Source organism: Pteronotus mesoamericanus, unplaced genomic scaffold (genome assembly GCF_021234165.1).
Source record: "Pteronotus mesoamericanus isolate MK-2021 breed Mesoamerican mustached bat unplaced genomic scaffold, CSHL_Meso_final scaffold_167, whole genome shotgun sequence".
Lineage (NCBI taxonomy): Eukaryota > Metazoa > Chordata > Mammalia > Chiroptera > Mormoopidae > Pteronotus > Pteronotus mesoamericanus.
In genome coordinates, this window is record NW_026555308.1 from 1,441,139 (window position 1) to 1,563,034 (window position 121,896).

General features: G+C 41.1%; 2 protein-coding genes and 3 pseudogenes across 2 annotated transcripts; 2 read left to right on the forward strand and 3 right to left on the reverse strand.

Annotated features, from left to right (window-relative positions):
* Positions 1-19,014: 19,014 nt before the first annotated feature.
* LOC129083272 (transmembrane protein 179B-like) lies at positions 19,015-19,614 on the reverse strand (annotated as a pseudogene).
* Positions 19,615-32,858: 13,244 nt separating this feature from the next.
* On the reverse strand, positions 32,859-33,346 carry LOC129083367 (thymosin beta-4-like). Its single transcript, XM_054589200.1, has one exon. The coding sequence runs from the start codon at positions 33,299-33,301 to the stop codon at positions 33,167-33,169; it is 135 nt and encodes a 44-aa protein (XP_054445175.1). The 5' UTR covers positions 33,302-33,346; the 3' UTR covers positions 32,859-33,166.
* A 7,461-nt stretch (positions 33,347-40,807) lies between these two features.
* Positions 40,808-42,209, forward strand: LOC129083274 (obg-like ATPase 1; annotated as a pseudogene).
* Positions 42,210-45,802: 3,593 nt separating this feature from the next.
* On the forward strand, positions 45,803-121,519 carry LOC129083275 (ATP-binding cassette sub-family A member 17-like). The gene is given in 24 exon segments (XM_054589129.1): positions 45,803-45,809; positions 45,922-46,070; positions 46,304-46,379; positions 46,382-46,513; positions 48,508-48,533; positions 48,535-48,656; positions 69,660-69,758; positions 76,465-76,627; positions 78,268-78,552; positions 80,630-80,652; positions 81,399-81,616; positions 86,168-86,260; positions 86,263-86,325; positions 91,613-91,795; positions 92,487-92,593; positions 93,407-93,514; positions 93,516-93,602; positions 116,494-116,678; positions 119,203-119,314; positions 119,316-119,382; positions 119,581-119,770; positions 119,927-119,996; positions 120,498-120,634; positions 121,453-121,519. Coding segments are annotated over 24 exon segments (2,769 nt in total).
* Positions 71,131-71,507, reverse strand: LOC129083368 (interferon-induced transmembrane protein 1-like; annotated as a pseudogene).
* Positions 121,520-121,896: the final 377 nt, after the last annotated feature.

Here is a 121,896-nt window from a genome sequence, read left to right on the forward strand (position 1 = left end):
GTTAAATTAATCAGTTGTTAAATTAATCAAACTGTAATCAACAGCCTTTGGCTTAAGCTCCACAGGGTGGGGCAGAGTAATTTCTGCAGAGTTGGGTCTATTGCTTCCCCTCAGACTGATGCCACTTGCAGGGGAGTGCTTTGCAGTATGAGAAGCGACTCAGCACAGGGATCCTGGTGGCTGGTCCTTTAGTTCTCTCCCCAGAGCCACCAAGCCTAGATGCTCCTCAAGCATCTCTAGTCCACTCTGTCCTCCCTCTGCCAGAGCCCAGAGTAGGTGGCTGCAAATGCAAATGAAAAATGTACATTGGCTCCCTAGGAGGCCCTCTGCATCTCCAGCTGTAACTTCCCAGCAGAAAGAAACCTTGATGCTTTTCACAGTTGGATGTTTTCTGGGTTCCTTTCTGGTTCTGGTGCTGTATGCTGGGGAACCCAGCTTTGGGTTTAGACCCCACATTTCAGAGGAATCCCCCCAGCCACTGAAATATCCCTCTGGAACTTCAGCTGCCTCCCCGCAATCCCTGCCATGGAAACCCAGCCAGCCCTCATGCCTCCTCTGCACTACATACCAGTCTTTTTGTGGTGAAGTGGTTTCTTCTCTTTGTTATAAGGCTTCTCTCCACTTAGTGTTCAGTTGGTTATTCAGGATCATTTTTCTACAATTTAGTTGTAATTCCAGATTGGTCCTGGAAGGTTAGTGTAGCTTCCACTTAACTCCTCCGCTATCTTGGATCTCATAGACAGCTGTTTCTGTAGCTTAATCCACTTTGGATTTCCAGTTATGTGAGCAATACATCTTCTTTTATTTTATTTCTTGCCTTAAGCTGGGTTGAGTTGGACTTCTGTTACTTGTAACTGAAGGAATTCTTTATCTGGTATATCCATTTAATTTCATGACTAGAACTAGGCCAGTAGAGATAAGGAAAGAAGTAAAATTCATATAATATACAATTATCCATTTTAAAGTGTACCATTCACCAATATTTAGTGTATTCAAAATGCTGTTTTTTTGTTTTCTTTTTTCTTTTTTAAAGATTTTATTCTTATTTATTTTTTGAGAGAGGGGAAGAGAGAGAGAAAGAGAAAGAGAGGAATATCGGTTGGTTATCTCCCGTATTCCCCCAATTGAGGACCTGGTCTACAACCCAGGCATGTGCCCTCACCGGAAATTGAACTGGTGACATTTCAGTTCACAGGCCAGTGCTTGGTTTCTATGTGCTACATCAGAGATGCTTTAACCTGAGAAAAAAATGTTTTTATGGAAATGTTTTACTGTAGTAGGATTTAAAAATTAAAGCATACATTACCCTTGGAAAACAAAGAGTAAAAAGAGAAGGAAATTGCTGCTATCAAAAGTATTTTTCTTTCTTCACAAACATGTCTGCTCCAACCACACCCAACAAAAATGTCATACCCTGTAATTGTTTTATTCATTCAAAATCTACTGAGTGACTACCATGTGCTGGCCCTGCTCTTGTGTTTGGGATTCAGTGGTGAAATAAAAACAGAACAAAAATCCCTGCCTTCATGGAGCATATATTCTAGTAGGAAAATCAGATTAAATAAGATAAGTAAATAAACAGGATGTTAAATAATTTAAAAGGGATAAGAAGGAAAAAAGACAGGGAAGATTGATACAAATTATTTAGTGTTTCTGAAATTTTATATGAGATGTTTTTCAAATTTTATATGAGGTGATCATGAAGATCTCATTGAGAAAGTGACTTTTATTTTTTTTATATATATTTTATTGTTTATGTTATTACAGGTGTCCCATTTTTTCTCTCTCTTTTATCACCTCCACCCTGCACCACCCTTCTCCCCGCCATCCTCCCCTGCCTTAGTTCATGTCCATGGGTTGTACACATAAGTTCTTTGGCTTCTCCATTTCCTATACTATTCTTAACTTCCCACTGCTTATTTTGTACCTACTATTTATGCTGCTTATTCCCTGTACCTTTTTTCCCATTCTTCCTCCTCCCCCTCCCTTCTGATCTCCATTTCTATGATTCTGTTCCTGTTCTAGTTGTTTACTTTTTTTTTTTAGGTTCAGTTGTTGGTAGTTGTGTTTGTTGTTATTTTACTGTTTATAGTTTTGATCTTCTTCTTTTTCTTAGATAAGTCCCTTTAACATTTCATATAATAAGGGCTTGGTGATGCTGAACTCCTTTAACTTGACCTTATCTGGGAAGCACTTTATCTGCCCTTCCATTCTAAATGATAGCTTTGCTGGATAGAATAATCTTGGATGTAGGTCCTTGCCTTTCATGACTTTGAATACTTCTTGCCAGCCCCTTCTTGCCTGCAAGGTTTTTTCTGAGAAATCAGTTAAATCAGTTGATAGTCTTATGGGAACTACTTTCTAGGTAACTATCTCCTTTTCTCTTGTTGCTTTTAAGATTTTCTCCTTATCTTTAATTTTGGGTAATGTAATTTGATGTGCCTTGGTGTGTGCTTCCTTGGATCCAGCTTCTATGGGACTCTCTGAGCTTCCTGGACCTACTGGAAATCTATTTCCTTGGTCAGACTGGGGAAGTTCTCCTTCATTATTTTTTCAAGTAAGTTGCCAATTTTTGCTCTTCCTCTTCTCCCTGTTGCACCCCTATGATTTGGATGTTGGAACGTTTAAAGCTGTCCCTGAGGTTACTAAGCCTCTCCTCATTTTTTTGAATTCTTGTTTCTTCATTCTGTTCCAGTTGAATGTTTATCTCTTCCTTCTGCTCCTATTCCTTGATTTGAGTCCCGGTTTCCTTTCCTTCCCTCTTGGTTCCCTGTATATTTTTGTTTATTTCACTTTGCGTAGCCTTCACTTTTTCCTCCATTTTGCAACCATACTCAACCAATTAAGTGAGCATCCAGATTATCAGTGTTTTGAACTGTGCATCTGATAGGTTGGCTATCTGTTCATCACTTAGTTCTATTTTTGGAGTTTTGATCTGTTCTTTCATTTGGGCCATATCTCTTGGTCTCAGTGCACCTGTCACATTGGGAGGGGCAGGGCCTTAGGTATTTGCCAGGGTGGGGCAACCTGGGTCATTGCGTTGTGACACTGTGTGTGGGGGAGGGGCCCAAGGGGGAACAATACCGCTTGCTGGGCTCTCAGCCGGCTTTTAGTCACTTTCCCTGCTACCCACAAGAAAATTGGGTCCTTCTAGTGCTGATTCTTGGGTGGGTGGTTTGTGTACATCATAGGACCCCTTGGGTCTCTCCAACGGACTCTCATATGAGGCTGGGAGTTTCTCCTGCTGCCACAACCCCCACAGGTTTTTACCTCCAGAGGTTTTGAGGCTTTCTTTTACCACACTGGAAACCTGGATTGTGTGGTCTGTCTCGTTCCCCAACTGTTCCACGTGGTTTATCTGCACGCAAATGGGGGACTGCCCAGATTGCCAGCTGACACCTCGCCTGCCTGGTCCTCCAGTCACCGCCTTGCTGTGCATCCTCTCCAAACTGGTTGCCCATCTCTGTCCCTCCTACTGGTCTGGATAAATGTTTCTGCTTTAACGCCTTGGTTGTCAGACTTTCATACAGTTAGATTTTCTGGCAGTTCTGATTATTATTTTTTAAAAATTTGTTGTTGTCTTTCTCTTGATTGTGCAAGGAGGCAAAGTGTGTCTACTTACACCTCCATCTTGGCCAGAAGTCCACAAAAGTAACTTTTAAATAAAGATCTGAAAGAAGCAGGAGAGCTAACCATGTCAATACCTGAGGGAAGTATGTGCTCAGCAGAGGAAATAGCAATTGCCAAGGTTCTGAGGCATAAATATGTTCTGTTTTTTCCTAGGTCAGCAACTAGGTCTGTGACACAAGAGCAGAGAGAAGGGGGGAATTAAAGTAGTTGATAAAAGGGGATGAGAAAGCTAACAGGGGCTGTGTTAGTCATTGTAAGGCTTTGCTCTTGCTTGGAGTGAGATGGGAGCCATTAGAGAGTTTTGAGCAGAGGAGTGGGCATCACCTGACTTGAACAGGAACATTCTATTGTTGCATGGAAAATGAATCACAGGGTGACAAAGGTGGACACATTAATACTACTGAAGAGACTACTGCAGAAATACAGGCAGGAGATGAGGCTGTGTTGGACCGGGGTGCTGAGTAGGGATTGAATTCTGCACATATGTTTTAAGTAGAGCCAATAATATGTAGGATGTGAAAGAGAGAGAGGAGTCAAGAACAATTCTGTGTAACTAAAAGAATGGAACTGACATTAATCAAAGTGAAGAAGACTGTAGAATGATCTTTTAGGGAAAATATAAGTAGCCCATTTTGGACATGTCAAGTGGAGATGCCAAGCAGGCAATTGGATATATGGGTCTAAAGTTAGAGACAAGGTCAAGGCTGGAGGTATAAATTTAGAACTCATCAGCATAGAGATGAATTTCAACCCAAAAGACTGAGTGGGATCACCTACAGAATATCACCAGAAAAGAGTTCATGGTTGGAGCTCTGGAGCACTTTCATGGTCAGTGGTTGGGAAGAGGAGGAGGAATTAGGAAAAAAAAGACTGAGAAGGAACTGCTAGAAAGGAAGGGAGAAAACTAGCCTATCACAGTTTTCTTAAAGTTCAAGAGAAGAAAGCCTTTTAAGGATGGAAGAGTAACTCAACATTTTTATATTTTGCATGTTTACCCAATTTGTTTCCCAACTAGTGGTGATCCCTCCCTTCAGCTAGAAAATGACAATGTTCAGAAATTTAAAACTTCTTCTCTGGAAAAATTTCATCTAAAATGTGGGTATGGTTATCTGTAGGGAAAATGTGAGTCTCCTTGGGAGGGACTGAATGTTTAAGTGAAATTGATTTCTAATAAGGGATTGAAGAAAAAAATAAAAGCTTTCCTGGCAAAGTGGTTCTTTACTGCAAATGAGCCACGTTTCCATCGTAATTCTATTAACGCTAATTATTAAAGATCACATCATTGTTACTGATTTCTAGCCATTTGTGTTATAGAAGAACTAAAAGGAGATGTTTCTAGATAATTCTCAATCTATTTTTTCTTTCTATGTGTTATGCAAGGAAGCTGGAAGAAAGGAAAGGGTTCCTAACATTCACCATGTAGCTACTTATGCTGGTGTTCTATTTCAGATTAACACATAGCTTTCATTTTTATTTTAGAAGCAGAAGACTCTGATAACCATCCTTGAAGTCTTGACGCCTTTACTATTTTCTGCAATTGTAATATATCTTTGTTTCAGTAGTGTGCCAAGAAATAGAGCTCCTACCAACAACCATCCAATTGATATCAGCTCACTGTCAGAATTCTTCTATTATATTCCTCTGAAAAATAGATTTCAACTCATTTATATTTCCTTCAAAAGTGAAACTTCAAAGGCTATCACTGAAATGCTAGAAAAAACCTTTGATGTTGAGCTTGAAGGTTAGACATAAAGATGGGGTAAGGCTAGGCAGGGCACTTTATGAAATATAGTTTGAAGTTTTTTCCTGAGAATTCTTACAGTAGTGATTCCAAATCTGAGGTCTCCAAATTCTGGAGAGTTTGCAGAAGTGATTGTTGGGGGAAAGCAGTCCATGAGATATATTTTATTATTTCAAACAACACACTGGAAACTTGTACATTTATGTCACAGGCGTCAAGGCTAATTAAAATGTTAAGTATTAGTTTTTAACTCATTATAGTGACACTGGCTATCTCATGTTAATCAGAAGTTCCGATTCACAGCTATAACACGTTAATGTTTCTGACTAATAAAAAATGAAAACATTCAGAAATTCTGAATTTGCCCTCTAACAGGTCTCTCTCCTTCTCTTGTCCCACTCTAATCGAGTGTCTATATGGAGACAGAAAGATCTTTAAAAGTTTAGTAGGATCTCCTGCTTAAGCCCCTTCAGTGGTTTCCCATTGTACTGAGTCAACTAGACCCTTTCTCTAGGGTCTGGCCCTGCTTCCTCTCTTATCTTCCCATCTTATCTACTCTCACTCTTCCTTGTGCTCCCAGACTCTGGTTTTGTTGCTACTGTTCAGTTCCTAGAAGCTCTGAGCCTTTCCTTCTTTCTAACAGAAAGCTTTGTCCCCAGCCTTTCCTGTGGGTTGCTCCTTCTTATCCTTCAGCTTTCAGCTGAAATGGCCCTTAGAAATGTAGCCAAACAGGTTTTAGGTTTCTAGCTTCTGCCTTTTTCTCCCTCACAGACCCCTGTTGGATATGTTCATAACATTTTGATACATGTTTAATTACATTGCCACTCACTGCTTTCTGTGCATTGTCTGCCTTTCCCTGCTAGGCTCCACTCCCATGACCACAGGGGACCATGTCTGTTTTGTTCATCACTGTGCCTATTACAGTGTCAGGCACATAGGAACTCAATACATATTTATTGAATGAATTAATGCAGTTAGATAGATAAAATGTTTCAAAATGCAGAGTCCACAGAAGGTGGAGTTAATTTTTTCAAATTACTCTAATTGTAATATATGCTTTTGTAAAATATTCTAATAATACATAAAGTAGGAAATGAAAAGAAAGAGTCCTCCTCTCCCAGCTCTGAGTGCCACCCAACTGGGACATTCTTTAAATGTGGTTAAACCATTTAACCACATTTGTGGTTAACCACACAGGGTTAAAATGTGTGGGAAACATCATTTTGAAAGTTGTGATTTATCCTAGCCTAGTATCTTAAAATAATATTCTAATTCAGCTACCTTTTTTAAATAAGAGAATACGAAATTAAAAAAACAACAACAGAGAAACCTTCTATCTTAGTGTGATAAGTTAGATAAGACAAGATGATAAAGAACAAGATGTATAATGGGAGGGTGATGGGTTTCAGGGGTCAGGGGCTGTCTAGCTAAGAGACCATGGGGTGTTTAAGGATCTGAAAGTCATCAAGTAAGGCTGAAGTAAACTGAGAGAGTGGTTTAAGGTGAGGTTTGAAATGTCTGTAGGAGCCACCTAATCCAGAGCCTTGCAAGTCTTGTTCAAGTGTTTGGATTTTCTTGTATATACGAAAGAAGAAAAGGCAACCACTTAGGTTTTAAGAAGAGAGGTTATATGATATAATTTGTTTTAAAAGAGATTTCTCTGAAGAGCAAGCCCCTCCTAGGGGAAAAACAATCACCTCACCCTGTGGGATATGCTTGCTCCATCCTCTGGAATCCTGCTTGCCCCACTCTGCATCCTTTTATTTTTTACTTTGCCCTACTCTGCATCTTAATCCCTGCTGAAGAGACAGCAACATAGGCAGACTCAGGGGGTGTTAGAGACTGCCTTTTGGCATTGCCATTCCATACGCTTTCCTGGGAACTAGACTGGTACTTGCCCCTCAGGGCAGAGCCATAGAAACACACTCTTGGTTTCTAGCAGATCCAAACTCTGTGCTCTGGAGGCCCCACCTGCTTTCCTACCATGGGCTCCACTCTGCCATGTTCAGGGAAATAATCTAGGACAGGCTCAGACATGGGGAAGGGGGAACACATCTACCATCTTCCCTGAACTCTGAAGGGCACCTCCCATGGGAGATTCAGGGGTTCCATCCTCCTGATTCCACCAGAAACTCCCTCAGAAATAGTCAGGTCAGCAGCTAGACTAAGACTGCCAGCAGGCCAGCAGGCAAAGGCAGGTGAAGGTGGATCCTGTGGTGACTTCAGTTGTTTGCTGACCCACCCCTGGCCCTCTGCTGAAAAAAGCCAGCCTTGCAGTGCAGTGTGGCCCATCTCAGGTTCAGCCATGCCCAGAGGAGACAGCCACAAATTGTGAATTGCTTGTAGCTTTGAACAGGCTGCCGAGGGCTAGATGTGGATAACATCTGACATCGACTTACACCAGCTCCAGATAATGTCAGAGCCATTGCCACAGGGAAACCCAGCAGGCAATCACTAAACCCTGCTGAGACAAATTCCACTTCGTTCTTTTTCATTATTTTTTCTTTTGCATAGCCTTCTTCTTATTTTTTCTTTTTCTTCATTTTTTTCTCTATTTTTTCTTTCATATCTCTTATTTTACTCTTTTTGTTTCTTAATCCACTTTTTCTTCTTCCCTTTTCTTATTTTTTTATTCTTTCCCTTTCTTTGTTGTTGTTCTTCTCTTTAAAATTTCCTCCTTCAATTCCTTACTCTTATTTTTTCTCTTCCTTCTCTCCTCTTACAATTGTTTTTCTTTTCTTTGGTCTTCTCATATACTTTTTTTCATTTACTATTGTATTTCTCTTTCCACTTTTGCTATTCTTTGATCTTTTGTCATTGATTTTGCTGTCAGGTTTTTTAGTTTTTAGTTTTTGTTTTTGCTTGTTTTGGTTCTGATTTTTGTGTGTGTGTGTGTTTTTTCGTTTTGTTCTGTCAGCACCTGTATAACAGCATACGAGATGTGGTGGGGGTTGGGCCTTGCATTCAGCCAGCCATAGGGGAGATCCCACCAATGAAAGGGTCAATAATCAAGATCCAAATGCAACAGGAAAGGCCACATACCCTGCACAAGGGCCGTTCCTAGAGCATCTAGCTCAGGATGTCAAGGAGACTGCACCATTGGGTCCCATAAGACTCTTACCACATAAGACCACCTCATGAAGACAGGAAGTAGAAGTAGATCTATCTAATAGATAGAAACAAACAAAAAGAGTCAGCTAAAATGGGGAGACAAAGAAACAATCCTCAAATGAAAGAAAAGGAGGAATCCCCAGAAAAAGAGCTAAATGAAATTGAGGCAAGTAACTTATCAGACATAGAGTTCAAAGTAATAACCTACAAATAATAACCTTAAATGTAAGTGGATTAAATGCTCCAATCAAAAGACATAAGATAGCTGAATGGATAAGAGAACATGGCCACTATATATGTTTTCTACAAGAGGCCTACCTCAGAACAAAAGTTTTACACAGGCTGAAAGTGAAGGGATGGAAAAAAATATTCCATGCAAATGGAGATTAAAAAAGCTGCAGTAATAGTACTTATATCTGGAAAAATAGACTTCAAAACAAAGGCTGTAGCAAGACACAAAGAAGGCCACTATGTAATCCTAAAGGGATCAATCCAACAATAGGATATAACCCTTGTAAACATATACACACCCAATAGAAGAGCACCTAAATATATAAAGAAAATCTTGGTGGACTCTAAGGAAGAGATCAACAGCAATACAGTTAATATAGGAGATTTTAACACCTTATTGTTACCAATGGATAGATCTTCGAGACAAAAAATAAACAAGGAAACAGGGACCTTAAACTGAATGGATTTAGTTGATATTTACAGATCATCCCAAAACAGCAGAATACACATTCTTCTCAAATATACATGGATCATTCTCAAAGATAGACCACACAGTAGGACACAAAATAAGTCTTAACAAATTCAAGAAAATTGAAATAATTTGAAGCATTTTTTTGGATCACAATGACATGAAACCAGAAATCAACCTCAATTTAAAAAGCTTCAAAATATTTAAATAAGAGGAGGCTAAATAGTATGTTATTAAATAATGGATGGGTCATCAATGAGATCAATGAAGAAATCCAAAAGGACCTGAAAACAAATGTAAAGGAACACACAACAACCCAAAAACCTATGGGACACAGCAAAAGCAATCCTGAGAGGGAAGTTCATAGCATTACAGGCCTACCTCAAGAAGATATAAAAATCTCAAATAAGCAATCTAACCCTACACCCAAAAGAACTATAAAAACAATAAACAAAGCCCAGAGAGAGTAGAAGGAAAAGAATAATCTAGATCAGAGTGGAAGTAGATAACACAGAGAGTAAAAAAACAATGAAAGAATCAATGAATCCAAGGGCTAGTTCTTTGAAAAGATAAACAAAATTGATGAATCTATAACCAGACTCATCAAAAATAAAAGCAAGAGGACTCAAATTAATAAATTCAGAAATGAAGTGAAATAACAACTGATACTACAGATATACAAAGTATTGTAAGAAAAAACTATGAACAACTATATGCCAAGAAATTGGACAACCTGAGCTAAATAGATAAATTTCTAGAAACATAACATCTTCCAAAACTGAGTCAGGAAGAGACAGACAACATGAATAGACTGATAACAACTAATGAAATTGAAGCAGTGATTAAAATTTGCCAGCAAACACAAGTGCTGGACCAGATGGCTTCACAGTCAAATTTTACCAATCTTTCAAAGAAGAATTAACCCCTATCCTTCTCAAACTTTTCCAAAAAACTTAAGAAGAAGGAAGACTTCCAAGTTCTTTTTACAAGGCCAATATTATCCTAATTCCAAAACCAGGTAAAGACAAAACAAAGAAAGAAAACTATAGGCCAATATCTATGATGAACATATATGTTAAAATCTTTAACAAAATATTAGCAAACTGAATCCAGCCATACATTAAAAAGATCATATACCATGTTCAAGTGGAATTTATCCTGGGATGCAAGGTTGGTACAATATTCGCAAATCAAAATATATGGTATATCATATGAACAAAATGAAAGATAAAGATCACATGATCATATCAATAAATGCAGAAAACAACATTTGATAAACCCCAGCACCATTTATGATAAAAACACTCAGAAAAATGGGAATAGAGGGATCATACCTCAACATAATAAAGGACATTCACAGAAAACCTACAGCCAACATTATACTCAATGGGCAAAAATAAGAGTGCTTCCCTTAAGGTCAGGAACAAGATAGGGGTGTTCGTTTTCATCACTCTTACTCAACATAGTGCTGGAAATCCTAGCCACAGCGATCAGACAAGAAAAAGACATAAAAAGCATCCAAATTCAAAAGGAGGAAGTAAAACTGTAATTATTCACAGATGACATGATATTGCACATAGATAATCCTATAGGCTACTAGACCTAATAAATGAATTTGGCAAAGTAGCAGGATAAAATCTATACTCAGAAATCAAAGGCAGTTTTATACATCAGTAATGAACTATAAGAAAGAAAAATTAAGAAAACAATCCCATTTACTATTGCAGCAACAAAAAAAGTAAGGTACCTAGGAATAAATTTAACCAAAGAGTAAAAGACCTATATTTGGAAAACTACAGGGCACTAAAGAAAAAAAATTGTGGAGAATACAAATAAGTGGAAGCATATACTGTGTTCATGGATTAGAAGAATTAACATCATTAAAATGTCCATAATACACAAAGGACCAGTAGCCTGTAGGATTTTCTATGTACAATATCATGTCATCTGTGAATTCCATCAATACGTTTAATGCAATTGTTGTTAAAACACCAATGGTGTATTTTGCAGATCTAGAAAAAACATTCCAAAAATTTATATGGAACCAAAAGCAGAGCCTGAGTAGCCTCAGCAATGTTGAGAAAGAAGAATAAAGTTGGAGGATCACAATGCCTGGTATCAATCCATTCTATAAGGCCACTGTAATCAAAACAGTCTGGTACTGTCATAAGAGCAGACACATAGATCAATAGAGAGCCTAGAAATCAACCCACATTTTTATGGTCAATTAATATTTGATAAAGGAGGCAAGAGCATACAATGGAATAAAGACAGTCTTTTCAATAAATGGTGTTGGGAAAACTGGACTAGTACTTGCAAAAAAAAAAAAGAAACTAGACCACTAACTTATGCCATACACCAGAATACACTGAAAATGGAAAAAAGGCTTAAATGTAAGTCATGATATCATAAAAATCCTAGAGGACACCCTGGCTGGTGTGGGTCAGTGGAGTGAGTGCTGGCCTGCAAGCTAAGAGGTCACCATTTGATTCCTAGTCAGGGCATATGCCTGGGTTGCGGGCCAGGTCCTCCATTAGGGGTGTGCAAGAGGCAACCAAACGATGTATCTCTTGCACATCCATGTTTCTCTCCCTCTCTTCCTCCCTCCCTTCCTCTCTCTCTAAAAATAAATAAATAAAATCTTTTTTAAAATCCTAGGGAAAACATAGGCAGTAAAATTTCGGATATCTCATGTAGCAATATTTTTGCTGATATATCTCCTAGAGCAAAGGAAACAAAGGAAAAAATAAACAAATAGGACTACATCAAATTAAAAAGCTTCTGCATAGCTAAAGAAACCATCATCAAAATAAAAAGGGAACCCACTGTATGGCATAACATTTTTCAATGATATATCTAACACAGATTTAATCTCCAAAATCTATAAAGAACTTATATAACCCAACATCAGAAAGACAAACAATCCAATTAAAAAATGTCCTAAGGACCTGAACAGACAGTTCTCCGAGGAGGACATAGACAAATGCTCAACATCACTGGCCATCAGAGAGATGCAAATTAAAACCACATTGAGATAACACCTCACACCTGCCAAAATGGCTATCATTATTAGATCAACAAAGAACAGGTGCTGGTGAGGATCTGGAGAAAGGGGACCTTAGTGAACTGTTTTTGGGAATGCAGACTGGTGCAGCCACTGTGGAATACACTATGGAATTTCCTCAGAAAACTAAAAATGGAATTGCCTTTTGACCCAGTGATTCCACTTCTGAGAATATACCCTAAGAATGCCAAAATACCCATTCAAAAGAATGTATGCACCCCTATGTTCATAGCAGCACTATTTACAATAGCCAAGATCTGGAAACAGCTTAAGTGTCCATCAGTAGATGAGTGGATAAAAATGCTGTGGTACATTTATGCAATGGAATACTATGCAACAGTAAAAAAAAAAGGAATTTTTACCTTTTGTGACAGCATGGATGGAACTGGAGACTATTTCGCTAAGTCAAATAAGCCCGTCAATGAAAGACAAATACAATATGATCTCACTTATAAATAGAATCTAAGGAACAAAATAAACTAATGAGCAAAATAAAATCAGAGGCATAGAAATACGAAGAAGACCAACAGCTTTAAGAGGAGAAGAGGGAGGTGGGGACTGGTAAAAACAAGGTGATTAGTCAAAGAACATATATGCATGACCCATGGACATGTACAATTGGTGTGGGGATTGTAGGAATGGGAGGTGGGCTGAGAAGAGGGGGGAAAGGGAGAAAAATTTGGACAACTAATAGCATAAACAATAAAATATTTAAAGAAAGAGAGGAATTTCTCTGGCTGTTTTCTGGAATAGTGATGGGAAGGGTTTATTTGCAGATACTCAGGAAGAAAAAGATGATGATGGCTTGCACTAGGCAGATGGGAATATGTAGATGAATTCAAGATAAATTTTGGTATGAGGAATGATTAGTCAGAGGCCCTCCTGCCTCTTTTGCTTCTTTCTCAATCAGTAGTCTTTCCCTCTCCCTAAATATTCAGACTTTCCTACTGGGCTGAATTTCTCCTTCACTTTCAAATAAACCTCAATCACCTCTGTTTTAAAAGAAAACATTTCCTATTCTGCCTTCTTTTTAAAATCCTGCCTCAGGCAATTAAATTTTTTCTTGATAAATGTATTAAAAGGTTATTTCTGTTATCTTACTTCCTCCTCATTTCTTAACTTGTTGTAATCTATGTTCTGCCTTCAGTATTATGCTGATACCTGCTAAGAAAATTAATGACTCCCTAATTGCCAAATCCAGTGCTTTCTGCACAGTCTTCATTCTGTTTCTCCTGCTGTAACACGGATGTTTTCATCCAACTATTTGGAGATCTCTTCTGCTTTGGATCTATGATACTATAATCTTAATTTTTTTCCCTACCTCTCTGCTGTTTCCATTGCAGTCCTTTCTCTAGCTATTCTCTGGAAGAGTTATTCTTATCCTCAAATAGCTGCCTGTCTTTCTTCCCTCTCTCTTAACTTATTACAGAATGATACATGAAAACAGTACCATGTTTAAATAAAAAGTTAAAATTCTCATACCAAATCCCATTTCCCAGAAGGGTTTCTTTGTTAATAATTTAGAATGTATTTTTCTGGAATTAAGAAATTTGGCAATAAATCCTTTAAAATTTCCAATAAATACAAGAATTCTTTGCATTGAAAATTTCGAACAATATAGAAAGATAAGGAATTAAAATTAAATTATCCTCTTCATGCCATTCCCCCAAGTAAATCTTCTACCCTAGAAGTAATGATAAACAATAATTTGACAGTCCTTTCTAAACTGTGGCAGACCTTTATGTTTTTTTTTCTTCCCAGCATCTATTCACCCCTTTGATACACACACAACCTGGGGACTTATTTTTCCCTGGGGTCTTGATCCCTTTTCCACTCTCAGTCCATGATGACTCTGCCCTGGGCTCAAGGTCATTCACGTAACTTGTGTCTACACCAGTCTGAACTTGAGAGTCCCCTTGCTATAGTGATTCATTCAGGGAGGACACTTAACTCAGTAAGAGTCAAGGAAACACTAAGATTTTCCCTGGGAATTTTTGGGAAAGAGATTATTGCTACTCTCTTTCTGGTAATATGGCAAATTGGGTTATTTAGACTAACCCTCTTGTTGCAAAAACAAGTACTGAGTAAATATTAAAAATGTTTTCTTGAAAATATTAAAGAACTAAATAGATAGTAAGAAACTAGATTTAAAAATCTAGGGTAAAACTATTTTGTTTCTTGATAAAAAGGGTAATTACATAGATGTTAATTTTGTAACTGTTTATTAAACTAAGCATTTGTGCTTGTATACCTTTCTGTATGCATGTTATTTTCACATTTTAACCAAATGTGTGTGTGTGTCTGAGAGAGAGAGGGAGAGAGACAGTGAGAGAGAGACAGAGAGAGAAGAAACATAAATAAGTCTAAGGAAACAATGGAACAACAACAAACGATAATAGGAAAACAGGAAAATTCATTCATAATCTTATCACCAGATGTAAGTGGTATTAAAATCTTGGTATATACCCCTCCTGTCCTTTTCTAACCAGGTAACTAAACAAAAATAGGAGCATCTTCTATGAACTATTTTGTAGCTTGGTTTTTACTTACTATGTTGTTAACATATTTCCATAGTTTTAAAAATTTTCCTAAATAATCTAGGCAAAGGAAAGAATTTAAAGGTGTCAGTTGAGGCTCTAAACTGCTTTTGCTGAAACATGCATCACATGAGGCGAAACTAAGCTGTAGTTTTCATAGACTTGTAAGGCACAGAGGGAAAAAGAAAAAGTCAAGGCTCATTCATGGTGGGACATCTCACAGGAGACTATCTCCCCTTAAAGCTGGGACCAAATTTCTATATCCTTAGGAAGAAAACATGCCTCACTTCCACCCCTGAGGGACAGCCAGGAAAGTTGCCTCAGAACTGAGCACAGCAGCAAGGTTTCCCATCCCTAAGGTTTATAGTTCAAATTCACATCACCTGATTGTCAAAACAAAAACAAAAACAAAACCCCTTTTAACTATGGAGTGAGACTTGGACGCCAGATGCAAATGTAAATCTTCTCTGGAGAAACATCACATCATTCTGTATCTCAAAGGAAGAGCCATTGCAAATGTATCACAGCCAATGAGCACACACACTAGGAAATAAAGTACCAAGGGTGATAGTAAGTATTAACAACAGACAGCAAAAAATAAAACCAGAAAGATTGCAGATAATAGAATTATTAGTTTCACATTATAAAATAACTTTTCTCTAGATTTAAAGAAATAAATGACAACCTCAAAGTGTTTGTAGATAGCATGTCACTATAAAGAGCAGATTTGAAAAAAGAAGAACCAAATAAAACAGCTAGAAATGAAAAATAAAATAATTAAATTTAAAAATTCAGCTGAAGCTAAAACTAATGAACTGGAAGACAGATCTGAAGAAAAGTTTCAGAATGTAACATGAAGAGAGATAAAAAGACGAAATATGGAAGAGAGGTTGAGAGACACGGCCTGGTTTATCCACAAACCTTTGAAAACTTGCTTTTAACCTTTTTTCGGGGAGGAGAGGTGAATAACTTTTACTTGAAAGATAATTTATCCCACTATTAAGGTGTGGCTCTTCTGGGGTCTCTTCCGAATGCCTCAAGTCACCAAGGGTTCTCCACACTGACTGGTCAGAACTCAAATGCCTCCTGGTTCTGTGTGGATTCTGGGCACCATATAGCTCATACCTTCCTGGTCACCTTAGGCAGTGATATGTCTTAGTATTCATTAAAGGGACCCTCTGTGCAGATTTCTACAGCTATTTCTTTATATAACCTTCTCCTCTTTGGAACTCTGTCCTGCAACTTTAAACCACTTCAGACTCTTTGAACTCTAATCTCTATCAATTCAGCCACAGATCTGTGTTTGTCTTGGGATTCCCCTTCCTGGTCTAAGGTCTGAAATGTGCTTTCAGACAGAAAGCCAGGACAATCAGTAGCCATCTCATTTGTTTTTCATTTCTTAAGAATCATAATGCTGTGCTATTTATTGTCCATTATCTAAAAAACATTTTTTTGTTCAGTTTTCTTGTTATTTTCAGTATGAGGGTAAATACAGTCTCTATTACTCCATCATGGCCATAAGCCTGAATTATAGACTCTTTTTTTAAACACAAGAAATTGGCTTACAGAGATTGTGCCATAATGAGGGGATTGGGGGCCTGTGCTAGGCAAATGACTCTTCATCATTTAAGCTTTAGTGTCATTAGAATTTTCTTTTACCATATGCATGCTCTCTTTTTAAAATCTAGTTAGTAAAAATTTCTCAGAATATTCAGGGATGTTTGAGAAAATATTGCCACTCCAAAACAAAACCAGACCCCTATGAAAAGGAAGCAATGAAAGAAACAGAAAAAAGACTTAGAAATTAAAAGTGATTATCAAAATAACTTTCATGGAAATAATAGAATGGCTATGTTTGAGGTCCGATTAGTGATCCAGAAGATAAAGTCAGGCAAGCCTATGAGAATGTAAAGCAAAAGGACAAAGAAATGGAAAATATGAAAGGAAATGAATGTCATGTCTGGAAGTCCCACTTTCATCTACTAGGATTTCTAGAAGGAAGAACAAGAGACAAATGAAAGGAGGAAAACCAAGCAATAAAGAAAAGATTTCTGAAAGAAATTTGTGTTTTCAGATTGAACCAAATAAGCAGGCAAACAAAAAAGGGCAAACCTGAATAGGTATTAATGATATTTCTTTTTCTATTTTTAAAAAACTTATTGATTTTAGAAAGAGAGAAAGTGCGGGGGGAGAGAGAGAGAGAGAGAGAGAGAGACATCCATTTGTTGCTCCACCCATCTATGCACTCACTGGGTGATTCTTGTATGTGCCCTGACCTGGGATGGAACCTTCAACCTTGGTGCATCAGGACAATGCTCCAATCAACTGAGCTACCTGGTTAGGGCTTAATGACATTTCTGAACCCAGGGATCAAAAAATAGAATTTCTACAAGCTTTTAGGGAAGAAAAACTTGTTACTAACAAAGAATCATACATTACACTCAACAAAACTGCATGCTAAGTTATGTTGTAGTGCCTTTGACATTCTTAGGAAGAATTATCTTCAGGAAGGATTCAATCTTCAGTCAAATATGAATGCAGTTGACTGTAGAAATTGTTTCTCCCATCAAATTATCTAAATTTTTTCATAATTTTATTTCCCACTTTAGGTTGTTATGATCATGAAGAGAAGGCTGATATGGAACAATAGCTAATTTCCTCATTAACATAGACAAGTATTGTGTTCCATCTATTGTAGCCCTTAGTGTAATCTAACTAAGGACTAGAATACAAGACCTTTCAGAAATGCGAAGAGATTTAGATCATTATCATTTACTTTGTATTCCCACTGCCTAACGTAGCTCTGGGCATCTTGTATGTGCTCATATGTTTGTAGAATGAATGTGTTAAGTGAAAGAGATCTGCCACCCCTTAGCTGAGAAGCTGCAATTGTATGTCACCTTAAATAGAAAGGGGTTAGTTGGACGGCATTTGCTTTCCTGCCAGCATTTCACTAATTGTAGTTTTCTCTCTGTTAGTTCTAGGCTATTCTTCAGTGCCTTCTTTTGAATGTTACATAATTCAGGATCTCAAAGCTTTCTATGTATTGACTGGAATTGTTTTTGATCATAGATTCAATGACAGCAAGGAACTCTTGTCACTTGAGGTAAGAACATCTTTTCTATAACAATTTGATTATCTTACCCAGTTTTGAGCATGAGTTCATTAAGGAATCTTGCTACCTGGGCTGCCCCTCTGGTTTTCTCTGTGTCAGCTTTGTCAGCTGGCTGCTGCCTTATATCTAGAAAAGGTAAGAGAGCACTACTGATTTCACATCTTGCAACCTGTATGTTGAGGTCCACTCCAGTTCTTGGAGAATCAGAGAAGGCTTGTTTGGAGCAAGCCTCTATTCCTAAGAGTACAGAACTGCATCTGTTCAATTGCTTCATTACAGAAGGAAACCCAACAAAAGACTCCACAGAACTGAATCCCAGCTATGCAAATCACTAGCTGTGTAACTTTGTGATAGCAACTAATATTTCTGGGCCACAGTTTCTTTATCAGTGTAGTGGGATTAATAGAAATTCCTAACTCATAGAGTTGTTGTGAGGATGAAATGAATTTATGCCTGTAAAGTGCTTAGAACAGAGCCTGGAACAGAGGTATTTTCCAGAAGGATTAGTTAGTGTTGTCATTATTACTAATCTCACAGACTTCAGATATAGTTTGTTTGCTTGCTTGCTTGCTTGCTTGCTTGTTTGAGGCAAAGGCAGTGTTTTAAACATAGGATTGTTTGGTTTCTGTTTGGGGATCGGAAAATCACTAATGTACAGTTTTCTTTTGTTCTATACAGTCTACCGAATGATTTTTTAAAGATTTAATTTCTTAATTTTTGTTTTTTTAGAGAGAGGGGAAGGGAGGAAGAAAGAGAGGAAGAGAAACAGATGTGTGAGAGAAACAGATTGGTTCCCTTTCTCATGCCCCCAACTGGGGACCTAGCTTGCAACCCAGGTATGTGTCCTGACAAAGAATTGAATCTGTGGACTTTTGGTTTGTGGGATGATGCCTAATCCACTGGGCCACATCAGTCAGGTCCCTAATGATTTTTTTTTTTTTGAAGGAAGAAAGTAATACAAAATTTTGGTACAAAAAACAGCTGTAGGAAGAAAGGGAGGATGCTTCCATCAACGAGGGAAAACTGAGGCTCCTAGCATAAGCTGAGAGGGAGAGAGAGGATTGCGGTACTCGGGCACAGAGTCTTTGGCTGTAGGAGGCACTCTTTGGTTACTCTTCAGGAATAGGAAAGGCATGGCCCAATTAAAGCATATGTCTCAGAGCTCCACTTAAGTTCCCCCCCTCTTCAGAGGCTTGTATGGGGTGGCTTCAAACTTCCATTGCACAAATTGGAGCAGCAAGAAAACACCACACAAAACCAGATTCACTCAAGAAGAGTTTTCAGCATTGTGTAGGTTGGAGTAAAACTGTAGAGCAGTTCCAGGGGGTGTCCACGGAATTTTCTGAGCTTCAGAGCAGCTATTTCAGAGAGATGATGAAGTTGTAGAAAGAACTGGTGCCAAACTGGTGCCAAACTGAAGGGCATAGGCAGCCCCTAAGACCAGGGAGATCGCTGTTGCACTGAGGTGTCCATTGCAACACACAGCTCTATCTGGCCTGTCGGGGAGTCCTCGATGCAGCTGCTGTAGACCCAGGAGAGCTGAAGCAGGAGACAGTAGAGGGCCAGGGGTCCAGAGGCCCCAGCGACAAAGTAGCAGAGGTAGGGGACTGAGGGTCAGAACAAGGCCAGGGAGGAGCAATTCAGGGCAGCCACACCATACAGGGAACAGCTGCCACTGAAGGAGCCCTGGAATTTGTTAGAACTTGCATGGGATATTGATAGATGGAGACAGGCATGTTAATAAAATAACCAACATTTTTCAAGCACTTGCTAATGCCAGGTCCATCCCAGGAACCATCTCATTTGGTCATAGATTGCCTGTGAGGTAGGTGCTGTTAACATCATTTCCATTTTACTGATAAAGAAACTGAGGCAAGAAGGTTAAGTGAATTGCTCAAAGTGCCATGGCTATACAGTAGGAGGTTTGGAGTTTGAATCTAGATGTGTTGGCTCCAGAGCCCTTGCTCAGAACCATTCTGCAGCACTCCCTTCCTGAAGGGGGCTCATAGCCCCTCCTCTTTTTTCCTAGGAGGGTCACAGCAGAGCTCAGGGAACACCACTGCTGCTGTGTTCTCCCCAGAAGGACATCTTCTGGTGTAGATACCTTTCTTTTAGTCACAGCTGTTGTCAAGCAAGTATATCTTTGCTCTGTCCCATGCCTATTCTGAGTTGCAGGATCTCATGACAAAATTTGTTTTCTTGTTATTCTTCCTAGGTTAAGTATCACTTGCACTTTAGCTGCTTTCAGAAGAATTATTTATCCTCAGGACTCTTATTTCATCTAGATGACTTAGAAGGCTGGAGCATAGACCTTCTTTATCCTCCTAATTCACACCAAGAATCCCAGGATTTTGAATGTCCTGATGGGGGATACCCTGGTGAGGAAGCCTATGTATGTTACCCTGAGCACAGCCATTTTGTCCTGCTGCACATATTTGTGATGCAATATTTGTTGTTTCTACTGTTTGAATACTTGCCAAACTAACATTTCAAAAAAGGTCGTAGGAGTTACATTTGTAAAAGTGGTGGGGCGTGGGAGGGAGGTAGAAGTGGGTCTAGGGAGAATAAATGGTGATGGAAGGAGACTTCATTTGAGGTGGTAAACACACAATACAATATACAGATGATGTATTATAGAATTGTACCTGAAACCTATATAATTTTAATAACCAATGTCACCCCAATAAATTCAATAAAAGAAAAAAATCATAACCCAACTATTAAAAAAAAGTGACATCCAGTAAAATGCTTATATTCTAGAGTACATTAAACCAGCAGTTCTGCACTTCATTGTGTTGTAAGGGTATTGAACTATTTGAGGGAACAATTCCAATAATTTATAGGAACAAGCATTATGTCTCTTCTTTATCTTACTGTATGTATTAACTTTTCTGTTTATAAAAATGTACATATGGAGGAGAATCAAGATGGTGGAGGAGTGAGTGGAGTCACACTGACCTCCTCCTAGGACCAATCTGGAATTACCACTAAATTGTCGAGACATCACCTGGAGCAAACAACTGAATAATAGCAAGAGAGGAGCCTTATAACTTCTGACAGACAGAAGAATCAGCTTTAGCACAACCTAACTGGTAAGGAGTGCGGTAGAGACTCGAGAAGGCGGACGGGGCACCCACAGGTGGCAGCACCAGAAGGATATTGAAATGGCCAGCTGGATCCCAAGAAGAGCAGGGTCTAAACCGTAAGTGGGGATCTTCAGCCTATAGCACCAGAGCCCAAAAAGTACACAGATAACAGTCAGCTGCAAAAAGGGCAAGGTTGCTCTCTGCCAGAGATGGGCAGCTGAAGACGCAAACAGCCGTTTAAAGGGCCAACGCATAAATTTTTATTTGCAGCCACCTACCCTGGTCTCCGGCAAAGGTGGGGGCAGAGTGGGCTAGAGACGCTGGAGGAGAGGCTGGGGAAGGAGGCTTTGGGTAGAGAATGGAGAGAGTAGCCAGCGGGATCCAGGTGCTCACTCATCTGCCATATAGAAGCAGCCATCTTCCTCAGGCAGACCACTCCCTTGAGCAGCAACAGCATGAGAGGACCAAATGGCCCCACTCCAAGGAGGGCCTTGGCCCTGGCCCGGTAGTGCTAAAACCTGACTTCTGAGTTCAGAGTGGCAGCCATAGATAGTAGATCCCTGGCTAAAGGGAGTGCAGAGTGGTCTAGAGATACTTGAGGAGAGACTGGAGATGGAGGCTTTGGGGAGAGAATGGAAAGAGTAGCTGGCAGGATCCAGCTGCTGACTCCTCCCCCATATGTCAGCAGCCATTTTGTTCAGACAGACCACTCCCCTGAGCAGCTGTAACATGAGAGGACCCAACCACCCCACCTCCAGGAGGGACTCTGCCCCGCCCTGTAGTGTGTCTAAGCTGGCCTGCTGAATGCAGAGTGACTAGATTAACAACTGAAGGAGACAGCCACGGACAATAGATTCCTGAAAGTCTCAAACAAACTGTTCAAATAATAATATCCGTACAATAGGGATACCAGAAGGAGAAGAGGAGCAAAGGATAGAGAACCTGTTTGCAAAAGTAATGGTGGAAAACTTCCCCAACTGGAGGAGAGAAAAAGTCACACGAATCTGGGAAGCACAGAGGGTCCCACTCAAGACGAACCCAATTAGGCCCACTCCAAGACACACCATCATTAAAATGGCAAATATCAAGACAAACAGAGAATCCTAAAGGAAGCAAGGGAGAAGAAGGTAGTAACATATAAGGGAGCCCTGATACAGCTAGCAGCTGAGTTCTCAACAGAAACACTACAAGTCAGAAAGGAATGGCAAGAAATATTCCAAGGAATGAAAAGCAAAGACCTGCAACCAAGACTGCTCTACCCAGCAAGGCTCTCAATTAAAATGGAAGGTGAAATAAGGAGTTTCCCAGATAAAAGTTTAAAAGAATACACCTTCACCAAACCAGCATTGCAAAATATGCTAAAGGAACTGCTTTAAGAAGATGAGGAAAAAGAGTCTATGAATACCCAGTTCCTTTCACAGTCACCAATACTTGATATTACCAATCTTTTTAATACTTATCAATCTGATTGTGACAATGATGTTATTTTAATTGTTACTTTACTATTTGTTGAAACTAAACCTGTTTTTGTATATTTCTTGCCTATTCTTATTGTTTTTAAAAAGCTTTAAATGACTTTTTGGTATTCTTTATCCAGTTTTTAAATAAATGTTTGTAGAATTTTTTCCTTAAAAATAAAACTATTAATCCTTTTTTAGATGTGTTGCAAATACTTTCCTATTCTATTACTTGTCCTTTAACTTTTTTTATATGCCTATTACTATATAGTCTTAAATGTTTAATATAGTCATATTGTCAAAATTTTACTTTATAGCTTCTGGGTTTGAACATTTTACTTCAGGGTAAGAAAAATATTATTTTATATTTTCTCCTAAATCTCCTTAGATTTTACACAATGATTTTTAACTCACCTGAATATTTTTTGCATATGTGTGAAATAGGGCTCTATATTTGTTTTATTTCAAGTAATGGTGGTCCATGCACCATTATTTGTTGAATAAGCTTTATTTTCCCCATAGATTTGAAATATCAATTTAATCATATATTACATTGTTAGACAGATATATATATATACATTTGTTTCTAGAATGCTCATTTTATTTTTTTGATCTACTTGATTATTTCTGTGCTGGAGTCATGTTGTTTTAATTGCTCATACTTTATAATGGATTTAAATTTTTAAAATATTTTACAATGGATTCAGACATTTAAAAAAATAAATAAATAAAATCAATCTGCATTTAAAAAAAGAAAGAAAGAAGGAAAGAAAGAAAGAAAGAAAGAAAGAAAGAAAGAAAGAAAGAAAGAAAGAAAGAAATCTTATCTTTTGTGACAACATGGATGGAACTGGAGAATATTATGCTAAGTGAAATGAGCCAGTCGTTGAAAGACAAATACCATATGATCTCACCTATAAATGGAATCCATTCAAGAAAATAAACTAAAGAACAAAATAAACCATAGGCATGGAAACATGGAGCAGACTGAAAGTGACCAGAGGGGATGGGGAAGGAGGACAATGGTGGAAAGAAGGGGAAGGGACTAGACAAAGAACATGTATGAATGACCCATGGACATGGACAACAGAGTGGGAATTGACGGTGGGAGAGGGGGTCAGGGTGGGATGGGTAGAGGAGGGCAAAGAGGAAAAATTAAGACAATTGTAATAGAATAAACATGATTTAAAAAAATAAAAATGTACATTTGTCTTAGCTTTTGCAGACTGTGGGAGAAGTAGTGGAACACTATGGAGATCTTCTGCTCCTCCTTCCTTTGCTATGTGTCATAGTCCTGACCGCAGGCCCATAAGAACTGATGCTCTCCACTTTCCATAGATTTTTTGTCTCCCTGTGAGGTATTTAGGGTGAACACTCACTGGAGAACTAACTGCTTTTATAAAGTTAAGCTGACAATCTGCACTTTGTTGTGGAATGACCACACAACTGACTTGAAGCCCTGGGCCTGCAAGCCCACCAAGTGGGAATCCCAAGTCCAAGGGTTTACAGTGAGGTGATTGACTGCAGTGGGAATTCTCCTACATACAATCAAGAATATGTAACAATCCCCATAGTATCATCAACAATTTGTTCTTCCCTTTTTCATCCTGATAAACCTGAAGGCCTGCCTAGGTCTGGGTCATTGTAAGACCTTAGTCACCTCTACTCCAGTGCTAATATACCCCACCTGGCTCTGCCCATATGGAGGGCCAGTAACCCTCACTTGGATGTGGGGCCATTATCTCTTAGAAGACTCCAGAACCAGGGATCTTTGCCTTTCACCCTACTTTTCTCAAAAGCTGGCCTCAGCACACCAACCACATTCATACTGAAATAAGAGTTGCTTATGGTAGAGACTGTTTCTGAGTCATGGCAGCAAAATTCAGTGATCATGCCCTTGTACTATAGCAGTGACAATTCAGAGACAGCAGAGCAGGTGCAGGGGTGGGGGGCCACTGTCCTCCAAGTGCTTTGAATTTAAACATCTCATATGTGCTGAATGATCAAAACTATGGAACAGGCATCCTTTCCCTGAAGACTGAACACTCAGAAGAGAAAATGTGGACCCCCTACCCTCCAGGGACTGTCATATTAGATATCTCTTGTTTTATCTGCCCAGGACCCCTTTACCTGTTTTCCTTTTTTTTTTTAATCCTGTTTCCTGATAAAAGACACTGTCACTCAACTACAGGGCTTCCATTGTGACTTTCTGCTCTTTCTTCCATTTAGTAGCATGTGGATTGTAGGGATGCCTCTCCTACATCTCTCTGTAGGTCTTTATGAATGAATGACTAGCCATGATCCATTTGAATTATCAGTTATTTTGTGTCTTTAGTTTTCTTAATCTCTTATGTTTCATATCCACTATTTTCTCATGTAGAATGCAACAAAGAAGGCTTCCTGGCCATGCAGCCTGCAATGGATAAAGCTATCATGAAGCACCATGCTCACAATGCAATGACCAAGGTGTTTGAGAGTCTCAGTGTGTTTGTGAAAAGATTCCCATATGAAGACTATATCCATGACAAGTTTTTCTTGGTCCTTCAGAATGAGTTTCCTCTTCCCTCATGCTCAGCTTCATTTGCATTGAGCTTACTGTTATCAATTCCATTGCACTGGAGAAAACTCCATTTATGTTGGATGCATGCCTCTCCCAGGACAAAAATTTATGGGAGCTGCTAATGAAAAATAACCAGGCCCTGACCAGTGTGGCTCAGTTTGCTGGGCATCATCCTGCAAAGCAAAAGGTTGCTGATTCAATTCCCAGTCAGGGCTCACACCTGGATTGTGGGCTCAGTTCCAGGTCAGGGTGTGTATGAGAGGCAACTGGTCAATGTTTCTCTTCCTCTCTTTTTCCCTCCCTATCCCTCTCTCTAAAAATAAATAAATAAAGTCTTTAAGAAAAAAGAAAAGAAAAACGACCACAGCAGGAATGAGGCCAACAGGTAAGAGGTTGTCTGGGTATCAGAGCGACCCCCAAGACGAGTTGGAACTTGGATGTTCTTTCATCATTTTAACCTGCTCCCAGCTTAGGCAATGCCATCTCTTGTTACAACATGAGTCCTTGCTTTTAGACTGGTAATGCCCATCCTAGTGGTTCCTACTTTGCCAGCTCACTGTCTCGTACATGGTAGGTGCTCAGAAAATGCTTGTTGAATGACTAATCGATAAACACACAGGAAGGGTATAATCATCCAAAATGAACACACTCTCATTTTGCTGAAAGAGAAGCATTATCTAGGAAGACACTTCAGACAAGGTAGATCCTCTTTAGTTACTCTATTTTCTGTACTTTTCTGTGTACTTATTCTCTCCTGTTACTTTTCTCCTCACTTCTTACTCTTAAAAAATTCTTCTCTTCTCATTCAAATTTTCTTTTTCTTTTGTTGATTCTTATGACTGTGTGTTAAAATAACCTGTCAGTAGCTCTTGGACCATGCTTGGTCTCACTGATGATGTCTGGTTTTCTCTGTGTTCTTGGGTATCCACTTGTCAGGAACAGTCGAACTGATACTGCCTTGTGGGGCTGCCTGTGGGAACACAACTCTGACAACGTGGAAGGGCAGAGGGAACCTGTTTTTTGCTGCGGTAAATGATAGTGGGACAGCAGGCTAACTCTGCACCAACTGAAAAACCCGGGGTAAGTAGAATCTTCCTGTGTGTTGTTGGAATCCCCTTTTGGTTCCTAGGTGTGGGAGTTTTCCCTTCATTTGTTTCAGCAACAAATTGGTGGAGGCATCAAATGTTTCCACTTGGGTCATTGAATTGGCTGTGTGTTTCCTATTTCACACTTGCCTTTGCTCCTTAGACAAATGTAGGTTACAGAACGCCTTTGGGAAACTTAAAAATAACCTCCAATAGTATTTAAAGTAAGACATATAACTTCTAGAACACTGGAGAAAACAAACAAACAAACAAACAAAACCAAAATAGTTAAACTGAAAAAGAGAAAACAAAGGAAATCATAAAAAAGCATACAGCACAGAAGTTATAATATTAAACATGATAACAGAAGGCCAAACATCGAGGTTACAATAATAAATGTAAATGGGATCACTTGTCTTTTTAAAAGAAAAAAAAAACACTAGAATAGCTCAAGAAACAGAATGCATCTAAAACAAAATGACATAAAGCATGTCATTGCTGGGTGATTTAACAGTACATGTACCTGTATATGGTACTTTTCATGTGCAAGGAATGCTCTGAAGCACTGATTCACTTCACCCTCCTAAATAGCTTGTGCTGAAATCCTGTGGGTGGCCCTCCAGACTCACTCCTCACCATTCTTCACCTTGCTTTCTGCCCTGAAGGCGGACCTGCAGGCGTTCCAAAACATGCTCCCATGTGGGAACCTGATAAAACATCACTCTTCTCTCAGGATATCTTGATCCACAAAGACTCTTTCCTCTTCTGGGTTCTGGTAACCTCTCTTTCTTCTTCTTATCCCTTTGGGCCAAAAGGTGGTAGTAACTCTGCTCTTGCAAGCCCTAGTTTTCTGAACTGTCCTGTAGGGTTTCCTGTCCCTGTACAGGCATTTGTAATTAGGCCTGTTAAAAATAAACTCTTCTTGGGAGCATTTGAGAGCTTGCCTCCAGCATATGTTGTTAGTTTGGTACAAATAAACTCATAAAAAATTTAAAAAATAAAAATAAAAACAAACCCTCCTCCAAATATTTTGAATAGAACATGTTTCCTTTAGGGATCCTGACTGATACACAATTCCATGAGATAACAACTACTATCATTCTTCTGAGGCAGAGGAGGTAACCTGAGACACAAAGAGATGAATAAATTAAAGATAACTTTATATAGGAGAGTATGACCTAACAATAAAAAACAGTTTTCATTCTCAGGCAAGAATATCTCTCCCTCAGCAAAGTAAAACAAATTTCCAGTAATTAAGCTTCAACTCTTTAAAGTGGAATCTGAAGTGAAATATGCCAGAGGAACACACTCTGTTTCTGCTGGGTGAATTATCTGAAAATGTGAAACTGGAAAAGTCAGCATTTGTGCTGCCTGTTACTACCAGAACCAATAAGTAGAGACAAGAATTGAATCTTTATGGGTGCTTTATTCAGATGCCAGTGATCTCAGAAGATGGCAGGTTGTGTACCCTCAAAAACCACTTTAACATCTCACCTCAAGTCAACTTTTTTACAAGGAGAAGAAAGGGTAGGCAAGAGGTTTAGAAAAAAGGTTAATTGGATAAGAGTTGCAGTCCAGAGAGATTTTCCTAGTCCTTTTTCATCTGTTGATCAATAATTATCTGTGTCACTGACATTCACTTACTGGAACACAATGGCTCAGATACCACCTCCATTGTTTGCAGACCCCCTGGAGCATAAAGTTTGGATTGCTTGCTGACCTCCTGAAGTCACATAAGTCATGCATTCCAGTTGCTGGAGTAACAGCTTTCCACATGCATTAACCACTCAAGCCTATCAACTATGAGCTAAAATCTTTAACTCTTGAGTTGCCCTCTCATTCCATGTTAGTTTTTATTTATCTTATTTCAATAAGATTAGTTTAATTAAAGAAACATAAATTAAAACAACATAAAAGCAGATAAGATTATTTAAAAATCATTTGGATGTTGAATAAACAGTACTTCCACATATTAAAAACCATCCTGCAGGCAATTTGATGTGTCTAAATGCATAAGATACATTAGTGGTGCTGTTGCAATTCATCTAAAAATAGTCTTTAGTACAGTTGACAAAAGTTGCACATTTTCCAGCTGGGGCTACATTTGTGGGTTTTTTTAATAATTTTTTTGAAGATTTTATTTCTTTTTAGAGAGAGGGGAGACAGGGAGAAAGAGAGGGAGAGAAACATCGATCGGTTGCCTCTTGCACGCCCTCAGCAGGGGACTTGACCCACAACTCAGGCATGTGCTCTGACCGGGAATCAAACCAGCAACCTTTCATTTCACAGGCCTATGCTCAATCCACAGAACCACACCAGCCAGGGCTACATTAGCATTTGTTAAAAGAAAACATTTCCTTGTCCTTTAGAGTTACCATAGGTCCCCAATTATCTTTTCAGGGGAGTAGAAACACCTCCAAGGCATGAAATGAAACTTTGTTCAATATAGGTTCCAGTCCACTTTTCTCCTAGTGGGCTTTCTGGGGATACTGTCTTCCAAGTCCTGATTAGCACCTTTTTTCCAGGCTTAAAGAAATGTAGCAAACCTGTGAGGGAGAGCTCTCTAATACAAGCAAGGTCATTAATCACAGCTAAGGTCTCACTGAAATGTTGTACCTAGTTCTTTACCTTCATTTCTTGATATACATACATATCTCCTACCCCAATGATAGCCTGAAATTGTTGCCCATACACAATTTCAACTGAGTCCCATTTCAAGGACCCACCCTTATACTGAGCAGGGCAATCTGTAAAACTTGATTCCAATGGAACTCAGTCTCTTGACACAATTTGGCTACATTTTTCTTCAAGGTGTGATTCATCTCCACCTTCCAAGAAGTCTGAGGTCTCCATGCCATGTGGAGTTTCCAGCTGAAGCCTAAAAATTTACTGACCTTTTGTGTCATTTCTTAAACAAATGCAGGTCTATTATCATTCTGGATGCTGCCAAAGCAAGGAATTATTCCCTTCAGTAGGGCTTTCACTACCTCTGAGGATCTCTCAGTTCTAGTAGGATAGGCCTCGACCTATCCTGAAAAAGTATCAACAAAGAGTAACAAATATTTCCATCCTTGGGTCCAGAGCACCTGGGTAAAGTCTATTTGCCAGTTCTCAAATAGGCACTGCCCTTGGTATTGTTTCCCTTCATTTTTCTGTTGGGGATCTGCCTTAGGATTGTTCTTCTGGCACGCATGGCTTTAGAAATTCCAGGACCTGTGAGCCATGGTTTAATATAGATGGTTCAAAACCCTAGCTCTTAGCTTTCTCTAAGTCTGAAGTTGAATATTCCGGGTCAAATTATTGAGGCAGGAGATAGTCAGGAAGGAGGAAACTCCAGAAGTGTCCCAGGGCTAAGATAAAGAACATCAATAAAGGGCGGAGACCCTGTTCTAAGATTAGTAGTTCCTGCTTTCTGGAAAAGCATTGAATCCTAGTGAGTCAGGAATGCACCTGCACAGAAGATGCTACCTGACTCCTGCTTCATTATAATATCATTATAATAAATGATATTTATTTATATAATAATTATATAATTTATAAATAAATTTATATAAAATATATAATTTATAAATAAAAATTAATTTATTTATATAATTAATTATATAATAAAATATAATTAGCATTGTGGGACCCCCTTCCTGGTACCCAATCAAGGAAATCATGGAAGACCATATGCGCAGTAACTTTAAAATAATATAACTACTTGTACGTGTGCAATAAAAGCCCACCAAAACTAGCCAGGAGAGATCCACCCTAAAAAAATAAATGTTCTCTAGCCCCTGAGGCCAGGGCCGTTAGGCTCTGCTCAGCTCTGCTCAGCTCAGCTCAGCTCTGCTCTGCTCAGAGTTTGCCTGCTCCTATGTTCTCTGTGGCTTAATAAATCTGCTTTCTCTTGCTTTCTGCTATAAAGTCTGTGTGTTCAGTTCAATTATTTGTCTGCGATCATCAAGAACCTGGTTACCTGTGCCCACCTGTGACATTATGACATGTCTAGAACGGGTACCAAAGGCCTTATGAATGTTCCTTTAGCAGCCTCATTTGCTGCTTGATCAGTCAGATTGCTTCCTTTACCAACTTCAGTGTCTTCTTTCTGATGGCTGGGGTAGTGCATAACTGCCACCTATAAAGGTACCTGAACAGTTTCTAATAATTTAAAATTTCTGTTGCATGCTTAATTTCCTTTTTATTAGAATTTAATAGTCCTCCTTCCTTCCAGATATGCATTCACTCTCTTTTAAATCAATTTTGCTAGAATAAACTTCATCAATTATTTCAGCACGGTCAGGTATTAGCATGGCCAAGTCAGCCTCCAGAGAAGGGAGAGAGGATTTAACTTAGAAGTTTGAATTGTTTGATACCTGCCCGTTCTACCAGCAGCGAGCCACAAGTTTTCTTTTTGCCTAACAGGCTCAACAGTTGGGGCCTGTTCCAAGGAAAACTTTTCAGCTCTTTGTAAAAGCTTACAGGTGGCTGCCACAGTTGGCAAGCAGGCTGGCCACACCTGGGCAGTGTGATCTAGTTTCTTTGACAAGTACAATAAGACTCCTTTTGCCAGATTCAAGCAGTAACCCAAGAAACCCTACTGCTTGTTGGCAAATCAAGGCCTTCTGTTTGCTACTTTATAGCCACAGATACCAAATGGTTCAAGGTAACTATAGGGCAACCAATCAAGGGGGCAGAAGTCAACAAGGCATGCTCTGTATAAGCTCCCTTTTGCTGAGTCACAAGCTTGGTTGCTTCAGGCAATCTCCCTTCTCTCGCGTCCCCTCCCTGAGCACAGAGAGCAGACTGCTTCTAACCTCCAATTCTGCCTTAGGGATTTCTCTCCATCCCCTGCCTTCTCCCTGCAATCTGGCCTGACCCCTCTGTTAAATATCACGCAAACCAGAAGGAATTTGCCCCAAAGGACTGTTTCCTGAAACAAAGGCTACTCCCACCCCCGACTCTGAGGCCGAGCTCTGTAATATCACACAAACCAAAAGGCACCTTAATTCTTGATGAGCATTCTGAGTTGTAACCCAAAACAGCAATTCTACCAGACAGCTCCGGTAATAGTCCATAAACCAGAAAGCACCTTAATTCCTGATGACTGTTCCAATTCATATCCTGGGACTTCAACTCTATCAGAAAGCACAGCAATTCAGTTGAAAGTGAAGGTGATGGTGAGTCTTGAGAATTGGATAAGGAGAGTCCCCAAGTGAAAGCACTTGAGCGCTGCCAGGGAGTCTTCAGATCTGACCCCCGAGGGTCCCCCAGTCCAGACAGCCAACTGGACTCCTCACCAAATATCCAGACTTACTGGAGAGTCTCAAAAATATCCCGCCAGGGTTGCCAGAATATGAAACCAGAAAAATCAGCGTTCATGCTGCCTGTCACTACCAGAACCAATAAGTAGAGACAAAGATAGAATCTTTATGGGTGATGTATTCAGATGCCAGGGATCAGAGAAGATGGCAGGCTACGTACCCTCAAAAACCATCTTAACAGTTCATCTTGAGCCAACCTTTTTATAAGGAGAAGAAGGCCTTGTTGGCAAATCAAGGCCTTCTGTTTGCTACTTTATAGCCACAAGATACCAAATGGTTCAAGGTAACTACAGGGCAACCAATCAAGGGGGCTAAATTGCTTGTCGACCTTCTGAAGCGATCTCCAATCGCTTTTTGGCACCAGGGACCTGTTTCATGGAAGACGAAGGGAGAGATGGAGGCAGAGCTCAGGTGAGCCTTGCTCACCTGTTATGGATGTGGGGGGGGGGGGGGTGAAGTTTTACTTGATCACCTGCTGTGGATGGTGGGGAGACAGGAGGTGGAACACAGGCAAGCTTCACTCGGGGCCAGTTCCCAACAGGCCGAGGACCTGTACCAGTCCAGGGCCCAGGGGTTGGAGACTCCTGAGGTAGGTCATGCATCCCAGTTCTTGGAATAACAGCTTTCCATAAGCATTAATCACTTAAGCCTATCAACTGTGACTGAAGCTAAAATCTTTAACTCTTGAGTTCCCTTATGAAGGGTAGTCCCCTGGAGAATTCTATAAAAGCCTACAGTCTTGGAAGCTGATAGGATCAATGGGGTTGGTGCCACTTTTCTATTCAGATGATAGTCTGAGGCTCAACCCAAACCTTTTTAACTCTTTCTTGGTAAAAACCCAGGAGTAAGTAAAGTATATTCCAAGAGGAGTCATTAATATGGGACCTATTCCATGAGGGACATTGCCCTGCCAGTGTTTGTCTCTGAGACCAAGGTTGGGTAATTTGGGGGAAGGAAGGGCAATTAGTGTCACTTTCTTCTTTGAATATAGAACACCACCAATATTCTGAGAGCTAGTACCTTCTTGGACTAGCTCATGATAATTTAGTTTTAAAATAGTCTATGTAAATGACTTAAGGAGGATTAAAATGCACTGTCTTTAATTTAGAAGTCGCCTGGACCACTGCTCCCACCTTGGCATAAGCTATTTGCTTTAGTTGAATAGGCCCCTTTCTATTCCTCAAATAGATGGTAGCTGTACTATTCCTCCCATTGTGGTCCCCTCTGTTTGGAGTGTCCTACTTCAAAATTCATATTGCAATTCACCTTCCTTAGGAAGCCTTTCTAAATTTCATAAATCTTTCATTCCATTTTTCCATGTTGTTTCCCTCTATTGTACTATAGATGGAGCTTTCTTTTTCTTTTATTTTCAGGTTTTAAAACTTTTTATTTGCATATTTAAAAAGCTGTGCATTCCAATAATTAAAATCATTTTAACAAAAAAATAAAAAAATGGCACTCTGATTAAATTGCATTTTACAGCCTGCAGGACACCCTGGACCAGCTTGGTTTTTACTCTAGATTTCACTGTTGTCCCACCCAGCTTCTTCCTTCACCAGCATGCAAGTTGTTTTCCTTCCCTGCCAGCCAGAGAGGCAGATGGGAGAGGCAGGTGCGGCCTTCATTGTCAGTAGTTCTGATGTGAAAAGGGGCAGCACAGTCATTTAAACTGATCCAACCTCTTTGCATCTTACAAAGTTAAACAGCTAAAAGAAGTAAAATAAGAAGGCAATGCTTGTGGAATGTACAGTGCATACTGGAGGTGCGGGCCTCATTATGATTCGCCTGCTTGCTTCTCCTGTTCAATCGTTTCTTGGGAAGGCAGTGGATTGTTCTCTTGCATTTCTGTCTTCTTCAATTTCGACTTATCGAATTTCTCAATCTTGGCCATATCGGGTTTATCAGACATGGTTGCTGAGGAAGCGGAGACAGGCGCACAAAGGAGAGAAGTCCGATCCACTCAGTGACCGCTGCCGAATAGATGGAGCTTTCTTAACTGATATTTATGTAAATGAGAGCCTAGTAAACCAGGACATGTAGAATAGGGAAACTGAGACAGATAGTTAGATGGCTAAGCAGTTTACAGCCATCTAGTAAATCACAAAATCCTATGTTCCTTAACCAAATGGTTTACACTTCTCACCAACCAAAGGGTAAATGGCTGAAATTACCTCACTCAAGAGAGATGGGTAGCAGAAATCCAATTAGTCATTTGCCATTTGCCAACCACGCCCAAGGACAGATGAAGTTAAACTCTCAATTTGTGCATCAGTATAAAGCTGATGAATATTATATTGAGATCCTCCCCTAAGACCTTCACTAAACCCTCAGCCTTTAAAACCCCTCAGAACAAAGGACCCAGCTCATGCTCTCCCCCCTGAGAGCACACCACACCTTTCCCATACCCCTCTTCTTCCTTCTCTGGCGTGCATCTCCTAAAATCTAAGGGACCTCATGAGACTTGCAACCAGAGTAGCAATGGGCAGTGTCAGCTTGTCCTCCGTAAACCCCCTGAACCTGTCTCCAATGCCCTCTTTTCCCTGACTTCTCAGTGAGCCAAAGTAGCCCCGTCTAGTCTCTCTCTTGTTGCTTCTACTATGCTAAGTCCTTCCTTGTTTTACTGTCCTCAGCTTTAGTAATTGTACTCTTAAAATTACCTGGACTCATGTTGTTAAACCTTTCTTGCATGAAATCAAGAACCCATACACTATAAGCCGGTCCGAGGCAGACCCACTACGGGCCAGGGTCCTGTCTGGTAACATAATCAGTTTCCACATTAACTGACACTCCATCACCTCAGTAAAGCTTTCTTATTAAAGCTGTAGTCCATGACAACTGGTATGCTTCTCCCTAGTACACATGAACTTATTACCTCTCACCTGCTAAGTTGTATGCTTATCAAGGCTTGTTCCTAAATCTCTTATACTATGATTGTTCTAATAATTTGTGATTTACTAAAATATTATATAAATAGATGGAATGGACTGAAGATGTCTTTGAAAGTTTAGTTGAGCCATGGCCTCGTAGCTCAGTTGGTTAAAGTGTTGCCCAGATCCACCAATGTTGCTGGTTTGATGCCTGCTTAGGGCACAAAGAAGAATCATCCAATGAATACATAACTAAGGGGAATGACAAATTTATGTTTCTCCCTCTCTCTTCTCTCTCTTTCTCTTTCCTCTCTCTCTCTCTCTCTCCTCCCTTTCTCCTTAATAAATTGAAAAGAGAAAATTCAGTTGAATGTTTTGGAAAGATTCTGTAAGACAGCTTTCTAAAAACATGTTAGTAAATTTCATGTGGATGAAACCATGGTAAACTTTGGGGAAAAAAAGTACAAAAACCTGGGCAGAGCCTGTACTAGGTTGCTTTACATCTGTATTTCTGTCCTCAGTTCATTTGCAAGACTGTGATCCTGGAGTGAGCTTTATGGTGGGTGGGTGTTATGTTAGTGCTCCAATGAGCAGGCCTATGCTTCAAAAGAAGAGTTTGTGCTCTTGTTACCGAACAAATGGATCTGTGGGTGGGGGGTGGTGCCCAGATGCTATTACCGAAACAAGGACATCCCCGTTCTTCGGGGTCCCTCGGTTGTAGGTCCTTTGGCCCGCCGCCCTTGGAATTATGGCTCTGAATGGCAGAGTTTGGTGAAAAGGAAAGGAACCATTTATTCAAAAGTTATACAGGTTTGATTAATGGCTAAATGTTGCTCTTACATTTCAAAATCCCATTAAAACAACCACCAGCACACACACCATCCTGCCTTCTCCACTTTGCCCAGTTAGGCCAGTCAGGCCTGTCAGAGGTACCATCCTTCAGAAGAAAAAAAGAACAGAAGTCCAGGGCTCGGCTAGACAGGCCTCTCATGGTTCTCACCCATGACCATCAGCTGGGTCACCGCGATCTCCAGCTCTTAGTCCATAACCATGTGACACCTTCTCATGGCCCACTAGAAAGAGTCCTTTCTCTCCTCTTTCTTCCCATGTGGTCTTCACACTGTTCCCCAGAGTCTCTGTCCCTTTTTCTCTCCCGCAGGCCCCTGCCTCTCCTCCTCCCTCTCCAGTTACATTCAGTATCAAGTCTTTTATACCTTCCTGATTAGCCTTGGTGATATGCAAAATAACCCTCTTTGCATATGAGGAATGAAGCTATCCTGTTATTGACATGCAAAATGCTCTCAAAGGCCCTGCTCAAGGCTCCCATCCTCCAATCTCTGGACCCGGTCACAAATACCCTTTGTGGGGCCCTGGATGTCCCCCGTTACATTCTGACAATAGAATACTGACACACATTATATATTTATATGTTATAAATGAAAATGAAAAGTTAAGAAATGTGTGTATCATTTTTATGATTCCCTACTTTAACCAACTTGTTTCTGAGTCATTGACCCACTACTAGTTTCAATCTTAAAAGAGAAAAAGACTCTTCCTATACTTAGAGTGCAGAGTGTATAGTGTTATTATCATAGATATATCTCCATTACTAGATTTTTATATTTTGGAAAGCAGGTAGTTCTGCCTTTTATATTTTTCACCTTTCCTGCATGGTACCTAGCACAGTGCTTGCATTTATTCACTTATGAAACATTTATCAAGTGACTTACATTTACTGGACACATGCCTTAGGGAAACAAAGAAAACTGACACAGTTCTTTCCCTTAGGCAATTCATGGCAATAAAGCCAGATGTTAAAATGTTAAAGTAATGGTATGTATAGATGTTATGTTTGTGTGGAAGATGGGCCAGCTGACCAGAGAAAGCTTAACAAATCAGGTAGCTCTTGAACTGGGTTTTGAAAATGAAATAGGGTTTTGCTATGTAAAGAGAGAACAAGAGAAAAATAAGTCAGAACAACATGTGTGAGAAGAAAAAAAATTACTTAAAGACATAGAGGTCACGGCACGTTCAGTGAATTATAGGAAGTTTTGTGTTACCAGAACATAGGATACCAAGGAGTTCAGATTCTACCCTCAGGACCACAGGAGCCATTCACTTATAGTAGGTATGTAATAAAGGAATGAACTAACACTATACTTACCATTGCAAAAGAAGAATAATTTTAACACAAAGCCTATCTCTACCATATCTAAACCATCTAGCTCATTTCCCAGTCAGGGCACATGCCTGGGTTGTTGGCCAGGTCCCTAGTAGGGAGTGCTCAAGAGGCAAGTGCACAATGATGTTTCTCTCCCTTTTTTCCCCTCTCTAAAAATAAATAAATAAAGTCTTTAAAAAAACCCTCTAAACTTGATTTCCCACTTTCCCCTCTCTAGTTTTAGGGCAAGAGTGGCAGGGGTGATGGTCAAGTAAGAAAGTTATGTCCCTGACTGGTGTGGCTTAGTGGGCTGAGCATCATCTTGGAAACCAGAAGATCACTAGTTCAATTCCCAGTCAGGATACATGCCTGGGCTATGAGCCAGGCCCCCATTTGGGGGCATGTGAGAGGCAACTAATCAATGTTTCTCTTGCATATTGATGTTTCTTTCTCACATTGATGTTTCTCTCCCTTTCTTTCTCCCTCCCTTCTCCTCTCTCTAAAAATAAATAAATAAAATCTTTTTTTTTTAAAAAAAAAAGAAGATAAGAAACTTATGTGAGGAACCAGGAGTGTGAGTATCAAAAAATGTCTAAAACCTAAGGTCACGGGGTAAGGCTAAAGGTTGAAGCCTAAAAAGTTTAACTTGTGGTCAAATACAAGAAAATAGCATAGGGCTGCATTAAAAAATACCAGTGAGGTCAGAAGTATAGTATTATCAGAACCAGAGTGGGAAGCAAAAATCAGGAAAGAGTGCCAAGTGAAAGCAAAAGTATTTCACACAACTCAAGTTCATGATTAGTTGCCCTTTGACAAAGGGGCCAAGACAATTCAACAGTCAAGAAATAGTCTTTTCAACAAATGGTGCTGGAACAACTGGATATTCACATATGAAAGAATAAAGTTGGACTTCTATATCACATCATACACAAAAATTAATTCAAAGTAGTTATAAACCTAAATATAAGAGCTAAAACTATAAAATTCCTCAAAGAAAATACAGAAATAAATTTTCATGATCTTGGGTTAACAGTGATTTCTTAGATATGCTACCAAAAGCACAAGTGATAAAAGAGATTGATAAGTTGGACTTCATTAATAGTAAAACCTTTCATGCTTTAAACGATACCAACAAGAAAGTGAAAAGACAACCCACCGACTGGGAGAAAACATCTCCAGTAATATATAACATAAGAGACTTGTATGTAGAATAAAAACACAAATATTCCCAACTTATTGTATAGATAAATATTACTTCAATGCCAAAGCCAGAAAAGACATCACAATTAAACTACAGACCAATAGCCCTTATGAATATGGATGGAAAAAACCTCAAAAAAATACTAGCAAGCCAAATCCAGCAGTATATTAAAAGTATTATATATACACTATAGTCCTGGCTGGTGTGGCTCAGTGGATTGGGTGCCAGCTTGTGAACAAAAGGGTCGCAGGTTTGATTCCCAGTCAGGGTACATGCCTCAGTTGCCGGCCAGGTCCCCATTGGGGAGTGCTTGAGAAGCAACCACACACTGATGTTTCTCTCCCCCTCTTTCTCCCTGCCTTCCCCTCTCTCTAAAAATAAAATCAACAAAATCTTTTTTAAAAAAGTATTATATATACATTATACCAAGTGGGATTTATCCCAGGAATGTAAGAATGATTCAACATACAAAAACAATCAATGTGATCCTTCACTTAAAAGACTGAAAGAAAAAAATAAACAGTTTTATTTAATTTTATTGATCTCAATTGATACTGAAAAAGTATTTGCCAAATTTAATAGTTTTTATGGTAAAAAAAAAAAAAAGTTAACAAATCAGTGTATAAAGAAACTTTCTGAACCTGACAGTGAACATTTATGAACACTCAACAGCATCATATTCAGTGGTGAAAAATTGAAAGCTTTTTCCCTAAGATCAGGAACAAGACAAGGATGACCGCTTTTCTCTCTGCTATTTAACATTGCAATGGAAGTTCAAGCCAGAGAAATAAGGAAAGATAAAGAAATAAAAGGCATGCAACTGGAGAGGAAGAAGTAAATCTATTCAAAGATGACATGATCTTATACAGAGAGAATCCTAAATAATTCACAAAAGTTGCTACTAGAGCAATTAAATAAATTCAACAAATTTATAGGAAACAAGATCAACACACAACCAGCAATGAACATTCTGAAGAGGAACTCAAGAAAACAATTTCACTTAAAAGAACATCCAAAATAAAATACGTAGGAATAAATCTGCCCAAGGAGATGAATTACTTGTGCACTGAAAACTATAAAATAGTTTTCAGCAATAGTTTTATTGCTGAAAGAAAATCAAAGAAAACTTAAATCAGTGGAAAGATATCTTATATTCAAGAATTGGAAGACTTAATATTGTTAAGATGGTAGTACTCCCCAAATTGATCCATGGATTCAGTTCAACTCCTATTAAAATCCCAGCTGCTTCTTTCTGTTTTCCAGAAATGGACAAGCTAATCCTAAAATTCATATGGAATTGAAAGGGGCCTCAAAAAAGCCAAAAAATTTTTGGAAAAAAAACAAAGTTGAGGGACTCAAGCTTTCTGATTTCAAACTGACTACAAAGCTAGAGGGATCAAAACTGTATGGTACTGGCATAAGAATAGACATGCACACCAATGGACATGCAGACCAAAAGAATAGAACTCAGAGCCTAGAAATAAAGACATACATCTAATGGCAATTGATTTTTGACAAGGATATCAAGGTCATTCTTTCCATAGGGAAAAGAATAGTTCTTCAACAAATGGCGCTGGGACAACTGGATAACCACTTAGACTCTTATCTTACTTCATTCCTTATAATGGCTGAATAATATTCCATTTTATGGATATGCCACATTTTGTTTATCCATTCATCTGTTGGTAAACACTGAGGTGTTTCCAACTTTGGGCCATTGTGAATAATGTTACTATGAAAGTTCATGTACAAGTATCTGTTTCAGTCCCTGTTTTGAATTCCTTTAGGTATACACCTAGGAGTATAATTGCTGGTAGTTCTATTTAACATTTTGAGGAACCAGAAAATTGTTTTCCATAGAAGTTGCACCGTTTTGTGTTCCCACTATCAATATACAAGGGTTCTAATTTATTTGAAGAAATGTCTATTCAAGTCCTTTGCCTGCTTTTTAATTGCCTTGTTTTGTTGCTGTTGAACTGCAGGAGTTCTGTTTGTATTTGGATGTTCATTCCATATCAGATATATGATTTGCAAATATTCCTTCCCATTCTGTGTGTTGTTTTTTTACTCTCCTGATAGTATCCTTAGATGCACAAAAGTTTTACATTTTGTTGAAGTCCAATTTATCTATTTTTTCTTTTGTTGTCTATGGTTTTGATATTGTACTTAAGAAACCCTAACCAAATCCAAGGTTATGAAAAATTTCCCCCAAGTTTTCTTCTAAGAATTTTATAGTTTTAGCTCTTACATTTATATCCTTGATCCACTTTGAGTCAATATTTATATATAGTATAAAATAAGGGTCCAGATTCATTCTTTGCATGCACATACCCGGTTTTCCCAGCACCATTTGTTGAAAGACTATCCTTACCTCCATTGCAAATAGCAAATAGCCTTGGATACCAACTGGTTAAAAATCAGTTGACCATATTTGGCAGGGTTTATTTCTGGGGTCTCTATAATATTACATTAGTCTTTATGTCTAGAGTTTGAGACAGATTGGTGCTATTCTCCTTTAAATATTTGGTAAAATTCATCAGTGAAGCCATCTGGTCCTGGGAATTTCTTCGTTCAAACAGAACCTGAAGGGCCTGTAAGACATCAAGAGTAACAACATACACATCATGGGAGTCTCAGAATGAGAAGAGCAAGAAAAATAATCAGAGAAAAAAAGTATTTGAAGAAAGGATGGTTGAAAACTCCTCAGATTTAATAAAATACATTAGTTTACAAACCCAGGAAGCTCAGTGAATTCCAAGAAGGATAAACTCAAAGAGATCCATAGCAGGAATCCAATTGTCATAATCCAAAGGCAGCATTTCGAAAGCAGCAAGAAAGGAGAAACTCTTTATAAGTGATTTCAGTAAGGTGAAGAGCTGATTTTTGTACCTAGCAAAACTATCCTTCAAAAATGAAGAAGAAATTAAGACATTTTCAGATAAAAGTTGAGTTTATTATCAATATGCCTGCCGTACAAGAAATGCTAAAGGGAGTTAGTTCTTTAGGCTGAAGTGAAAAGACACTAGACAGTTACTGGAAGCCATAAAAGAAAGAGGCTGGGCCTGTGCTCTCTCCTCCTTTCTCTCTGCCTCCAACTGCATGTAGGCTGTGTCTGTTGCTGTCATTGCCTGCCCCAAGCACGATGACCCCCAAAAAGGCAAGTGATGGATTAAACTATCCCCAATTATTGGAAAATTTAGAACCTCCTTGAAAACTGTTATTGCTGGATTGCCAAATGTTGGGAAATCTACCTTCTTCAATATATCAGCGAATAATCAGCCTTCAGCAGAAAACTGCCCATTATGTACTGTTGATCCTAAGGTGCCAGATGACAGGTTTGATTTCTTTGCCAGTACCACAAACCAGAGAGGGAAATTCCTGCCTTTCTAAATGTAGTGGATATTGCTGGTCTTGGTAAAGTAAAAGAGGTTCACAATGGACAAGGTCTGGTAAATGCCTCTTTCTTTTTTTCTTCTTTTTTTTTTTCGTAATTTTTTTTTTTTTTTAAATCCTTACCTGAGGACATTTTCATTTGCTTTTTTTTTCAGAGAGAGGAAGGGAGAGAGGAAGGGAGAGGGGAAGGGAGAGCGAAACATTCATTAGCTGCTGGCTGCCTTCGTGTGCACCCAGACGGGATCCTCGCCGGAACTAGGTATGTACCCCAACTGGGAACTGAACCCACAACCTGCCTGGTCACAGGACAACGTTCCAACCAATGAGCCACAGTAGCTGGGACTGGTAAATGCCTTTTTATCTCATATCTGTGCCTATTGTGGAATCTTTCATCTAACATGTGCTTTTGAAGATGTATCACAGATGTTGAAGGAAATGTAGATTATATTCGAAACAAAGAACTTCAACTTAAAGATGAGGAAATGATTGGGTTCATTATAGATAAACTAGAAAACACACCTGTGAGAGGAGGAGGTAAAAAACTAAAACCTGAATACGACAAAATGTGCAAGGTCAAATCCTGGGTTATAGATCAAAAGAAATCTGTTTGCTTCTACCATGATTGGAATGACAAAGAGATTGAGTGCTGAACAAACACTTATTTCTGACTTCAAAACCGCTGGTCTACTAGGCTAACCTTTCTGAAAAAGACTAAATTTGAAAGAAAAACAAATGGTTAATAAAAATTCAAGAGTGTGTGGACAAGTATGGCCCAGGGGCCTTGATCATTTCTTTTAGTGGGGCCTTGGAATTAAGTTGCAAGAATTGAGTGCCGAGGAGAGACAGAAATATCTGGAAGCAAACATGACACAAAGTGCTTTGCCAAAGATCATTAAGGCTGGGTTTGCAGGACTCCAGCTAGAACACTTTTTCACTGCAGGCACAGATGAAGTGTGTGCATGGACTCAGGAAAGGCATGAAGTTTCCTCAGGCTGTAGGATAGATTCGCACAGAGCTTGAAAAAGGATTCATTATGGCTGAAGTAATGAAATATGAAGATTTTAAAGAGGAAGTTTCTGAAAATGAGGTCAAGACTGCTGGAAAGTACAGACAAGGCAGAAATTATATTTCTGAAGATGGAGATATTATCTTCTTCAAATTCATCTTAGAAACCAAAAAAAGAAATCAATTTTAGTTATCACACAGATCAATGTACAATTTCCAAAAGGCATGATTTTTTAAATTGAAATTTCTGAAAACTGAAGGAACAAAGGTGAGGGGTGGGAATCTTCTACAAACACAATTATTTTTATTTGTTTTAAAATTAAAATACTGTGTACCTCCAATAAAATCCAAACTCACTAATGTGAACAACTTTGTGCCCTCGCCAGGTGGCTCAGTTGGTTGGAGCATCATCCTGTACATCAAAAGGTTGCAGGTTCAATCCCTAGTCAGGGTGTGTATGGAGGCAACTGATCAATTTTTCTCTTACATCAATGTTTCTCTTTCTCTCTCTTTCTTCCCCCCTTCCTCTCTCTCTAAAATTAGTAAATATATATATCTTTGGGTGAGGATCAAAGAACAACAAGAAAAACAGCTTTGCTTTTCACATGATTAAGACCATACTCCAAATTGCAGAAGCTTTCCAGGAACCACATAACTCTCGTGATACTTCAGTAATTTCCATCCTGTATGCCAAGCCTGAAGCGTTTGGCAGTGAGGACAATGTGGCTTGCTCCTTTTTGAATCTACAGGCAATTCATGTTTTACAGTACTCCAGATGTACACTCAATAAACATTTGACAAAACCAAAAAGAAAGGAAGAAAAGAAAGAAATAAAGACCATTGGTAAAAGTAACTAAAATCAGTCTTCCTGTACTTTTAGTTTGAAATCTTCCCCTGTTTTCCTATGTTATTTATAAGGCAAATGCATAAAACTAATTATAAATCTATGTTAATGAGCACACAGTGTACAAAGATATAATCTGTCAAATAACAATAAAAAGGGGAAAAAGTAAAGGTATATATGAGCAGAATGTTTGTACCTGTATATTACTGAAGATAAGTGCTATTTAAACTTGGTTGTAAGTTTAAACTTGGTGGTTAATTATTATATAGTTTTGACTTTTGAAACACATTACTTACTTTCCTTTTGCTGCTGGAAGAATCTATTACATACTCAGTGGCTAAAAATGACACATATATTATCTTACAGCCAAAGTCCCAAGTGTGTTTCTCTAGGCTAAAATCAAACATCAGGACTGTGTTCTTTCTGGAGACATTAGGGGAGAATAATAATCTTTCCCTTTCCCTTTTCCAATTTCTGGAAGATGCACACATACTTTTTGGTTCATGGCCCTTTCCTCCATCTTCAAAGCCAGCAGCATGTCGTCTTCATAGCTCTCTTTCTGACCTCTGCTTCCATCATAGTTCCTCTTACTCTAACACTCCGACCAGTCTCCTGTGAAGACTCTTGTGATTACATTGAGCTCACACAGATAATCTAGTATGATCTCCTCATATCAAGATTCTTAGGCCCTGGCCTGGTAACTCAATTGATTAGAGTGTCGTCTGGATATACCAGGGCTGCGGGTTTGATTCCTGGTCAGAGAACATACGAAAGCAACCAATGAATGCATAAATAAGTGGAATAACAAATTGATCTCTCTCTCTCTCTCTCTCCTCCTTCCTCTCTCTCTAATACTCAATAAATAAAATTTTAAAAAAGATTTTTAATCACATTTGCAAAATCCCTGCTGCCATTTAAAATAACATAGTCATAGGTTTCAGAAATTAGGATTGGACATTTCTTGGAAGACTTTATTCTGCCTATCACACCATGTAAATGATTTTTTAAAAATTAAATAAAAAAGGAAATTATAAAAGCAATTTAAAAAAATTTTAAAGCAACAGAAGTAAAGGTTTTATTCCCACAAAAGAAAGAATAACTTCAAATGCCTTTAAAACATATTTTAGCCCTGGCCAGGTGGCTCAGTTGGTTGGAGCACTGTCCCATACACCAAAAAAGGTTGTGGGTTTGATCCCCAGTCAGGGCACATACCTAGGTTTCGGGTTCAATCCCTGGTTAGGGTGTGTATAGCAGTCAACTGGTTGATGATTCTCTCTCTCTCCCCCTTCTTCTCTATTCTGGAGTGAGGAGTTTAAAAAAAAAAAATATATATATATATATATAATATATGTATTTTGCATCGATGCTCTCTTACATTGGTGTTTCTCTCCCTCTCCTTCTCCCTCCCTTCTCCTCTCTCTAAAATAAAAAAATAAAATAAAATAAAAAGAATCAACCAATGAATGTGCATTAACAAGTGCAACAACAAATCAATACTTCTCTTACTCTAACCAAAGCAAAAAAAAAAAAAAAGAAAAGAAAGAAATGAAAAAAAAAGGAAGAAATAAAAGAAAAAATATATTTCCTTATTATGTACACTGAAAAGACCTAAAATTAATGACAACTCAATAGCAGTAAATGCCTTAGTGCCCAGATCGTGGTCTCTGAATGCCTCTAAGAGAAAACAGAGCTTCTTGGAGAAATAGCTGATTCAAGGTCTGAGGTAGGAAATGTCCAATATGAGCATTGGACATTTTGTACTATAGCAAGGGAGCTCTCAAAGACCAATGGGCATAATGTCTAGAAGATGAAAAGTCAACATGAAGATGCTTCCACCCATCAAAGACAGGATATTTTGAACATCCAAAAGGATGGTGATTTCAGTGAATTGAAATGTAAATTTCAATATGAAATGTAAAAATCCATGATTTATAACAGCGCTCAAGAAACACTTCATTGGTAATCACTGAAGTTTGCTAGGACACCTACACATTACATCCTATCCCGCCACAAGACCTAAAGATAGGAAGGTATATCCTTGCTCCTGGTTGCTGCCTCCAGATTATTCCTCTTTGCTTCTTGTTCAAGACATTTATCCCCTTTGAAGTGGTGTCATCCAACTAAACCAAGTGCTACTTTTTAGTTAAGTTATCTTTTGCAGCTGGTTATTCCCCCATGTTTATTGAAGAATTTTAGCTCCTGGCTCACTGTACATTGCATGTGCAGAGCCAGTTGTCCAGCCCTATTTTGTGAAAACACTGTTCTCTCCCCCTTTGAATGGTTTTGGCACTTTTGTCAAAAATCAATTGCTCGCAGATGTATGGGATTATTCTGGATTCTCAATTCTATTCCATTGGTCTATATGTCTATCCTTATGCTAATATCACAATGCCTTGATTGATTTCTATAGCTTTGTAGTAAGTTTTGAAATCAGGTAGCATGTGTCCTCTAACTTTTCTCTTGTTTTCAAGATTGTTTTAGCTATTCTAGGTCCCATGTATTTCCATATTAATTTCAGAATCAGCTTGACTATTCTACTTTTCATTCTAGAAATATGCTGTATTACTGTAATGCAATTTGATGCTCATGATGAGTTAGCACAGCCCTCACACATTAAGGGCACAGTAACCCCACAAGACTGTCACTTTGGAAACCAGCCACAAGCTTGGAGGTTCCCAGACAAAAAGAAAGAAAGTACTTCTGATTCACTAGCTACAAATACAGGAGTTCCCACTGTCACCTTTAGGTGGAAACTCAGTAAAGCACTTATGATATAAGTAGGCTTATACACTTACCTTGATTTTGAACTCTCCTTGCATTCCTAGGATAAATCCCACTTCGTCATGGTATATAATCTTTTTAATGTGCTGCTATATTTAGTAATAATAAGTCATATATTTCCCCAAAATGGAAAAGCCTTTTGTCCATCCCTTTTCCTGATGAGCAGTATGTGTTTTTGTGTATCTTGTGTATAGTTTATGTATATACAAGCAAAATGCTTGATGTCTGGGTCGGCCTCCTGTCCGAAGCCCCTACCAATCTCTCTGTCCCCTACTAGTTCAGCTGAAAGGCTTGTCCCACCAGAAGTTCCCTGAATAAGTCAAACAGATGCTACACATCCTCAGTCTGGAGGACAAGAGGGACTCCCTGTGCAAGTTCCTGAGCAGGAGGGTGAGCATGGGCATCGCCCTAATAGCGGGCTCTAAGGTCAGGGCCCCTCACATGCAGTGGACAAACACTTGGGGCAGTGGGCCCAGGGGCATCACCCTTTAGCTCCGGCTTGGCCTGGGCTGGTTATTGGCTACACCTTGACTCTGGACACCCTGGATGGACAGTCTGGTGGGGGCAATACTGCTACATCTTCATAGAACTCAAGCTGCATGAGGCCACCAGCACAGCCAGCCCGGGCCTCTCCACAAGACTGTTCCTCTGCCCTCCAGGTGCTGATGCTGGATGAGCCCACCTCGGGCATGGACGCCATCTCCAGGAGGGCCATCTGGGACCTTCTTCAGCAGCATTAAGTGACCACACCATCCTGCTGACCACCCACTTCATGGATAAGGCTGGCCTGCTCGGGGACCGCATCACCGTTATGGCCAAGGGGCATCTGCAGTGCTGCAGGTCTTCATTGTCTCTAAAACAGAAATACAGTTAGTGGCTAAGGGTAGGAACCGGGGTGAGAGCCCAACCTCCAATCCATATGGGGTCACCGTTACCAACCCAGTGTGCTGAGGAAGGTGCCCACTGTTACCTTTCACTAAGGTCCCTGAGATCAGGCAGGGAGAGGCCTTCCCTAGACCTCCTGTCTGCTACCACTGGGTAGAGACCCGAGGCCCCAGGCAGAGGGGACTGTGAAAATGAGGAAAGAAATAAGTGAAAATCTCTGAGACTTGGAATCAGGATACCTGTGTTTGAGTTCTGCCAGTTCACTGCCTCTTCATCCAGATGATCAGGTTAGTTTATCTCTTTTTTTTAGCCTACAAAATGGGGATTAAGATGCTTCATTCCTCAAAGAGTGAGATCATGTGTGCAAAAGTGCTATACAAGTGCGACTTGTTATTTCCGCAACTGGTTACTCTCACTCTTAATACCCTCCTCTGTTTTCCCATGTCCTCTTGGTCCCCTCACATGTCTCTGGTTGCTCCTCTGCAACACCCCCACCTCTAAAAATGGAAGTGCCCTGGTCACTTCACTTTTCTTTCTGTGCCCACAAGCTTAGTGATCTCACCCAGGCTCCTAGCTTTAAATACCTTGCCTGTGCTGAAAAATGTGTGTGCTTCTATCCTGAACCTCTCTTCTGATCTCTAGATTTGTATATCTAACTGCCTACTCCATACCTCCACATGGACGTTAAATGGACCTGTCAGACTTTTCCAAAGCCTGTACAGGGCTGAGCTCCAGCAGTCTCTCACTAAACACACTTCCTCGCAGCAAAGGCAGCTCCATTTTTCTAGAAGCTGACCAAAACCGTGGGGGCTCGCTGATCCCTCTGTCTCTCACAGCCCTCACCGGACCCGTCTGCAGTCCATGGTTGCCTTACTTTCTTCTCACGTCTACCATTGCTAGCTCCTGGGTCCTGCCCACCATTCTCCATCCGGATTATTACAGTTGTCTCCTAACCCACCCACAGCCTCTGCCCAGGTGCCAGAATAAACATGTCACTCTTCTGCTCACCCCTCCAATGACTTCCCCTCTCACTGAGAGTAAAAGCCAAAGTCCTTGGAGTGGCCCCTAGGTCCTCACTTGGCCTGGTACTGTTACCCTGGCCACATTTCCTAGCGCTCTTCCACCTCCTTGTTCTGCTCATGCCGTACAGGCCCCCTGGCTGATCTGGCTTGCCAGGCCCACGCCTTGCTCCAGGCCTGCACATTGCCTTGCCCTCTACTCTTCCTCAGGTCTCCAGCTGGTGGTCCTTACGCAGATGTCACATTCTCAGTGTGTCCTACCCTGGTAACTCTGTTTAAAAATCACACTCTCCAATATTCCATATCCTTTCCCCTATTTATTTTTCTCCATAGCACTTTTCACTAATATTCTATAAATTTACTTACTTGTCTCATTATCTGCCTTGTACCCCTCAAATGAAAGCCCCATGAGAGTAGGGATTTTTTACTGTTTCATCCACTGCTAGTTATATCCTTAGTACCTAGAACAGTGCCTGTTACATTATAGGAGCTCAAGAAATGTTTGTTGAATGACTACTTGTCCAGCATATAGTAACAAGCGTTATTAATTTCTGAAAGAATGCCGAGAACGCCAAAAGGTACATATCTTCAAAAATGTGATTTAATTATTATAGAGTTAACTTTGTTCTTTACATTAATGTTAAGGCCTCTGCCTACTAAGTTTTTACCTCCCCAAGTTAGTTATCACTTAAAGACAGTGTTGCCCATAGTGCAACCCTCCTTTATTTTGCCTAGCGTTGCTGAATTTGTTATTACTGCATTCCAGTTATGGAGTAGAAGGTAAGACCCTCAAGGGTAGCATTATAGACCTTCAGGGGTGAGTTCAGTGTGCTTTAAATTTGCCCCACAGGGTTCTCCACTTTCTCTTTCCCACAAAGCTATCCCATTCTACTCTACAGAAAGCTAAATATGACTATAAATAATAAAAGTGTTTCATGGTCCTTTCAATGTCATCTCAGGTGCAGGCTATTATATAACTTTAGTGAAAAAAACCTGATTGTAACACAAAGGCAATTTTTCACCTAACTCATCTTCACATACCAAATGCAATTTTCCAGTCCAGTACTGGAGAATTAACATTTATACTTCCTAAAGAAAGTGTGCACAGGTATGGACCTGAGAGGGCTGGAGTAACTGTATGCACCGAGTGTTCAAAGTCGTCTCTCCTGTCCCTCTCCTCAGCACAGGCACTCTGTTCTGTAACGGTCTGGACCCCTAGGCCTTTGGTACTTCCTGGAAAGACACTGCACCTCAGCCAGAGAGTACTTGCAAGGACGGGATTCTGATCATGGCTCCTCCCTCCTTAAAACCTTTGACGGCTCTCAGCTGATTTCAGGTTAAAGTCAAATTCTTTAACATGGCTTTACAGGGGCCCTTGGCTGTGTGAACTCTGCACCCAAGTGACTGTGCTCAGGTGAAGATTTTACTTGATTTTCCTTTAATTATTTGAGGACTCAAATTGGCTCACAACAGTTCCCTCTCTCCTTGTCCTCAGTCCCCAGAAAATAAGATAGGAATCTTACTTTATACTTCACTGAGAAAAAAACACCAAACAAGATCTCTATTTTATCCCTATCAATAACCTACAAACCTGGCTGCTTCCACGCACCTTTATTTCTTTCTTCCACCTTTTTACAACTGAGAATGTGTTACTCTTCCTATCAAAGTCTTATCCTTCAACACCAGCTCAAGATCCCACCCACCTCACTGTCACAATAATTCACTTGTGTGATTGTTTCCTCTTTCATATCATTAGTTTCTCTCTCTATTGGGTTATTTCCATGAACATAGTGAAGCAGGAGATAGTCAGGAAGGAGGAAACTCCAGAGGTGCCCCAGGGCTAAGATAAAGAACATGGATAAAGGGCGGAGACCCTGTCCTAAGTCTGGTAGTTTCTGCATCTGGAAAAGCATTAAATCCTAGTTAATCAGGACTGCACTCTCGCAGAGGATGCTACCTGACCCCTACTTCATTATAATAAATTAGCATTGTGGGGCCCTCTTCCCAGTAGCCGATCAAAGAAATCATGGGAGCCCCACCCTAAGGAATAAAAGCTCTAGCCCCCGAGTTCGGGGCTGCTGCTGCTGTTAGGCTCTTCTCTGCTCCACTCTGCTCAGAGGTGGCCTGCTCCCATGTTCTATGTGGCTTAATAAATCTGCTTTTTCTCGCTTTCTGCTATAAACTCTGTGTTTGGTTCAATTTTTTGTCCGCGATCACCAAGAACCTGGTTACCTGTGCTCACCTGTGACAGTTTTTGGCGCGCCAGCCAGGAGCAGACACTGGAGTGGTAAGCCCTCTTCGCTGCCCTGCCACCCAAGGATGCCCCTTTCCATTGCCATTTATTCTGTTTTGGTGAGTCTGATGTTCCCTGATGGAAGGTAGGCCGCTAAATTGCGGGCACGGGTCAAGCAGTTAAAAGCCACTAGGGCGCCCGCCGTTTGAAGACACCCGTGATAGGATAACCTGGGTGTGGAACGTGGTTAGCTTAGTCCCCTCCAGGTGCGAGAAAATGCCCGCACACCGGTCAGGCACACTGAAAACCTTAAGACACCACCCCACCCTGCGGCCACTCCCTCATAGGCATAGTTTGACCTTCCATACGGGATATCAGTCACCACCTGGTCTGCGCTGTGATTCCCTTTTTCAGTCTCCTCGTCAGGCCCACAGAGAGTCTTTTATGCTTGTCCTCCCGAGTTGATTTTGGCCTTTATACCTGCACCCATACTCCACCTGCCTTTTTGTTTAGGTAGGGTTCCTGCTGTCTTTGTACCCAGAATGTTACTGATTATTAGACCTGTTTGGAGAAGGGGACTACTTGTTCAAGGGTTGTGCAGGTTTGGGGTAGTGAATGTTGCCGTTGGCTTTCAGAGTCCCTTTGGGACATTTACCAATGCACAGTCCTGCCTTCCCCCCACTTTGCCTCGTCAGGCCAGTTGGGCCGGTCTGGGGTGTCTTCCTTCAGAGTAAGGGGAGTGTATGTCCAGAATCCAGCTAGGCAGGCCTCTCGCAGCTCCCAGTGCCATCAGCTGTGTCGCCCTGATCTCCATTAGTTAGTCTGGAGCCACGTGGCGCATTCTCATGGCCCACTGGCGGGAATCTTTCCTCCTCTTCCTGCTTGGTCTTTGCATTATCTCCCCCACCCCCTTCCCCCATGAAGCGAGCCAACTCTGAGACCTCCTGAACAGGCCTTGTTGGGGAGGGGGAGGGGGGGCCTGCTTCTTAGTTACATCTTGGGTTGGAGTTGTGGCAGACATTCCTGGTCGGTCTTGTGGATGTGCAAAATAACTGTATTTGCATATGAGGTGTGGAGCTGTCCTTTAGTGATATGCAAAGTGACCCTCCTTGGTCCTGCTCCCTGTCTCCCGTCCCCCAAGGCAGCCTGCCTTGTAAGGGGGAAAGAAATGTCCTGTGTTTTTCTTGAATACCCCAAGTTCTGGACCCTGTTGCAAATCCCCTTTGGGCGTGGCGGGCGGGGGTGGGGGTGCTTCAGACACCTCTTGAGGTCCCTATTGGGGAAACTTCGGAATCTGGTACAATCTCTTAAAGCTTTATAAATTAGAATACCTGAGTATCCTCTTTGTGATTTGTAAAAGAGTAATTTTGTAATAAGGTCATCTTGATGTCTCTCTTGGTAGTTTATGGGGCCAGAAACTATTTTGCTAGTAAGACACCTCCTTTGCCCCAGACCTGAAGGCTTATAGTAAGATGAGGGTCTCTATAGATGGAGAATACAGGAGTCAGAACGTGTTCAGATGACTCAGGTAGAGCAGTGGGTCTAGGATCATCAGGATTATAGGCAATTGCTCAAGAATGCTGGAGTGGTTCCTCCCAATAGTTTTACAAAACTAGACTGTGGTGATCCTCTTAAGTCTTTGATTTCTGTCGGCTGACACTAGGATTTCTTTCACCAGAGACGTCTGGTAGTTTGGTGGGATCCCGGGGGACGCCCTATGACCCACTAGGAAAGCTCCTGAGGCGAGCAAAGAGGGACGCCTATCTTACAGTTAGAGCTGTTCTGCTGGAGGGTAGATAAATGGTCCGAAATTCCTTATGTGCAGGCATTTATGGCTCTGTACCGAGATCCCTCCTTTTGCCCCAGCCCTGCCCTGACAGAACCTAAGGGCCCAAGTGTTGATCAATTAGAAGATACCCTCCTCAGTTCCCCACCTGTCTCTCACAAGAGATTAATGTTACGATCCCCGCAAGTATGAGCTCAGGAATTAGAGTTTGATCACACACTCTTTATTATTTGGCCAAGTTTCATCTGCGCAGGGGCCACCTTTCCCTCGAAAGGAAAAAGGCGCGCCACTGTAAGGGTACACGGGTTTTTATAAGCAGAGCAAGCAAGCAAGATACAAGGGTGAGAAGTGGCAGTTAGCGATAGGCAGCTTCTTTCTTTCTTTCTTTTTTTTTTTTTTTTTTTGCTGATTGGGTTCAAGGCTGTTACTGGGCCCCCTACTCTGTCTTTCTCTGGTCAGGATGTTTATCTGAGGCAAGGCTCAACCGTTGCCCTATGCCTCCTCCTCATTCTTGTCGACTCTGGCCCAGCTGCATGGGGGCTGCACCCTGATATGTTTTTCTTGGTATTAGTTCCTCCCTTATCCTCAGCTTTGACCCTGCTTTTACGGGCTGTTTATCTGAGTCAAGGCTCAGCCGTTGTCCTATCTTGTTACTAAGGGGGGCTCTAATTCTTCCCTTCATCTTGGGGTATTGTTTGTTCTAGTTTCTTGTTTCGGCCCAGACTTAACCTAGTTTTAAAGTTTGGCCCCTTCAATTAAGGGGACCCCAGAGTTCAGGAGCCTCTGCCCCTACCTTAGAGGGATCGACCTCTCCACCACCCTATGCTATGAACAACCTAAAGCCACCAACTGAGAAAAAACAGCCCAGCAGGACACACTAGGAGTGGCGCTTCTTATCTCCCTACCACGCCCACTCTCTTCCCCTTGAGGGAGGTAGCAAGCCCTGAGGGCGCTATAAGAGTATGAGTGTCCTTCTCTATAACTGACTTACAATGCAAAGACAGGCTAGGGAGTTTTATGGAGTACCCTTCGCATTTCATAATAATTTCCAGACTCTTACTTTAGCCTTTAGTATGTCATGGAGGGATTTGTACATAACTCTGAGCACCTGCTGCTCCCCAGGTGAGAAAGAGCATATCTGGGAGGAGGCCCGTAGACATGCAGACCAGCTGCATACCCAGAACCCTGGCACTAATCAGCCTGCTGCCCAAGCCGTCCCAGACCAGGATCCCAACTGGGGATACAATACTCAGGCAGGTATCCGGAGTAGGGACGCAGTGATAGGTTGCCTACTAGCAGGAATGAGAAACTGCATCAAGAAACCTGTAAATTATGAAAAGATTAGGGAAATCACCCAGGGCAAGGAGGAGAACTCTGCTCTCTTCAGAAACAGACTAGTAGAAACCTCCAGAAATATACGAACTTGGATCCGCCCACCGTGGAGGGTTGAATCTTGATAGGACAGCATTTTATAAGTCAGTCTGCTCCTGATATTCGCAGGAAGCTTCAGAAATTACAAATGGGCCCACAGACACCCCCCCGCCAAGACCAACTCATGGATATGGCCTTTTCTGTCTTTAACAGTAGAGATTTGGAGGAAAGAAAACGGAAAGAAGGAAAGGAAGAAGCAAGCTGAGCTCCTTGCACTAGCCTTTAGTAGTGCTATTGGCGGAAACCAGTCCCATAAGGGGAGCTTGGGGAGGCCTCAAAAGAATCGGGGGCGAAAGGATCAGACCTGTTATAAGTGCAAGCACCCTGGACGCTGGGCAAAGATCTGCACTCGAGCACCTCTGGGACCCTGTCCTCCATGCAAGAATACCAGTCCTGACCCCTGACACTGGAAGGGAGACTGCTCCCGTTCCCAGAGTGGAAAGGAGTCATCACCCAAGGCCATGGCTACTTTTGAGGACTGAGGGTGCCCGGAGAACAGGTTGGCCCCAGGGAATACTCATATTCCCATCTCCACTGAGGAACCCTGGGTAACTCTAGATGTGGCAGGTAAGAAAATCAACTTTACTGTTGACACTGGGGCCACTTACTTTGTCCTTAACTCTTACTCTGCTCCTCTTTCCTCCAAATCAGCTAAGGTAATGGGAGTCGAAGGAAACCTTAAGGCCTATTTCTATACACTCTCTATTACTTGCCAATTTGAGAGTCCAATATTCAAACATTCCTTTTTGATTGTTCCTCAGTGCCCTATCCCTCTGTTAGGCCGGGACCTTTTAGCTTGAATGGGAACTATCTTCCCTGAAGATACCACTTGAGTTAAGCAAGGTCATGATAAGCAGTGGTAGCTGCAACCAAGAAGAAATCCCAAGTTCGGTCCTGGATGCAGTAAGCCCACTAGTTTGGGAGTCAGGGATTTCTGGAAGAACAAAGACTGCATTACCAGTTAAAATCCAATTAAAGCCCAGGTCAGGTTATCCTCACAGGAAGCAATATCCTATTAAACGAGAAGCTTCGGAGGGGTGACAGCCTATCATAACTAAATTTATACAGCATGGGCTCATAGTTCCTTGTGAATCTCCTTGCAACACTCCCATCTTACCAGTGATAAAACCCACTGGAGAGTATAGGCTGGTGCAAGATCTAAGATTAGTCAATGAAGCTGTAGTTCCTTTACATCCCATAGTAGCTAACACTTACACCTTGCTCTCACAGGTACCTGACAATGCTCAGGGGTATTCAGTGTTAGATTTGAAAAATGCCTTCTTCTGTGTCCCTTTGCATCCTGACTCTCAGTATTTGTTTGCTTTTGAATGGACTGATCCAAAGATGATGGCACATCGGCAATAACTTGGACTGTATCGCTGCAAGGGTTCAGAGACAGTCCCCACCTCTTTGCTAGGGTATTAGAAAAGGACCTTAGAGAGCTACAGTTAGTTACAAGGAGAAAGCCTTAAAAGATTAGTAATGTTTGATGACAATATACTGAAATCATCGTTGTTCTGGATAGTTACCTCTCTTGGGACCTTTCTATTAGTACTGGTCTTCTGCGTGAAGGCTTAATTACTTCCTCCTGAGTGGAAGCATATCTATAATTGTACAAAATGGAAATCTCTTTGTTGTTTCTATTAACTCTTTTCTACTCACCTAGACCTTGTATTGGTGAATGGGATGAAAATTTTTTAGTAAACTCTTCTCGTGCCTTAGCAGCAGGAGAAAATCTGGCCCAGTGTTGGATATGTCATCCTAACCCAGAAACTCCTTCCAAATATAACACTCATATAAAAGCCTACCCAATAGTTAATGAATACTTAATCAATCCTTTGAATTCTTCTGCTAATTATACACGTTCCTCTTTTTCTTAAGAGTCAGATGGGAGCGCAACCCTCCTTTGTGCTTCCATATGACCCCACTAGAATTAAAGTCATTTAATTACTCCAGTACCTCTCTTAAATGCGACAGTACTATAGGATGCACCCCATGTTATAATAATACTCATACCGGGGCCATTAACCCATTTAAAGCCCTGGCCTCTCTTTCAGGTTCCAGATTTCTAGGGAATCTTTCTGAGGGAGAAATTTTTAAACCTTTGAATTAGTCGCATATAGTATGCTACCCAAATTATGATTCTAACTGCATTCCTAATAGTACCTATTGCTGCTTTGACAAAACTCATAATGCAGATTGATACGTCAAAATGTGTTAGTTGGAAACTGAACAAACCTATTCAAGGGGTATTAGCAAAATTCCTTCCACCCCCTGCAGGAGGGGAAGATCAGGGATATAATCTAGGCCCTCTTAAGGGTTGCCTTTCCCCCTCGCCATACGCCCTCCTTAACAAATACAACTCTGCCTAAGCCACAGTCACTGCAGCACCCCCGGGCCTTGTCTGGCTGTGTGGGACTCCCAGTAACTGGCTAACGAATCATTCAGAACTCCAAGAAGCTATTGCTTACACACATCTCAGCAACTCTAAACATGGAGGTGACTGTACCTTAGGGACCCTGGCACCCCAAGACCTTACTGTTATAAACATAACACAGGGTCCTGGAAGTCTGTCTCTAGGGAGAAAAAAAATGAGCTTTTGGCTTAGTAGTGGCTGGAGCTGTTGCCACTACAGCTGATGCAGCCCCCAGGGGAGGCTTTGCCTACCATGAGGTCACCCTAAGGGAACTCACTAAGATTATAGAAGAAGTTTCCAAAGGTACCGCAGATGCTCTAGCTGGACTATCAAGATCAGTAGACGCACTGGCAAATGCAGTCATGGATAATCGCCTCACCCTTGACTATCTGCTGGCAGAACAAGGTGGCGTATGTGATGTTATCAATAAAATCTGCTGCACCTATGTAAATAATTCTGGAATGGCTGAAACTAATATAAGGAAAATTTATGAGCAGGCAGAGTAGCTACACAGATATAATCAACAGGGCCAAGGAACTAGGGATACCCTGACCTCCTGGCTCCCTAGTGGAACATGGCTACTACCACTCCTGGGTCCCTTAATAACATTGCTGATCTTATTACTTTTAGGACCTTGTTTGTTTAATTTACTTGTTAAATTTGTATCTTCTAGACTTAAGCAGTTCCACTTCAAATTGATGATGCTCCAGGGTTTCCAATCACTCCCAGAGAATGACGTTGAAGCTGACCAACATACGGCATCCGTGATGGCCTCAGGAGTTCCTCTCAACCTCTAGATAGAATAGGGCAAGAGTTTTGTGGTTCTCAATAGGCAGGGACTACTGCCCTATAAAAGCTGGAAGAAGTTACAGAAGAATGACCTTCGCCCTTCAACAACCCCAAAAAGATTTTTGAGAACTATGTCTCTCAAGGGGGAAGTTGAGGCAGAAGATAGTTAGGAAGGAGGAAACTCCAGAGGTGCCCCAGGGCTAAGATAAAGAACATGGATAAAGGGCGGAGACCCTGTCCTAAGCCTGGTAGTTTCCGCATCTGGAAAAGCATTAAATCCTAGTTAATCAGGACTGCACTCTCGCAGAGGATGCTACCTGACCCCTACTTCATTATAATAAGTTAGCATTGTGGGGCCCTCTTCCTAGTAGCCGATCAAGGAAATCATGGGAGCCCCACCCTAAGGAATAAAAGCCCTCTAGCCCCCGAGTTCGGGGCTGCTGCTGCTGTTAGGCTCTTCTCTGCTCCACTCTGCTCAGAGTTGGCCTGCTCCCATGTTCTATGTGGCTTAATAAATTTGCTTTTTCTCGCTTTCTGCTATAACGTCTGTGTTCAGTTCAATTTTTTGTCCACGATCACCAAGAAGCTGGTTACCTGTGCCTACCTGTGACAATATTAGCATACTCTGGAGAATCACTTCTTGAGCCTGTCTCTTTCCAGCTACCACTCCATGTCCCCACTGCCCTTCACAGCCAAACTTGACTGAAGAGCTGTCTAAGCTTGTCACCTTTTCTCATGTCCCATGCATTTCTCAGTCTACTTCACAGTGGCTTTAACCTATACCCTCCCATCCAAACTGCTCTTTTTAAGATCATCTTCAGCCTCCATCATACCAAATGCAGTAGGGACTTTTCTTTCTTTAAAAAAAAGACTATTGGGTACTATTTTACACCTACAAGTAAATATACATTATGTATTTATAGGTTATGAAATACAACAATAAAATGAGTACTGGTAAACTCTTTAATCAACCTAAGAACTAAATATAGAAATAATCTTTTTACCCAGATCTTACTCAACCCTCTGACATCAGCTATGTAGTTATCCCTTATTTTCTTCTGCAAACACTTCTCTTTTACCTTCCTTGGGAAGTTTTACTCCTTATTGGTTTTATTCTAGCTCTCTGGCTACTCCCACATAGCAGTGGGAAGGACTGGGAGACAAACAGGTTTGGAAGGAGTGGTTAGGGAAAGGTCAGTTTTCAATCTTTACATTTGAAAGGCTCTTGAGAGGCCCCAGTGGAGACATCAGGAGGGCAGTTGGGTATATATGAATCTAGAGCTTAAGATGTAGCCTGTAAATAGACATCAGCCGGGAGATATTTAAAGTCATGAGAAGGGATAAGGTCATATAGGAAGAGAATGTAAATAAGAGAATAGGGCTTATGACCAATTCCTGAAGCACTCCTAAATTTGAGGGTTCCACTGAGGAGAGGGATCCTGCAAACAATTCTTAAGAAGATGAAAGCAAGATGAGCACAAATAAATAAAATTAGAATTGAGAATGAGAAAACACAAAGAAGTTGAAGTCCGTGTTTTGCACAATTTTAAGTAAATATCTTAGAAAACCTGAATAAAATGGATAATTATCTAGAAAAGTCATTTTATTAAAATTAATACAGGAAATAGCAGAGGTTTCTATAAATCTATTAATTTTTACAAAATATTTAATGACCAGATAATTTGGATCATATTTGAATACTTCCAGAGATTAGAAAACATAAAAAATACCCTTCTTTTTACTACCAAGCTTAATGTAACAGTTTATTAAAAGAATAATATACCATCAATATACTTTGATATTTGTACTGATTAATATAATTTACTTTATTAGTATGTCAAAAGGAAATAACCATGTAATCATCCACATAACTGAGAAAAATACATTTGCTAAAATTCTACATCATTGCTACTTTTTGAAGTTAGAATAATAAAGCTCAATGATACTTTCTCAGCATGATTAAAAATACCTCAGATCAACATAAATTTCAGATTCAAATTTTTTAATGTTCTAGCATATTGCAGAATTTTCTTCCTTTTTAAGGCTGAATAGTATTCTATTATATGTATACATTATTTTTCTTGATCATTCATCTGATGATGGACAGTGGGTTGCTTCCACATTTTAGTTATTGTCAGTAATGCTACTATGATCATGGGTGTACAAATATCTCTTTGATATTTTAATTCTTTTATATATATGAGGTCTGTCCAGAAGGTATTCAACCATGTAATATGAAAAATAGAAACATTTATTGAAGAAGATACAGGAAACATTGTACATAAGACAATGGCGCCTCGGTCTCCTTCAAAATAGGCACCTCGGGATCTCACACAGTTCTCACAGTTGCCATCAGCCACCCCATTGTATTTTCATGAATCTTATCAATGGTCTGAAATCTCTTCCCTTTCAAAGGTGATTTTAGTTTTTGGGAAAAGCAAAAGTTGAGGAGGCTAAATCTGGACTATAGGGAGACCAAGTCACCTAGGTGATCTGATGTTTTGCCAAAAAACTCTGCATGAGATGTGATGCCTGAGCAGGCACATTGTGTGATGAAGGAGCTAATCCTCAGTTCCCCATAGCTGCAGCCTTCTGAATCCTCTGAATATTTCCCTGCAGAGGAGTGTTCAAGCTTAATGCAAATTTTTTTGCAGGAAAAATCAATATGGCAGAGGAGTAAATGGAAGTCACACTGACCTCCTCCCAGGACAAATCTGGAATTACAACTGAATTGTGGTGAAATCTCCTGGAACAAACAACTGAATAATAGCGAGAGAAGAGCCTTATAACCTCAGACAGAGAGAAGAATCAGCTTTAGCACAACGTAACTGGTAAGGAATGCGGCAGAGACTTGAGAAGGCAGGTGGTGCACCCACGGGAAGCAACATCAGAAGGATATTGAAACAACCAGTTGGATCCCCCTGAGAAGAGTGAGGTCTAAACCATAAGTGGGTATCTCCAGCCTACAGCACCAGAGACCAAAAGGTACATAGATAACAGTCAGCTGAGAAAAGGGCAGGGTTGCTCTCTGCCAGAGACGGGCAGCTGGAGACACAAAGAACCTTTTAAAGGTCCAACATATAAATTTTTATTTGTAGCCACTAACCTTAGTCTCTGGCAAAGGCGGGGGCAGAGTGGGCTAGAGACACCTGAGGAGAGACTGGGGAAAGAGGCTTTGGGGAGAGAATTGAGAGAGTAGCCAGTGGGATCCTGGTGCTGACTCATCTGCCATATGGCAGCAGCCATCTTGCTCAGGCAGGCCACTCCCCTGAGAGTCAACAGTATGGAAGGACACAATAGTCCCACCCCCAGGAAGGACTCTGCCCTGGTGGTGCTAAAGCCTGACTGCTGAGTGCAAAGTGACTAGATTAACAACTGAAGGAGATAGCCATAGACAATAGATTCCTGGAAGTCTCAAACAGACTGCCTAAGGTCAGACAGGGTCAACATCTGACATCATCAGAGGCAGATCCAGAAAGAAAATAAAGCGATCTCCTACCATAAAAGTTCACACCACAAAGTCAGGAAGTCAAGACAGATCAATTTAAGAAGCAGAAATTAAAAAAAAAGAAGAAGAAAAAGAAGAAGAGTCTCACAACCAATGGGAAGACAAAGAAACACCCTCCAATCGAAGGGAAAGGAGGAATCCCCAGAAAGAGAACTAAGTGAAATAGAAGCAAGTAAACTATAAGATAATGAGTTCGAAACGATGGTTCTAAGGAAGCTCAATGAGCTCAGTGAGCTCAGAGAGCTCAGAAAAAATTACAAAGGACTGCAGGGAAACTATGAGGAACTTACTGCAAACTATATCAGCATGAAAAAGGACATAGAAACTATAACAAGAGACAAGAGGAAATGAAGAATACAATTTCTGAATTGAAGAACAGGGTAGAAAGAATCAAAAGCAGGCTAGACGAAGCAGAGGAACAAATCAGCGAGCTGGAGGATAAGGTAGAAAAAAGTTCCCTGAAAGAGCAAGAAAATGAAAAAAGACTCGAAAAGAATAAAGAGGTATTGAGGGAAATGCAGGGCAACCTGAAACATAATAATATCCATATAATAGGGATACCAGAAGGAGAAGAACAGGAGCAAGGGATAGAGAACTTGTTTGAAAAAGTAATGATGGAAAACTTCCCCAACTGGAGGAGAGAAAAAGTCACACGAGTCCAGGAAGCACAGAGGGTCCCATTCAAGAGGAACCCAATGATGCCCACTCCAAGATACATCATAATTAAAATGGCAAATATCAAAGACAAACAGGGAATCCTAACAGAAGCAAGGGAGAAGGAGGAAGTAACATATAAGGGAGCCCCGGTACAGCTAGCAGCTGAGTTTCAACAGAAACACTACAAGTCAGAAGGGAATGGCAAGAAATATTCCAAGGAATGAAAAGTAAAGGTCTGCAGCCAAGACTGCGCTACCCAGCAAGGCTCTCAATTAAAATGGAAGGTGAAATAAGGAGTTTCCCAGACAAAAGATGGCTACAAGAATACACCTCCACCAAACCAGCATTGCAAGATATGCTAAAGGGACTGCTTTAAGGAGATGAAAAAGAGCCTATGAATACCCAATTCCTTTCACAGTCACCAATACTTGATATTACCAATCTTTTTAATATTTAATAATCTGATTTTGACAATGATGTCAACAATTATTTTAATTGTTACTTTATTATTTGTTGAAACTAAACCTGTTTTTGTATATTTCTTGCCTATTCCTATTGTTTTTAAAAAGCTTTAAGTGACTTTTTGGTATTCTTTATCCATTTTTTGAATAAATGTTTATAGAATTTTTCCCTAAAAATAAAAACTTAACCCTTTTTTAGATGTGTTGCAAATACTTTCCTATTCTATTACTTGTCCTTTAACATATATATGTATATATATATATATCTCTACTATCTAGTCTTAAATGTTTAATATAGTCATATTGTCAAAATTTTACTTTATAGCCTTTGGGTTTGAATATTTTATTTCAGGGTAAGAAAAATATTATTTTATGTTTTCTCCTAAATCTCCTTAGATTTTACACAATGATTTTTAACTCACTTGAATATTTTTTGTATAATGTGTAAAATAGGGCTCTATATTTGTTTTATTTCAAGTAATGGTGGTCCATGCACCTTTTTTGTTGAATAAGCTTTATTTTCCCCATAGATTTGAAATATCAATTTAATCATATATTACATTGTTAGATATATATGTTTGTTTCTAGAATACTCATTTTATTTCTTTGATCTACGTGATTATTTCTGTGTTGGTGTCATGTTGTTCTAATTGCTGAGACTTTATAATGGATTTAAAATTTTTAAATATTTTATAATGGATTTTGACATTTAGAAAGAGATAAATAAAATCAATCTGCATCTAAAAAAAAGAAAGAAAGAAGGAACTCCTACCTTTTGCGACAACATGGATGGAACTGGAGAATACTATGCTAAGTGAAATGAGCCAGTCGGTGAAAGACAAATACCATATTATCTCACCTATAAGTGGAATCTATTCAACAAAATAAACTAATGAACAAAATAAACCACAGGCATGGGAACATGGAGCAGACTGAAAGTGACCAGAGGGGCTGGAGAAGAGGACAATGGTGGAAAGAAGGGGAAGGGACTAGACAAAGCACATGTATGAATGACCCATGGATGTGGGCAACAGAGTGGGAATTGACTGTGGGAGCAGGGGGTGGGGTGGGATGGGTGGAGAGGGGTAAAGGGAAAAATTGAGCCAACTGTAATAAAATAAACATGATTTAAAAAATTTTTTTTTTGCAAATTCATTGCTCTCCTTGCTCAGTCACTTTGAATGCAGTGGCCACATGGCTCATTTGAGGGCATCTACCACACCCACTGACTAGTGCAATGAAGTCATCATTGTTCACACATGCACATTCCAGTCCGCTCTCCTTGGCGTCCAGGTCACATCAATGTCACGCAAACCATTCTCATTACATTAACAGTGGTTGGACTTTTTCCAGGCAAATCTTGTATACCCTAAAGTGGAATTTCTGGATCATATGGTATTTTTATTTTTAATTTTTTGAAGGTAGTCAATGCTGTTTTTCACAGAGGCTGGACCATTTTTCATTCCTACCAACAGTGCAAAAGGGCTCCGATTTTTTCACATCCTCACCAACATTTTTCTTTTCTTTTTCTTTGTTTATTTTTTTTAAATAGTTTATTTATTTAATTTTAGAAAGAGGGGAAGAGAGAGAGAGAAAAATCGATGTACGAGAGATTAGTTGCCTCTTGCACACCCCCAGCTGGGGACCTGGTCCTGCTACCCAGGCATATGCCCTGACTGGGAATCAGACCAGGGGCCTTTTGGTTCACAGGTTGGCACTCAATCCACTGAGCCACACCGGCTAGGGCTTTTTTTTTTTTTAATAACAGTCATTCTAATGGTTGTGAGGTGGTATCTCATTGTAATTTTTATTTGTATTTTCCTAATGATTAGTGACATTGAGCGTCTTTTTATGCTTCTTGGCTATCTGTAAATCTTTTTTAAAGAAATGTCTATTCCAGTCCTTCGCCCATTTTTGAGTTGGGTTGCTGTTGAGTTTTAGGCATCCTCTATGTGCTCTGGATATTGGTCCTCTATCAGATATATGATTTGCAAATAGCTTTATTCAGTCAGGTGCCTTTCTACTCTATTGATAGTGTCTCTTCATGCACAAAATTTTTAAATTTTCATAAAGTCCAATTTGTCTATATATTTTTACTTGTGCCCTTGGTGTCACATCCAAGAAATCATTGCCAAATCCAACATTTTGAAGCACTTGTCCTATGTTTTCTTTTGAGAGTTTTATTGTTTTATGTCTTACCTTTAGGTCTTTATTCCATTTTGAGTTAATTATTGTACATGGTGTTAAGTAAGGGTACAACTTCATTCTTTTGTCTATGGCTATACAGTTTTCTCAGCACCATTTTTTGAAAAGACTGTCCTTTCTTCATTGAATGGTCTTGACACCCTTGTCACAAATCATTTGATCACATATGTAAGGTTTTATTTGTATTCCATTGGTCTATATGTCTTCATTTATGCCAGTACTACACTGTTTTGATTACTATAGCTTTGTATTAAGTTTTGAAATCAGGAAGTGTGAGTCCTCCAGTTTTTGCTCTTCTTCATAATTGTTTTGGCTATTTGGGGTCCCATGAGACTCCATATGAATTTTAGGACTGGTTTTTCTACTCTGCAGGAAAACATCACTGGGATTTTGATAGGGTTTGCATTGAATCAATAGATCACTTTGGGTAATGTTGACATTTTAACAATATTGTCTTTCAATACATGAATGTAGAATGTGTTTCCATTTGTTTATTTATTATTTAATTTCCTTCATCCATGTTTTGTAGTTTTCATTGTATGAATCTGTCACTTCCTTGATTAAGTTAATTCCTAAGGGTTTCTTTATGGGATTGTAAATGGGATTGTTTTTGTAATTTCCTTTTCGTTTGTTCATTGTTTGTATATAGAAATGCAACTGATTTTTATGTGTTGACTTTGAATCCTGCTACTTTCCTGAATTAATTTATCAGTTCTCACAGCTTCTTTCGTGGAATCTTTAGGATTTTCTACATATAAGATCATATCTATAAACAGATAATTCTACTTCTTCCTTTCCAATTTGGATACATTTTATTCTTTTTTTTCCTAATTGCTCTGGTTACAATTTCTGATACTAACTACATCTATATTCTAACAGTGCAATTGTTGTCTAGGCAGGAAGACAGATTCCTGGTCCTGTCTATTCTGCCATCTTCCCAGAATCCCTTTCTCACACATAGGTTTCAACCAACAGCCAAATTCCTCAACACACAAATAAGAGATTAAATTAGAAATTGATTACTTGGTGGTGGACAGAGGCTTGACTTGGGGTGGTGAATGCACAATACAGTATACAGGTGATGTGTTGTAGAATTGTGCACCTGAAACCTGTGTAATTTTTTTAAACCAGTATCACCCCCAATAAACTCAATAAAAAATTAACTGATTACAAAAAGATACCTAGAAAACCCAAAAATATTTAGAAATTAAACAATATACTTCTGAGTAACTTATGAGTCAAAGAGAAATTTTAAAATATTTTTAATTGAATGATAATGAAAACACAACATATCAAAAATTTTCCAACACTGCTGAAACAGTGCTTAGAGGGAAATATATGGCTTTTTAAAAACTTTGGAATATAAAAAATTCTTGCCCTGGCCCTGGTAGTTCAGTTGGTTAGAGTGTTGTCCCAATATGCCAAGGTTGCAGGTTCAATCTCTGGTCAGTAAACATACGAGAATCAACCAATGAATACATAAATAAGTGGAACAACAAATCAATGTTTCTCTCTCTCTCTCTCTCTTTCTCTCTCTATCTCCCCCTTCCTATCTCTCTCTAAAATCAATAAATAACAATTTTAAAAAAGAAATTAAGAAAGGCTTAAAGTCAATTACCTAAGTTTCCAACTAAAGGAGGTAGAAAAAAAAGAGAAAATTAAGCCTGGAGTGCATAAAAGAGAAATAACAAAAAAATAAGGAGAAAAAATAATGAAATATGAAACAAAAAATTAGAGAAAACTTAAAAAACCAAAAGGTGTTTATTAAAAACATTAATAAAATTTATAAACCCATACTAAAGTCACTAAAGAAAAAATAGAAGTAAACAACATCAGGAATGAAAGAACTGCTATGTATAGCGAGCATAAAATTACAAAAAGATAATAGGAATATATTCCAAGTAAATTGGACAATTTAGGTTAAATAGACCAATTCCTTGAAAAACACAACTTACCAAAACTGACACAAAATAAAAGAGAAAAATCTAAATAATCATATGCCTATTAACAAAATTTAACTTTCAATACCAAACATTCTCAAAAAGAAAATTCTGTGTTCTGTCAAATGTTGAAGAAATAAAAATCCTAATCTTCTAGAAAACAGAGATGGGAGCACTTCCCAACTCATTTTAAGGGCAGGAAAAAGTATGATAACAAAAAGTTACAGACTAGTTTAATTTAATAATCCTCATGAACATAGACACAAAGGTCTTTGACAAAAAAATCAGCTGGAAGAAGGACTTATCTGGAGGTCCCAGGATAGCTTCAGTCTTATGTCTGATGCCTCTAGGGATTTCTGGAAGGCTGGGCCCAGGTAGAACTGCTGATCTGAAAACATCTACATAAGTCCTCTGTACAATGTTGATTTTAAGGTAGTTACAGTTTACAAGATGACTTGCGGCTCTCAGACAAACCAAGGAAAGCAGAGCCAGAAGGCTTCTTCTGACCACATCATTCCATAGCATTCTCTCTCTTCTTTTTTTTTTTTTAGACAGAGAGGTAGAGAAATGTCAATGCATGGTTGCCTCTTGTGCACCCCCTACTGGGGGTGGGGGGCTGGCCCACAACCCAGACACGTGCCCTGACTGGGAATCAAACTAGCAACCCTTTGGTTCACAGGCCAGTGCTCAATTCACTGAGCCACATCAGGCAGCATTCATTCCATAGCATTCTTAATCAAGCAAATCAGTAAGGCCAGCCCAAATTAAACAGAGTGAGAAATAAAACCCTGGCTGGTGTGGCTCAGTGGATTAAGCGGAGGCCTGAGAACCAAAGGGTCACTGGTTTGATTCCCAGTCAGGGCACAAGCCTGGGTTGCAGGCCAGGTCCCCAGTAAAGGGTGTGAGAGGCAACCACACATTGATATTTCTCTCCTTTTCTTTCTCCTTCCCTTCCCCTCTCTAAAAATAAATAAATAAAACCTTGGAACTTCCCACCAAGATGGAAGTGTAAGTAGATATATTTTGCCTCTTCGCACAACCAAAGGAAGGACAAGAACAAATTTAAAAACAAAAAACAACCAGAACTGCCAGAAAATCGGACTGTATGGAAGTCTGACAACCAAGGAGTGAAAGAAGAAACATTCATCCAGACTGGTTGGAGGGACGGAGACAGGTAACTTGTGAGGGTGGAGAGGATGCACGGCAAGGTGGCGGCTTGCAGACCTGGCAGGTGAGACGGTAGCTGGCAGACCAGGCAGCCCCACATTTGTGTGTAGATAAACCAGGAGGAACAACTGGGGAGCACGACAGCCTGCAATCCAGGGTTCTAGCAAGGGAAAAGAAAGCCTCAAAAACTCTGGTTGAAAAAATCTGTGAGGGTTGTGGCAGTGGGTGAAACTCCCAGCCATAAGGGAGTGTTCATTGGAGAGACCCACAGGGCCCTAGAGCATACACAAACCCACCCACCCAGGAATCAGCACCAGAGGGGCCCAATTTGCTTGTGGGTAGTGGGGTAAGTGACTGAAAGCCAGCCGAGAGCCGAGCAAGTGGCATTGGTCCCTCTCTGACCCCTGCCCCACAGACAGCGTGTCTTGCAGCCTGTCAAGGCCAGGCAGGTTCACTCAAGACTAGGGCAGATGAAAGAAAAGTTAAGCCATGGAGGTGCTTGACATGCCTTTATTCAAGGGTGGGTGAATCCGCACATGCTGCAAGCTGCGTGACCCCCTGGTGTCACACTGCATGTCACCTGTCTCCCTTTGTGGTCTCTAGTGGGAAGCCCCTAGCCCTTGCCCTTGTATAGTAACATATAGACAAAGCTGGCAGGGTGCCAACAGATATATGCAACAGAGCTTCATACTATGCATGCAAGCCCACTCAAGACTATGGGAACTGTTTATCAGATCCAGACTCAAGGCTATGGGAATACTTATCAGTCTCAGTCTCAAGACTATGAGAACACTACTTAGTTCCCCAGACATCTTGGTGAGGAAGCCAGACTGCCTCCGTTTACCCTACACAGCGTCAAAACACAGAGTTGTGATTACGTCACCCAGGTGAATACATAAGGCTTTGCCCCTTACAATGTAACAGGCATGCCAAGACAAAGAAATATGGCCCAAATGAAAGAACAGATCCAAACTCCAAAAATAGAACTAAGGGATGAACAGAAAGCCAACCTATCAGATGCACAGTTCAAAACACTGGTAATCAGGATGCTCACAGAAATGGTTGAGTATGGTCACAAAATAGAGGAAAAAGTGAAGGCTATGCAAAGTAAAATAAAGAACAATTTACCAGGAACCGACAGTGAAAGGAAGGAAACCAGGACTCAAATCAACTATTGGTAGCAGAAGGAAGAGATAAACATTCAACCATAACAGAATGAAGAAACAAGAATTCAAAAAAATGAGGAGAGGCCTAGGAACCTCTGAGACCACTTTAAACACTTCAACATCTGAATAATAGGGGTGCCAGAAGGAGAAAAGGGAGAGCAAGAAATTGAAAACTTTTTTGAAAAAATAATGGAGAGCTTTCCCAATCTGGCAAAGGAGACTCCCAGGAGATCCAGGAAGCTCAGAGAATCCCAAAGAAGTTGGACCCAAGGAAGCACACACCAAGGCACATCAAATTACACTATCCAAGATTAAAGATGAGAGAATCTTAAATGCAACAAGAGAAAAGGAGACAGTTACCTACAGAGGAGTTCCCATAAGACTATCAGCTGATCTCTCAAAAGAAACCTTGCAGGCAAGAAGGGGCTGGCAAGAAGATCAGAATCATGAAAGGAAAGGACCTACATCCAATATTATTCTATCCAGCAAAGCTCTCATTTAGAATGGAAGGGCAGATAAAGTGCTTCCCAGATAAGGTCAAATTAAAGGAGTTCATCATCACCAAGGCCTTATTATATGAAATGTTAAAGGGACTTATCTAAGAAAAAGAAGATGATAAAAAACTATCGACAGTAAAATGACAACAAACTCACAACTGTCAAAACTGAACCTGGAAAACAAAAACAAAACAAAACAAAAAACTATAACAGGAAGAGGATAACAGAAATGGAGATCACATGGAAGGTTATCAGTGGGGACGGGGAGGGAGAGAATGGGGCAAAAAGTACAGGGAATAAGAAGCATAATTGGTAGGCACAAAATAGGCAGGGGGAGATTAAGAATAGTATAGGAAATGGAGAAGCCAAAGAACTTACATGTATGACCCATGGACATGAACTAAGGCGGGGAATGCTGGTGGGAGGGGGGTGCAGGTGGAGTGAAATAAAGGGGAGAAGAAATGGGATAACTGTAACAGTGTAATCAATGAAATATACTTAAAAAATAAAATAAATAAATTCCACGTCTTGATGGGAGAAGTGGCAAAGAATTTACAGCCCACTTTTATCTACTATTTTATATAAGATAAATGAAAGTATATGGCCAGACAGAGGACAAGTAAAAAAATGTTTACAGTAGCTTTATTCATGAGCATCCTGACTTGGAAACAATCCAAATGTCAATCACAGGAAAATCAATAAACATTGAGGTATATCTCTTCCGTTGAATTAATGAAAATGAGCTATTAATGCATGCAACAGCATGGTTGAACCTTAAAAACATGTCGCATAGATGAAACTGGATACAAAAAGAGACTATATGATTCCATTTATATGAAGATAAATAATAGTCAAAACTAACCTGTTAGTTTAGTTTTGCCGTAAGAGCAAAATACTGAACACATTGAAAGTATGAATATTGAACGTGTAACGCAGTATGGCTATTTTGCTAAGTGTTTTTACATTTATCTCAATCTTTACAACAACTCTGTGGACTGGGTAATAACTATCATATACATGAGGGAAGATTTGGAGAGATGAAGTAACTAGTAAACAGCAGAGTCTGGACTCAAACCCAGCTCCAGTTAATTTACAATACAAGCCCCTAACCACTGTCTACCTGCAGAGGCACACACAGTGCAGCCTCTCATGGTATCCAGCATGTAAATGGGGCTTCTTAAAGGCACTGGGCTGGACACTGTGTTGTGAAAAATAGAAGCCTCCACTGTAGAAGATTGTCATGGATTTCTTAATGTTACACAAAAAGCCACAATTCGTTTAGTTGAAAAAAAAAAAGGAAGACATGTATAAGGAAGGGTTTGAGGTTAGAAGACTGTTACGAATTAGATCCTTTCTTCATTTAGCATAACATTAAAAAACAACAACACTGCTGTCTCTGGACAGACAGCCTGAGATTGCAGCCTAGCTCTACTACTTCTGGCTGTGGTCTCAGGAAAGTTACTTAAACTCTCATCACCGCCTTCAAAGAGCTTTCAGGAAACTTTGTAGGGTTAATACACGGAAAAGAGCTTAGAATGGCCCCTGGCATTTAGTAAGCACTCCAAGAGTAGTATTGTTATTTCTTTTTATTCAAAAGAAAAGAGACAAATTAATATTTACTTTGCATTGCAATGTGCTAGGTGTGTTTTAGATTTATCCTACAGAAACTTTTTAAGTAAGTGTTCATTGCCCTCATTGTTCAAGTTCTGAATCATGAAGCTAGAATGATAAATTGAGATTTGAACAAATATCTTTTCAACTCCACAGCTCATGCTTTTTCTCCTGTAGAGAGTCAAGGGTGATAGGAGGGATTCACTTCCCACCTTTAAGGAATAAATCTGCTTTTCCTTTCCAGATTTGAATCTCTATTTACTGACTCGGAACTGATGCAGGTAGAGCTGGGCATCTCCAGCTTCAGGGCCTCTGTTACCACTATGGAAGACGTCTTCATTCGGTAAGCAAGTGTAAAACTATAGAATCTGCCCTGACTTGTGTGGATCAGTGGATTGAGCATCATCTTGCAATCTGAAAGGCTGCGAGCTCAATTCCCGGCCTGGGCACATGCCTGGGTTGCAGGCCAAGTCCCCAGTAGGGGGCTGTGCAAGAGGCAACTGATCACTGTTTCTCTCATACATCCTATGGACTCCAAGAATCTTAGAGTTGGAAGTGTTCTTAAAGGTCGTTCATCTAAACATTGTCCATTGCTTGAATCTTCTCTGTAGTATCCACACTGAATGGTCCTCCAGCCTCTGACTGGTACTTCCAATAAAAGAGATATTGGCTAATAGGAAAAATGCCAAACAAACATAATTTTAAAAGAAATTTCTAGGTAAAAAAACCAAAAAAAAGACACTGTGTTAGTTGGAATGCTTTTGACTATAAGTAATAGGTAACTCTAAAGCTGGTTTAAACAGTTAGGAAGGTTTATTATTTTACGTATAATGATTTCCCAAGATTTGGTTGCTTTAGTTTGGCTGTTTCATCCAGCAAGATAATGAGTGTCATGAAGCAAGGATATGGGCTCAGTTCTAAGAAGGCTGTGCCAGGGTCCTCCAGTTAAGCTATCCAGGAGACCACACTAGGCCAGAGGATGGCATTGGAAACAAGTATCATTTGACCTAGTCTGGCAATATTTGTCTTTTAACTGGACCATGTAGATGATTTAAGAATATTATTTATGATATATTAAAATTTATATATATAATTTTATTTGATATTTTTTACTAGTTCTACCAGTTCTATGTTGCTTTTTCTCTCCTTTTTTTGTATTATTTTTTCCTCATCCTATTTTCTTCTTCAATTATACATTCTTATTGTATTATCCTAGTGGTCAGCCTAGATATTGAGATGAATATATGTAATCTGTTAAAGTCTCAAGTGAATTAATGTCTTCACTTGGCTCATGGAAAATACTCAGACCTTGGAACACTTTTAATTTTACTCACATGCCTACCACTATCATCAACTTATATACTATTGTTGTATAATTTTTTTATATTTCTTTTTTAATTCTATAAAACATTAGTATTATTTGAGAAAACCAATAGTCATTTAAATTCATGTACATATTTACCACTTTCTGTGCTTTTTCTCTTATTTCTCAGATAAGTTTCCTTCTGCCACAGCTTTGGGGCCCCTGTTACCACTATTGAAGACATTCCCTACACGTTGTGTTTTCTTTTTTTGTGTGTCACATACAAGTGTACTTTATTGGGTTCAGTTGTGGACAGTGGGTCAGTACAAAGTGCTGTATGAAGGGGTGGGAGTCAAGGGGTCAGAGCCAGGAGAGGGTGGGGAGGATGTGGTCTTCCAGCCATGGGTGGCAACTAGTAGCCTCTGTGGTTCTGCACAGCCTGCACTATTGCATAATAGACTCCTGGCAACACCAACACCAGAACCACAATGGAGCCTATGGTCCCAAGAAGGTCCAAGACCAGGGCCCAGATGTTCAGGCACTTGGCAGTGGACGCGTAGCTCTGGGCCCCAATCATATCATGCGCCATCTTCTAGTCCCTAGACTTCAGGGAGAAGGTGAACCCCACGAAGCCCAGGCTGCAGACACTCAAGAAGAGTGTGTTGAACAGGGACCAGACAATGTGGTTGGGCAAGACAGTCTCAGGCTGGATGTTGACCACGGTGGACATTATGGCTTCTGAGCCCTGGGGAGCTCCCAGCATGGGCACCTGTGTTCCTCTTTGATCATGTCTGGCTTTGGTGAGCAGGTGTGGTCCCAAGTGAAGAAGGTGGAAGCTTCGGGAAGCAGAGCCCTGAGCAGGGTGGTTTTAGGTGCTGGGAGAGTGCTGGGGTGGGATGGGGGGCCCTGCCCTCCCTCTCTAGGTTAATTTTGATTTCTCCACATGTTAGTGTTTTCATGTTGAGGCCAAACGCTCTTAGTTTTTTTGGTCTGGAAGTGATTTTATTTTTCTCTAATTTTTGAAGAATATTTTCACCAGATTGAAAGTTATTATCCTTCAATATGCTGAAAATATTATTTCACAGTCTTTATTGTTGCTGATGAAAGTTCATCCATTGTTCCTTTGAAAGTAATCTGGCCACTCTTTGTTTTTGATGGTGTGCATAAAAATGGTTTTCTTTTTAACTATCCTACTTGAGATTTGGTGGACTAATGGCTATGAACTGAATGTAATCCATGAGTCTGAGAATGTACAGCCATTGTCTGTTCATACACTGGTCTCATCACTTTCTTAATTAATACAACTAACTGTACTGTTCATAACTGGTCACACTCCCAGGAGCAGCAATGCTTATACCTGAGAGAGGACCACCTGTCTAGAAACCCTATGGCACCTCAGTCCAGGAAACTGACCAGCTCAGCTCCCAGTCCTCATGCACGCAGTGCCTGTTCAATGCGTATCTGCTGGGCTGAAATTTGGTATTTAAAGTCTGAATACTAGAGGGGTAGCTGAATGCACGTCAGACTAAGCTTTACTCTTTGGCTGCTCTTCAGATGTCTTCAATGAAAGGTGTATCAGCAACCTATGAGGAGAACCATGGCAGTCTGATTATTTTTTATTTTAATTTTTTATTTATTTTATTTTGTTTAAACTATATTTTACTAATTATGCTGTTGCAGTTGTCCCAATTTCCCCTCCTTTGCCTCCCTCTACCCAGCACCCCCTCCATTCCCTCAGGCAATCCCCACACTATTGTTCATGTCCATGGGTCATACATATCAGTTCTTTGGCTACTCCACTTCCCATACTGTATTTTACATCCCCATGGCTATTGTGCGACTACTGATTTGTACTTCTTAATCCCCTCACCTCTTCACCCAGTCCCCCACACCCCTTTCCCATCTGGCAACCATTTAAACATTCTCCATATCCATGGTTCTGACTCAGTGCTTCTTGTTTGCCTAATTTGTTTTTCTTTTAAGGTTCAATTATTGATAGATTTGTATTTATTGCCATTTTATTGTTCATAGTTTGATCTTCTTTTCCTAAGTAAGTCCCTTTAACATTTCACATAATAATGGTTTGGTGAGGATGAATTCCTTTTGTTTTTTTCTTGTCTATGAAGCTCTTTATCTGTCCTTTCATTCTAAATAATAGCTTTGCTGGGTTGAGCAATCTTGGCTGTAGGTTCCTGTTTTTCATGACTGAATATTTTTTTCCCATCCCTTCTAGCCTGCAAAGATTCTTTTGAGAAATCAGCTGACACTCTTATGGGAAGTCCCCTGTAGGTAAATAACTGCTTTTCTCTTGCTGTTTTAGATTCTATATTTAACCTTTGGCATTTTTATTGTCACGTGTCTTGGAGTGGGCCTCTTTGCACCCATCTCATTTGGGATTCTCTGTGCTTCCTGAGCTTGCATGTCTATTTCCTTCACCAAATCAGGGAAGTTTTTTTTTCATTATTTTTTCAAAAAGCTTTCCAATGTCTTGTTCTTTTCTCCTTCTGGCACCCCTATGAAGCGAATGTTGAATCTCTTGAAGTTATCCCAGAGGCTGCTTACACTATCTTCATTTCTTTTATTCTTTTTTCTTCTTGTTCTGATTGGTTGTTTTTTGCTTCCTTATGTTCCAAATCATTGACTTGATTTTCGGCTTCATCCACTCTACTGTTATTTCCCTGTAAATTGTTCTTTATTTCAGTTAGGAATCCTTCTTTTCTGACTGGGTCTTTTTTATGCTGTTGAGGTCGTTTTTAGTTCCTTGAGCATCTAGTTTCAAGTTCCTTGAGCATCCTTATAACAAGTGTTTTGAACTCTGCATCTGAAAGACTGTTTATCTTCACTTCATTTAGCTATTTTTCTGGAGTTTTTATCTGTTCTTTCATTTGGGCCATGTTTGTTTGTCTCCTCATTTTGGCAGCCTCCCCATGTTTGTTTCTATGTATTAGGTAGAGCTGTTATGACTCCCTGTCTTGGTAGCATGGTGTAGTATAGTAGGTTTCCTGCAGGGTCCAGAGGCATAGCCTCCCCCATCACCCAAGCTGGTTACTCAAGGTGTGCCCTTTGTGTGGGCTGAGTACACCTCCTCTTGTAGTTGAGCCTGATTGCTCTTGGCAGATCAGTGGAAGAGGTTTACCCAGACTAGTCAGGTGCAAGGACTGGCTGTGACCACTGACCACCAATCTCCATCCTCTGTGGAGGATCAGCTGTGCAGGGGCAGGATGATGGTGTTCTGACATGGTCTGCAGCTGTCCATTGGGTGTGCAGGCTCTGGGATATTCTGGATGGTGTGGGTCAAAATCAGCCCCCAACTGTATTTGTTCCAGAGCCATACTGTCTGGGCTATAAAGCAGTCTGAGATGGCTGCTATTCATGCTGGGCTTGGAGATTCCCAGGCAAGCCAAGCTGTGAATCTAGTCCGGCTGCTGCTAGTGCTGGGCCTAAGCCACTTAGCAAGAAGTACAGAGGCTGGGGGCTCACTGAGACCAGCTGTCCCTTGTGTGATAGACTTAGGAAGTTGTAAAGCATGTGAAAGCTTCATGTGACTAGACACTTATGTGGAAAAAGTCACTGTTTACAGCTTGGGTGGGCCCATAAGTTGAGTGGGACAGAGTCTCAGGGGATCTCCAGGGTGGGGCAAGCCAAGTTGATGAGTCTCAGATATGGCATCTGCCTGCCAGCCCTCTGCCTCTGTGGGGGCAAGGTTCAGAAAAGGGTCAACGGCCTCTGCCTATCTTTCTTTCTGGGAGAAAGCTGTCCCCTAGCTTTTGCCTTGATGCCAGACGCCTCAGTTACTCCCTGTATGCCACCAGTGCCTTTCAAGCTGCTACCCTAGTGCTGGAACTCAGAGGGAGTGAGTCTGTGTAAGTCCAGATGTGGGTTCTTTAAGAGGAACTCCTTGGGACTCCAGAAATTTCTGTTTCTGACTCAATCCCCACTGCTGTTTGCAGCCAGAAGTTATGGGAACTTATATTCCTGGTACTGGAACTCTGGGCTGGGGGGCCTGGTGTGGGGCTGGGACTCATTGCTTTTGAGATTTCCATCCTGAATTTTTATCCACCTCACGTGGATGTGGAACCAGTCCATTTTGTATCTCCGCCTCTCCTACTGGTCTGGATGGATGTGGTTTCTTTAATTCTGTAGTTGTCAGACTTCCATTCATCTTGATTACTGGCAGTTCTGAGTGATGGTTGGTCTATATTTTGGTTGTAATTTTGATGTGGTTGTGCAATGTGGTGACCCATGTTTACCTATGCTGCCATGTCGATCAGAAGTAATTAATTTTAACCAAAATATCAGCCAACATCCTAGTACATTCTACGAGTGTAGTTCTGCTATTAAACCAGCTAGCACACCACTACCTCCAGCTTATAGCCATGTGAGGGCACAATCTTGGAAGTGCAGCCAAGTCACACCTTCAGAGGACTGCACCCCTGGCCAATAGCTTGACTGTACCCTGCTGAGAAACACTGAGAAAGAACCAGCCAACCAAACCACTCCCAAATTCCTCCCATAGAGACTGTATCAGATAATAAATGTTTACTATTGTTTTAAGCTGCTAAATGTTGGAATAATCTGAGTCACAACAGTAGATAACAAATACACCATCTTTGACAGAATTGTACTGAAGAAAAAAATGAGTTAAAATTGGCTGGATTGTTTTGTTATAACAAATTCCTAGAAGAATAACTGGCCCAATGATTACATATAAAAATTTATTTCTTGACTTGTTAACAGTTTGCTACCAACAATGAATACATCTTTTTCTTAATGGGACAGATAGTACATATTTTAGGCTACATAGGCTTAGTGACATAATCAAAGATGTTATATAGGTACTTAGATCTAACGTGTAACCACTTAAAAACATAAAATCCATTCTGAGCTCAGCTCATACAGAGAAAAGGCCTTGGGCCGTATTAGACCCACTGCCAGAGTTTACCAACTCTTAGCCTGAAGTGTCAGCAGTGCTGAGTTTTATAATTTACAGTTCTGCTCATAAAATAGATATTAAGTAATATTTCATTTTTTGTTTTAATTTGCATGTGGTACCTTTTAAGGAAAATAATGAATACATTCAGGCTAATTTTATCTCAGTTCTTTGGAAAAGCCATTGGTCGGTTCATTCAATACCGACCTTAAATGGTGCCTATTTAAGACCTCTTGACCTGTGTTTACTATCTAGCAGTGTATAGTCTAGGCACAGCTCCTTTTCCCCTATAGGGAAAGTGGAGGCTGTCTGGCTCTCTCACCCAGAGTCATGGGTAATTGGAGGGAGCAGCGTCTCACAGCCTTGAAGGAGTCTGATAAAGCAGTGTTCTCACGGCCTTGAGCCCGAGTGCAATAAACTGCCCCGTAGCCTTGAGTAGGCTCACATGCGCAGCTCTTGCTAGGTTACTTCACTTTCTGGCCCGCAGCCTGCTTTGTCTGGGGCTAGTACTTAAGGGGTAGAAGCTTTGGATGAGGGAGGGAGTGGGGGCGCTGACTTGGACATGGGCTTGTGGCCTGTGTGACTCTCCTGAATAAAGGCATGTCAAGCATCCCACGACTCCATGCATCTTCTTCCATACACCTGAGTCCCAAGTGGACCTGCCCAACGTAGGGAGGCTGCAACACATCCCCTCATTATTCCTGTCCTAACTTTTTTTTTCAAACTTTACATGACTTTTATTCTTTAAATTCAAACAAAATAAAATATGTTGTGATTTTGAACATTTTTATTCTTTTTGTTTTTGGTTGGCTTTAGGGTTAATACATTGGTAGATTCCAGTACAGATATCCATGCCATCAAGTTTCCCTCTGTCCATTCTCACCCCCTGGTTAGCAGAGTTCCTGTTAACAGAATTAAACGTCTTCATTCAAGAATCTTCTCAATACAGTCTGGCCTGCCAATCCACCCAAACGCTGGGGTGGGCAAATATTTCAGATGCATGCAAGAAAGCAGGTTTGGTTTACTTCTTGGAATCATGCTATTATTCTGTCAAGAAGTATATATCTACCTTTTAAAAAGGCTTACCAAAAAATGTGCAGGCTGTAGGCATAAAGTCCAGCCATACTAAGTTTCAGCAATACCATGCTCTCTGCTTGGATTCGAAGGCAAAAAGCTGTTTTGGTTTTTGGGTTGTTTTTTTTTTTTGACCAGGATTAACCCAATTGAAGAAAGTATCAGAAAAGGTCACAGTAAAGGCCTTGGCCATTTCTCTCACCAAAAAAAAGAGAAAGAATAAAAACACTAAATCTACTGGCCAAAAAGCATATTTAGTCTCTCTTTAATCTTTCACTGTGAAATGGACCGTGTATTGTACCACCTGGAATTTAAAATCTTTTAAAATATATTCTTATGAAATACAAGGGCACTTGTAACATTCTTTTAATGTTGAAAAAAGAGTATTGTGAATTTTATAAGGTGGTTTTGATTTAGCTCTCTATAAGGTATTGTTGTAAAATAATGAGACTGATTTTTATAGGTTAGTGAAGAGATTAATTTCATTGTTTCATAATCTTGAATCACATAGTAAAGGGGAAGCTGTCATCTATGGAACCCGAGTTGGAAAGAATCTTGGAGGTCATCTAGGGCAGCCCCCTGCACTGCGCAGGAAGCTATTCTCCAACCCCCAGCAAGGTTCTATCCAGCCTCCACTTGGCCAAGCTTTCCATTTGGAGACAGCTGCAGAGTCTTCCCAGGAAGTCTTTCTCAGGGCACAACCTCAGACAAGTCAATAGCAGTGCCTTTTGATGAACACGTAAGACACATGTGTCTTCCATCATGTCAAACATGGGAAAGTTGGGGGTTGTTTGGTAGAAACTTTCAGGGACTTGTTAGTATTTTGGGCCAGGAACTTGAGAAGGTCTGACTCAAACCTGATGACATCAAAGGCTCTTGGGTAGACAATTCATGCACAAGGAACACTGGCACCTGAGGCTTGAAGGACCTCCTTCCTGTCCCAGCCCATACAATGCTACAGAGAAGCTGAATAGAAGCATGTGGTGCTAACCTCCAGGGTCTCCTAGAGACCCCCGGGCCCAACTCTAGATCTTGGGACCTCAGTGTACATGATTATACATTTCCCATCAGTGGCACAGGGACATCTTGTGCATGGGTCTTGCATACTTAGACAAGTATACCTGTTTACTAGAAGTAGAATTTCTGGGTTGAGGACTATGTGAATATTAAATTAAATTTTATTCATTCAGCTAATTTGTTTCCGTGTACCAAATTAAAACCTTAACAGTGGTATTTTCCCCATATCCTCATCAAATTAAAATCTTTGCCAATCTGGTAGGAAAAAAGAAAGAAAAAAAAAAGTAGCATGTTTACATTTGGTATCTGTTTAAGCAACTCTCCAGACTCTTTCCAATCTTTGCCCTTTTTTTGTCATTAAATGTCAATGAAATTATTAGGTCAAGGGATTTTAACTTGACGCCAATTTTGAACAAAATCAAAATGTTAGATAATTATGAGAGAATACAGGTGGACACGAGCCAGGGGCCACTTAACTGCCTGTCAGTTTCTATCTGTTAATGGTGTGCCTCCCTTTTTTTATTGTAGCTCAGTCTTCTCTGCCAAAAGTTTTATGTCATGCTCCTGAAAAGGGTTACATATTCTTGGCACAACTGGATAATGATGCTGTCAGTACAGACCCGGGTGCCTCTGGCGATCCCTGTAGTCAGCATCACATCCCTCCGCTTCAGAACAAGCATGGCAAATGTCCCATTGAAATTAGTTCTAAAAACATTTGGCCAAACTATTGTTCCATTCTTCATTTCTCTGACTTCCAGGATGGGTCCTAAGCTTTCAGAACATTTTATGGATATACTTGTGGCTGAGGAACAGGTTCTTCTGGAAGTTCTGAGTAAATACTGGGCCCAGGAGAATAGGGGATGAAGCAGGCCTATGATTCCTTGTAGTGAAGCCATGATCTTTCAGCCATGTGATACTCCCTGAAATCAGACTGAACAACCAGAAGTCTGAAAAAACATCTTTCAAACCCCAAGTGACAGGATAGGGAGAGTTCCTAGAGACGGGACAAAATTGTGTCTTTCTAGGGACTAAAGCATGTCCAAAAATGAAACTGATAAATTATCTGATATGTTTGAATGTATTGAAAGAATATTTGTACTTCTATGAAGGGAGTTTGTGGGTGACTTGGTGATAGATATTGAGAAAACTAAGCAAATGAGAAAAAGAGGATATTAACTCTGAGGGGGGACAGGGAGCTTATACAAAAAAAAAAAAAAAAGAAACATTGTAATATACTACTTGGCTCAGCTGTGTATAATTTCTACTTACTTAGTCATAAGAATGTCAAAACTGACTCTTAATTTAACCAAATTGGTGATATAACTCTAGAGGGAGGAGGGGGAGGGGAAGGCCTGAGGGGTAGGGATAGTCATAAGAGAACAAAATCCTTGCTTCCATAATAAGCTGTCAATAGATAAATGTGCTGCCCTGACTGGTATGGCTCAGTGGATTGAGCACTGGCTTGCAAACTTAAAGGTCACTGGTTCGATTCCTAGTCGGGGCACAGGCCTAGGTTGTAAGCCAGGTTCCGGGCTGGGGGTGTGCGAGAGGAAACTGACAGATATTTCTCTCACACATCGGTGTTTCTCTTTCTCTCCTTCTCCCTCCCTTCCCCTCCTTCTAAAAATAAATAAGGGTGGGGGAATGGTTGGGGGGGGAAATGGAGACGACTATACTTGAATCACAATAAAAAATAAAAATTAAAAATATATAAAAAATAAATAAATAAATTTTTAAATAAATAAATGTGCTATCTAGCAATCTCGAGAAAACAGCAGCTAAAAATTTGGAAAGTGGTTGCAGCATGGGGATGGTGAGTGGCAGGCCAAGGTACTGTCATTTCTCATTTTAAATCTTGTACAATTATTTGATTTTCAAAATTATAGTCATCTTTAATTTTGATTAAAAATAAAAATTTTATACCCTGGCTGGTGTGTCTCAGTGGGTTGAGTGCCAGACTATGAAGCAAAGGGTTGCTGGTTAGATTCCCAGTCAGGGCACATGCCTAGGTAGCAGGTCAGGTCTCCAGTAGGGGGTGGGGTGTGCAAGAGGCAACTACACATTGATATTCTTCTCCCTCTCCTTCTTCCTCCCTTCCCCTCTCTCTAAAATAAATAAATAAAATCTTTTTTTGAATAAGAAAATTAAGTAATTATGTTTTGTAATAAAGAAATCAAATACAGAACATGATGCAGCAAAATGGTACAAGAAAAAAGGAACATCATACTACATTACTTACATCATAGTGCCCTGCCTCTCCAAGCCTTGGTTTCTTCCATGTAAATGGAGAGAGTAATAAATCACAAGGATTCCCTAAGGGAACATCTATCAATGGCTTTGCTCAGGCAGCACTCAGTCAGTGGTGTGATTATCATTGTTGTCATTGCTGTGATTGAAGGCCCTTCCCAGCACTAAAGATTCCAGAATGCCAGATGAATCAGATATTTTATATGGCCCTGTGTGCTGGAAGTACAGTGATGAACAATGTTATTGCCAGCCATTTAATGAGCTTCTAGCCCAGAGGGAATATGGATCAGTGACAGTAGTTGCAATGTGAATTGACAATAATGATGATGATTGAAGTGCTCTGGGATCGCGTACACATATCTCAGTCACGAAGGGCCTGAGGAGGCTTCAGAGTAAGAGCCTGAAATCTGAATAGAAGTTGACTCATAGAAGGGGAAGGAGATTCCATACCTTGAGAAGAGCATTTGCAGGCATGAGGAACATGAGTCCTTTAGTATGGCTAGAACTTGAAGATGAGAAGCTGAGTTTGGATAGTAATGGGGCACTGTAGGATATGTGAAGGAGTTTGGCTTTATCCCAAGGACAGTGGGACTCGAAGTTGTTCAGTGGGGCACAATGTGATAAAACATGTTCTCTCATGCAGAGACTGAAGGGACTAGACAGAAGGCAAAGATCTCCATTAGGACCGCATAGTCCATGGGGAAGGAGGAGAGTAGGTAGAGCTGAAAGAAATTTAAAAGAGGACTAGATGAGACTTTTGGGGGTTTTTGTTTTTACTGCTCCAGTCAAACCTTACTGAGGTCCCAGGGCCATGGAGTTCAGGGAGGAGGTGACTCTGTGGGCGAAAGGGTTGGCTGGAATTGAGGGCAGGGCCATATCAGGAGGTGCCCACTTCCAGATGTGGGTGAGGGTTGGTGATGAGATAGTCAAAAGGGGAAGGGGTTGGAGGAAGACCAATGGCAAGTCCTTCCTGCCCCACTGGGTGTGAGGCTCTCAGGTAGATGTTCTGCTTTCTTCCAGGTTCCGTGGAGGCATTCCCCCAGAAAAAGGCAGAAGAGGAGCCTGAGAGCAATGCCATGGGGACATGTGTTTATAGTTCATAAAGAACTCCCTAGAACATTGAGGGTACAAGTATTTGATTGTGACTGAATGGTGCAGCTTGATGGATCCTTGGTCATTTGTGCAGAATAGATCACATCCTCCTTTGTTCTGCATAGGTGCGTTGTAAATGTCTCTGAGCCCCTGATTTCCAGGGACAGAGCCTGCTGTCTCCACACTGTGGGATGAAGAGAGTTGCCTGTGCCATATTACTAACACCTCATTTTTAAACTTGATTATTATCATGCTTTTTTCTCTAATGCTTAGGATTGACTTAGTGTCTTTTTCTAATTCTCCCCACCCTTTTCTGAAAGTGGTGTTTTGTACTACGGTGAAGAAACCTTTATACACCAGGAAAACATCCCTGCTGTTGTCTTGGTGCTCATGCTCTGCGGCTTGGCTGTCATCTCCTTTGTCTGCCTGACCAGCTTCTGCTTTGACAACGCGGGTAGTGCGTGTGTGAAGCTCGTCATAGCGCTCACGTGCTTGAGCGCTGGACCCTTTATTCTTGTCTCAGTCACAAGTGGAAAAGGTGAGAACCATCATATTTACACATGACGCAGACCTTTGATTCTTCCTCCAGCAGCCACAGAAGCTGTACTTGCGAAAGCATATGTCTGCCAGAGACCTGGGGGAGGCTGTTCTCAGCAGCGATCGTCTGAAAAGCCCCAAACTGACCATATCCCAAACACGCATCTGCAGGAGAATGGATAATCAGGGCGGTTGTACTCATCCCAGTGATTGTGCTCAGCAACAAAAAGGACATAGCTGCTTACCGCTTGGGCAATGCGGATGCCTCCCGCAATATGGCGCTGAGCAGAAGACGGCACACCCTGTGATCCTGGCGACAGGGTAAGAAAAGCCCTCGGCTCAGAATTGGGGGGAGGGGTTGACTAAAGAGAGACCTTAGGGAGCTTGCTGGTGTTAACCCAAAAATAAAGGGCTGAAATGAGAAGCAACAAACATTTATTTGAGACCAAAGAATAGCTATTCAGGAAGCACCAATTCAGGCAGAAGCCCAAATAGTGTTCCGGTTAGAAGACAAAGGCAATGGGTATTTATGGGAAAGGGAAGAAAACAATTACACCAATAGAAGGGAGGCATTTCTGTTGGTGCAGATAAGCTAATATAGTGATGTTAATTCTAAATAATATTTTTAATTTTCAGCCGGTAATCATCAGCCCCATAGTCATAGTATCTGCTTTCTTGTTATCCTTACAAATAGGTCTTTGGGACATAGTGTTGCTTTAGACCCAGTTTAAAGGTTACTTTGCCCTGTTTTAACATTCCAAAGGCTTGAGACATTAGACATGCAAGGCAGTTCCTCTGGAATGGCAGCTCAACTCCATTTTAAAGGGGCTCCATTTATTGTATATTTACACCGGAGTGATGGAAATGTCCTGTGTCTTGTTCAAGGTGTTGGTTCCATAGGTATAAATATTTGTCAAAATTCATCCAATTGCCAACTCATAATCATGCATTTCACTGAAATAAATTATCCCTCAGTTTCAAAAAAGGTAATAAGTAAATAAATAAGCTAAGTTCGGGAGAACACTGCTTAGTGAGTGTGTAATTAGATAAAAGAAACTGAAGAGGGAGCCATCATTCACATCACACACCTGAAAGCGAACATTTTCTTGTTTGTGCCGCCCTCTCTCCCTGGCTCAGGGTTGGATAAACAGGGTTGAATAAACCTCTGTAATGCTCTTCTTTATTTACTTTTATGCTAACCAGCTCCTTTAAATTGACTTTTGGGTTTGTTGTTTTGGGGTTGTTTCTTTTTTTTACTTAAAATATGTTAACAGCTCCCCCTGCTTTTCTCTTGGGAGTCCTTCTGTCTCTTATAGAGCTTTACATATATGTATTCTTATCTATTTTGAATTTATTTTAGTAGTCCAATTCCCAGAGTTTTGTGGTGCCCTTTCTAGCACTCATGCATACACCTATGGAATTTCAGAGTGGAATGATTTTCATCTGAGAGGATCAGAAAGGTGACAGCATTTTGACTTTGTCATTGAAATAGAACAAATAAATATTTCCTCTGCAGGCAGAGGAAAGGGAATTAACACAGGCATGTCCTAGGGGAACCCTAACCAGCAGTTCTCAACTATAGTTTGCATCCAAGATTCACTGATCTGCACTAAAAGGCATATCCCTGGTGATTCTGATACAGGAGGTCCTAGGAAGCACTGGGAAATGTGGCCCTGATCTCTGGAGAGAACCCGAGGATTTCTCCCTTTCTCCTCTCCCGTTGTCCAACCTCGCACCTAAAGGACAAGCACAGAAAGTCCAAGGACCTTTAGGGGCCTTTATGGGGGCCGAGCTTTATGAGAAAATTACCGAGGTAGTGGGTGCTTAACTCTGGATATTCTTTAGATCCCTTGGCCTTTCTGGGATCTGTTTCTTCTTAGAGGACGTCATGCTATTTCTCGTCTTCCTTCCTATGCAGCAGTAACGAGGACCACGGCTCTTCTTCTGCTGAGCAGGAGGCACTTTCCAACTTAAAAACTAGGTGGAAATTGGGTGAGTCTTAGAGGAGGGAGGCTGGAAAAGGCAAGAAGCTCCACTTCTGGCCTAGGGAAAAGGATGGCGATGCCTTTGTAGGCTCCATCCCTACTTCCTGAGAAGGGAAACTGCTAGACGCTGAAGCTTGGCCCCTGTGCACATGCCCCACAGACCTCACCAGCATGCTCTGACCGTGTCAGTAGACAAAGAATCAAGACATGAAAGCTAAATCTGAGCTCTCTTTTTCCTGACACCCTACTAAAATGATAGAAAAAGAAATAAAAAATGTATGAATTTGCAATAAAGAAGCATCTAAAGTGTAATTAGAGGCGGGAATGGCTGAGCAAGGACTTAATTTAGCAACACAGAATCCCGAAGAGGCTTGGGACCTCAGAGAAAGGAAGTGAAGGCAGGGCTGAAAACAGCCTGCCATCTCCGCTGTCCCTGCTCCCACTCCCCCACCTCGAAGCATAGAACATAAAACAGTTACAACTGCAGTCAGAGATCCCTCCTCCTGATGCACTGAACCTGTTCCCAAAAGACAGCTACACATTCTGATTGGTCTCCTGCCCAATGGCCTGAAAATGTAGCCCCGCATCCCCCCTCCCCCGCCCGCCATACAAAAAGCTAGCAATTAGCTTCCTGCTGCCTCATTTGTTTCTGTGAATAGACAGTCAAGAGTCTCCAAACATTTGAGGATAGTAGCCACAGAAAAGACAGAGACAAAACAAAGCAACCAAAATAAACCAGAGTGGTAGGAAAATGCAGGAAACAAAACAAAGATTTTTAGATATTAACAACAATATTCTATGAAGAAAAACTTTAAGAACAGGAAAGAGATGATTGCCAAAATAAAATTTAGCAGAAGGGATGGAAAATAAAGTCAATTCCCAGAAAGTGGAGCGCAAAGATGGAAGAAATAGAGAAGGTAAGAAAAAAGGCATGTGGCATGAGAATAAGTTCAGGAGATACTACTATATTCAACTGATAAACATTTCAGGAGGAGAAAACAGAGGAAATGGAATTGGAGAAATTACCAAAGAAATAAAACAAGAAGATTTTCCACAGTTGAGAAAAACAAACCTCAAGGTTGAAGGGATCCATCAAATGTCCAACACGGAATGCAAAAAGACGTATACTGGTAAAACCAGACACTTCCTCGAAGACAAGTTCTATACTTAATTTAATTGTTAATCATGTTCAAGGGCAGAATAAAGACAGGCAAAGAGAAATTTTACCCACCACATCACAGTTTTGTAAAGTTAATCATCAAAGTGCAGGAGTAAAGCAAGAAAGAAGACACATCCATCAGAAAAGGGGATCCAACCCAGGAGTGTGGCAAAGAAAAGTCATCTTCAGTTGGATGGCTAAATATTGATGGTCTGTGACCTCTTTTCAGTCTTTAAGCAACTTTGGATTAGGATCCAGTGAGAAAGAAAAAAGGGAAATAAACAGGAGCTGTGAATATCTATTCATTCAATTAGATACATTGTTTGGAACACATTCTCTGATTCTGCTCAGGGTGAGCTGGCAGGGAAGGCGTTGTCTGCTCTCAGATTTCAGCCACTTTTCTCAGGGGCTTAGGGGACCCTGAGCAGGGGCTGGTCCGGAGGATCCCATGGCTGACTGTTAGTTCCTACACTGGATTCTTGAGCCTTGTTTAGCAGTTAAGTCTTTCTCTCTTTCCCACATAGGAGCTGCCAAAGCTGATATTCCAATAGTCTTCTCCACTCCCCTCTGCCTCAAACTCCAGGGTAGATTTCCAAATTTAGAATTCTAAAGAGAGAAAATTAGGAGGGCATAAGCCACTGTGCCTTTTCCCCTGTGTCATATCTGGCACCCTTGCAGCTTTCCTACTAAGGTACTACCTCCTCGGATGCACTTCAGTGTCTGGTCACCAGAGCCAAACCCTCAGGTCTTAGGGCCAGCATCTCAGGGAGGGTGTGGCATGTCACGACTTGAGTTCTATCCCAAATTGTGCTTCATATCCCATGGGTGGACCCTGGTTCTGCTGCAGTTTCTGAGTCTTGGCCCCAGAAATGTTAGCTGGGATACCTCATATCCAAGTTCAACTCATCAATAATACTGCCTAAATAATGGCTTCCATGACAGGAATTTCACAGATTGGTACCCAAATGTTGTTCTGCTCTAAACCCAAGTCCAGAGAATAAGTTCATTTTTTATAATTGGGTCAGTCTCTCCCCTTGGGTTCTGTTAAGTCCTATGTCCATGGGCTCTCTCCCTGGAACTACCTACTGGCTTAGAGTTGGTTGTGTGAATTGTCATGAAGTCTGAAATTAGAGCTCCAATCCCATCCTTCTGTTTCTCCTTTTTGTCAGTGAAGCTATGAAGGATCACACTTAGCAGCACATTTATTAGGGAGTCAGAGGAAACTAGGTATCTGGTCTGAGGCCTGGGAATATGACAATACAGTGATAGATATAGTGAAAGACATAGATAATAGTAGATCCTTTATGTATAAGGGGAAAAAAACAGATACAGTGGGTTTAGAGAGGTACTAAGGGATGTGCCTTTTTCTTTCTGTAAGTAGAGTTAGTATTTTTTATTTCGCTCATAGAGCTAGGCTACACAACAGTCTCAGAGTCCTTGGGTCACACATTCCTACTGCTGCCAGGCCACTGCCTGGGGATGGCTTTCTCCAACTTATATTACAATTTAAACTACAAAAGTTTTGCATTGCCAAGAACCCAAACCAGACTGAGTATGATCAAGTTTGTGAGTATTGCAAATAGAATTTGTTAACTGCATTTTTATGAAGATATAATATACGTAAAATTTACGCTTTTAAAGTATAAAATTCAAAGCCTTGGCCAGATAGCTCAGTTGGTTAGAATGTTGTCAATATTCTAAAGTTGTGGGTTCAGTCTCTGGTCAGGGCACATACAAGAAGCAACCAAAGACTGCAGAGGAACAACAAATTGATGTTTCTCTCTCCCTTCCCTTCCTCCCTTCCTCTCCCTCTTTCTAAAATCAATAAATAAGCCCTGCCTGGGTGGTTCAGTTGGTTGGAGCATCATCCCATACACCAAAAAGTTCAAGGTTCAATCCCCAGTCAGAGCACATATCTAAGTTGTGAGTTCAATCTGGTCGGGGCACATATGGGAGACAGCCAATCCATATTTCTCTCTCATATCAATGTTTGTTTCTCTCTCTCTGTCTCTCTTCTCAATCTTATTTATTTTAAATCAATAAAAATATAGCCTTGGGTGAGGATTAAATAAATAAATAAAATAAAAATTTTAAGTGTACAATTCAGTGGTATATTTATAAGTTTGTACATCCATTACCCCTAACTAATTCCACACAGTTTTAAAAAATTTATCATTGTTTAATTTTTCTCCTTTTTTCTTTTTTAAATTTATAAATAATTTTTATTCTATTACAGTTGTCTCAATTTTTACCCCTTTACCTCCCTCCACCCATCCCACCCCACCCCCGACTCCCACAGTCAGTTCCCCCTCTGTTGTCCATGTCCATGGGTCATTCATACATGTTCTTTGTCTAGTCCCTTCCCCTTCTTTCCACCATTGTCTTCTTTCCCCATCCCCTCTGGTCACTTTCAGTCTGCTCCATGTTTCTGGCAGCACATTTTTATTGCCCCCAAAAGAAGCACTCTATCCTAAAAGCAACCCCTCATTCCCTTCTCCTACCTATCCCTGGCAACCAATAATCAATGTTTAGTTTCTATAGATTGGCCTGTTCTGGACATTTCACATAAATGGAATCATACAATATGTGGTCCTTTATGTCTGGCTTCTTTCGTGCAGAATAATATTTTCAAGGTTCATCCATGTTGCTGGGTAATATCGTAATTCTGTGTTTAGCTTTTTGAAAAACCACCAGACTGTTTTTCACAGTAACTATACCATTTTACATTCCACCAGCAATATATGAGGGTTCCCAATTTGTCCACATCTTCTTCAACATCTTTTTAAATTATTTTTTAAATTGTGGTAAAATACACATATATAAAGTTTTCCATTTTAACCATTTTAAGTGTACAGTTTAGTAGTATTAAGTACAGCTACCACCACCATCCATCTCCAGAAATTTTCTGATCTTGCAAAACTGAAACCTTGTATCCATGAAATACTAACTCCTCATTTCTCTAGCCCCTGGCCACTGCCGTTCCGCCCGTTCCGCTTCCTATCTCTATGAATTTGACTGCTCCAGCTACTTTATATGAAATGTTTTCATTCCTTCCTCATTTCCTGTTGTGTATATCCTAAAGCTATTTTCTTTGTGGTTATCATGGGGATTACACAGGATCTGGCACATATATTGTGTCCCCCCCTTTTTTTTAATAAAATCTTTTATTACAAAATCATAAGCATGTAATTCTGTAACATAATGATATCACACTCAAGCACACCATATGACATTTTAGGTGAAATGCTCAAATTAAAACTATAAATTATTACACCCATATTATTAACCTACCAGCCACACCCAAGCAGGCCTTATTCTGCCTGACCCTGTATATAATTAACAACTCCAAGTTATACAATTCTAATTTGAATTTATATCCGCTTAACTTCAATAACATACAAACACTGCTCCTATACAGCCCCATCCCCACTCCCTTTCAATTATTGATGTCATAATACATCTTTTTGTATTGCGTGTCCAGAAACATAGATGAATAATGTTTTTCACGTTAGTTTCTTAAATCATGTAGGAAACAAAAAGTGGCATTTTAAACCAAAGTGAAAATGATATTACTTGTATAATTGTCTGTGTACTTACCTTTGCCAGAGATCTTTACTCTTTTGATATGTATGTCCTGATATGATCAATGTTCATTATATATTATTAGATTAAAAAAAGCAAATTGGTAAAGACAATGCATAGTATCATTCCATCTATATTTTTTAAAATTTTATCTAGAAAGTATGGAAGGGCTATACACTAAACGGTACCAATAGTTTTGGGGAATGAAGAAGTACCTTTACTTTCTACCTCATACATGTCTCCTTTTTCTCAGTAAGTATGTATTTATTACATAATTTTTAAATATATGTATTTGGCTACTTCTGGTCAAGATGGTGGCATAGGCCGACATGGCCCGCCTCTTCACACAACCCCATCAAAATTACAACTAAAATATAGAACAACCACCACTCAGAACCATCAGAAATCAAGTTGAATGGAAGTCTGACAACTATGGAATTAAAGAAGCCACATCCATCCAGACTGGTAGCAGGGGCACAGATGCAGAACAGGCTGGTCTCTCACCCACATGTGGTGGATAAAAATTTGGGAGGGATATCTAGGGAGCAAGGAGTTCCAGCCCCACACCAGGACCCCAGACCAGGGTTCCAGTGACAGGAAGATTAAGTCCCCACAACTTCTGGCTGTAAAAACCAGCAAGAATTGAGTTGGTGGAAGAAAATTCTGGAGCCCCAAGCAGTTCCTCTTAAAGAACCCACACACAAGCTCACCTGTTCAGACTCACTCCTTCTGAGCTCCAGCTCCAGCAGCAGCACCAGAGTAGCAGCTTGAAAGGCACCAGGGGCATAGGGGTAGAAACTGAAGTGTCTGGCATCGAGGTGAGCAGGGGTCGTTGTTCCTTTTCTGAACCCTCCCCACAAAGAGCCAGTAGGCTGGTGCCATATCTGAGACTCTGTCAACTGGTCTAACACTATTTGACCCTCCTTTGAGATCCCCAGAGACTCTGACCCACCCAACCTAGGGTCCCACCCAAGCTGCTTTTCCATACGAATTGCTGGTTTTGGGTCCTGCTTTGCAACTTCCTAAATCCTCTCAAAAAAGCAACAGCTGACCTCAATTACCCCAGGTCCAGCACTAGCAGCAGACAGCCTACATTCACAGTTTGGCTTTGCCTGGGAATCTGCAAGCCCAGCCCAAGTAGCATCCATCTCAGATTGCTTTATAGGTCCGGCAGGGTGGCATCAGGCAAAATACAGGTGGAGGCTAACCTGGCCTACACCACCCAGGAAACACCAGGGCCAGCGCACCCAGTGGACAGCTACAGACCATGCCGGAGCACCACCACACTTCCCCTGCACAGCTGATCCTCCACAGAGGGCGGAGGTTGGCGATAAGTGGTCATAGGCAATCCTTGCAGCTGATTGGGCTGGGTAATTCCCTCCCATTGATCTGCCAATAGCAACCAAGGCTCAACTATAAGAGGAGGGTATACTCAGCTCACACAAAGCGCACACCTCAAGTACCCAGCTTGGGCAATAGGGGAGGCTGTGCTTCTGGACCCTGCAGTACACCTACTATATTAGGCCACATTGCTAAGACATGGAGTCAAAGTAGCTCTACCTAATACATAGAAACAAACACAGGGAGGCTGCCAAAATGAGGAGACAAACAAACATGACCCAAATGAAAAAACAGATCAAAACTCCAGAAAAAGAACTAAATGAAAGAGAGATAAGCAATCTATCAGATGCGGAGTTCAAAACACTGGTTATAAGGATGCCCAAGGAACTTAAAGAGGACCTCAACAGCATAAAAAAGATCCAGTCAGAAATAAAGGATACACTAATTGAAATAAAGAACAATTTACAGGGAAACAACAGTAGAATGGATGAAGCCAAGAATCAAATAAGTGATTTGGAACGTTGTCAGATAGGAGGGGGTAAGGAGGCAAAAAACAACGAATCAGAACAACAAGAAAAAATAAAAGAATAAAAAAATGAGGGTAGTATAAGCAGCCTCTAAGGCAACTTCAACAGGTCCAACATTCGCCTCATAAGGGTGCCAGAAGGAGATGAGAAACAGCAAGAAATGGGAAATCTATTTGAAAAAAATAATGAAAATTCCATGATTTGATTAAGGAAATAGACATTCAAGTCCAGGAAGCACAGAGAGATCCAAACAAGGTGAGTGCAAAGAGGCCCATTCCAATACACATCATAATTTAAATGCCAAAGGTTAAAAATAAAGAGAGAATCTTAAAAATAGAAAGAAAGAAGCAGTTAGTTATCTACAGGGGAATTCCCGTAAGACTATCAGCTGATTTCTCAAAAGAAACTTTGCAGGCTAGAAGAGATTGGCAAGAAATATTCAAAATCATGAAAAGCAGGGACCTACAGCCAAGAATGCTCTACCCAGCAAAGCTGTCATTTAGAATGAAAGGGCATAAAAAGAGCTTCCCAGAGAAGAAAAAACTAAAGGAGTTCATAGTCACCGAACCATTATCATATGAAATGTTCAAGGGACTTATTTAAGAAAAAGAAGATCAAAACTGTGAACAATAAAATGGCAATAAACATACATCCATCAACAATTGAATCTAAAAAACTTACTAAGCAAACAAGAACAAAGACAGATTCATGGATATGGAGAGTGTTTTGATGGTTGCCAGATGGAAGGGGGGTGTGGGGGAATGGGTGAAGAGGTGAGGGGATTAAGAAGTACAAATCAGTAGTCACAGAATGGCAATGGGGATGTAAAGTGCAGTGTAGGACATGGAGCAGCCAAAGGAATTATATGCGTGACCCAAGGACATGAACAGTGGTGGGGGGACTGCCTGAGGGAGAGGGGGGTGCTGGGTGGAGGAGGGCAATGGGGGGAAAATCAGGGACACTGTAATAGCATAATCGATAAAATATAATTTAAAAATAAAATAAAATATGTGTATTTAAAATTTAAAAATTAAAGCCTGTCTGATTAAAAAGAGGGGGCTAGAAGCTCCTGAGTGTTTTTACATGAGTGGCCAGTTGAAGTTTCAGGGTGATTAATGACTGATAGAAGAACCCAACATGTAAATTTTTTCATTTTAAATAACTGTCATGCGCAGGGAGAAGTCTTTTACTTTACTGCACTATTTTTATAGAACATTGGTTACAGCAAGGAAAAAAATATTCATATTTATCATCTGCTGAGATGATGTAATAGCATTGATGACAAGTATGCTTCTTTTAAATGATATATTTTATACTAAAAATTTACCTACTACATATAAAAGGTGTGGGAAAGCTTGGAAAAATCACCTCAAATTTGAGAAGATCTGTTTCTATTATTTTAGCAAAGGGGTATACGATTCAAAAGGACACGTATGCCTGGGGGTCTCTAGGAACGGGGAAGCGTCTGACAGCACTTGCCATCTCAGGACCTGTGTGCCTCCTCCTGCTCTTCCTCACTGATACCCGTGTCTTGTGGCAACTGAAAGTCAGGTTTTCCAGCTTCTACGGGAAACAAAAATTAGTGAGTGTGTCAGAGTATAACTCACTAAAGACACATCACGGGGTTTGCTGCATAGCATCCTTCCTGTGGTCTGTAATACCCTAGATTCTTAGCATCCAAGGGAGCCTGGAGACCATCTAGTCCACCTTTAAGGCAGTGAAGTGACAGCCTATATGTCCTGGACCCCTGGTGACCTGGCAGAAGAGGGAGAAAGAAGGTTGGCTTAGCCCCTTTGACCTTGACCAGTTGAATCGAAAAAAGACCCTGAGATTCCTAAAATCAGTCACCTTTCTAAAACCTCTTCCCCAGAGAGGAAAAAGGTCTGTTCTGTCAGCTTTTGGTCTGCATATCTTCCAGAGGCAAAGGCCCCCCAGGGAAACTCTGTAGAAAATGAGATTTGTTATACCTTGACCTTCCCGGGCTCTGAATCTTATAATTTTCCTCAAAACCAATGACACATTAAGTTTCCATGTCCAGCATGTCGTGGTCATGTCAATCTGTGTTCAGTCTTGAACACTTGTAGTCGCCCTCGGGAAGGGGTGGCGGTGTGTGTGGGTGTGGGCGCGTGCGCAAAAACTGCGGTCAGTGGGCACATATTCAGGGCCTTCCTAGGGAAGACCCAGTGCCTGTGGTTCCCTTGATCTCTACCTTCTAACTTCGCAAAAGCAGTTACACCCTCCATTTTTGTCTCAGGAAAACAGTGTCACAAAGAATAGTGTTAGTGCCTGGAGCCCAAGATGTGGAAGAGGACGCAAAAAAGAGCGAGACTAATTTGGAAAAGTGATGTGAGGAAAACCCACTGGTTCTTAAAGAAGTGTCGAAGGTAAAGTCAGATGTAGCTTAAAAAAGCAAAGAGCATTACTCTTATGGGCCTTTTGAATAAGGAAGTAGTCTCGGGGGGCTTCAGGCCTGCCAGCTGGGAATGCTGTCAAGGGACTCCAGCAAATTTTAGTGGAGACAGACTTAGAGGGAAGGAGGTTCCTCTGTGAATGAATCACATCTGAGTTCATTTGTGCATCCAAAGACTAAGGTTAGCACCTCAGCCCTCGTTTCTCTTTTGGGGCCCCCTGTAAGACAGGAGGCCCCGGGATGAGAGAAGTACCAGAGCCGGGAACCCCAAAAAGCAAGGAAGCCTCAAAGGTTGGACACGACTGCATGAATTGCTCCTGGATCTAGAAGACAGTTTGTGGAGCAGTGGAGGTCAGGGAGAGGCTCTGAAAGCTCCAGGCAAGCCTGGTTGGCCTCCCTGAGAGCCCCAACCGGAATCTTATTGACAGACCTTCAAATATCCAGGAACTTTGTGACATTTTCCCAAAGTTCGTTCGTCCTATTTTTTTGTTTCTCTATAGTTAATTGCAGTTAACATTACAGTTTTGTTTGCTTCAAGGACAGAAGAGGCTTATCTTAGAGAATTAGGTTCTCAGTTTGCAGGGACAGAGGGGGAGAGAAAACCTCATTAACTGTGCTGGGGGCAGTAACTGGGGGAGCAGTCAGGTCCAGGCTTCCATATATCCAAGCCCCTGGGCCCCAAGAACAGCTTGGACCTGTCCCAGAACTGTGTGCGACGAACACAGGTGGCTTTAGACTCCTGAGCTTGGAATTCCTCACTGTGCATCTTCTGTCTTGGGCATCTCAGGTCTACGACAAGAAGGTGTCCCCACTGGCTGTGAATAAGATCTCCTTCACTGTCCAGGCAGAGGAATGCTTTGGCCTTCTTGGCTTCAATGGAGCTGGGAAAAAGTCCCATTTTTAAATTACTGACTAGGGAACAGCCTGTCACCTCTGGGGATGCCTTTGTCAAGGGCCTCAGCATTAGCTCTGACTTGGGCAAGGTAGGTCGTGACCTGGGACAAGGGAGGCACCACCCTGGGGATGGGGTAGTTGTGGGGTAGATGGGGTGGGAAGAGGGGTGCACTAAAATACAGAGGGCTGGGGAAAGGCAACTGGAATGGTCTTAATCTTTGAAAATTCCATGTATCAGGTTTATCAGTGACTTCTATCCTAAACCTCATCTCTGAGTTCAGATCACAAATTTGAGCTGCTTATTTAACATCACCTCTTGAATGTCCCACAGGCACCCAAAACTCAGTGGACCCCCAAAGCCATTGGCTGTCCACACACACACACCCAACCTCCTCCCCCACTTCCCCCTGTGCTTCCTGGGGGAGTGAGTAGCACACATCCATGGCTACCCAGGGTGTCGAGTGGGCAGCCACAGTCTGGATGCTTCCTTCCTGTGGCCTAGAGTCTGCTCTCCTAAGCCCTTTCTCAGTGCACTCATCCTGGCTGAAGCTACTCCTGATTTACACTTCTACTTTTCTTGCTTCTCTGCATCATTTCATAATGCTGACTTTTCCCTCTGTCATACTCCAGCCTTCCTTGGTTTATTCTATGGCTTCCCCCCTCCTCTGCCTCTTCCCTGTCACTAACACTTCTTTTCAGGCTCCCATAGTAGTTCTTCATCTAGCTCACTAGATTCTAGTGTTCCTCAGAGCTGAAACATCAGCCCCCTGTCCTTCTCATTCTACGCACACTGTCCCTACATGATCTCATTCAGTACCCTGACTCCCATTATCTTCTGTTTGCTGGTGTCTCCCAAGTGACCACATCCCCAGCCGAGCCCCAGTCCTGTGCTTTAGACCAGCATAGACATGCTTTTTAGGCAGCCTCACTCAGACATCATCCATTGTGAATTTGAACTTACTATGCACGCCTCATACCTGACCCTCTTCTTGGGGTATCTGCTTAAAATATTGGCACTAATTCAATGAAACCATTTGTGAGTGCCTAATATTCCAAAAATTGTGCTAGGCCCAGTGATTCTCACTGGCAAGGAGCTCATTATCATGTGAACATGCCATTGCCAAGCCGTGAAGAAAGTGTAAAAACAGAAGGTGGTGGTCAGTTGGCAATGTATTCAATGAAAGGCATATGGAGGAACCAAACCACAGAGGTATAATCAAAAGTACACTGTTCACATCACAGACTATAATATAGCCATGAAGTTTATCAAACCAGCTTCAAAGTCCATGACCAAAATAATGTTTAGAGGAAAAACAGAACTTACACAGGCTAGATCCAGAATCAATGACTACTTTCTATTACCTTTAGGTACCCATTGCTTGGTTGAACAATTATAACCAATATAAGCCTCTCATGGTTATGAAACATTTACTATTTTAACTTTTTTTGTTATCTTAAAAATTAATGACAAGGCTTCTGGTAATGGCAAATTGGGTAACTCTGACCCCCTTCTTGGTGATAATAATTAGAAAAACAGGACCAAATTCTGAAAGCATGTGTTTAAAGGCTTCCGAAAGCTAACAAGATAGTGAAGACTCATGAGGCAGGAGGTAGGAGGTGACGGAGGCCCACAGAGTGGCCAATTCAAGGCTGGGTGGCTGAGAGCTGAATGTTGCTCTTGATGCTGAAATGATAGGCATTGGAATTCAGGGTGAACCCCCTGGTGTGGGGTGATGTCTGTTGAATGCATCTTTTCTTTGAGTTGGGACCCTGAAGGGCTGCACCCCAGGAGCAAGGATGAACTATACTTAGACAAGTTTTTACAAGGGGTACAAAAGAGCTTGGACTCAAATCAGCCCTCCCCAATGTGACCTAAATAGCCAGTGCTTTTAGACACCTGGCAGGAACAAATGTAAATCTTCTCTGATGGAAGATGATGTCATCCTAGGCCTCAGATGACATCTACACACAATTCTTCAAATGTAATGTTTGGTATACAATAAAAAATAACACGTGGTCCCAGCTGATGTGGCTCAGTGGATTGATTTCCGGCCTGCAAACCAAAAGATCCCCAGTTCAGTCAGGGCACATGCCTGGGTTGTGAGCCAGGTCCCCAGGTGGGGGCATGTGAGAGGCAACTGATCAATGTATGTCTCGCACGCTAGTGTTTCTTTCACTCTCTTCCTCCCTCCCTTCCCCTCTCTCTAAAAGTAAATAAATAAAATCTTTAAAAAATATAGCAGGTACATGAACATAAAAACACTCCCACTCCCCAAAATAACTTAAAATGAAGCATGAAGAGTCAAAAGGGTAGAAAAAATACAAAAGAAGGTAAAAGAGATTGTGGTATATCTTCAAAACAGCCCCTAGGAATACCCCTTCCTGGTATTCACAACCTTGAGTAGTCCCCTCCCAAATTATACCAGAGTTGGCCTGTGTGACCAACAGAATACTGCAGAAGAAATGGTATGTGGCTTCTGAGATTGGGTTATAAAATACACGTAGCTTCTGTTTTGGGTATATGCTCTGCTTCATAGCACTCACTCTGGGGGAAGCTAACTGCCATGTCAGGGAGACACTCAGGTGGCCCTGTGGAGCAGCCCAGGTGATGAGGAGCAGTCAGCGAGTAACTAAGATCTGCCAACAACCATGTGAGTAAGCATGGAAGGAGACCCTCCAGCCTTCAAATAACTTCAGGCCTGGCTGAGAGGTTAAGAGCAACCTCATGAAAGACCCTGGCCAGAACCACCCAAATAAGGTGCTCCCAGATTCCTGATTTGACCCACAGAAACTGTGATATAATAAATCACAGCTAAGTTTGGGAGTAATTTGTTATGCAGCAATATATAATTAATTGGATACAAAGGACACAAGGAGAATGGTTAATATATGTGTGATCAAAGTCCCGGAAGAAAAGGAAACAAACATGAGGCAAAGCAAAATTTGAAAAAATAATGACTATAACTTTCCTAAATTCATGGAAGACAACGAATTACAAATAAATAAAGACTTATTAATCCTAAGCAACATAAATAAAAGAAATAAATCTCCAGGAACATTACAGTAAAACTGCTGAAAAATAAACACAAAAAGAAAGTCTCAAAATGACCCACCTTCAAAGGAGCAACAACTAGACTGTCAGCTATCTTCTTAACAGAAACAACAGAGGCTAAAAGAGAATAGAATGACATAAGTAATATATGAGATAACAACCAAGTACAATAATATGTCCAGTAAAACTATACTATAAAAGAAGGCATTTTTTAAAAGTATTTGCTCAGTTGTTTTTTTTTTTAAGATTTTTATTTATTTATTTTATTTAGACAGGGGAAAGGAGAGAGAAAAAGTGGGAGAGAAACATCACTGTGTGGTTGTCTTTTGCAGGCCCCCACTGGGGACCTGGCCAGCAACCCTGGCATGTGCCCTGATTGAGAATCAAACTAGCAACCCTTTGGTGTACAGGCTGGTGCTCAATCCATTGAGTCACACCAGCTAGAGCAAAAGAAGACATTTTAAAGGACATTTTGAGATAAACAAAAACTGAAGAAACTTATCACCAGTAGATGTGCACAAAAAGAAACTATAGAAAGTAATCTTCAGGCAAAAGAAAACTGATCCCTGGGGTTCTGGTCAAGATAGAGGCATAGGTACACACGCTTCGCCTCATTGCACAACCATAGGAAGGAACACAACTAATTTAAAAGTGAAAGACACCCAGGACTGCCAGAAAATCACCCAGAAAAACACCTAGAACTGTAAAGAAGTCCAACAACCAAGGATTTAAAGATGCTGTATTCATCCAGGTAGGTAGGAGGGGCAGAGACATAGAGTCTGGTAAGAGAGGACATGGTGTATTGGAAGCAAGTGGCGGGGTAGGGGGTACTATGCAGCAGTAGCCAACGGAACTGGCAGTCCCACCTTCATATGTGGTGGATAAAAATCAGAGAGACACCTTGTGAGCAAGCAATCCCAGCCCCAGGCACAGCCAAGGGCTCTGATGCTGGGAAAAATAAAGCCTCATAACTTCTGGCTGTAAACCCAGTAGGGGTGGGGGTAGCAGAAGAAACTGCTGGTTTCTTAGGAGAACCCAGAAGGTACACAAAGCCACCCACTCTGGGGACCACAACCAAGACAGCAGCTGGAGAGGCGCCGGTCACACATCGGAAGTGGGTGAAGTAACTGGAAAAGGGACAAGTGCCAGACAAGCCCCCAGAATTCAGCCAGCAGCAGCATCGGCTTCTCTTCGACCTCTTCCACACAAATGGGGCCACAAAGCAAAGCAGATCACCCTGTCCTGGTGAATATTCAAGGCTCAGCCCAATACAACTTAATAGGTATGATAAGACAGGAAATCGAAGTAGCTCTACCTAGTACACAGACACAGGGAGGTTGCCAAATGAGGAGACAAAGAAAAATGGCCCAAATGAAGGAACAGAACAGAACCCCAGAAAAATAACTAAGTGATAAGGAGAGAGCCAACCTATCAGATGCAGAGTTCAAAACACTGGTGATCAGAATGCTCAAAGATCTCATTGAATACAACAAAAGCATAAGGGAAGAAATGAAGGCTATACTAAGTGAAATATAGAAAAACCCACAGAAAATCAACAGTGAAGGGATGGAAGCTGGGCTTCACATCAACAATTTGGAACATAAGGACGGAATAAACAATCAAGCAGAACAAAATGAAGAAACAAGAATTCAAAAAAACAAGGAGAGAATAAGAAGACTCTTGGACATCTCCAAAGGGGCCAACATCCAAATCACAGGGATGCCAGAAGTAGAAGAGGAAAAGCAAGAAATTGAAAACTTATTAGGAAAGGTAATGAATGAGAAGTTTCCTAATTTGGCAAAGGAAATAGACATACAAGTCCAGGAAGCACAGAGAGTCCCAAACAAGTTGGACCCAAAGTGGTCCACACCAAGACACATTTTAATTAAAATGCCAAAGCTTAAAGATAAAGAGAGAATCTTAAAAGCAGCAGGAGAAAGGCAGAGAGTTACCTACAAAGGAGTTTCCATAAGACTATCAGCTGATTTCTCAAAAGAAACTTTTCAGTCAAGAAGAGACTGGCAAGAAGTATTCAGAGTGATGAAAAGCAAAGACCCAAGATAACTCTCTCCAGCAAAGCTATCATTTAGAATGGATGGGCAGATAAAGTGCTTCCCAGATAAGGTAAAGCTAAAAGAGTTCATTATTACCAGGCCCCTATTATATGAAATGGTAAAGGATCTTATTTAATAAAAAAGAAGAACAAAACCATGAACATGAAAATGACAACAAACTCACAACTATCAACAACTGAATCTAAAAAACAAAAAGAAACTAAGCAAACAACTAAAAGAGGAATAGAATCATAGATATGGAGATCATTTGAAGGGTTATCTGTAGGGGACTGCTTTCAGTGGTATCGGGAACTGTAGTCCCACACAAGCTGGGGCCTGGGAGAGGACCTATAAGCCATGGCTGGAACACTGGTAATGTGGAGGCAAGCAAGACCCGATAATAACTCTGAGGGCCCCCAGGGGAAATCAGACTTAGAAGTAAATTACACTCCTTGAAGCATGCTTTGTTTCTCCCACAAATTCTGTTAATCTTATACCAGATAATCTGCTCATAGCTGGGAAAGAAATTTACAAAATTCCTGGACCCTGACCCAAATCTCAACTGGTGCCATAATGTTTGCTCAACTTGGACCCAAAGCAGTCTGGTGTGTTCCTGCCATTGTCATCTACAAACAACATCTATTCTCTGTAAGCTTAAGCTACTGATGTAATTAGATTACCTATACATTACTGCTTCCTATCCTCCACTTGTAACCCTCTCAATAAAAGCCATTGAGCACAGGGGCTCAGGGCATTCCCCACTAGAGGGAATCACCTTCCCCTTTCCTTGACAGACAAACGGTGTCTGGAACAACTCATTCTTTCATCCGCAGTGGACAAGGGGACTTAGCAGGACGGGGTCCCCCATAGTTATCAGCAGGCAGGAGAAAGGGGGGGAATGGGGGGAAAGGTACAGGGACTAGAAGCATAAATGGGTAGGTACAAAATAGACAGGGGAGGTTAAGGACACTATAGGCAATGGGGAAGGCAAAGAACTTATATGTATGACCCATGGCCATGAACTAAGGAGGGATCACTGCAGGGAAGGGAGTACCGGGTAGAGGGGGGAAAGGGGGAAAAATTGGGACAACTGTAACAGCATAATCAATAAAATATACTTAAAAAAAATGATCCCTGATGAAAGCTCAAAGATGCAAAAATAAATGAAAAGCTATTTTAAAAAGGGTAAATGTGTGAATTTTGACTAAGCAAAGTTATAGTAATGTATTATGAGGTTTAAAATACATACACAATTATGCCCTGGCTGGGTGACTCAGTTGTTGGAGTGTCATCCCGTACACCAAAAGGCTGTGGGTTCAATTCCCAGTCAGGGCACATACCTAGGTTGAAGGTTCAATTCCTGATCTGGGTATGTACAATCCCTGGTTCAGGTGCATAGAGGAGGTGACCAGTTGATGTTTCTCTCTCTCCCTTCTCTCTCTCTAAAGGCAATGAAAAAAATGTCCTTGGGTGATGATTTAAAAAATTAAAATATACAATGGTAAAGTATTTTAGGGTCCTTAACTTGTTCATGAAGGAAATAAAGTTCCAGTTAATACTACACATTGCTAAGTCAAGAATGCATAGTTAAGTCTCCAAGGGAATGACCAAAAGAATAAGTGGGAAAGTATATATACATTTTAAACCAAGAGAAGGACACAACAGAACAATGAAAAACAAATAAATGTGACAGAAAACAAGAGTTAGCCCTGGCTGGTGTGGCTCAGTGGATTGAGCACTGGCCTGTGAACCAAAGGGTTGCCAGTTCAACTCCCAGTCAGGGCACATGCCTGGGTTGTGGGCCCAGTCCCCGGTGGGGGGCATGTGAGAGGCAACCATACATTAATGTTTCTCTCCTACTCTTTCTCCCTCCTTTCCCCTCTCTCTAAAAATAAATAAATAAATTTTTTAAAAAAGAAAAGAAAACAAGAGTTAAAGAAAAAGGAACTTCGAACATATGAGCGGGGAGAAAGAACATATGGAACAAATAGATATCCCTGAATAAGACTTAAATCCAAATATATATGTAATATATTAAGTATAAACAGACTAAAGACTCCAGTTAAAATATTAACAGGTACCACATAGAGTTACCATATGACTCAGAAATTCCACTTCAAGATATATAGCAAAAAGAACTGAAAGCCTGCATCCACACAAAAATGTGTACATGAATATTCATAGCAACTTTATTCATAATAGCTAAAAGGTAGAAACAACTCAAATGTTCATCAACAGATGAATTAAAAAAAAATGATCGATCCATACAATGTAATATTATTTAAAAGAATGAAGTACAGATACGTGCTATGATATGGACCTAAAAAACATTATGTTAAGTGAAAGAAGCCAGTTTAAAGGGTAACATATTATGATTCCAATTATATGAAATGTCTAGAATAGGCAAATCTATAAAGACAGTAGATTAGTGGTTGCTAGGGCTGGGGGCATTGAGGGAAATGAGGAGTTTCTGTTAATGGATACCGGATTTCTGTTGGTGGTGATGAAATGTTCTAAAATTGATGGTGATGATCGATCCACCACTCTGAATATGCTAAAAATCATTCATCAATGGGTGAATGTGGTGAATGGGTGTACTGTATGGTATGTGAATTGTATCTCAATAAAGCTATTATAAAAAGGAAGGAAAGAGAGAGTCTGGAAACGGAGGCATTGGGGAAAGAACGGGAGGAGGAACCAGGGAGCCCCGACTCCCTCCCCGCTCTGTAGTCCCCATTGTGGGCTGGGAAGGCGCGCCCCCAAAGAGGCAGAAGAGGGGCGCGCAGGAACCAGACTGCCTGCGATTGAAACGCAGGCCACACAGGAGGTGGATCCTTGGCCGAAGGGGTCACAGAACTGCCCAGAGACCCCTGAGGAGAGACTAGAAATGGAGGCGTTGGGGAAAGAACAGGAGGAGGAACCGGGGAGTCCCGACTCCTCCTAGCCGTAGTCTCCATTGCGCAGGAAGAGGCCACACCCCAAAGAGCCAAAAGCTGAAAAGCACACATAGAGACCCCAAAAACACCCAGTGCAGGCGTGCACACTTGCCCGGAGTGACCGGTGAGGGTTGGCGAGCATGCGTGTGACCGGCGCGGGCTGGCGAACGCTTGCACCGTCCCGCAAGGCCTCCCACAGATTGGTACTGATACAGCCTGCGAGGGAGTACACAGAGCAGCAAGGGCAGGCGTAAATTGACCCACCCACCCGGGATTGCGGAGCGGCCCACAAAATTAGTAGAGCTGCCCGGAGTCCCTGGAGGAGAGACCGGAGACAGGATAAACCGGAGAGTCCCCGAGCTGACTTCCTCCCATTTCCATAGTCCCCATTTGGCGAGGGCAAGCAACGCACCCAAAGAGCCAAAAGCGGGGGAAACACACAATAGAAGACCCTAAACTGACCAGTGCCGGGGACCTCGCCGGCCAGGGGGTCCAGATGAGTATGTGAGGTCCCGAATAAGCCCCCTGGTCTGGTGCAAGCACATGTGAGCCCAGGCAGGCGGGGGATCTTGCAGTGCCGGGAGCGCGCTCAAGGAGCCCGCGTAAGAGTGCAGAGAGATCCCAAAAAATAGCCCAGCCCTGACCGAAGGGGTCACAGAGCTGTCCCAAGCAGGAGTCAGACAGTAGACTCCTGGAAGGCTCAAACAAACAACCCAAGGTCCTATAGGGTCAACAACTGACATCATCAGAGGCAGGCCCAGAAAGAAAAGTAAAGGACAAAAATACTTAACAGACTCTCACAAAAATGGGAAGAAAAAGAAGTTCCCCCCAAATGAGTGGAAAAAGGGACTCCCCACAGAGAGAGCTAAATGAAATAGAGGCAAGGGAACTATCAGATACGGAATTCAAAACAATGGTTCTAAGGAAGCTCAATGAGCTCAGCCAGCTCAAAGATAACCATGAGAAACTGCAAAGAAACTATCAGGATCTTACAGCAAACTATATCAGCCTGGAAAAGGACATAGAAACTATCAAGAAGACACAAGAGGATATGAAGAATACCATTTCTGAATTGAAGAACACAGTAGAAGGAATCCAAAGCAGGCTGGATGAAGCTGAGGATTGAATCAGTGAGATGGAGGATAAGGTAGAGAGAAGCTCCCAGAAAGAAAAAGAAATGGAAAAACGACTCAAAAAGAATGAAGAGGCATTTAGGGAAATGCAGAACAACCTGAAACGCAATAATATCCGTATAATAGGGATACCAGAAAGAGAAGAAGAGGAGCAAGGGATAGAGAACCTCCTCGAAAAAGTAATGATGGAAAATTTCCCTAATTTGAGAAGAGAAAGGCTCTCATGGATCTAGGAGGCACAGAGGACCCCACTCAAGAGGGACTCAAGGAGGTCCACTCCAAGACACATCATCATTAAAATGGCAAATGTCAAAGACAAAGAGAGAATCCTCAAGGCAGCAAGGGAGAAGGAGAAAGTAACATACAAGGGGGCCCCGATACGCCTAGGAGCTGACTATTCAACAGAAACACTACAAGCCAGAAGAGAATGGCAACAAATATTCCAAGCCATGAAAAGCAAGGGCCTACAGCCAAGGCTGCTCTACCCAGCTAGGCTCTCCATTAAAATACAAGGGGAAATACGGAGTTTCCCAGACAAGAGAAGACTAAAAGAATACATCTCTACCAAACCAGCACTCCAAGATATGCTAAGGGGACTGGTTTAAGCAGATGAAGGAAAAGAATGAGAGAGAGAGGAACACAGGTACAAAGAGAAAAGATGAGTAAGCTTCTATCAGTATTATCTCTCAACGTGAATGGACTAAATGCCCCAATCAAAAGACACAGGGTAGCTGAATGGATAAGAAAACATGACCCACACATATGCTGTCTACAAGAGACCCACCTCAGAGCAAGAGACCTACACAGATTAAAAGTAAAGGGATGGAAAAAAATATTCCAAGCAAATGGCATGAGAAAAAGGCCGGGGTTGCCATACTTGTATCAGACAAAGTAGATTTCAAAACCAAGGCCATAAAGAGAGACCCAGAGGGGCACTTTATAATACTTAAAGGAAGAATCTATCAAGAAGACATCAACATTGTAAACTTATATGCTCCCAATATAGGAGCCCCCAAGTTTATAAAGAAATTGTTGGATGACTTCAAAAAAGATATAGACAGCAACACACCGATAGTAGGGGATTTCAACACCCCACTGTCAAAAATGGACAGATCTTCCAAACAAAACATTAATAAGCATATTGTGGCGCTGAATGACACACTGAATCAAAGAGACTTAACTGACATATATATATAGAACCTTACATCCCAAAGAAGAAAAATACACATTCTTTTCAAATGCTCATGGCAGTTTTTCAAAGATAGACCACATGATAGGACACAAAGCAAACCTCAGCAAATTCAGGAAAATTGAAATAATACCAAACTTTTTCTCGGACCACAAGGTGTTGAAACTGGAAATCAACCTCAAAGAGAAACTTCAAAAACTTGCAAACTCATGGAGACTCAACAGTAGGCTATTAAACAATGAATGGGTCAATAATGAGATAAGAGAAGAAATCAAAAAATTTCTGAAAACAAATGAAAATGAACAGACAACAGTCCAAAACCTATGGGACACAGCAAAGGTGGTCCTGAGAGGGAAGTTCATAGCAATACAGGCTTACCTAAAAAAGATAGAAACATTTCAAACAAAAGACCTAACACTACAACTTCAAGAACTGGAGAAACAACAACAAATAAATCCCAGAGCAAGTAGAAGGAAGGAAATAGTCAAGATTAGAGCAGAACTGAATGACATAGAGACAAAAAGAACAATTCAGAGGATCAACCAATCCAGAAGCTGGTTCTTTGAAAAGATAAATAAAATTGACAAGCCTTTAAGCAGACTCATCAAGAATAGAAGGGAGAGGACCCAAATAAATAATATCAGAAATGAAAGAGGAGAAATAACAACTGATACCACAGAAATACAAAGGATCGTCAGAAACTACTATGAAAAATTATATGCCAAGAAATTTGAAAATCTTGATGAAATGGGCCAATTTTTAGAAAAGTATAATCTTCCAACACTGAAGGAGGAAGAAACAGAAAGCTTGAACAGACCGATAACAGCTGGGGAAATTGAAGCAGTCATCAAGAAACTCCCGGCACACAAAAGCCCAGGGCCGGACGGTTTCACAGGAGAATGTTACAAAACATTTAAGGAAGAGCTAACCCCTGTCCTTCTCAGACTATTCCAAAAAATCCAAGATGAGGGAAGACTCCCAGACTCTTTCTCTGAGGCCAGCATCACCCTGATCCCAAAACCAGATAAAGACCCTACAAAGAAAGAAAACTACAGGCCAATTTCGCTGATGAACATAGATGCTAAAATCCTCAACAAAATATTGGCAAACCGCATCCAACAATACATTAAAAAGATTATCCACCACGATCAAGTGGGATTCATCCCAGGGATGCAGGGATGGTTCAATATACGCAAATCAGTAAACGTGATACAGCACATAAATAAAAGAAAAGACAAAAACCACATGATCATCTCAATAGATGCAGAAAAAGCATTCGATAAGGTACAGCACCCATTTATGATCAAAACACTCAGCAAAATGGGAATAAATGGGGCATTCCTCAACGTAATAAAGGCCATATATGAAAAACCTATAGCCAATATTATACTCAGCGGGCAAAAACTGAAAGCTTTCCCACTAAGATCGGGAACACGACAAGGATGTCCGCTCTCACCACTTCTTTTCAACATCGTATTGGAAGTCCTAGCCACAGCGGTCAGACAAGAGAAAGAGATAAAAGGCATCCAAATAGGAAAGGAGGAAGTAAAGCTATCATTGTTTGCAGATGACATGATAGTGTACATAGAGAACCCTGTAGACTCTACCAAAAAACTCCTCAACCTAATAAGTGAATTTGGCAAAACAGCAGGATACAAAGTCAACATTCAGAAATCAAAGGCATTTTTGTACACCAGCAATGCAATAGAAGAAGAAGAAATCAGAAAAAAAATACCATTCGATATAGCAAGAAGAAAAATAAAGTACCTAGGCATAAATTTAACCAAAGATGTAAAAAATGTATGCAGAAAACTATACAACATTGAAAAAAGAAATTAAGGAAGACACAAATAAATGGAAGCATATACCATGCTCATGGATTGGAAGAATTAATATCATCAAAATGTCCATACTACCCAAGGCAATTTATAGATTCAACGCAATCCCTATTAAGATACCAATGACATATTTCACAGAAATAGAACAGACATTTCAAAAATTTATATGGAACCATAAATGACCCCGAATAGCCTCAGCAATTTTGAGAAAGAAAAACAAAATAGGAAGAATCACAATACCAGACATCAAACTCTACTACAAAGCCACTATACTCAAAACAATCTGGTACTGGCACAAGAACAGACCCATAGACCAGTGGAAAAGAATAGAAAGCCCAGAAATAAGCCCAGGTCTTTATGGGCATCTAATATCTGACAAAGGGGGCAGAAGCATAAAATGGAGCAATAATAGCCTCTTCAACAAATGGTGGTGGGAGAGCTGGACGGCTACATGCAAAAAATTGAAATTGGGTCATCAGTTGACACCATACACAAAAATAAACTCAATATGGATAAAAGACTTAAATATAAGTCGCAAGACCATAAAAGTCTTAGAGGAGAACATTGTCAGGAAACTCTCAGATATCCCACGCAACAATTTTTTCACTGATATGTCTCCTAAAGCAAGGGACATAAAGGAAAGAATAAACAAGTGGGACCTCATCAAAATAAGAAGCTTCTGCACGGCCAAAGAAAACATCACCAAAATGAAAAGGGAGCCAACCATATGGGAAGATATATTCGCTAATGATACATCAGAGAGAGGTTTGATCTCCAGGATATATAAAGAACTCACTCGACTCCACTCCAAGAAGACAAACGGTCCAATCAAAAAATGGGCAAAGGACCTGGGCAGACGCTTTTCCAAGGAGGAGATACAGAGGGCCCAGAGGCATTTGAAAGGATGCTCAGCATCACTAGCCATCAGAGAAATGCAGACCAAAACCACCATGAGGTACCACCTCACACCGGTCAGAATGGCCATCATAAACAGATCCACAAACAACAGGTGCTGGCGAGGCTGTGGAGAAAAGGGAACCCCAGTACACTGTTGGTGGGAATGCAGACTGGTGCAGCCACTGTGGAAAGCAGTGTGGAATTTCCTCAAAAAGCTGAAAATGAAACTGCCTTTTGATCCAGGGATTCCCCTGCTGGGACTATACCCTAAGAATTCCAAACGCCGATACAAAAGAACCTCTGCACCCCAATGTTCATAGCAGCACAATTTACAATAGCCAAGTGTTGGAAGCAACCTAAATGCCCATCAGTAGATGACTGGATCAAAAAGTGATGGTACATATATACAATGGAATACTACGCAGCAGAAAGAAAAAAAGAACTACTAAACTTCGCGACAGCATGGATGGAACTGGAGAGCATTATGCTAAGCGAAATAAGCCAGGGGGCGAAAGACAAATACCATATGATCTCACCTATAAGCGGAACCTAACCAACAATACAAAGATGCAAGGAAAATAAGACCAGCAACACTGAAAGGAAAAGAAATCAACAGAGACAAGAGGGAAGGAGGGAGGGGGGCGGGGACAAGGAAGGGAAGGGGAAAGTCAAGGAACATATAGCAAGGACTCATGGACAAAACCAAAGGGGAAGAGCTGAGGGAGGGAAGGAGGAAGGGGGCAAGGGAAAGTGGTGGTGGGTTGGCAGAGACAAATGTATTTGAAAAAATAAATTAAAATAAAATTTAAAAAAAAGAGAATAAAAAGACAATCTATAGAATGAGAGAAAATTTTGCACAACACGCATCTGATAAAGGACTGGTATCCAAATCTATACAGAACATTTAAAACTCAGCAATAAGAAAACAAACAACCCAATTTAAAAATAGGCAAAAGGTCTGAGCAGACATCTCACCAAAAAAGATATACAGATGATAATTATGCTTATGAGAAGATATTTAACATCTTGTCATCAGAGAATTGCAAAATAAAACAATGAGATACCACTGCACATCTATTACAATGGCTAAATCTGAAACACTGACAACAAAATGCGGGTGAGGATGTGGAGAAAGGAGAACTCTCACTCCTTGACAATGAGAATGCAAAATGGTATATTCACTTTCAAAGACAGTTTGGCAGTTTCTTACAAAACTATTCTCTTTCTACACACTCCAGCAATTTCACTCCTTGGTATTTACTCAAATGATTGGCAAACTTATGGCCACACAAGAACTTGTACATGAGTGTTTATGATAGCTTTATTCATAATCGCTAAAACTTGGAAGCAACCAAGATGCCCTTCAATGGGTGAATGGATAAAAAATACTGTGGTACATCAATGTGATAGAATATTATTCAGCAATGAAAAAAAATGAGCTATTTTGTCATTTAAAAAAATCAGAGAGAGAACTTAAAAGCATATTGCTAAGTGAGAGAAGTCATTCTGAAAAGCCAACATATGACATCCGGAAAGAGCAACATTATGGAGACAGTAAAAAGCTTAGAGGTTGTCAAGGGTTCAGAGGGGAGAGGGAGGGAGGTATAGAGGATCTCTATTATTTCTACAACTGCACATGAATCCATGTTAAAAAAAAGAAAAGAAAAAAAGAAAGAAAGAGGAGAGAGAAGATGACAGCCAAGTAGGTGGAAGCTGAGTCCACTTGCTCTTGCCCTCAACCCAGATACTTGACTGGTCTTCCAAAAAATAAACTGAACACGCAATGGAATCTTAGCTGACATGAAGTTTGGAAGCCGAAGAGTACAGAAAATACTTCACAACAGACACATACAAGACATGGTGGGGGTTGTGACTTCCAGTCAGCCAGCTGGAGGGGAGAACCCACCAACAAATGAGCCATCAATAATCAAAGCCCAAACACAACAAGAGAGCCCACATAAACTGAATAAAGGGAAACCATACAACATCCAGATCAGGAGATCAAAGAGACTGCACCACTAACTCCCACAAGACTCCTACCACAGAAGGCCATGTCATGAAGACAGGCAAGCAAAGCAGAGCAACCTGAGATGTAGAAACAAACAAAAAAGAGTCACCTAAAATGGGGAGACAAAGAAATAACTCCCAATCGAAAGGAAAGGAGGAATCCCCAGAAAAAGAACTCAGTGAAATTGAGGCAAGCAATCTATCAGACATAGGACTCAAAATAATGGTTACAAAGATGCTCAAGGAACTCAGTGAGAACTACAAGGAACTTTAGGGGAGCTACAAGTAACTTAGTGGGAACTGCACCAACATGAAAAAGGACATAGAAATGATGAATATGAACCATGAAGAAATGAAGAATACAACATCAGAAATGAAAAATACAGTAGGAGGAATTAAAAGTAGGCTAGATGAAGCAGAGGACTGAATCAGTGAGCTAGAAGACAAAGTAGAAAGAAATACCCAGTCAGAGCAACAAAATGAAAAAGATTCAAAAAGAATGAGGATAGTTTAAAGGAGCTTCAGGGCAACAAGAAATGTAACAACATTCGCATCATAGGAATATCCGAAGGAGAATGAAAGGAGGAAGGGATAGAAAACCTGTTTGAAAAAAATAATGACAGAAAACTTCCCCAACTTGGTAAAGGAGAAAGTCATGCAAGTTCAGGAAGCACAGAGGGTCCCAATCAGGATGAGCCCAAGGAGGCCTACTACAAGGCACATCATAATTAAAGTGGCAAAGTTTAAGGACAACAAGAAAATCTTAAAGGCAGCAAGGGAGAAACAGATAGTAACATACAGGGGAGCTCCAATAAGACTATTAGTCGATTTCTCAACAGAAACACTACAGGCCAGAAGGGACTGGCATGAAATATTCCAGGTAATGGAAAGCAAAGACCTACACCAAGACTACTCTATCCAACAAGACTCTCATTTAAAATGGAAGTGAAATAAAGAGCTTCCCAGACAAAAGAAGGCTAAAAGAGAAACTCTCCACCAAGCCAACATTGCAAGAGATGATAAAGGGACTTCTATAAAAAAGAAAAGAAATAGAGAGAGAAACAGCAAGAGAGCGAGAGAGAGACAGGTATGGAAAAAAACGACACTGAATAAGTACCTATCAATAATAACCTTACATGTAAATGGATTAAATGTGCCAATCAAAAGAAATAGGATAACCCTGACTGGTGTGGCTCAGTGGATTGAGTGCTGGCCTGTGAACTGAAAGGTCACTGGTTCAATTCCCAGTCAGGGCACATGCCTGGGATGCAGGCCTTGTCCTAGTTGGGGGCATGTGAAAGGCAGCCAATCAAGGTTTCTCTCCCTCTCTTTCTCCTTCCCCAGAAAGCCTGAATAGGCCAATAACAACTGATGAAATTGAAGCAGTAATTTAAAACAAAACAAAAAAAAAGCCTCCCAGCACACAAAAGCCCTAGACCAGATGGCTCACAGGTAAATTTTACCAAATATTTAAGGAAGCACTAACTCCTGTCCCTCAAACTATTACAAAATATTCAAGAAGAGGGAAGACTCCCAAACTCTTTTTATGAGGCCAACATCATCCTAATTCCAAAACCAGGTAAAGACACAACAAAGAAAGAAAACTACAGGCCAATATCTCTTGTATACATAGATGCAAAAATCCTCAACAAAATATTGGCAATGTGGATTCAGAAATGCATTTAAAAAATTGTACACCATGATCTAGTGGAATTCATCCCAGGGATGCAAGGATGGTATAGCATTTACAAATCAATAAGCGTAATACACCACTTAAACAAAATGAAGGACAAAAATCACATGATCATATCAATAGATGCTGAAAAACACCTTTTCTATAAAATCCAGCACCCATTTATGATAAAAAAACACTAAGCAAAGTGGGAGTAGAGGGAGTATACCTCAACATAATTAAGGCCATATACAAGAATCCTACAGCAAACATCATACTCAACAGGCAAAATCTAAAAGCTTTCCCACTAAGATCAGGAATAAGACAAGGTTGTCTACTTTTACCTCTTCTATTCAACATAGTATTGGAAGTTCTAGCCACAGCAATTGGACAAGAAAAAGGATTAAAAGGCATTCAAATTGGAAATGAGAAAATAAAACTGTCATTGTGTGCAGATGACATCATAGTGTACATAGAAAACCCTATAGACTCCATCAAAAAAAAAAAAAATACTCGGCCTAATAAGTGAATTTGGCAAAACAGTGGAATACAAAGTTAATATTCAGAAATCAAAGGCATTTTTGTACACTAACAATGAAATATCCCAAACAGAAATTAAGGAGGAAATCACATTTGCTATAGCAACAAGAATAAAGTACCTAGGAATAAACTTAACCAAGGAGGTAAAAGACCTGTACTCAGTAAACTACAGAACATTGAAGAAAGAACTTAAGGAAGACACAAATAAATGGAAGTATATACTGTGTTCATGGATTGGAAGAATTAACATCATCAAAATGTCCATACTACCCAAAGCAATTTATAGATCCAATGCAATCTCTATTAAAATACCAATCACATATTTCACAGATAAAGAACAAATATTTCAAAAATTTATAGGGAACCATAAATGACCCCAAGTAGCCTCAGCAATTTTGAGAGAGAAGAACAAATTTGGAGGCATCACAACATCTGACATCAAACTACATTACAAGGCCACTGTAATCAAAACAGTCTGGTACTGGCATAAGAACAGACACATAAATCAATGGAACAGAATAGAGATCCCAGAAATAAACCCATGTTTCTATGGTCAATTAATATTTGACAAAGGGGGCAGGAGCATAAAATAGAGTAAAAATAGCCTCTTCAACAAATGGTGCTAATGACCCATGGAGAAAGCCAAAGGGGGAAGGACTGAGGGTGGGAGTTGAGGGTGGGTAGGGCAGGGAAATGATGGTGGAAGAATGGAGACAACTGTACTTGAACAGTAAAAAAATAAATTTAAAAAAGTTTTCTATGGCTATGTGACTGTTTATCATCAAAGTCTGAACAAAAGAGAATTATATTACTTGCAGGTTGAATTTTTAAGAACTAAAGAACAATCTACTATTTCAGCTTTTTTCCCCCTTTTGACATGGAGAACAACAGTGCTTATATTGTAGCTTACCTATCATTCTGGGTACCACAGCAGTAATATCATGGAATTGTCAGGACATGGAGGAGGGTATAGGGGGGTAAATGGTAATGGGTAGGAACTTGATTGGGATGGTAAAAATACAATACAGTATACAGATGATGTGTTGTATAATTGTGCATATGAAACATGTATAATTTTTGTTAACCAGTGTCACACCAATTAATTCAATAAAAAGAAAAAAGCATCATAAAAAAATGGTGCTGGGAGATCTGGACAGCTACATGCAAAAAAAAAAAAAAAAATGAAACTCAACCACCAACTTACACCATACACAAAAATAAACTCAAGATGAATATGTAAGTTGTGACACCATAGAAGTCCTAGAAGAGAACATAAGCAGGAAAATTTCAGGTATTCCACAGAGCAATATTTTCACCAATTTGTCCCCTAGAGCAAGGGATATAAAGGAAAGAATAAACAAATGGGACTATATCAAATTAAAAATCTTCTGCATGCCTAAAGAAAAGATCAGCAAAATGAAAATGGAAGCAACCATGTGGGAAAATATATTTGCCAATGATACATCGAAAAAGGGTCTGATCTCCAAAATACATAAAGAACTCACATGACTCCATACCAGGAAGACAAACAATCCAATTAAAAAATGAGCAAAGGACCTGAACAGACACTTCTCCAAGGAGCACATACAGAGGGCCCATAGACATATGAAAGGATGCTCATCATCACTAGCCATCAGGGAGATGCAAATTAAAACCACAATGAGATACCACTTCACATCAGTCAGAATGGTCATCATAAACAAATCAACAAACAACAAATGCTGGTGAGGATGGGGAGAAAAGGGAACTCTAGTGGACTGTTGGTGGGAATGCAGACTGGTGCAGCCATTATGGAAAATAGTACGGAATTTCCTTAAAAAAACTAAAAATGGAACTGCCTTTTGACCCAGGGATTTTGGTGCTGGGAATATACCCTAAGAATCCCAAACCAGGATTATATCCTAAGAATCCCAAAACACCAATTCAAAAGAACCTATTGCACCCCAATGTTCATAGCAGCACGATTTACAATAGCCAAGTTCCGGAAGCAGCCTAAGTGCCCATCAGTAAATGAGTGGATCAAAAAACTGGTACATTTACACAATAGAATACTACGCAGCAGAAAGAAAGAAAGAGCTACTAACCTTCGCAACAGCATGGATGGAACTGGAGAGCATTATGCTAAGTGAGATAAGCCAGGCAGTGAAAGACAAATACCACATGATCTCACTTATAAGTGGAACCTAATCAACAAAACAAACAAGCAAGGAAAATATAACCAGCAACACTGAAAGAAAAAAGAAACTGACAGTATTGAGAGGAAAGGATGGAGTAGGGTAGCGGGGAAAGGAAGGGGAAGGGTCAAATCAAGGAACATGTATAAAGGACCCATGGACAAAGCCAAAGTGGGGAAGGATTGACGGAGGGTGGGGCAGGGGAAAGTGGTGGCAGGAAAATGGAGACAAATGTATTAGAACAATAAAAATAATTTTTAAAAAAAGAATCTCAAATCATCAGTTCAAAAGAACTTATGCACCCCAATGTTCACAGCAATGCTGTTTACAATAGCCACGTGCTGCAAACAGCCTAAGTGCCCACCAGTAAATGAGTGGATCAAAAAACTGTGGTACATTTACGCAATGGAATACTACACAGCAGAATGAAGGAAGGAACTCGTATCTTTTGCAACAACATGGATGGAATGGGAGAATATTATGCTAAGTGAAATAAGCCTAAGTTGGTGAAAGACAAATACCCACATGATCTCAGTGGCCTGAGAACCAAAGAGTCACTGGTTTGATTCCCGGTTGGGGCACATGCCTGGGTTGCTGGCCAGGTCCCCAGTAGCAGGTGCGTGAGAGGCAACCACACATTGATGTTTCTCTCTCCCTCTTTCTGCTTCCCTTCTCCTCTCTCTGAAAGTAAATAAATAAATCTTTTTAAAATGATGGAAGGAAGGAAAAGAGAAATGCAGGAAGGCAGGAAGGAAGGAAGGAAAAAAGGGAAAAATGGGACAAGGACACATGGTCCTGGGAAGATTCTCCATCTGGCCCTATTTTCATCAGTTATCCATCAACATACATTTACTGAAGCTTACATTGGAGAAAATATAAACTTATTCCATAAACTTGGGTGATAAGAAATGTTACATTTCCTTGTATTATTTAAAAACAAATGACATCTGCTGCAAGGCCCTCATCCTGCCTAGCTGGCAAAGGATTGGATATCAGGCTTCCTGGAACCCAACTACACATTACCTCTTGGCGGTTTATAAAAATTCATAGTTGTAAATATGGAATTTAAATCATGTTAAACCTGCTCCTCTGCCTCTTTTTTTCCTAGAAGTCTCACTTGAATTAAATAATTAGAAAACTCTAACAAAGTGTCCCTGCTCTCTACCTTTGTGAGCCTTCTGCTCATCACCCTCTATCTATACAAGGATTTTAAAGCATTCTTTCACATCTTCTAAAATATAGTCTTACCATACCTGTTGTTATTCCAGATATCAGCAGTGACTTCTGAGAGTCCACACGCATTTCTGCCTGAGTCACTCACTGCCTCAGAATTATTTAGCCCCACTGTAAAGTTGTCATAGTCCGTGGTGCCACTACATGTTGAACAGGGCTCCTTGGCTATCCTAGATGAGTCACCATGGCAACAGGCTTATGCCAAACTCAGGGGTGTAAGAAATGTCACATTTCTTCATTTTCTGTAAATTAAATTACATTTTCGAGACTTCTATCCCAAGGTTAGTTTAAGAAATAGAAAACCTTGTCCTGACTGGTGTGGCTCTGTGGATTGAGTGGCAGCGTGTGAACCAAAGGGTTGCCAGTTCAATTTCCAGTCTCGGGCTCATATCTGGGTTGTGGGCTGAGTCCCCAGTGGGGGGCATGTGAGAGGCAACTACACATTGATGTTTCTCTCTCTCTCTTCCTCCCTCCCTCCCCCTCTCTAAAATAAGTACATAAAATCTTTAAAAAGAAAGAGAAAACCTGTCTGTATAGACCAAAACCAGAGATATAATTATAATGATGGTCAGCCGTGGCCAGTGTGACTCAGTAGCTGGAGCATTGTCCTGCAACCAAAAGGTTGAGAGTTCAATTCCTGGTCAGGGCATATAATTAGGTTGTAGGTTCATCCCCTGGCCAGATATGGGGGCATGTGACCCCCAGTCCCCGTGCAGATTCCAAGTCTAGGTGCGTACTGAGGCAACCAATTGATGCTTCTCTTGCATCAGTGTTTCTCTCCCTCTTTCTCTCTAAAAAAGCAAATGAAAGTGTCGTCTGGTGATGATAAAAAATATATATAGTAACAATGGTCAAAGACTAAACCCTTCTTTTAAGAGTCTAGGCTGAATGGGATTGATGGGCAAGTCTATCAACCACTACCAAACAGGTCATTTCCTTCTTGGAGAACCTTTCAAAATCGTGGGAGAGAAGATGGGGTGCTACCAACTCGTAAGAGGTGATAAAACCAGACAAGGACCCAAAATGAACCATGGGCCAGTTTCATGTAGGAACGTAAGTACCCTAAATAAAATATTAACAATACAAATTTAGTAGTAAATTGAAAGGATAAAAATTATGATCAAGTCCAGTTTATCCCAGAAATGTAAGTAAGGTTCAACAGTAGAAAAAGCCAACAATATAAATCACTACCTTAATAGACGAAAGGAGAAAAATATTTAATAGATGTTTAAAAGGCATTTGAAAAAAACACACTACCAAGTCATGATTTAAAAAACAATTTTAGCAAACTAGAAATAGAAGAAACATTAGGTTAAAATCCCTTGATAAAGGCAATGTACCAGAAACTTCATATTTAATAGTGAAATGTTTGAAGCATCTTCATGCAAGTCACCTGTTTTTTTCTCAGCACTCCCCCGGCCCCAGAGCCCAAGCCGTCCAACTGCGTAAAGTAGGGAGGAAGACGGGGAAAGAAAATTTGGTTAGTTTACCAAAATGTATTCTGTGTTCATTATCTACTCCAGAGGAGTATTTGAGCATGGGCACAAATCAGTGTGGTTCTCTAGAAGTTCATAATGGCAAAAATCTGGAAATAACTCAAATGTGCCTGCGTTTTTTATGATCAGCTAAGTAAAATCTAGAAACCTTTCCTGGATGACTAAATTATAGTTAACTGAGTCAGAGTATGTCTATGGTTACTGACTGAGGAAGATCTTTAAGACATATTTTGAGCTAGAAAAGCAAGTTACAGAATGATACTGCTTGGCAAAAGCAACACAAAATGGTCATCATCTGCAAGGAGTGCATGACCATGCAAAAGTCGGGAGGTGCACACCAACCTGACCTCACAAGGCCTGGGGCAGTGTTCCAACAAAAGATTCCAACTGCCTAACAGGAAATACTTTTAAAGGGGAAAAATAGAGCATCTTCTATTGACCAGACACTTGAAAGGTGACAAGAAGTAGGGAGGTGCTAGGTGCTGAGGTTTCATGCCAGGTGGGCAGGGGTGGGGCGCTGAGTAAGTGCTCCAGCCCCATGTGCACCTGTTTATAGATACCAACAGTGAGCCCTGCATCTCAGGGTCCCTGACATCACTGATGTCCCACTCATCCCTAAGGCACATGTCTACACATGTGGCAAATGTGGGTATGCACAGGACAGAGGCAGGAGCCTGAGCTGGGGCAAGGCCAAGGCAGTTGTTCAGTGAGCAGCTTTCCTTCTGATGTGTCTCACTCTCGGGCTCGTGCCAACCCCAGGTGCAGAAGTGGGTTGGCTACTGCCCCCAGTTTGATGCCCTGTTGGACCACATGGCAGGCCGGGAGACACTGGTCACATACACCCGGCTCCAGGGCATCCCTGAGCACCACATCAGTGCCTGTGTGGACCAAATTCTTGATGACTTACTCATGAACACAAACTCAGACCAGCTGGTGAGGACACACAATAAGAGTTGGAGCTCCCTTGGGCCTGCCACCTCCAGCGATAAGATGTGCTCCGGCTCTGCTCGGTGCTGGGGTGTAGGCCAAGGCCCATTAGCCCCAGGCTGAGGGCAGCTGTGCAGGCCAGGCCACTTCATGGATCAGCAGCGAGGTAGCCTTCCTGTAAGAACAGGTCAATGGTCTTGGCTGCCCTGAGGCACTGCCTGCTCTTGGCCCTGGGCAGTTATGTGGCTGAGGTGAGGTAGCAGCACCACAGGTGTTATTGTCCTGACAGGGTAAGGACAGACCTTTCTTCCTGCCACTGCACAAAGTTCTGATTTTAGTAGGCTTGCATTTCAAGCACAGATTACCTTTTCCTGCTGTGTCTGAGGCATCTGAGCTGCTCATATTCTGCTGAGAAGCCTGGGAGTATTCCTCAATCTTCTGTTGCCCGTGACATTAACTCGACTCCAATTAGCTTAAACAAAGCCAGGCCACACATCTCCTGAGTCCCTGAATTCTGTTAAAGTTATGCATAGCACCCCCTGAACATTTTGCAGTAGTTCCCCACACCCCAGGTTGGGAAGGCAGAGATGCCCAGGGGTCAGGGATGTTGTACTTGGTTCTTCCTTCACTCGTGGCTTCAGCCTCAAGCAGGTTTTTGTGTGCCTTTTTTTATGTCTTTTGAAGAATAGTTAACATTTGCAATGTTTAGAACAGCGCCTTGTACATTGTAAACGCTATGTGTTCATTTTTAAAAAGTTAGTTAAAGTGGCCCTCCGGCTCTGCAGCGGGAGGAGGAGAGGAAGCACACAGGAGGTGCCTGGAGGCCAGCCCCTCGCACTGCAGCCAAGGAGGAGCTGGAGAGGCTGGCGGTGGGTCAGATAAAAAGCCGGGGACAGCTGGCTGCAAAACTCGCCAATTACACCACCAAAATTGCCCTCCTGGAAGAGATGCTTAGACATAAGGAAGACGAGGTGGAGGAGTGGCCGCACAGGGCCCAAGAAGCCTAGGATGACCTGGCGAAGACCAAGGAGGAGCTGTACCTGGTTGATGGCAGTCCCACCCCTCTTCTGTGTATGCGCTGGTGAGCTGTCACATCCAAGAGGACCTGCAGGAGGAGGGCATGAAGTACACAACCTATGGTGCTGAGCTGTTCAGCGAGGGCATCCTGGACAACCACAAAAAGGAGAAGCGGATTGCCAAGGCCAAGGAAGAACGCATGCAGCAGCAGCTAGAATCCTGTCCAGTGAGCTATCCCAGGGCAGAGATGAAAACAAGGGGACCCACAACATCATCCACAGTAAGAACACGAGGCAAGCCCAGGACAAGTCCAAGACCTTGCGGCAGAACTGGCAGGGCAACATGAAATAGAGCACTGGTAAGTTCCAGGCCATGTGAAGGCCCACACTGGGCAGGGCAGACAGAGCCTCTTGCTTGAGCTCACATAGGGTCACACACAGACTAAAACTTGTATTTGTATTGAATAGTTCTTTAAACCTAGTCCCCTCTTTATACTCCACTTTCTTTAAAAAGTGAGTAGTTATTTCAGTGGGAATATTCTGGGGCTGGGACCAGTGGAAGTGCCCCTGGTTTAGTTTCCCATTTGTATCATAGTGCCAAACAGGCCTGATTTTTTATTATTATTGTTATTATTATTATTATTATTGACTAATATCCTCTCTTATGCTTGAAACAGGAACTGACTGAACTGAGGAAAGATGCCTGTAAAGTCTTAATAACAAACTCCATGTCAACATGTACGATACAAGATTCAATACAATTCAAGAAAACCACATCATGGCTTTTATTCTGTGTCACACTCTTTTCTGTATTTGAAATTAGCTCAGGCTGGTTGATTTGTACTTGATTTCTGTGAAGTGTACATCTTTGTTATTATGTTTTTTGAGGGGTAAAAATTACTTTGAAAACTGAGTCTAAAGCACTCTTTCACAGACGTGCACACACAGTGATTCTTCCCTAAATTGACAAAATCCTATGATCATTCAAAATAAGCAACACTGAAGGACACTCCACTCTTGGATAGATTTTTCTTGTTTGTTTGTTTGTTTTTTTAACAGTTAGAGGGCTACATTGTTGGACTTAACACACCTAATTATGATCAGCTGTATAGTATTTATATATAAGCCATGATATGGATTTGTAACATAAGTTTTAAAAAAGGAAAGTTTTTTCTGTATATTCTGTTATCTTTTACAGAATAATAAAAGAATTACATGTTAAAAGTAAATAAATAAAATGGTACTTTGCCCTTATCTTTAGTGCCCATAGAAATCCTCAAAGAAGACTCGTTGACCATATATTCACCTGGACTGAACCCTGTATTCAGGGGAATCGTTTATACTCAGAGTGGACAGCTAAGTTTTATAACATTATTGTCACCCTGGGGGAAGGTAGTGGGCTATATTACTAAAAGCCCCACCAGCAAATGAGAGTACTTTCTGGACAGAGGATAAAAGAGGTGGAGGGGTGGACTACTGGGGGTTGACAATTGCTATTTACCCCAACCTTCCTCCACTCTGCCCCCAGCAGTGGCAATAAGCAGAAGATAAGCACTGACATTGCCCTGATTAGGGAGCCTCCAGCCACCTTCCTGGATGAGCCATCCACTGGCATGGACCCCGTGGCCCAGCATCTTCCTTCGGGGTACTGTGGTGAGAGTCTGCGGGGCCGGCAAGACCAGCATCATCACCTCCCATACATAGAGCTGGGGGCTTTGTGGGTCAATGGATGAGCCAGGACAGGAGCTGTGGGAAGGATGACCTGGGAGGGGCTGGGTGGAGAGAGACCTGACATCGCTGGTACAGAATCTGTAAGGAGAATCCCCAGGCTGTAGCACGCAGGCCACCTATGATCTGCGTGTTGACACCCAACCTGTGTCAGGCCTCCAGCTCCTCTCCCCAGCGGACTGTGAGGCCTTGTGCACCCGGCTGGCCATCATGGTGCAGGGTCAGTTCAAGTGCCTGGGCAGCCCGCAGCACCTCAAGAGCAAGTTTGGCAGCGGCTACTCCTTGCGGGCCAAGGTCAGGAGCAATGGGCAGCAGGGGGCGCTGCATGAATTCAAGGCATTTGTGGACCTGACCTTCCCAGGTGTGTGACACTACACAGAGGGCATCTGACCCTTGCCCCTACCAAGTCCCATATTTCTGACCCCTAGGATGAGGGCTGCAATTCTGTGGGCCCAGGCCACCCTTCCCTGGCCCTCCAGCTGGACCCTAATGGGCACACATTTTCTCCTTTGTGCAAGCAGCGTCCTGGAAGATGAGCACTAAGGGATGGTCCATTACCACCTGTCTGGAGATGACCTCAGCTGGGCAAAGGCGAGCACATACTTGGGCATTGGAGGAAGCACAGCTCTGATGTTGCCTGCTTTCTGGTGTATTCTCGTTTGGTTAGAAGTTATGATCAGTGCTGCTGCAGTTCCTCTCTGGTGTCTCCATGGCAACGCTCCCATGGATTTCATAGAATATAAGATGTTTGAGCTGGAAGGGACCCTGGAGATCAGCTCCTCCTCATTTCACAGAGAGGGCAGCAGGCCCAGACAGGGAACGCCATGTACCCAGCATCACACAGCAAGCCAAGGACCCAGCCAGGACCTCTGCTTATTGGCACCATTCCTAAGCAGGGTCCTTTTCCCTGAGATTGCAGACAGCTGAAATCTGTACGACTGACTTGGGAATGCTCTGGGGGCAGCTGAATGAGGGATGGGCCTTCTGGGGGCCTTGTCACAACCCCAAAGGCTTCCCCTCTTTCCACCCTCTGTTGTCTCCTCTCCCCTCCTTTGTGGCCACCATCCACAGTGGCCTCCTCCCTTCCCACAGGTATTTGGCACTCTGGAGCAAAACAAGAGGAAGTACATGATACATGACTATTCAGTCAACCAGGTCTCCCTGGAGGACATCTTCCTGAGCTTCACCTGCCCTGGGTCCCCCAACCGAGTGAAAAACAAGGAAAGGCAGTCAGAGCCAATAGGTCCCTCATCATTACCATCTTCCTCCCAACCTCCCTCACCACTTCCCTCAAAGTCTGTCTTGCTATAATAAACAGTTCTCAGTACCAGGTTAGCCCAACTGTGCATAGCCTGCTATGGGCTACAAGGGTTACAGAGGCAGCTGGTGGTCCCAGCAAGCTCAGCTCAGGGGCAGAGGGTTGGGGTGCTCTGTGCTAGATTGAGGCTGCTCATCTTAAAGGCCTGGTGAAGAACCCATGTGCATTTCGGTAGAAAATAATTTCCTTGAGTCCTACCTGGTGGCCTATGGCCTCACTGAGGCCTGTCTGTGGAAGCAACCTCAGAGAAACAGCTGCTGTGTGCTCTCAAGAGGTAGTGGCCTGAGGGTGACCATGGTTATAATGATGCCATACTTCGGAAGATAGGAGAGACAGATCGATGAGTTTGCAGCCTGAGTCACAATTTTTCAACAGGTACATATTTGGATTTGCTCTGCCCTAGCCCCTGCAAATGTTAGGGTAAGCCTGCATGTGACCCCACTCTAACCCATGAAGTGGTTGTGATCATTATACCATTGCCCAGATGAGTGAGCTGGGACTTAGACTTCCGCAATTTTCCATAGTCAGAAGGTATAGAGCCAACATTCGACTTAGGCAGAGAAGGTTCTGAAAGGAGCATTCCTGACCACAGCATTAGCAGCATCAAGAACTTGTTAGAAATGCAGGTTCATGGGCCCCACCCCAGACCTGCTGAGTCAGAAATTTTGGGACTAGACCCAGCAATTTGCATTGAAATAAGCCCCATGTTAACATGTGCTTCTGTTGCAGGCCAGGTGTGAGAACTACAGAACCCAAGGCCTGTGTGCTCCAGACCATTGTCCTGTCTAGCCTGTGAGGGTGGATGGTTATGGCTGTGCACCTCTGTCACAAGGATCTCCTCTGAGACACGCCCTATCAAGCAGCCTTTCTCTCTCCAGTGGGGTCACTTTGGACCCCTCTAAAAAGCCCCTTCACCTCTTCCTTTGCAGGTCATTCTCTCCCTTCTCAACTAAGCTCCAGGAGAATGTTGTCTACCATCGCTGCCCACACTTCCTACCTCTCATCACCACTCACCCAAAACTACAACATTATCACATCTCTTGCGACCACACCCACTGGTTTCTCCCTGCATTTTTCTCTGTAACTTCTCTGTGGCATTTCACAATGTCCCCTGCAGCCTTCTGATGAAAACCCCTCCTGTGGCCTCCCCACTTCGTGTGGTTCTCTGTCGCA

Excerpts from the sequence above, each read along its gene's own strand:
- LOC129083367 (XM_054589200.1), bottom strand. The coding sequence starts at position 33,301 with ATGTCTGATAAACCCGATATGGCCAAGATTGAGAAATTCGATAAGTCG.